This window comes from Panthera leo, chromosome A2, assembly GCF_018350215.1.
Source record: "Panthera leo isolate Ple1 chromosome A2, P.leo_Ple1_pat1.1, whole genome shotgun sequence".
NCBI classification, from domain to species: domain Eukaryota; kingdom Metazoa; phylum Chordata; class Mammalia; order Carnivora; family Felidae; genus Panthera; species Panthera leo.
The window spans coordinates 6,172,050-6,310,814 of record NC_056680.1 but is presented as its reverse complement, the minus strand read 5'-3'; the positions used below and the strand labels follow the sequence as shown (position 1 = coordinate 6,310,814).

Sequence of the window (138,765 nt, the reverse complement as noted above, 5' to 3'; positions counted from 1 at the left end):
TCGGACGCTCAACCGACTGAGCCACCCAGGCGCCCCCCACCATGCTACTTTTAAGTAGCATGCAAAGTCTTGTTTTTCAGATAATGACCTAGAAGGATGAACACGATCTATTATTACAGCAAAAGAAAAGTTGCAGAAAATTATGCATAGTATAATTGCATTTTGGCAAAGTAGATGGGTATTATTTATTTATTGGAGGATATAAGAAATTATATATACGGATGTGTATGTGTGTTTATTACATTCTGGGAGGCCATACAAATGGTAATTATTGTGGTTGGAATCACTACAGGGGACTTCCACATTCTCTATTTTTGTGTTGTTTTTGTTTTGGTTTACAATACGTACTACTCTTTTCCAATTAAGCAATTAAAAAAAGTTGGGTCGTGTTGTGGCAAAATACACACAACAAAAATGTGCCATCTTGACCATTTTTAAAAATTTTTTTTAACGTTTATTTATTTCTGAGACAGAGAGAGACAGAGCGTGAGTGGGGAAGGGGCAGAGAGAGAGGGAGACACAGAATCCGAAGCAGGCTCCAGGCTCTGAGCTGTCAGCACAGAGCCCGACGTGGGGCTCGAACTCACGGACCGCGAGATCGTGACCTGAGTTGAAGTCGGACGCTTAACCGACTAAGCCACCCAGGCACCCCTATCTTGACCATTTTTAAGTGCACAGCTCGGTGGCATTCAGTACATTCACATTGTTGTGCAACCATCCATCTCCAGAACATTCTCATCTTGCAAAACTGAACTTCCGTCCCCCATTAAGTACCAACTCCCCATCCCTCTTCCCCAGCGCCTGGCTCCCCACATCTATGAATTCTATCTCGATGAATTTGATGGTAGGGACCTCATATGAGTGCAATCCCACACTATCTGTCCTTTTGTGAGTGGCTTGTTTCGCCGAGAATAAGGTCTTCAAGTTTCACCCATGTTGTAGCAGCTGTCAGAATGGCCTTGCAGGTTTGCTGAATGCTATTCCGTTGTGTGGACAGACCACACTTTCTTTATCCATTCATCCGTCCGCAGACACTCGGGCTGCTTCCGCCTTTCAGCTATCGTGACTACTATCGCCATGAACATGGGTGTGCAAGTATCTCTTCAAGCCTCAGCCTTCAGTTTCTTTGGCTATGTACCCATAAGTGCAATTGCTACATCACGTGGCAATTCTGTTTTTAATTTTTTGAGAAACCACCATACTGCTTTCCACAGGGCCTGCGGGAGTTCATATTCCTATCAGCAATACATGGCTTTTAAAATGAAATCTTGGGGCGCCTGGGTGGCTCAGTCTGTTGAGCGTCCGGCTTCGGCTCAGGTCATGATCTCACGGTTTGTGGGTTCAAGCCCCACATCGGGCTCTGTGCTGACAGCTCAGAGCCTGGAGCCTGCTTCGGATTCTGTTCTCCCTCTCTCTCTGGCCCTCCCTCGTTCATGCTCTGTCTCTCTCTGTCTCAAAAATAAATAAACGTTTAAAAAAAAATGAAGAAAAAAAAATGAAATCTTGGGGCGCCTGGGTGGCTCAGTCGGTTGAGCGTCCGACTCCGGCTCAGGTCATGATCTCAGGGTTTGTGGGTTCGAGCCCCGCGTCAGGCTCTGTGCGGACAGCTCGGAGCCTGGAGCCTGCTTCCGATTCTGTGTCTCCCTCTCTCTCTGCTCCTCTCCCACTAATGCTCTGTCTCTCTCTCTCCTTCAAAAATAAATAAAAAACATTTAAAACAATAAAAAAAATAATAAAATAAAATGAAATCCACCCTCACCACCCTCTGTTCTGAGCAAAATGAACGTTACACGTTGGTAACATTTTAGAAAAGAAAAATTTACTGAGCACAGTAAGGACGAAGACAGGCGCAGTCCTTGCTCTCATGAATTTATGTTTTAGTGAGGAAGACAGACCACAAGCACATAAATAAATAAGTAATTTTCAGATTGTGTGAGTGACAAATGCTGGACAGAGAATAACATAAAGTAACGGAATTAGAAGTAACTAGGCAGTTTTCTGTAGGCTTAACATTTTTCACAATTAAAAAAAACTCTTTAAAAAGAATAGACTTCCAGTTGTACGAGATTAGAAGGTTCTGGATTTGGGTTGCACTGAGAAGTGTACACTTAGAAATGGTTAAGATGGCAAATTTTTCGTTATTTTTTTAGCACGGTATTTTTAAAGATATTACACTCTGATGTTACTTATATAAAATTTTAAGTACAAAAAATACAGTAAAAATTACCCCCTAAAAACATGCTCTTTTTATTTTTTTCAAAACAAATTTTTTTAATGTTTATTTATTTTTGAGACAGAGCATGAGGAGGGGAGGAGCAGAGAAAGAGGGAGACACAGAATCCGAAGCAGGTTCCGGGCTCCGAGCTGTCCGCACAGAGCCCGACGCGGGGCTCGAACTCACGAACCACGAGACCACAGCCTGAGCCGAAGTCGGACGCTTAACCGATTGAGCCACCCAGACGCCCCTCTGTTTATTTTTTTTTTTATGATTTTATTTATTTTTGAGAGAGAAAGAGAGAGAGCATGCACAAGCAGGGATGGGCAGAGAGAGAGAGAGGGGATCCAAAGCGGGTTCTATGCTGAGAGCTGAGAGCCCGAACCAAGACTCGAACTCATGAATCATGAGATCACGACCTGAGCCAAAGTTGGATCCTTTTTTGTTTTATAATTTTTTTATAATGTTTATTTATTTATTTTTGAGCGAGAGACAGAGCGCGAGTGAGATGCCACTCCTTATCTACCAGAATGGCCCAAATTAAAACCAATGGCCAGGCCAGGTGCCATCAAGGAGCTGGAGGAACTAGAATTCGATACACTGCTGACGGGGGCGTGAAATGATAGCGACACTGGGGAAGCAGGTTGGTGGTTTCCTGAGAAATCGCAGGTGCACTTCCCATACCAGCCAGCCTCTGCATTCGTGAGTATTCGCCCAGAAGACGGGAACGCCCACGTCCACGTGCAGATCTGAACGGGAACGTCCACCGCTCTTTCTGTAACCTCCAGAAAATGGAAACAAACCCAACGCCCATTCTCAGGAGGGCAAATAATGAAGTTAGGCTATATCCGCCTGCTGGTGAAACGGAGAACAAACTCTGGACGCGCAGGACAACCTGAATGAATCTCAAAATCATCATGTCGAGGGAGATCACATGCTCAGACCAACAAGCAAAAACAAAACGAAAAGAAAACGTATCAGTTTTTTTTATTGGTGATGTGGGGGCAGGGGTGAGACAGAAGGGAACAATATCAGGGGACAGTAGGAAATTAATTATTTTTAACATTTATTCATTTTCAAGAGACAGAGAGAGACAGAGTGCAGGCAAGGGAAGAACAGAGAGAGAGGGAGACACAGAATCCGAAGCAGGCTCCAGGCTCTGAGCTGTCAGCACAGAGCCCAACAAGGGGCTCGAATCTACAAACCGCAAGATTATGACCTGAGCCTAAGTTGGACACTTAACCCACTGAGCCACCCATGCACCCCAGAAATTTAGGGGGCTGACCATACATGCATGATCTTAATTATGATGATGGTCTTACAGGTGTATGAAACGTTAGAACTCATCAGATGTTTTACTTTAAATATGTGCAACGTATCAGGTGTCAGTTTGGTTCTAGGTACTTTTGCCATAAACGTCTTCGCCGCAGACGTTTTCACTGCAAACACTTTCGCCCCTTAACTAATTGGCCATAAGGCAATTTTGCCATAAAAGATTAAAAAAATAACTGGTTAACAGTTTGGTTTCATTTCTCCGTTGACACAGCACTCTCATATTCACACTGTATGAATCTTAGCCCTCACAACGGTCTATACAGTGGCACAGTGTTGAGCCCCTGTAACCCACAGAGCTTTGCAACATCTACCAACGGATGGCCGTGTGAAATATGGCAGAAACAAACAACAGTGGAGAAGGCTCTCACAGGGCAATAAAAATCTGTTACAAATATGCAGACAGTATTTGGAAACGGATACATTTCTTTTTTTTTTTTTTTTTTTTTTAAGGAATCTCTACACCCCACGTGGGACTCGAACTCGAGATCCTGAGATCAACAGTCAGATGCTCTAGCGACTGAGCACAGGACACCTTTCTTAATGAAAGAAGGAATGTTCACGAAAAGAAAGAAAATTGGGATACCAAATGAAGAGAAGAATCCACAAGTACGTGCACAACGCTATGAACAAAAGACTTCGGAGACAAGGCCTTAGGTACCGTCCACAAAAGGAAGTCAGTTACTCTCCCAAGTAACTGATTCATTTATTTGCCCACGAATCTACACGGCACGTGTGGAATGCATTCCAATATGTTGTATTTCGCAATAAAGTCTTTCTAATTTTGTTATTCATTTTTCATGTTTCATTACGTCCTTTTCACTGTCCCCTTTCGATTTTTTGTGATTTTACGGCAAAATTGCCTCGAGGTCAATTAGTCAAGGGGCAGAAATCTTTGCAGCAAAGATGCTTCCAACGAAAATATCGGCCACGATCACTTACACCTCAACGAAGCCACCGAAGATAAAACCGATGCGGTCCCTTTGAGTCCAAAGTAGTTCTAGGACACACGCACCTGCCGGGTCCCATTCAGGCTCTGCAGACCCTTCCCCTCCCACCTGTGTCCCGCGCGGCGCCTCCTCCCGGACCTCCCAGCTTCCACTCCTGCCCCCTAGAGTCCATTCTCAGCACTGCAGCCCGGGGGCTTTTCTTATCTTCAATACAATACAGTTCACCTGGTGTCCAGGGCTCAGTGGACTGGCAAGGCCCCTCATAGTTGCCCCTGCTGACCTCCCACCACACTCTCTGGCTCCCTATGTTTCAGCCAAATGAAATCTTTCAGCACCACCCATCAGAAAGGCTCTCTTCACTACTGTGTCCCCAGTCCCTGGAACAAGGCTCGGGTCCCTGCAGGCATCTTGGGAATTTATTGTTTCTTCAATAAATATTCATGGAGCCCCTTCTTTTTAAAAAAAATTTTAAATGTTTATTTATTTTTGAGAGAGACAGAGAGACAGAGACAGAGTGCGAGCTGGGGTGGGGCAGAGAGAGAGAGGGAGACACAGAATCCGAAGCAGGCTCCAGGCTCTGAGCTGTCAGCACAGAGCTCGGGGCGGGGCTCGAACCCACGAACCGTGAGATCACGACCTGAGCGGAAGTCGGACGCTTAACCGACTGAGCCACCCAGGCACCCCTGGAGCGCCCTCTTTGGGCCAGGTCCTGGAATTGGCACCAGAAAACAGTGGTCTCTGTAAGCCTCCTGGAGCTTACAGTTGAATCAAACAATCCCACAAACGTATTAATATATTACATCATAATACATTATAAATACAATAGATCAATATATTGCTACAAATGTCACTCATCCGTTTGTTCAACTGTGCCGTGCCAATAATTACCACCGATAATCGTTTCTAGCAAACACAGGAGTTTCATCCCTCTGTGGCCGCTGTCTCAACTGGAAAGGACTTCTCCACCTAGAAAACTTCTGTCCATCCATCAAAACATAGCTTAAAGTTTACTTCCTCTGACCCCTCTCCCTCCTACATTTCATGACATGAACACCTCTCTCTACTGTGCTACTGTAGAAATAAACTTCTGAAGCATGCAACTCAAGCGGTCAGTAAAAAAGCAACAAAAGCTGAGAAAGAAATTTGTAATGAGTTTCAAAGACCTTCATCAATTAGAACACACACACACACACACACACACACACACACACAAGGGATTTGGGAACTGAATAGCCAGTTTGTCCAAGAAATAGAAAGAAAACAAGCAGTATTCTCTAAAACTAGATCTACTGGGGTTTTTTAAAAAATGTTTTTATTTATTTTTGAGACACAGAGAGAGGGAGAGAGACAGAGCGTGAGTGGGGGAGGAGCAAAGAGAGAGGGAGACACAGAATCCAAAGCAGGCTCCAGGCTCCGAGCTGTCAGCACAGAGCCTGATGTGGGGCTCGAACTCACAAACTGTGAGATCATGACCTGAGCCGAAGTCGGTTGCTTAACCACCTGAGCCACCCAGGCAAACTGGGGCTTTTTTACAATAAAAGAATATGGCATACAACACTATGCTGAAAAATTTGAAAATCTCCATGGAATTTGAGGTCCCTACAGATATATATGTTACCAATATTAACTCAAGAAGGATTAAAACACCAGGGCACCCGGATGGCTCAGTCCCTAGAGCACACAACTCTTGATCTCATGGTTGTGAGTTCGAGCCCCATGTCGGGTGTTAGAGATCGCTTAAAAATAAAAAAAAAAATTTTTTAATGAGAAAGAGTAGAACATCTGAATGAATCAATAAATAATGATGAAAAACCCGAAAGATATTATCAAAAATAACCCCTCCAAAAAATGGTCAATCTCAAAGGCTATATCATTATTCCACCTTTAAAAGTTCAAGAAGTAGGTAAAAATTTCCAAAATAGATGGAAAACGTTCCAATCATTCTATAAACAGCCCAAACCTGATCCAGCCCTGATGTAAAAATGTAGCAAGTTAGTAACAGAAGGAGGTTTTAATGGTCTAGGAGGGCGACCTAGTGTTCAGTTACGCTCGCAGGCTCAGGAGATCTATTACCTGTGTTTAAAATCCTGACTCCTCCATTGGCTGATTTTCTTTGAATTTTCTGAGCTGAAGCTTCTTTCTGAAGAAGGGGTTGTTGTTGGGAATTAAAAGAAACAATCCCTGGAAAAATGCTTAGAAAAGTACCCAGCAAATATTAAGAACCCAGTCAATGGTAGCTGTTGCTATTAATTGTCGAATATGAAAAAAGAATAAAGTACTTTCCTAAACTGAAATTGTTTTATCTCAATAACTCCATCACGTTTAATAGGGAAACACAAGCTTTCTTGTTACAGTTAAAGGAAAGAATATGTTGCCATTATTAGTACTCTGATGCCCTAACCATCACAGTAGAACAAGAAAAAATAAGAGGGGAAAAATAAGCATCATGAGAAAAGGAAATCAATTAATATTTCCCTACAGGAAATAACCTTATTGACCCTAGAAAATCTAGCCAAAAAACTATTAGCGTTAATAAGAATTCAGGAAGGCAACGGGATACAAAATAAAAACATAAATGTGAAGTGACCTGTAAGTACCAGGAAACGTAATGGGTTTATATGGGGTTAACGGCAACAAATCATTAAACTTGTTTTTTCAAAATCGCTACATTTTTAAGGGATAAAAAAACCCTAAACAAATAGATATTCCTGGGTGGGAAGAATATTATGAAGATGTCACTATGGTACAGGTAACAAAAAAGATGGATTTCTAGAAAAGAACAGAAAACCCTTACACAGATCCAAATAAAGATAATTATTTGGTATTTATAAACGAGCAACTTCAAACCAGAACGCAAACAGCTACTTATTCAATAAACGGACCTGGGACAAGTGAGTAATCGTTTGGGGAAAAAAAAAAAAAAAAAAGTCTGACCCGCACATCAACCCTCACAACCAAATAAATTCCAGATGGACAAAGAAGTAAAATGTAAAAACACTGCAGTAAAACACCACTAGAAGAAAATATGAGATGAATATTTACGAATGGTATAAATAACAAAGGAAAAGACTGGTACATTTGACTAGATAAAAAATTTAAACTTCTAGGGACTAAAAAGCACTTTTAAAAAGCTGAAAGAGGGGCGCCTGGGTGGCTCAGTCAGTTGAGCATCCGACTCTTGTGTTTGGCTCAGGCTGTGATCTCATGGTTCCTGAGATCAAGCCGCACATCGGGCTCCTGCTGACGGTGAAGAGCCTGCTTGGGATTCTCTGTCTCTCCCCCTCTCTCTGCCCCTCCCCTGCTCAGGCTAGCGCCAGGCTGGAGTTTGGAAGCATGTGACTCTTGATCTCAGGGTCATGAGTTCGAGCCCCACGTTGGGTGTAGAGGTTTTACTTAAATAAATAGGACTTAAAAAATGTTTTTAACTTAAAAGAGAAAAGAAAACCTAGAAAAGAATATTCGAGGGGCGCCTGGGTGGCTCAGTTGGTTAAGCGTCTGACTCCTGATTTCGGCTGAGGTCATGATCTCAGTTTGTGAGATCGAGCTCCACATCAGACTCGGCTCTGACAGTTGGGAGCCTGCTTGGGATGCTCTCTCCACTCTCTCTTTCTCCCCATACCCCAGTCAAAAGATCTCTCTCTCTCTCAAAATAAAAAACAAAAACTTTTTTTTAAAAAATCCTTTAAAAAATATTTGAAACACATTTGCAAAAGGATACTTTTTTATTTTTTTTTTAATTTTTAAATTTATTTATTTATTTTGAGGGAGACAGAGACAGCACAAGTGAGGGAGGGGCAGAGAGAGAGAGGAAGAGAGAGAGTCCCAATCAGGCTCCTCACTGCCAATGCACAGGGGTTCAAACCCACAAACCGTGAGATCATGACCTGAGCTGAAACCAAGAGTCAGATGCTTAACCAACTAAGCCACCCAGGTGCCCCACAAAAGATGACCTTTTAGGTAAGAAATCTTAGAAATTGGGGCGCCTAGGTAGCTCAGTCGGTTAAGCATCCAACTTTGGCTCAGGTCATGATCTCACGGTTCATGAGTTTGAGCCCCAGGTCGGGCTCTGTGCTGACAGCTCAGAGCCTGGAGCCTGCTTCCAATTCTGTGTCCCCTTCTCTCTCTGCCCCTCCCCTGCTCAGGCTCTCTCTCTCTTTGCCTCAAAAATACATACATACATACATACATAGGAAGGAAGGAAGGAAGGAAGGAAGGAAGGAAGGAAGGATGGAAGGAAGGAAGGAAAGAAGAAGGGAATCCTAGAAATCAATATCAGAAATATGAAAAACACAAGGCTGAGAGACCCATGAAAAATTCACCTTTTTGGGTATCAGAAGTTTATAAATTCAAATGAGCTGCATTACTTGCCTGTAAGTTTGGCAAAATATCACACCCCATGCCAGTGAGGAGGTGGGGAAACAGAAACAACGGATAAACTCAAAAGAGTGTCATGAATGTAATAAAAAAAAAATGGAGCCAAGGGGTGGAATAGTGAGGGTATTGGGGGGGGAAGGGGGTTCCACTTCAGAGAGGAGATAACATTTGATCTAAGGCCTGGAGAATGAGAAGGTCCCCACCGTGAAGGTCTCGGAGGGAAGAGACACCAGGCAGAAGTAACAGCAAGTGCAAAGGCCCTGAGGTTGGAGCGGTCTGTCGGAAGACCAGAAAGACAGCCCGTGGGGCGGGAGGGCGGTGAGCTGCAGACAGGAGCCCATTTCTTGGAAGGAGGATATAAAACGGCATTTGTAGCATCTCAGCACCTGGGCCCGGCCCATGCTCAATAAATGTAATAATTGTTATGATGGCTGCAAAGAGCGGGGGTTGGGGCGCCTTTGCTGCCCCGGAGGCTGAACTTCCGGATGTGCCCTGGCCTTCAGACCTGGCCGCGGTACAAGCGTGGGCCGTGGGAACCTCGGCAGGGCCTCGCTCAGGAAGGCCCTGACCTGTCTGTGCGTCATCCTCCTTGGGTCCTCAGACACGGCCCTGCCGTCACCCACACCCACCTGCTGGGAACAGGCCTGGAGATTCGGCACCAAGTAACCCCTGTCAGATGCCAAGGACTCCTTTTTTTTTTTTTTTTTTTAATATTTTTTAAGGTTTATTTATGTTTGAGAGAGAGAGAGAGAGCACAGGCGGGGCAGGGGCAGAGAGAGAAGGAGACACAGAATCCGAAGCAGGCTCCAGGCTCTGAGGTGTCAGCACAGAGCCCGACGCGGGGCTCGAACTCACGAACCGTGAGATCATGACCGGAGCCAAAGTCGGACGCCCAACCGACTGAGCCCCCCAGGTGCCCCAAGGACTCCTTTTTTTTACACAGTAGCTATGCTCAGTGCAGGGTTCCCAAGAAGCCAAAGCCACTGACATTATACTGCATGTTTGTACCCACCAGGGACAGAAAATCCTGAATCATTCGAACTAGGGTCCTTCTTCCCGTGGGAAGCACCATGAGCCCCAGGCCCCCTGGTCTCGAGCCTGGAAAGCGATCCTCTGCTCGATCAGATCCGGCCTGGAATCTGGGCTGCTCACGCGACTTCCCGCCCTGGTTTGACTCACAGAGCGTGGCTGGACCATCTGACATCCCACTGGCAACAGCAGAGAGTTCCAGTGGCTCCGTAATTGTGTTACCACTTGGTATTGTTTGAATTTTCCATTTCGGCCATTCTGGCGGGCGTGCAGTCGGGTATCGCGCGGTGGTCCCGATTTGCGTTTTCCTGATGAGAAACGACGCTGAGCAGCTTTTCGTGGGCTCCCGGCTAGTCATCCGTTCTGATGTTCTGAAGCATCTGTCAGGTGTTTTTGCACCTGAGACACCTTTTATGTCTCTAAACGTCCAGGTGCTTCAGGATCCTATCTGCTTCCCATGACGCTCTCAAAAAGCTTCGCAAGAGTTTCTCAGCCTCGTCTCTGTCGACATTTGGGGTCGTAGCCTCCTTTGCAGGGGGGCGGGGGGCCTTCTGTGCCTTGTAGGATGTAGTGCTGATATCCACGCACTGGATAACAGAAGCGCATCCCCCTGGCTGGTGTGGCAAACAAAAATAGCTTCAGACACTGACAGATGTTCCCTGGCGGGGGTGGGGCGGGGGGACTGCCCCTCATTTCAGAGCCACAGGGGTAGAGTCACCCAGGCCTGGGGTCCGTCCTGCCCCTCTGCGTCCCTCTAGCTCAGAAAACGGGGCCCGATCGATAGTGCCCCTCAAGGCACGCTGACAATTTGGTGCCATAATCTCCCAGACGCACTGCCGGGTACACACCAGCTGGCCAATAGAGCAGGTTCATCATCCAGTTCTGTCTCTGGACTTGGCAGGGGAGGCACGGAGCTGGGTCCAGCTGGCAGAACCAGCCTCCGAACAACCCAGCATGTGCGGTCCCAGCCCCTGTCCACGCGCGGTCCCAGCTCCTGTCCCTGGGAGCCACTCCAGACAGTTCTGGATTCCTCCCTGGGAACGGCCCAGAGGCCCAGAAGCTGCCAGAAGGAATTTCCTCCACTGCATCCTGGTTCTTTGAAGGCACATTTGGCTTGAGGGGGGGAGGCTAGAGGGGCTGGGGTCAAGGCTAGGAGGAGAAGGGAGTCTCCGTGGGCCAAGCTGTTCTCTGGGTCTGACATAGAGCAGTGCTGGGCATCAGGAGATCCTGGGATCAGGCCTAGCCCGGTCTGAAGGCATCTCAGCACCATGCGTGGACCCCCTTGGACACACCCGTGCGGTACGTACATTAGCAGGTGGGGGACACGCGTGTATTCATATGGGCACCTGCACACACGTGTTCAAGCACACGTTTGCACGTCTCTAGCACACAGGCAAGAAGGCATTCAAATACACCCCTGCAAACACACACACAGACAAGCCTGGGTACACGTGGACACCCGCGGGATCCCGCAGTCACAGATATGCTCTAACACACCCGTGCAGGCACGCGCGTGTGCCCCCTGGGCAGACACACCCAGAGAGCCACGTGTGCACAGGCGTACCCGTGCGGGACGGCAAGCAGAGGTGTGCTCAGGGCACACAGGGATTCACGCGGACGTGCACACTTAGCTGCAGGAACACTCACGGCCACGCTCAGCCCGCGGGCGCACACGTGTGACGCACACGGAGATGTGGTCGACCCCCACACGCAGTGGCTGTGCGTCCTCTGTCTTCGGTATCCTCGGGTGCTCCCGCCTGTATCCCCGGCCCCCAGCGCCGCACACACTTAGCCCCGTGTCCGCCGATGTCTACGGAGCACCTCGCGCACGTGGGGGGCTCTGGGCTCGGCTCCGGGGATCCCACGGGAGCTACTAACAGCCAGCCCCGGGGGGGGGGGGGGGGGCGGGGGGCGCCTGGGTGGCTCCGTCGGTTAAGCGTCCAGCTCTTGATTTCGGCTCAGGTCATGACCTCGCTGTTCGCGAGCTCGAGCCCCGTGTCTGGGGGTCACTCTCCCTGCCTCTCTCTCTGCCTTTCCCCCCCACACACCAGAGGGAACACCAGCTCCTCAAACCCCGCCAGCTGCTGACACAGACCCGAGGGAGAACAAGAGGCTGGCGGGGGAGGGACACCAGCGTGGGGGCGTGGGGCGGGGGTGGGGACTCAAACTCGGCCTAGGGAGTCAGAAAAGGTGGCCTCAGAGTGAGCCCTCCACAGACACCGGCACTCGAGCTCAGGGGCACACACATAGTTGCACCCCCCCTTCCTCCCCCCCCCACCTTCCCCACAAGGCGTTTACCCCCAAAGTAATGCGAAGAAGCCAGGAGGACTCACGGGAGCTGGTGCTTCCCCGGGGGGCACCTCCAGGTCCCTCCCTGGAACTGCAGATCCAGCCATCTCCCCCACACAGGCGGTGACACCCCGCGTCTGACCTGCCCCTCCCCTCCCCCCGCGACCCCTCCACTTCTCCACCTTCTCCAACACCCTCGGGGCATCCTCACCCACAAGCTTTCTCTCGCCACACAGTCTGTCCAGTCTCCCACTCCACCCAATCTCAAATCTCACCACGTGCCCGGTCTGCAAAATATACCCCGAATTCAACCGCCTTCCCTCCTCCCGCTGCCTCATCTGGTCAGCCCCCTCATCTCCCGCCCCTTCCCCTGGCCCCCCTGCTCCCACCCGCACCCCTACCATCTGTCCTCCCCCCAGTGTCCTCCAAAGGGGAGTCAGGCCCCCCCCTCCTGCCCACGGCCGTCCCGGGCGCCCACCTCCCTCCTGGTAAAAGCCCAACTCGTCTCAAGGCACACGAGATTGTGCAGCACCCCATCCTGTCCCCTCCTTGTCCTCGCCCCCTCCCATTCTGCCCCTCACTCACTCTGCTCCAGCTACAGGGGCCTCCTCCCTGCTCCTCCAACATGCCAGGCGGGGTACTACCCCAGGACCTTTGCACCTGCTGTTCCATCTGTCCAAACTGCTCTTCCCCCTGATATGCCCACACCTCACTCCTTTACCTCCTTCCGGTCCTTATTTTTATTTTCGATCCCCTGCCACTTGAAAAGGCCACCCCAAACAGGGACGTCTGTGAGCTTCATCCCCTGCTGGAGTCCCAGTTCCAAATGGCGCAGGTGCACAGTCGGTGTTCCCTCAATATTCCCTAAAGGTTGAGTAAACGTTAGACATTATTGCTGTTATAATCAGCCTATTATTTGTCCCTCAGTCCCCTGTGGTCTCTCTGGGGGCAAGGGCTTTCTCCTTCTGTCAACAAACGTTTCTTGAGGACCTACTAGGTTCCCAGCAGCAAAGGAATAGACAAAAATCCCCACTCTCCCCAAATCTGCTTTCAAAGGCAGGCTCCAAGTGTGTGAACCAAGAAACGATTTCAGACAACAGCAAGAAAGTACGGACAATAGAGAAAATAAAACAGGAGTTTTGCAGAGCGGCGGGGGTGAGGCCGAGTTCCCCCCCAAGCAGGTGCTGCTGCAGCTGAGAATTAAGGAGAAGGAACCAGCTGCAGGCAGGTGGGACGGGTGCTTCAAGTTCGGCTCACACTGAAGCTCTCACCCTGCGGCCGTAAGAATAAATGGAGGAACACACAGACGCAGGCACACGTGACCGGATGACCCAGCCCCCCCCCCCCCACCTGGACCCGGGATTGCGTGACCCCTGAGGCCACGAGGGCATGGGAAGAGAGGCCCCCGTGGCCGAGACACCCTGCCCTTCCTCCGGGGTTCCCAGACGCCCTGACACAGGCTCCCCCGGAGGAAAAGGAAGAGCTTCAGCGGGGGGCAGCCCTGTGGGCCAGCTGCTGGGGTGGGGGGACTTCTTCCCCGCCCTCTTCCTTCCAGGTAACCCGAGAGGCCGCTGGAAAATTCCGGGCACAGGAAATGAAAATGGGCACATGGCGGGAAGCAGGCAGGGACGTCACACCCATAGGTGAGCAGACATTGAGGCCCTCTTGTCCCAAGTGCTGACCCTGGAGCCCCCGCTCCCCCCAAGGAACCTCCCCCAGCACCTGTGGACCAGGGAACCGGGCCGAGAGCCGGGAGGCATCCTCGCGCTCGCCACCTCCCGTGTGGACCCAAATCAAGCTCGTTCTCCTTCCGAATCCCCCTCAAAGCCACCCACTGCTCTCCCTCCCCTGCCTGGGCTAGGCCACCACCCTCTGGCCCAGATAACAGCAGCGCCCTTAACCAGCCTTCCAACCTCCAGGAGCGCAGCCCGTTTCCATTCTCTCCCCGCCCAGCCAGAGAGATCTTCCAGAAACAAAGCCCAGTCCTTGCCACCCGCCCCCCCCCCCCCCATACAGCCTCCCATGGCTCCTCATGGAGCGAAACCTAAAGTTCTTTCTAAACCCAGGTCTTGGAACCCAATCCACACCGGCCTCCATCTCTGGCTTCCTTATTAGGGCCCCTCCCCACCCCCACCCGCGCCCCGCCCATTGGCTCTCCTTGCCCCAGACACGTGGAATCGCTTCCGGTCCCCCCTGCAGCCCAGGGCTTGCCACTGGGTGCCCCGGCCTCACGCATCTTGCGGGCGTCTGCTGAGCCTCACTTCCTGGAAACCCTCCTGGACTCTAAGTCCAAGTTCACCCGGGCTCCCCCCAGGGAGCACAGGCCACACTGCTTCGTACGTACGATTTTGTCTGCCTCCCAAGAGACCCGAGGTCTGCAATGGCTTCCCACGCCTGCCACGGTGCGTGGTCCCAAACAGATGCGCCACAGAGAGCAGGTGATGTCAGGTGATGTCAGGTGCAGGGGGCGGGTTTCGCCTGACTGTGCCGGGCGGGGGCAGCGTGCCGTGCTAGGCTGTTCCGCGGCTGGCAGACGGGGTGGGTGGTTACTTACCAACAGCCCTTCATGGCTCACACTGGGGGGTGGGCACAGCTGATCCCCTCTTCTGCGATCTCAGCCAAGACAAGACTCAGAGCCTGAAAAAGAAACCTTCTTGGGGCGCCCGGGTGGCTCCATCGATTAAGCCTCCGACTTCGGCTCAGGTCATGATCTCAATTTTTCGTGGGTTCGAGTCCCACGTCGGGCTCTGTGCTGACAGCTCAGAGCCTGGAGCCTGCTTCAGATTCTGTGTCTCCCTCTCTCTCTCAGCCCCTCCCCTGCTCACGCTCTGTCTCTCTGTCTCTAAATAATAAATAAATGTTTTTAAAAAATTAAAAAAAAAAAAAAAAAAAAAAGAAAGCCCTGTGGTGGCCAGGGCAGAATTAGAGTCTAAAAGTTAAAAGCCTGGGCGCCTGGATGGCTCAATTGGTTAAGCACCTGACTTTGGATCGGGTCATGGTCTTGAGGTTCGTGAGTTCAAGCCCCGCATCGGGGCTCTGGGCTGTTAGCACCGATCCCGCTTCAGATCCTCTGTCCTCCTCTCTCTCTGCCCCTCCCCTGCTCATGCTCGCTTTCTCTCTCTCATTCTCAAAAATAAACATTTAAAAAATAATTTTAAAATAAAAAATAAATTAATTAAAGATAAAAGCCTGACTCTCCCTCGGGGCACCTGGGTGGCTCAGTCGGTTGGGCATCCCACTTCGGCTCAGGTCATAATCTCGTGGTTCATGGGCTCAAGCCCCGCATTGAGCTCTGTGCCAACAGCTTGGAGCCTGGAGCCTGCTTTGGATTCTGGGGTCTCCCTCTCTCTCTGCCCCTCCCCCACTTGCAGTCGCACACGTGCACTCTCTCTCTCTCTCTCTCAAAAATAAATAAATGTTAAAAAAAAATTTTTTTAAAGAAGAAGAAAAAAAAGCCTGACTCTCCCTAACAGGAGCCTTGGATGACCCTGGTGTCGGGGTGCTCACTACCTCTCACTGGTGATTATCCTGATCATTAGAAGGCAGCATTTGGCTCCATCCATCTCCAGCCTCTGTGTGCCCCCACCCAGCAGCTGAGAATGACGCCCTGTCCCACGCCAGGCAAGTCCCCAGAGGGAGCTTTGGCTGGAAGAAGAAGCTACCAGACTGGGGGCCAAGAGAGGGGAGACGTTGATGAAGGACAACAGTGGCTCAGTGTTTTCCAGGAAGGCCGGAGTGCACGAAGAATCCAAAGGTGGGAAAGGAACTGCTGGGGGTGGCCTTGTGTCCCCTGACATGTCTCTCTTGGGTGCGGTGGTGGGCACGGGAGGGCTGTCCACTCCACCAGCCACATGAGTCCCGGCCACTAGCAGAGACGGGCAGGGCCAGCCACAGAGGTGCACGGTCGGCACCTGGCTGCAGTGGCTTTCCAGGGTCTGTCCCTCTCAGCATGTCCTTAACCAGGCAGACGTTCTAAAGGTTTCTGCACACCGCAGAAAGGGGGAGGGGGGCAGGGCCACGTGACACAGAGCCTCACCTCACTGAGCCCACAGCTTCCTCAGCTGCAAAATGGGACCGATGGAACCCATTTCCCTGGATGGCCGTGAAGGTTTCATGAGAGAAATAAGCTGTTTGGGAAGTTCTCAGAGAGCGGTGACCCCTCCCTTATGATTAACCAGCCCCGGGAGCCGCTTCAGGATGCATCTTAACAATTGGAAATATGGAAAGACACAAGGCTGTGCTGCTGTGGGCATCTCGTTATGAGAACGTTGGTTTCTTGGGTTATATTAAGATGTGGTTTTCCTGTTCAAGCCTCTGAAATCCCCTGTGGGTTCTCTGGGGGTTCAGCAGCAGGGGAAGAGGTAGGTCCCCAACAAGGAGTGGGCAGGAGAAGGTGGTCCGGCCTCCTGCACTTTGGTTGCTGCCTGAACTTGGGAAACCAGCCCCGGGTCCTTGGGGGTTGCCACAAAGGGTCCCTACGCCAGACTCCCACCATTAGCGAATAAAAACATATGAGGTGCAGTTGGCTGTGTTTTCTCTGGCCATCCTGAGTCTCCGGGTGAGCCAAGGACCTTCTCCTGACAGAATAAATACTATCTCCTCCCTGCGTGTAGGTCTGTTTTGGCAAGGTGGGTACGTGCTCTTTTTGCTTTAAAAATACAAACCGAGTAGGGGCCCCTGGGTGGCTCAGCCGGTGAAGCATCCGACTTCGGCTCAGGTCACGATCTCACGGTTCGTGGGTTCGAGCCCCATGTCAGGCTCTGTGCCGACGGCTCTGAGCCTGGGGCCTGCTTCGGATTCTGTATCTCCCTCCCTCTCTGGCCCTCCCCTGCTCACGCTCCATCTCTATCTCAAAAAATAAATAAACATTAAAAATTTTTAAAGAGAATACAAACCGATTAGAGGCATTAATAAACTCCCCCTGGCTTTCTGCCCATACCCACCCACACACACACACACACACACGCACACATGCACACACACAGTTATCACCCACACACACGCACACATGCACACACACAGTTATGCAGTTGAAAGGGACCAGAAGAATATTCCAATCGAGGGCACCACAGGTGCCTTTCCCCATCCAGGGATAGCATAAGCCCCAGGGGCAATCAGCAGGGGTTTCTGATGTCATCAAGGGGCCCTAACACAATGAGTTACCCCTCTGCACTAAATAGAATAGCTAAAATGTGTCAATGACAGACCGAGTGCTGTCATTGCCGCAGGGAATGCATCGGGGTTTGTTTTTTTTTTCTTTAGCTAAGATAGCAGAGGAGGTGGTTTATCGGACACGTGTTACATTCAGCCACAAACACAAACAGAATTAGTCCTGAAAGTCGCAGGTCCAGGGCAGAGGACCAAAAGGGACTGTTTTGGTACAAGCCAGGTGGGTCTCTCAAAGGTGGTCATTGCCATCAAGTGGCGATGGGTGCTCTAGATCCTTTGAGTCAAGTGCTAGAGAGTGGGCATGCTGCCCAACAGTTCGTACCAGCGTCCCGGGCCTCGGGCTTTCCTTATTTCTGCTCGTGTGGCCTCTGCAGGTGCACGGGCTAGCGGTTCACTCGGCCCTCTGCCTCATCTTTCTTCTTTTTCAAGAAATGGTACATTTTTAACACCATCTTGGAACGCTTCCCACAGGACCCAGTAATCCGCTTCTAGATATTTTCCCGAGGGAAAAAAACCTCGTGTTCCCACGAATGTTTACAGTGGTGTTGTTCGTAATCGCCAACAACTAGATACAGTCTACGTGACCGTCAGTGGGTGACCGTCAGTGGGTGAGCGGAATAACTTACAATGGAACGTTCCACAGTGATTCAAAGAAATAGACAGAGCAACGTGGATGAATCTGAAATGCATTATGCTGAGCGGAAGAAGTTCAGACTCGAAGGTTAAAAATCTGTATGGTTCCGGGGCGCCTTGGGTGGCTCAGTCGGTTAAGTATCCGACTCCAGCTTGGGTCACGATCTCACAGTCCATGAGTTCGAGCCCCACGTCAGGCTCTGTGCTGACGGCTCAGAGAGCCTGGAACCTGCTTCGGATTCTGTGTCTCCCTCTCTCTCTGCCCCTCCCCTGCTCATGCTCTGTGTCTCTCTGTCTCAAAAATAAATAAAAACATTAAAAAATCTTTTTTTTTTTAAAAAGAAGACACAGAGTGGGGGCTGTAAAGGCTGGGACCGTTTATGGCTTCCCCACGTTAGGGGAAGAGTTTCCAAATACAGACAGTCCCTCACTTAACAAGGGTTCCACTCACAGTTTTTCAGCTTTGCAATGGTGTGAAAGCGATATGCGTCCAGCAGAAACCGTACTTCGAATTTTTAAATCAGATCTCAGTCAGCCATGAGACCACAAGCTTAAACAATCAATACACTGGCAACCATTCTGGTTTTAATGTTCAATGCAGTGTGGAATACATTGTATGAGCTATTCAGTGTCTTATTATAAAATAGGTTTGTGTTAGATGATTTTGCCCGAGGGTAGGTGAATGGAAGTGTTCTGTGTATGTTCAAGGTAGTCTAAGCCAAGCCGTGATATTCGATAGATTAGGTGTATTAAATGCATTTGGACTTATGATATTTCCAACTTATGATGTTGGTGTAACCCCTGGATGTAACCCCATTGTAAGTCAAGGAATATCTGTATATGACAATATGCACCAGTATTCTTTTCTCTGCATCTCTGCCAGCAGTAAGTGTTATCATTTTTTTATGTTTTTTGTCACTTTTTTATGTGCTTTATGACAACAGCTTGAAATTTTTATTTTTTGATGTTTATTTCTGAGAGAGAGAGAGAGAGAGAGAGAGACTATGAGCAGGGGAGGGGCAAGGAGAAAGGGAGACACAGATTCCGAAGCAGGGTCCAGGCTCTGAACTGTCGGCACAGAGCCCGACGCAGGGCTCGAACTCATGAACCGCGAGATCATGACCTGAGCCGAAGTCGGACTCTTAACTGACCGAGCCACCCAGGCGCCCCTATGATAACAGCTTGAAATTTTTAGTTCAATTGTACAAAATATGGGAAGTCATAAATAAATTAAATATACAGAATTTCACAAATTTTCTGATTTCCACTATAATTTCATCTGCAAAAAGATAATAATCAGACATACATTCTCACTCTTTTCTGTTTTTGTTGACACCCTCTTGGGTGTGAGGTAACAGCTCATTGTCACTGAAACTCACACTCTCTGGGTTCCTGAGGACTATATTTTCATATGTTCTTTGGCTTTTGGTTCCGAGAAGTACCTGTTCATGTGATTCCTCAGTTTTCTATTTATGTTGTTTGTCTTTTTTCTTATCCATGTGTAGAAATTCTTTGTATGTGAAGGTACTAACCCTTCTCAGACAACTTACTGGTCTTTACTTATTGGTTTTGTTTATAACATTTCCCCCTAAATTTGTGCTTATGTATATATAATCAGATATTTCTGTCTTTTTTTTTTTTTCAACGATTTTATTCGTTTTTGAGAGACAGAGGACTAGCAAGGGAGGAGCAGAGAGAGAGAAAGACACAGAATCCGAAGCAGGCTCCAGGCTCTGAGCTGTCAGCACAGAGCCAGACGCGGGGCTCGAACTCACGGACCGCGAGACCATGACCTGTGCCAAAGCCAGACGACCAACCGATTGAGCCACCCAGGGACCCCAGATATTTCTGTCATTTTATTCAAGCCTTCTGAGCTTCCTTTCTTAGTTTAAAAAAAAAATTTTTTAAAAAAAGCAGCTTTTCAACCCAAAGTTGTAGAAATTGCCTTATAAGTTCCTTCTACAGTTTCTATTACTTTGAGGTTTTTGTTTGTTTTTTTACATCTGCTCTCTAGCCCAGCTGGATTTTTTTTTTTTTTCCTTGCAGCACAGAAACTATCTCGGTCAACCACATCTCTATCAAAAGTGAGAGGAGGGAAGGGAGACAGCCACCTGTGTCCCAGACCCACATCCCTCACTGGCTCAGGCTGGGGCCCCGCCCTTCGGTAGTGGGTGTTGAATTCCCAGCCTGGTGTTTGGGTTTTTTCGGCTCGCTGTGGTCCCAGCTTGTCCAGAGGAGCCCTGGAGAAGCACTCTCCTCTGGTGGTCATTGCAGAGATAGCAGCTACCGTCTGAAGAAAGCCACCTCCTAAAGCTAAAAGCTGAATGGGTTCATTTCCCCCGGCCTAAAACTGGGGAATTCATCTCTTTGAGGGATCCAAACAGATATTTGCACACACATGCTCATAGCATCATTATTCACGATGGCCAAAAGGTGGAAACCTCCTAAATGTCCACGGACAGATGAACGGATAAACAAAATGGGTCCAGCCACACAACGCAGTATTATTCAGCCTTAAAAAAAAAAAAGGACATTCTGGCACTTGCTACAACGTGGGTGAACCCTGAGGGCCGGGAAATAAACCAGCTACAAAAGGGGCGCCTGGGTGGCTCAGTTGGTTAAGCGTCCGACTTCGCTCAGGTCATGATCTCACAGTCCGTGCGTTCGAGCCCCGCGTCGGGCTCCGTGCTGACAGCTCGGAGCCTGGAGCCTGTTTTGGATTCTGTGTCTCCCCCTCTCTCTGCCCCTCACCCGATCACACTCTGTCTCTCTCTGTCTCTCAAAAATAAACATTAAAAAAAATTGAAAAAAAAAAAAAAAAACCCCGGCTACACACGGACAAAAAGCGTTTCACTCCATTCACGAGGTACCCAGCCCAGGCAAATTCAGGGACACAGAAAGTCAAATACGAGACACCAGCGGCTGGGAAGGGGGTGGGGAGTTTAGTGTTTCATGGGGACAGAGTCTCAATTTGGGAAGGTGAGAAAATTCTGGAGGTGGATGGTGGGGGTGGTTGCAAAAGAATGAAAATGTGCTCGATGCTACCGAGCTGTGCACTTAGAGATGGTTAGAATCGGCCATACATTCGTGGGTCCGGTTTCTGGATTCTCGGTCCTGTTCCGTTGATCTCTGTGTCTTGTTTTCGTGCCGATACCATAGTAAATGTTACTTTATGTATATTTTACCAGCAGAGACAGCAGAAAAGGGTAGTGCAAGCAGAGGGGACCTCCCTGGAGGTGACACAGGGTAGTGGAGGGGCAGGAGAGCCAGGGACACACAGCTGAGGGGTCAGCGTCCAGGAGGCCACCAGGGACCTCAGCAGTGGGAGGAGGGCAGTGAGGACGGTGGCCAGCGCAGGGGGCGAGGGATCGAGCACTGAGAGTGGGGAGAGCTTTCTCTAGCGATTGGACCACACAGAGAGAGCAGGACAAGGAGGCTGGGAGGGAGAGAGGCCTGAGAGAATTGAAATTCTGACGGGCGGGGGGGGGGGGGGAGCCCAGAAGAAGAAGCAGAGAGACAAGAAGAGAGACAGAGAGACAAGGAGGTGGAGAAGAGACAGGAGCGACAGGGAGACAAGAAGCGAGGCAGGGACAGAGAAAGCAGACCCCTCCCCTCCAGGCAAAGGACTGTAGACCCACCTTCCCTCCTAGGACCACCCAGTGATGGCGTCTGTGTGGGTCTCTGGGGCTCCTGCACCCTCTGAGCCGTCTTGTCCCCAAGCTTCCTTCCCTGCCCCTCCGATGATGCCCATCCGTCATGCTTACGGTCTGGGGGGGTCTGAGCACTGCCAGCCTGTGCCCCTCCGGCCCCACGTTGGCCACACAGACACTCGCAACACAGGAAACTCAGTCCTGCCTCCTAGCCTTTGCCCCTGCACTTCCTGCCTCGGGGGAGTGTCCTTTCCCCAGATCTTCGTTTACACACCTGGCCCCTTCTGGGCACTCAGGTGTCAGCTCCTGTGGCCTTCCAGACACACCCTGGCTCCTGTAGCCACCTCCCCCACCCACCCTCTGTCCCATCACAATGTCTGCTTCCTTTCATGGCATTTAATGCCATCTGCAATTACCTGGGGGGCAGGGGCGGGGAGGGAGGGGGGCGCGGTGTCTGTTTCCTGGTTCACAGTCTGCCTCCAGGGCTTCAGAGGGTTGTGCCTGCCTCATCTCTTCCCCCTAATCCCCCGCCTACAAAAAGACCCAGCATACAGTAGGCGCTCAATAAATGCGTGTTGCATTAAGTACACACTCGATGGCGACAGAACGTGTTGTGCACGTGACTCTGTGTGCTTCCCTGCCTCCTCGTGTCCTGTGTGCGTCTCGTGTTTGTATGTTTCTGCGGACGGTCGCGTGCTGGGTGCGGGGCCCTGGGCCAGCCGGGGTTTGTGTGTTTGGGCTTTGGGGGACTCACCCGGCAACGGGTGTGTGAGTGTCTCCACGGGTGGCCCTCTCCGGCCGTGTCCCGGCAGCTTCACGTTTCTAGGGGTCCACGGGCCTGTTGCGCCCCGTGCGAGCGCCCGCAGAGCCACACGTGTGCAGCCTGTGTGCGGGACAGGGTCTGACGGCAGCTGGAGAGCACCAGGCTGTGTTTGCTGGTCCCCGCGGCATCCACGCTTGTCACCGTGGCCCGGTTCCAGGTACCAGCATGGCGAGCTCGGGCTTGGAAAGACGCGCACGAGGGCGTGCCGCTCTCCAGCAGTTTCCCCAGGGAGGCTCGGTGGCCACAAACGACCTCGACCGCCCCGGATGAGAGAATAACGAAGCGAGATAATTAGGGAGGGGCTGAATGTCTTCATTTTACTACAGCAAACCCACATGACGTAAAATTTAGCACTTTAACCTTTTTTTCGATTATTTATGTATGTATTTATTTTGAGAGAGAAAGAGCGCGTGAGCGGGGAGGGTCAGAGAGACAAGGGGAGAGAGAGAGAGAGAGAGAGAGAGAGAGAATCCCAAGCAGGCTCCGAGCTGTCAGCGCGGAGCCGGGTGTGGGGCTCGAACCCACAACCTGTGAGATGGTGACCAGAGCCAAAACCAAGAGTCGGATGCTCAGCCGCCTTCGGCCACCCAGGCGCCCCCACTTTAACCATTTCTAAGCGCGCAGCCCAGTGGCCTCAGGCACACGGTACTGGGTTTGAGTGGTCGGTACTTTCATTCTTAACATGATTTCTGTATCTGCAAGTTTATATAATTAAATGTTTTAGGATGACAGCAGTTAACAGGCAGCCTGCAAACTTCCAGAACACATAACAAGGGGCTCTGGGAGCTGGTCTCCTCACGGGCCCCTCTCCGGCCTCCGGGTGGGCGCTCTCGCGTGCCGGCACACGGTTCCGCGTGGCCCCATTCATCATGTTGTGGTCACACCCGTGCATGTGCCCGTGGACCCCCCCCCCCCCCCGGTGTCTGCGTGTAAGAGCCTGGGTGAGCCCTGCGTGCGCCCAGGGGTCTCTGCAGGTGCACTGCTCTCTCTCCACCCCCCACCGAGTCTCCCCGGACCTGCGGGTATCTACACACCCATGCGCGAGGGGGCCCGTGTCTCTGAGGACACCTCGTGCCCGAGTACCCACTCCAGCAACACTCTGGAGCCGTGTCTGAGCGCTTCCTCCCGACTGGACGCTCAGTGCATCAGGTCGGTGTTGAAATCAGCTACGGGGGAGTATTTACACCACAGGAGTCAGCACATGCTGCATACACATCAGGGCTTCTCCCTCTCTCTCTGCCGGAGAGGTGGTTGTTAAACATTTACCAGAACGCCGCGGGGACCCAGGTCGCTCCGTGTGTCCATGTGACCCCGTGGGTCCCCACGCACGAGCCAGTGCGGGTCCCTGGGGGTCGGAGCACCCGTGTCTCTGTGCATACACGATCCGTGTGCCCTGTGCACCTCTGTGCACCCGTGTGCCCGGGTGAGGCCCTGGCACCCCGTTCCTCTTCAGCACTTGGTTCCACAGGAAGCCGCTGGGGTGGGGGCGAGGCTGCTGAGACTCCCCGCCCTGCTCCCCACCCCACTTCTCAGGGTGCTCCAGCTGTGCGGCCGGGGAGGCTCCCTGCTTCTAGAACCTGGCCTGGGCTGTCCTCAGACCCCTGCCTCCCCCCAAGGCTGGGGTCCACAGAGGCACCGGGCAGGCGGGCAGGCGGTTGAGAAAGAGGAAGCTGAGGCAGAGTTGGGTCACCCTGCGGTTCCTGAGGGCCCCGCCAGTGCTCCCCCTGGGCCGCCGGGGAGCCTTAGCCATGGGTCGTGGGGGCCACAGGAGCTGGTAGCCGGGCTGGGTACCCACGGCAGCGAGGACAAGCCTCTCTCTGGTGAGTGACCTTCACGGGGGCCTGGGGGACCGGTGACCAACAGAGACAGAGTGGCAGTGGCGGGGGCGGGGGGGGGGGGGGAGGCAGGGTCCTGAGGGGCAGCAGAGACACCACAGGTTGTTTCCCTCCACCTTCCCGCCAGCCTGCTTCCTGAGTGGGCGGGGATGACCGTTTGACCCGTCTGTCTGTTCTGCAGAGGTCTGTGCCCCCAAAAGGTCACCCCGCCCCCGGGGCCTGGGGTCCACGACACGTGCAGCCGACAAGAAGATAGAGCCCCCTTGTAGCCAAAGCCTGCTTAAGGGACACAGACAGGGGGTGAATGAGGGTGCTCCCTGGGGCAGAGTCCCCACCCCGGGCAGACTTCGCTTCCTAAACCGGATCGCGGGGGCCCCCACGGACCTCCCTGAAGCAGCATCCAAAGATTGGGGCTCCGGCATCTGACTTTCAAAACAAACGCTGCCTATTAAGGCCCATGGCAGTCGTGAGCTGGGCCCACCCCAGTCTTCCCAGGTCCTCCGAGGAGGAGGAGGAGGACGCCGCTCCCAGGACGCCCTCCAGGTCAGAGCTCTGACCCCGGGAGGCGCCCCCTGGCTCCCAGCAAGGCCCACCTTGGGGAGCCTCACATCCGCCCGCCTCGGGGTGGGGCCGAGGGGGGAAAAGGGCTGTGGTTCCAGCAGGGCACACCCAGGCCCGCTTCCGCCCAGCCCCGGGGCCGCCCAGCCCGCAGGCCGCTTCAGTCTTCACGCACCGTGGGGTCTGGTGGCCCAGGAGAACCGGGAGGGGGTGAACCTGGAGGGGAGAGCTGGGGTCCGGGAGGACGGAGCTGGCGAGTTAGGCTGAGGGCACAAGGGAAAGGCCTTGAATGCCACGCTCAGGGGGCGCATTCCCCAGGGTGTCCCGGGCCTTGCATGTGAATCTTAGCACGTGCCGGGCGCACAGTAGGAGTTCAGGAAGCACAGTAGGAGCTCAGCCTGCCGGACCCAGAGCCTTGTTTTCCTGAGCGGGCCCAGACAGGTGTGCATCTAGACACTTTCTAAGTCACCCCTAAAAGGGAGAGACTGATGGGGGACCCCAATGTCTGCCATCTCCGCAGGCTGGGCTCTGGTGAGAGAGGGCCAAGCAGAAATGGCAAACCCGGCCTTGGCCTCCTGAGGCTGGCTGGCCCCTGGGCGGGGCGGGGCTTCAGCACCCACAGAAAGTCCTCCCACCTGCCCCCCCCCCCGGAGGTCGGGGAGCCCCGAGAGGCGTCTGCAGCCCGTGCAGGGAAACGTGTGTGGCGGGAGCCGGGGCATTCAAACCGCAGCTCGGCTCCGCGGGCTATTCTCCGGGTTTCCATGGACGAGCCTGGCCGTCTGCGTGTAACTGAGTGCGCGTGTGTCCGCCACTGTCCGCGTGTGCTGGAGTGCGCTGGGTGCTGCTGTGCAAAGTGTGGGTGTTTTTGTATCTTTCCGTTAGCGGAAGATGTGGGGTCACCTACTCACACTATGAGAGCTGACGTCCCGAGGGATGTGCAGATGGGGAGGAGGGCACGTGATGGCCAAGGGCAGAGTTTAAAGGTCAGACAGAGAGGGGCGCCTGGGTGGCCCAGTGGGTTACGTGTCCGACTTTGGCGCCGGTCACGATCTCACGGTTCACGGGTTCTGCGCTGACCCTGAGGAACCTGCTTGGGAGTCTGTCTCTCCCCCTCTCTCTCTGCCTCTCCCCCACTTGCACTGTCTTGCACTCTCTCTCAAAATAAATAAATACACTTAAAAATAAAATTAAAAAAAAAAAAAAAAGGCCAGACAGAGAAAGGAAGATGGCCAAGGCAGAAGGGAAACTGGAGGACGGAACAGGAAGGAGAAGCTTGGGGCGTAGGGTGGGGGAGGGGCGTTCAAGAAAGAAGGGGTCAGGAAAGGTGAGGCTGGAAACTCTCCCATTGGAGTTAGCCCCCAGAGAGATCTAGAAGACTGGAGGGGGTGGAAATAAGACTACAAGGGCTGTGGGCTCAAGCGGGTGTCAGGAGGCAAAGGCAGGCGTGCAGATAACCCTTCGGGAAGGGAGGGGACAGAGGGTCACTGAAGAAAGGAGGGACAGACAGACTTTTCCTCTGAGAGGGCGGCAGCGGGCCAGGACTCCAGAAAGAAGAAAGCCTTGGTCCTCTCACCAGTGACAGTGGTTTGGGGCTGGGAGGTCACAAAGGATTTGGGGGGTGGGGGGAGGGGGTCAGCAGGGAACAAAGAATTTTTCAGACCAGACGCAGGGAGCGAGGGTGCAGTAGGGAGGCCCCACCACCAGGGGGCAGCACCGGCACGGCCACGCGCGCTGACCGGAGCCCGCACACCTGACCTCGCACGCGAAGCCCACGCACCCGACTCACACGTACACAACCGCGCGCGGACACGCAGGAACCCGGGCAGGGACCAGGTACCAGAAGCAGATTTCCCCAGGTCCCAGGTGAGTCTTGTACATCCAACCCCACAGATACCATCCGGCCTTCAGACACACACACAGAATCGCAGGGGTCTTTTTTAAAAACAATATTCAGCTATAAAAAAGGAGGTCCTGCCACTTGGGACAACATGGATGGACTCCAAGGACACTATGCTAAGTGAATAAGTCAGACAGAGAAAGGCAAATGCTGTATGATCTCACTTAAACGTGGAATCTGAAAACGGCAACCAAACCCATAGAAAAAGATTGGATTTCTGGCTTCCAGAGGCAGGGGGTGGGGGTGGGGGGAGGAATTGGAGGAAGGGGCTCAAAAGGGACCAACTTCCAGTGACAAGATAAGTAAGTCCTGGAGATGTGATGCGCACAGCGTGGTGACCAGCGTTAACGCCGCTGCGAGGTGTGCTGGAGAAGTCGCTAAGAGAGTAGAAACTAAGAGTTCTCATCACAAGGGAAAAAAAGGTGTTTGTTTTTTTTTTTTTGCATCTAAATGGGGTGATGGAAGTTAGCGAAATGTGTTGTGGTCATTCCACAGTATATGAAAGTCCAGTCATTATCCCGTGTGCCTTAAAAGCACACGGTGCAGTAGGTCCATTGTATCTCAATAAAACTGGGGGGAAGGGCGCCTGGGGGGCTCAGTCGCTTAAGCGCCCGACTCCTGATTTCGGCTCAGGTCATGATCTCATGGCTCAGGAGTTCAAGCCCCGAGATGGCACAGAGCCTGCTTGGGATTCTCTCTCTCCCTCTCTCTCTCTGCCCCCCCCCCCCCCCGACTCACACTCTCTCGCGCTTTCTCTCAAAATAAATAAATAAACTTAAAAAAACAAAACGCTGAGGGGAGAACCACCCAGATGTTCCTATTCACCCCCACATGGGCAACTTGGCACCCAAGATTTGCCCTCAAACACACACTCACAGGGGCGCCTGGCTGGCTCGGCTGGAAGAGTGCGTGACTTTGATCTCGGGGTCGTGGGTTCGAGCCCCACGGGGGGTGTACAGATTACTTGAATAAATAAAACTTAAACACACACACACACACATGCACAGATGTGAAAATACACACTCTGTGTGCAGACTCACAAACGCAGGGTCAAAATCACAGCCAGTGGTGCACGCACACACACTCAGACGTTCACACACACCCAAGCTCACCTCAGGACCCAGTCTAAACTTGTCTTCTGAGGACCCCAATGTCACCACCAGTCACAGTGCCGTTTTCTTCGGCCCGTCCTGAGAATGTCTAGTCCGGTCAGGGTGAGATGCCTATAGATGGAGAAGGGGTGAGGGGGGCTTGTGCTCAGGGCTTGGCCTTCCCCCCCAGGCTGGAGTCCCTGGCCCCCCAGCCCCCCTGCCCCCCTGCCCTGGCCCCAAGCTCCCATCAGCTGATGCATCTGGCCGCCCCTGGCGGCAGTCTCCGCCCCTCTTGCTGGCAGCCCCATCCTGGCAGGGATTCCCGGCCAAACTCCTGCTTCAGCCCCTGCTGTGCACCCACCACTCTCGCACGCGTGGGCCCGCATGGCTAACTCAGCGCTCAACCACTCCTGGCCAGCCCTCTCCAAGCGGTGGCTGAAGCGGTGGGCCTTCAAGAGAGGTAAGGGGGCGGGCAGTGGCCAGCAGGCATGTCCCCCCGCCCCCAGCAGGGCTCCCTGGACAGCCTGGAGCCTTTCCTTTGCCTGGGGCACAGGCTCTGCCTGATCCGGCCCCAAATTCCACGATCCCTAGTCCCCCGGGGCCCAACAGAACATCACAGACTTATGGGGTCCTTGTCACTTCAGAGGAACCGTCTCCCCAGGCTCGGCCAGGACCTTGTGTCGGGAGGTAAATTTGCAGAATGAGAATCCACCCCAGAACTCCCTTGGGGCACCCTGGTGACTGGCTGGGGGTTCCTGCTGCTGTTTGCTCCTGGGTGATGGCAGGATGGAAGCTAGGGAGGCAGCCAAAGAGAGGAGGTTTGAGACTCCGAGGGGTTCTGGCAGACATCTCCCTCAAACACAACACACGAAAGGGGTTCGTGGCGGTCCCCTCCCGGGTCCTGGGGCCTCAGTTTACTTCTGTGGGGGCTGGAGAGGCCCCTTGTATTATATCCCCCGAGGCCTGGGCGAATCGCTTTGGCAAAAAGACGCTTCTCCTTAAATCTCAGGATGAGTTTTCCCTTGAAGATAACCAGCCAGTATCAGGGGCCACAGGGTGTGGGGGACAGTGTGATAGGAGCCTCCTGGATGTCCTTCCTCCCGTGCCTCCCACCTTTGCCCGACCCTCACCCGCTCCAGTCCACTGCTTAGCTTCCACTGTCACCTGCATGAGCCAAGTGCCTGTCCAGGGTGACAGTGAGTGTTCATGCAGGAGGGAAGCCAGGGAGAAGATTCATTAGCTCATTCATTCCGCAGACTGGTTGAGGGCCTAATGTGTACCAGGCACCCTGCTTGGGTCAAGAAGGAGACAGGAGTATCAGAGGACCTGGAGGCTGGGGCCGGGGAGACAGAGGGAGGCCCGGAGATTGGGACGCGAGAAAAGAATAGCCAGAAAGGTAGAAGTTGCTCGCCGGTTGTTGAACCCTCGTGATGTTGAGAGAGGCTGAGTGACTTTTGCTCGAGGTCACATAGCAAGCGCATGCTGGAGGGGCCAGGATCTGGAAACAGTTCCATCCCAAAGCTACCTCTGTGCTGTGTTCTGACTGGTAAACGAAGCTGCCAGTGTGGGCAGCCGGAGGGTCTGGGGAGGGCTTTTAAATCCACCAGTGGATGGCAATACCAGAGAACAAGTGCATCAACCATGGACCCCCAAAGTCCCTGTCTGGGACCCAGACCCTTATGAAGTTCCACCCGCTCCTGGCCTCTCCGCCCACCCCATCTTCCTGCCCAGGCACATTGAGACTGATTCACAGGCTGGCAGGTGGGGGAGTGAGCTGAGGACACCAGCAGTCACTCTTACACCCTTTTATGGCTGGGGCTGCAGGGGCTAATGGTGGAACCTGAATCCAGGCTCCTTAGCGAGAAGCATGGTGCTGGGGAGTAGAGTCTTTCCTAACAGTGTCCTTCCAGGCTTTAGCCCTGGGAGGAGTAGGGAGATACATAGGAAGAGGGCTTTTTTGTGTGCCCCTCTCAAGCTCTGGAACTGGCCATCTGGACACCTAATGGGACTTCCTGGGAAAATGATAGGGTTGGATTTGGGGAATGAAACAAGGCTGGGGAAAGGGTAGTTAGGACCTGCAGGGAAGTTGCCTCGCCGAATCCGTAATGAGTACATTCTGTGCCTTAACTGGGTTTCCCTCTTGCCTGGCTTCTCTGACTCTGTCCTGCCCCCCTTCTATCTACATCTTCCCCCTCCCCCACTCATCCCCTCAGAATGCCATTTCCTTAATGTAACGAATGCCTCGCTGTCTCTGGACACTGCCACCCCATCTATCCCAACTATCCATCCATCCACATATCCATGCATCCATCCAACCAGCCAGCTAGCCAACTATCCATCCATGCAACTATGCATCCATCCATGCATACATTCATCTAACCAATGATCTATCCATCCATCTAATCATCCATCCATCCAATCAGCCAGCCACCCAACTACCCGCCCGTGCATCCATGTATTTGTGATTGCATGTATCCAGCCACCCAACCAGCCAGCTAGCCAACTATCCATTCATGCCACCATGCATCTATCCATGCATGCATTCACCTAACCATCCACCCATTCGTCCATCCACCTTATCCATCCATTCAACTAGCCATCCATCCATCCATCCATCCATCCATCCAACCACATAACCATCCACCTATCTTACCATCTAACCATTCACCCATCTAACCATATACCCATCCATCCATCCAAACAGCCAGGAAGCCAAGGATCCATTCATTCATGCATCCCAGCATCCATCAATCCATTTATATAACCATCTAACCACCCATCCAGCCAACCATCCAGCCAACCAACTATCCATTCATCCAGCCATCCAGCCAGCTAGCCAACTATCTAACCATCCGTCCACCTATCCAACAACGTATTCACTCATCCATCCAACCATCCACCCTTCCAATCATTTATTCACTCATCCATACTTTCATCAGCTTACCACAGGATAGCCTGGTGGTTATAAACCCCTGCTTTGGAGGTGGAAATTCCTGGGTTCACATCCAACTCTGCCTCTTACCGGTATGGTATGACCTACGACAAGTTCTCTAAGCCTCAGTTTCCTCTTTTGTAAAGGGAGCACTTGAGGGCTTATGAGGATAGAAGAACGCAAAGTACCTGATAGGCTTAGCACTAGGCAAGGTATACAGGAGCTGATCAATTCACATAAGATTTTACCACTTGGGGCTTGGGGATGTGAAAGCAGGTCAGATATAGTACCTGCCCTCATGAACCTCATGGGCTACAGCAGGGGTCAGCAAGCTTTTTTTCTGAAGTGCCAGAGAGTAAATATTTTTGACTTTGCAGGTCACGTGGTCTCTGATGCAACTATTAAACTCGGCTGTTACAGCATGAAAGCAGTCGTAGATAATACATACACAAATGGACGTGACTTGTGCTAATAAAACTTTATTTATAAAATCAGATGTTGAACCAGATATAGCCCATGGAACTCCTGGCTTAGAAGGGAACAAGTAAATGGGGCACATGGGTGGCTCAGTCGAGTAACCATCTGACTTCGGCTCAGGTCATGATCTCACGGTTTGTGGGTTCAAGCCCCGTGTCGGGCTCTGTGCTAACAGCTCAGAGCCTGGAGCCTGCTTCAGATTCTGTGTCTCCCTCTCTCTCTGCCATTCCCCCACTCACTCTCTGTCTCTCTCTCTGTCTCAAAAATAAACATTAAAAAAAGAGAGAAGGGAACAAGTAAACCAATTACAGTGCAATAGCGGGGTAGAAATTGTGGTTGACCATTGTTTGTGTGAGAAAACCCCAACAAGAATTGTGGTTGGGCATGGAGAGAACGGGGACTGAAATTCAAACAATGGCAGAGAAAAGAAAAGATGATAGAGTGAAGAAATGTCAGGGAGGTGAAATTGACGGGGCTTGCTGTCCTGAGGAGTAGTGAGGAGGGAAGGCTGGTCTCCAGGTTTCTGGCCAGGTCACCGGGAAGATAGTACGGTCACCCTGCCACAGGGACATAGGAGGAGGAAAGAAAACAATGAGTTTGGTCTTGGCAGCTGGAGGTTGGAGTATGGATGGGAATACTAGGCAGCAATGACCAGAGGCCCCTGGAGACAATGTCTGGCGTCTGGGGGAAGAGAATCTGCCATCAAAATCAGAGTTCAGTGTGCAAAATCAGAATCAAGGCTCAGTCTGTAAGCAGGGTCAGGATTCAGCTTGTGGCACTAGGATGGAAACTCAGTCTATGACACCAGGATCAGGACTCAGTCTATGATGTTGGGTGGGGGCTCAGTCCATGACACCAGGATGGGGCTCAGTCTATGATGTTGGATGGGGGCTCAGTCCATGATACCAGGATGGGGCTCAGTCTATGATGTTGGGTGGGGGTTCAGTCCATGACACCAGGATGGGGCTCAGTCTATGACACCAGGATCAGGACTCAGTCTATGATGTTGAGTGGGGGTTCAGTCCATGACACCAGGATGGGGCTCAGTCTATGACACCAGGATCAAGACTCAGTCTATGATGTTGGGTGGGGGCTCAGTCCATGACACCAGGATGGGGCTCAGTCTATGACACCAGGATCAGGTCTCAGTCTATGATATTGGGTGGGCGCTCAGTCCATGACACCAGAATGGGGCTCAGTCTATGACACCAGGATCAGGACTCAATCTATGATGTTGGGTGGGGGCTCAGTCCATGACACCAGGATGGGGCTCAGTCTATGATGTTGGGTGGGGGCTCAGTCCATGACACCAGGATGGGGTTCAGTCTATGATGTTGGGTGGGGGCTCAGTCCATGACACCAGGATGGGGCTCAGTCTATGACACCAGGATCAGGTCTCAGTCTATGATGTTGGGTGGGGGCTCAGTCCATGACACCAGGATGGGGCTCAGTCTATGACACCAGAATCAAAGTTCAGTCTATGACCTTTGGCATCAGGACTTATAGTCTGTGACACAAAGATTGGGGTTCAGCATGTTATACCAGGATCAGAGTTGAGTCTGTCATCAAAGTCAAGTCCAGCCTATTCTTGGCTCAGAAGCTTCCATAGAAAAGGTAAACTCATCCCTGGCCTTTCACTTTCAGCCTGTGGATCGCAGAACCCAACGTCTGAGGTTCTGCCTTTGGCCTCTACAGGCTGTCGAGGCCTCAGGCCTCCATGAAGCCCCTGCCCAGTGAAGCAGGCAGACCCTTCAGTCCCTTCAGACCCTTCAGACCCTTGGGCCAGCTCCACCTCCCCTCCCAGACTCGCATCAGCCTCCCGGACCCCCCCCCCCCCGCCCCACATCTGGTTTTTCTCCCTCACAGCCTGCTTGTTTTATTCCGACATTTCTCTGAGTCATAGATGCGGCCCTGGCTTCAGGGTGGGGAAGGCGGGAGAGGCGAGACTTAAGGAGGACAGCAGAGCAGAGGCCCTCTGTCAGCCCAGGAGGGCGACGGGAGCACAGGCGTGGTGGAAGCAGTGACGTGCTCACACACTGTGGCAGGCCCGGAGCATCAAAGGCTTATTCACCTTGAAGGAAACGGAGCGGCAGCCCGCGTGCACCTGCCCCATCAAAGTTCTACAAGGGGCCCCAGGAATGTCGGGAGCAACAGTTTCATTGAGATGTAATTCACACACCAGCCGGTTTACCCATCCAACGTGTTTAGTTCGATAACTTTAACTACATCCGCAGTATTATGCAGCCATTGCGACAACTTTAGAACATGTTCATCACCCCAACAGAAACCGTATCTTTCAGCCATCACCCCATAGCCCTCTATTTCCCCCAAAGCCCTAGGCAACCACTAATCTGCCTTCTGTCTCTACAGATTTCACCTGCTGCAGGCACTTTATATAAATGCACTCGCGTAGCATGTGGTCTTTGTCAACTGGCTTCTTCGCTTGTAAGGTCTTCAAGGTCAATCCTCACGTTGTAGCAGTGTCCAAACTCCCTTCCCTTTAGTGGCTGAATCCTACTGCTCCGTGTGCCTCCGTCACCTCTTGTGTATCTATTCGTCCACTGGTGCCTATTTGGGTTAGGGACATCACCAGCCTTCCCCTGTGCCAGCAACAATGGTCGCAGGCAAGGTGGCCACAAACATATCACCCTAGCTAGACCCTTTGGAGAATGACAGCAGATGTTGGCTCGTAATTATCCTGGCTCAGCATTAACTAGGACGGTCCATGGGGTCACCTGGCCACAGGGGACCCAAGCTGCGGACCTAACTCGGCACTTTCCAAAGGCATCTGACCTCCCACTCCCCACCCCATCTCGGCCCCACCTGAGACCGCCATTGCTGTCACTTAGGACGCGCTGGTCTCCTCCCTGGTCTTGGCAGAGTCAGGGATGTCTTTGGAGGGGGGTTGGAGCAGGGACGATGTCGAGGCAATGCAAGGAAATGAAACGCACATGAGAGAGGCACCACAGGTCGGGGGCGGACGGAAATTTCTGGAAGGAACAGGGTGAGGTCTTCAGGCAGGCAGCCTCAGAGCAGGAACGGAAGGGGAGGGTCTCAAGCAGCAGGTCCCGCAGGGGCGGGGACCAGGCACAGAAGGAATATCCTGGTGGACATCAGTGGCCGGGCTAAGAGTCTCAATATTCCTCCTGCGAGCGATCAGGAGCCTCCGCGGGGATTCGAATAGGTAGGGGGACTGTGCTGGCTGCATTGTAAAGGGCAGGGGGAGAGAAAAAGTGGGTACACCCCCCTTCCCATAGCAAGGGGCTCAGCCCAAGACCTGACATCAAGGCAGGGCACCCTCCTGACCTAGAGGGCAAGGAAGGTGGCCAAGACTGGCCAAGTGCCCCAGGACTACGCTCCACACACTAGGGCCCCTGCATCCTCCCCACAGCTCTGAAAGGCAGTCATTGTCACACCCACCTCCCAGGTGAGGAAACTGAGGCTCAAAGAGGTACTTTCCCCAAAGGTGTGCAACCATTAGAGGCAAGTCCAGGCAAGGACACAGTCTGGTTGACCCTAAAGTCCTTGTTTTCTCCTCTCTGCCATGGCAACCAGAAAACCCTGAAACTTCAAATACGACCCAAAGGCAGGGGTAGCCTGGGGTCCCCCCATCAGAGACCCTCCCAATGTGGGCATTGGGCGCTTGTGCTCGGTCTTAAGGAGCCATTCTCTCGAATGAGGGCTTTTTGCCAGAGCAGGTATGACAAATCAATTTCATCTCACGAGTCCGCTCTGATGAACTCTAAGGAGCTGCTAGAAATGGTCCCGGGGCAGGGGAGGGGGCAGGGAGGTGGGAGTACGAGGGGCTGAATGATTGGTCAGCAGGAAAGAGCCTCCTGTGTGAATACAAACGTCTGCCACAGGCTCAGGAGGCAGGATGGGGAGGTGACGGCACGCACGTGTCTTCGCTTCAAGATCTTTGAGACCATCTCCTTCCACCAGCCCATCTTATAGATGAGGCAACCGAGGCCCCGGGAGAGCAGCAGCAGCTGCAGAACTCAAGAGTCCTCTCCCCTCAGCCCGTCGCACTTGGCCCTGACACCTCGTCCCTCGTTTCTCTACAGGTTCTGAGCCCAAGCCATGTGTCCAGCCCTTTGACTCTGAAGCAGCAGCATCAGCCACCGGGAGCAGCGGCGGCCCCTGGAGGCCTGGGTGCCCAGACTTTCCCACCATGGAGGATGAGCAGGCAGGTGTCTGGTGGCTGAGACGGGCGGGAGCCGACGACAGCAGGGGCGGCACATACACTTTTAGGCGTGCTTTGTACCAGGCACTCGGCGTGCATTATTTCCGAGAACTCTCATTAAAACCTGGCAAGGTAGTGACCGTCCCGTTTGACCAGCGACGAGGAGGCTGGAATCCTTCCTGGGGCAAGGAGAGGGAGGGAGGGATGTGGAGACGAATGGGTGCACGGAAGAAGGAGGGACTGACAGAGGGAGGGGTACACGGACGGACGGACGGATGGGAAGAAGGAAGGAAGGGTGGGTGGGTAGACAGATGGAGGAAAAAGGAGGAGAAAGCTTCCCCGGGGAGCTCCGGGCCAGAGCAGCCTTGCAGAGTGGTCCCAAGTCAGGCTGAGGTGGGCAGACCACACATCTGCTGTGTCCCCACATCAATCAGGCGTGGCCTGTGGGCGGCTCAGGAAGAGGTGTGGCTTCCTGGAAGGGGTCTGACAGCCGACAGTCACCTGCTGACATCCTTCCCAGCATCTGGGTTGGCACATCTTTGCTGAAGGGGGATCTGGGTGGCATTTTACACCACCCCCCACACTAAAGGAGGGTCCATTACAGTTAAAGCACACGAGGCGTCCTGTGTATCCGTCCCTTCATTTTGTAGGAGGAGAGACTAGGGCCCAGCAGGGTAAGAATCGGCCCAAGTGGGGGAGCCTGGGTGGCTCAGTCAGTTAAGTGTCCCAAGTGTCTGACTGTTGGTTTCGGCCCAGGTCATGTTCTCACGGTTCCTGGGTTCGAGCCCCACATCAGGCTTAGTGCTGCTGGCATGGAGCCTGCTTGCGATTCTCTCTCTCTCTCTCTCTCTCTCTCTCTCTCTCTCTCTCTCTCTCTCTCTCAGTCTCTCTCATTCTCTAGAAAAAAAAAGAAAAAAATCGGCCCAAGGGTCAGCAAGGATCCAGTGTGCACAAAGACAGGAGCAGGACCCAAGTGCAGTTCAGGGCTCTGGACCTCTTCCCATAGGAACTGTCAGCTGCAGGCAGTTGGGCAGATGAGGTGGTAATGGGGGGACCCCTCCCCCGCGTCCCTGTCATTGTCATCTACTTGGTCACCAGAGTTGGAGGCCAGTGGAAGGTACTTCCCTGTCCCTTCCCTCCTGCTCTCTCACCCGAGCCCTGTGAACGCTGCACCTGCACCCCTGTCCGTGTTTCTCCTTTCTTCTCCGCTGCCCCGGTGGAGGCCACCAGGATCACTCACCCCCCCCAGGGGTCCTTCTCACTCCACCAGTCTTCCCCTCCCCACTCCCCCCTCCCGGCCCATCTCAACTCTGCATCTTGCACACCATCTTTGGTCTTTCTGATCTTTCCGAAGACAAACCACAGTCGCCCCCCCCCACCCCCACCCTGCCTGAACTCCCTACCACCGCTATTTGGAACTTAGAGATTAAGTTCTTACGTGATCTACCAGGCCTGCTGATCCGGCCCCATCTCCCCCCTCCACACCTCCAGACAGAAGGAACGCCAGTTGTTGGAAGGCAGCGGGATCCCTCAAACCTGCAGGCTTCTGAACATCCTGTTCTTTTGATGCCTGGAATGCCCTCACCTGTGGCCTCTGCCTCACCAACTCTTATTTGTTCCTTCGCTATCACCTCCTCCGGGAAGACCCCCTGATTTCTTTCTTTCTTTCTTTCTTTCTTTCTTTCTTTCTTTCTTTCTTTCTTTTTCTTCTTCTATTTCTTCTTCTTCTTCTTCTTCTTCTTCTTCTTCTTCTTCTTCTTCTTCTTCTTCTTCTTCTCCTTCTTTTTTACATTTAATAGGACACTTCTTGAAAGTCTCCTGTCTACTAATTGGTAAGATGTAGACCTTTTTAAAATACATGAAACTTGACCAATATGTGAAACTTGACCAGTTCGAGAGATCATTTACATGTCATATGGACACTATTTTATGTGGTTGGATATAGGGTTTTTTTGGTTTGGGATGAGCTCTGGAAGGTATCTAAAGATTGTCTAAATTTTCCTAATTGGGTTGTACTTAATAGTTTTTTTATTTTTATTTTTTTACTTTTATTTATTTTTGAGAGACAGAGCGCGAGCAGAGGAGGGAGGAGACACAGAATCCAAAGCAGGCTCCAGGCTCTGAGCAAGTGTTCAGCACAGAGCCTGATGTGGGGGCCTGAACCCACGAACCGTGAGATCATGACCTGAGCCGAAGTCAGACGCTCAACCGACTGAGCCACCCAGGCGCCCCAGGTTTCCCCCCCCCTTTTAGTAACAGAGTCTTTTTATTGATAACTTCCCAACAGCATCTGTAAACATCGGGTACAAAAATATTCCGTTTAACTCTGTTTCCCAAGGTCTCAGCTTGCTCCAAGGAGGTCCTGGGAGGGGCCTGCTGGGCCCTGAGGGTTCACACCTCTGGTCAGGGAAACACAGACCTCACCAGGCTTGCAGCTGAATGGCCCGCCTCCATCTTGAGCCTTCTACAACTGTCTCAGAAGCCTCCTCGAGATACCAACTGGAGACAGCATTCAATACTTTTGTTGGAGGAAAGGGCAGGGAGACCAGAATTAGTAGGTGCAGGGATGGGTTGGGGTGAACTCAGACCCAACAGTGCTGATCACACACTTTGAGGTGGTCTTGACCAGGGCATCGGGCAGGGGACTTCTGGTTCCAGTCTCTGGGAGCCTTTAAATGTTTAGAGCAGACCTCGAGCCTGGCTCTGGAAAAGCTCCCTTATGTCCAGCCTAGTAACTCCAGCTGAGCTGGTCATCCCCTGGCCTGGCAGAGGGGTCTGCAGAAGACTTAATAGGTTTGTTTACACAAACGATTACATTGGTTTTGTACTTGAAAGTAGAGGGGAGGGGCGCCTGGGTGGCTCGGTCGGTTGGGCGTCCGACTTCGGCTCAGGTCACGATCTCGCGGTCCGTGAGTTCAAGCCCCGCGTCGGGCTCTGTGCTGACAGCTCAGAACCTGGAGCCTGTTTCAGATTCTGTGTCTCCCTCTCTCTGACCTTCCCCCATTCATGCTCTGTCTCTCTCTGTCTCAAAAATGAATAAACGTTAAAAAATTAAAAAAAAAAAGAAAGTAGAGGGGATTTTCTTTCTTTCTTCCTTTCTTTCTTTCTTTCTTTCTTTCTAGTAATCTCCATCCCCAATGTGGGGCTCAAACTCTCAATCCTGAGATCAGGAGCCCACACACTCCACCTGCTGAGCCAGCCGGGCACCCCGAGGGGATTTTCTAAGTAAAATTCCGATCCAGAATTCCTGTCCCTCCAGACAGGGCCAGCTGGCCTCCCTCAGTTCTTCAGCCTGTTTCCTGGAACATTCTATCACCCTTGATTCTAATGGCTGGGTTAAACCATCCCTCCTATCCAACTAGCTCCGGGAGGGCAGGGACGGACTGTGTGACTGCATCTAACACAACCATCTTCCCCCCCAGAGGAAGAGCCCTGAGTCCCGAAATAGGAAAACAACCACTAACATAAGATCGCTTCCACTGATCCAGGGTTTGCGATGTGTCCACACCACCTCGTACCCACACAGCAAGTAATCCTACAAGAAGGCAGCATGACACCCATTTTACAGATGAGAAAACTGAGGCCACGAGAGGGGCTGGAACTTGCCCGAGGTCACACTGAGCTAATACAAGTCATACCAGGGAGGCAACCCTTTGACTAAGGCTTTTCTACTCAGGAGCCATCTGCCCTGCCATTTATTTGTACTTTGTTTGATGCCCGTCTCCCTTCCTACCTGATGAAATGGAACCGGAGAAACCACACGCTTAAAGTTGCTCTGGCAGGCCGTGGCTTACTAACGATACAAGATAAGGAACTATTCACATTTTGAAGTTTATCCGTGTACGACCCAAATCTGCACCTTGTAAGCCCTTCTGCAGAGTGGGCATTCCGGGGACATCTCACCTCTGAGTCTGACTGGGGGAGCTCATCCCCCCCCCCCCACACCCCCCCCCGGTGGCCGGAGGCCCAGGCTCCTCAGGGGCCATGAGCAAGAGCCTGGATTTATCGCCTCCTCTCTGGGGCGTCAGGCCCAGCATACACTGTTCAGTCGGATGCCTGGAAAGGCCCCCATTGGGCTGGCTCCCACCTTTTCTCGCCCGGGCAATGTTGGAGGAAAGAGGTTTCGAAGCAAAGGATGAGGCACCCCCCCTCCCCACCGTCTCCCTCAGGGTACCTGCTGCTGGGAGCTAGGACAGCCTGTGCCACAACTGCCCATCACCCCTGCCACCCCCAGCCCTGGCCACAATCCCACTTCTGCCTCCGGTGAGGGAGGCCAGATGCAGAGGAGGGGGAGGGGGCCCGGCCCAGGCCAAGAGGCTGTCCTGACATGTTTATGTTTACAGAAGGAGAAAAACCAGAGACACGAGGAAACCTTTCGGGCAGTGGCAGGGGAGATGGGAGTCCGTAGAGGTTGTCCAGCCACCAGGGATGGGACTGGAGTGATTTGGGGAAAGGGGAGACCCGCGAGGAGGTCACAGGAAGGGGAGGGGCGCCCGGGGCCAGCCGCAGCCAGAGACGGGAGAAGCGGGAGAAGAGGGAGCCTGGCGTATGAAGGACAGAGGGAGGAAGTGGAGGCAGAGAAGGAGCGGCCAGGGAGGGGAGGACAAAGATCAGCGGGTCCGAAGGGAAGATTCAAGGAAAAGGGAGGCCGTGCGAGCCGTATGGAGGGTGTTCCAGAAGTCAAACCCGGGATACCTCCTGCTCCCAAAAGAATTAAAAGCAGGGACAGGGGCTCCAACAGATCTGCACGCCCGCGTTCCCAGCAGCGTGCCTCACAACAGCCAGATGGTGGAGACAACCGGGTGTCCATCGCGGGATGAATGGGACACAACATGTGGTTTTGCCGATACCCATACAGGGCTGTCCTTCCAGACAATGGAAGGGTTTTTTTTTTTTTAAGTTTATTTATTTATTTTGAGAGAGAGATAGAGAGAGTGCATACCAGCAGGGGAGGGACAGAGAGAAAGGGAGAGAGAGAGAATCCCAAGCAGGCTCCACACTGTCGGCCCAGGGCCCGACACGGGGCTCGAACTCACGAACCGTGAGATCACGACCTGAGCCGAAACCAAGAGCTGAATGTTTAACTGACTGAGCCACCCAGGTGCCCCAGACAACAGAATGTTATTCAGCCTTAAAAAGGAATGAAATCCTGATACATGCTAGAATACGGATACACTTGAAAACATTAGGCTAAGTGAAATAAACCAGACACGAAAGGACAAATATTGTACGATTCCACTTACTTGAGGTCCCCAGGCTAGGCAGATTCATAGACAGGCAGCAGATTAGAAGCTACCCGGTACCTTAGTGCCACCGAGCTGCACACTTAAAAATGATGACAATGGCAAATTTTACGTCATGTCTACCTTACCACAAGAAAAAGAAGGAGGAAGGGGTAAAAACCGTGGAGAGCTCCAGGCAGGCGAGGTCAGCGGGAAAAGCCAGACCCTGCAAAGCACGTCTTTCCAGGTACTTTCAATGTTGAATTGGAAGCTTCCCCGAAAATACCCCAAACCAGGCAATAGCAGGGGCCCCCCTGCTCTCCCTCTCCCGGTAGAGGACTGGCCCTGCCTGAGCAAATGGTCCAGAGTTAGGGTTGCGAGACTGAGGAAACCAAATCAGAGGACACCCAGTTAGATTTAAGTGTCAAATATTACGATGCTTTGGAATATACTTACCCTAAAAAAATACTTGGGGTTTATCTGAGATTCAAATATAACTGAGTGCCTTGTATTTTATGTGGCAATACTATCCTTGGGGACCTCTTCTTTTTAAGCACATCTATTAACATCTCCATCCATCTTTTTATTTGTTTGTTTGTTTGTTTATTTTAAAGTGATCTCTATGCCCAACCTGGGGCTTGAACTCACAACCCTGAGATCAAGAGGCACATGCTTTACCAACTGAGCCAGCCGGGCGCCCTCCTGGGGGACTTGTGTAGAGTCCATGAAGGGGGCCGTGATCCCTCGTGGCCCCTTCAGGCCACCAGCTGGGACAGTGTCTCACAGGCTGCCTGAGACCACATAGATGCCTGGGGCCATGCTCAGCATTGGCTTTGCAGGAGGCAGTGGGGAGAAGCCCACCCATCCACCCACCTACCCACCAAACCCGGTCTGAGGACACTCCTAACAAAAGTCTGGACAAGGAAAGTCTCTGTGCCACAGGTCATGCCCAAGCTGGCTTTTGAAGGATGAATAGGAGTTTGCCAGGCCAACCATAGGTGGACTAGGAGAACAGCAAGGAGAGGAAAGGCAAGTTCCCTGGCTGGGGGAAAAGATGGCAGAATGATTGGGAAGGAGAGAGAGAAGAGAAAAAGGAATAGGGCAAGGAGAGAGAAGCATAAGACAGAGCAGAGGGCTTGGATCCAAACAGACCTGAGTTTGAGTCTGGCTGTGTGTGATCCAGGGTGAGTCTTTGTTCCTCCCTGAGCCTCAGTCTCCTGATCTGGAAAGTGGGACAACAGTGCCCCCTGGTGGAGCTGCTGTGGGATTAGCGACAATGCAGGTTTAGTTCGGGATGACTGTGTGGGGAGCACTAGCGGCTGGCACATCGTCGTCCACTTCTGTGTATCTTCTGCGTCTCACGGGGCCTGGCACGCCGCTGCCTCGCAGGTGGGTGGGTGGCAGCTTGAGGCTGCCGAGGGGGCTGGCCCCAGAGCCTTTTGTAATGTGCCCCCTGGGCTTCTCCCTGCCAGAGAGGGGAAGGTGTTGGCTGGAGCACTCCAGGCCATGAGGGAGCAGGGCCAGAAATAGGGGACGGGAGTGAGGTGAGTCGTACTAGCACAGGGTCCAGTACTGTCATGATTTAACATTTTGATCATCTGTTCATCGTGACTCTCTTTGCATGACTCTTGACATTTTATTTATTTTTATTATTTTTATTGTGTATTTATTTTTTGAGAGACACACACACACACACCGAGTGTGAACAGAGGAGGGGCAGAGAGAGAGAGAGAGGGAGACACGGAATCCCAAGCAGGCTCCAGGCTCCGAGCTGTCAGCCCAGAGCCCAACATGGGGCTCGAACCCACGAACCGAGGGATCATGACCTGAGCGGAAGTCAGACGCTGAGCCACCCAGGCGCCCCTGACTCTTGATTTTAAAAATATATATATTATACTAACCTGATTTTTCTGGATTCCTGAGTTTGAGGCCCCCCCCCCCCCCCCGCTTTGATTTTGTGCCTGAGGCAAGGTCCTCACCTGCTGCACCCTAGCCTGGGCCTGGGACAGACACTTGGGGTCCAACAGACCTATGAGGAAATGTACCAAGCACCCCAGGGACAAGGCAGGGAGCCCCAGCGCTGCATGAAATTCTGCCCTTAGCGCCAAGGATGACTTATCTGTGTGCTGAGCTTTTACAAACTGATTTCGAAGACATTAAACAAGGCGGCGGGGGGTGGGGGTGGGGGGGCAGAGCAGAGATTATTACCCCCTTTTATAAGCCCATGGGAGGGAAACCCAGCTAGCAAGGTGGAGTCAGGGCTAGAGGTCTCGACTTCCAGCCCCCTTTTTTGGGATGAGGCCGTGAAGGCCCAGGTTAGACAGATCGCCTGGGGGACATTCCACCCCACCTGGGGGGGGGGGGGGTGATGGGCAGGGGCCTCTGGCACCCGCAGTCAACGCCCTCTTCCCCTCCCACACGGGTCTCCAGGAGGATGGCCTTCTAGGACAGCTCAGCGACAGCGCCGAGGACCTCAGCTTGGACTTGGGGGCCCTTCAGGGCAGCGAGTATCTCCAGGACCTGGGCCTTGGGGCCTTTTCCCACAGCCAGCCTGGGGAGGCCAGGGACAGCGGCCCCCCCAGTGAAGAGGCCGGAGGAGATTCCCCCTTCTCCAGCTCGGCAGAGTCCCAGGGCGGGCCTCGGAGACGCAGCTGGGAAAGGTCTCGGAGCTGCTCCGAGAGCTGGCAGAGGTCAGGCTTCCGCGACGCGCCCCCAGGACAGGGCGGGGCCTCGCCCCTGCAATCTGCAAGGGGGCGGGGCGGTGTCTGCAGTGTCGGCGGAGGAAGCCCCAAAGACCAGCTCCCCAGACACACATGCGTCCCGCACACACAGCCTGTGAGGGCGGACGAGCCCGCGTGCCCGCTGAATAAGCACGCACGACCCCGAGACGAAGACCGTAGGCTCGCGCGGCAGGTGCACACACGGGCCCGTGCGCACCGAGCGAGCGTACCCGCCTGCAGGCGTCCGTGCTCGCCCCGCTCCAGCCCCTACATAAAAGCCTAAATGTGTGAGGTGCCACTGGTCGCGCATGTATGCACCAAGCCACGGATGCACTCGTGATTAGAACACAGACGTGTGCTCGACTCCACACACAGCAGCAGCCCCACACAGTGGAGGGGGGCTTTGACCGCCCCCCCACCCCGCACCTGCCTCCCTCAACCCCTCCCAAGTCACCGCAAACAGACATCCGGTCTGGGTAAACATGATGTGTCCTCCGTGCAAAGGTGTGGACCTACCTGCAAAGTCCCCAGCAAGGCTCCCCCGACCTCTCCTCCCATATGGGGAGACTGAACACCCCCCTATACCCTGACCACTCCTCCCTGCCCCCCGGGAAGGATGGCCCACAGGTCCCCCCAAGCCCCTGGATGTGGAGCTGGGGAAACAGCCCTGTGGAGAAGACACACTGAAGCCCTGCCTTCCTCTCTTCTTCCGCCAGGCTCAGCCTCCAGGCCGCGGCTGTGAACGAGGGGCCCTGTCTCCCTCGGACGCTGGCTAGCCTTGCTCTGAACTTGCCGGGAGAGGATCTGCAGGCCTGGACCCAACAGTGTCTGTCTGGGGGTGCGACCCCAGCAGAGCACCCAGGCAAGGTGGGTGCAACCCATGACCACCCTCGGGACCACAGCTCGGGACCCAGGAGCCAGCGCGGCGGGTGGGAGGGAAGAGGTTCCTTACCTGCAGCTAGTGGGACTTAACTGTCACAGCGGGGTTGTTCATGGGGCCGCCCATAACCGGGGAGTCACTGAGTCCTGAGATTCCAGCCCAGGCCTGAGCGTTCTTCACTGGGGTGGGGTCCACAGTAGGGGATCCTAGGTCACAAGTCTAACCCATGGTCTGGGAGGCTGGGGGGATGTCTCTGCATTTCTGCAGCTGGAAGGAAGCCCCGTTGGTGACCGGGTAGATCTCGTCTCAGGTCTGGGACTCCAGCCTCAGGGCTGTAGCCTGTGGCTGAGGCATCTTTGGCCAGGACCATGACCTGGGGAGAAATCCCTGATGGGCTGACATCCGGAGCTCAGATTTCGGGGCTCCAGCCCTCGGCTGCTGCTGCGGGGATCTATCCCTGTGCCCGGTGGCCGAGGCAAGCCCCCGCCAACGGCTGGAGGATGGGGCTAGGGACCCTCTATCTGGGGAGCTGGCCTGCAGTCCGGGCTGCCTCCCTGGCTTATCGAGATGCCTATTCCCCACAGGAATGTGACAGCCCTGAGAAAAGAGTGAGGTCACGGTCGGTTCCCGTGTCCTTTGATGAGATCAGCTCCCTGGAAATCTCTCCGGCTTTGGAGGTGCCCACTCCTGCTGTTCAAGGTAGCCCAGCCTGGGGGGGTTCCCTCATTCAAACCAAGAAGGGTAGGGGAGTTCTGCTGGGGGACTCCCTGGATGGGACCCCAGTTGGGCCTGAGAGTTTGGGAAAGGGCTGCTGGTGGAGGGGGCTTAGGGGCAGGAACTGGGGCCCTACTCCTTGTGGGGGGTGGGGCAGAGGGGGAGAGGCCTCTGGCATCTGCCCCATCCTTCTGGGCCTCCAGCCAGAGTGGACCGCACCACCTCAATGCCCTCGCTCACCTAGGGCTCTTCTGTCTCTGCCTCTGTCCCCTCCTTCGTCTCCCTCGTTATCTCTGAATCTCTGTCCTAAGAGCCTGTGTCTCTCTGCTGTCGGATAGACCCAAAGTCTAAACCCAAAACTACCACTTTTATTTTTTTTTTTTAATTTTAATTTATTTTTTTAAATGTTTATTTATTTTGGGGAGAGAGACAGAGACAGAGAGAGACAGAGCACAAGCAGGGGAGGGGCAGAGAGAGAGGGAGACACAGAAACCGAAGCGGGCTCCAGGCTCTGAGCTGACAGCTCAGAGCCCGATGCGGGGCTCGAACCCACAAACCGCAAGATCTACCACTTGCTAGAAATCTCTGAGCCCTTGTGGCTTTCTCTGTAAGAAGGGAGCAATGAGCATATCTCCAGGGGGCTACCTGGGGCTTCACTGAGCACACTTGTGCACAGCACTTGGCATACAGTAAGCACTCCTGAGACACGGGGGGGGGGGGGGGGGGGGGGGGGGAGGGAGGGAGGGACAGGGGTGCACTTCCGACACTGGATCTCTGCCCCCTTGGTGCCTCCCCTCCCCGAGTGGCAAGCCCCCTCTGGACGGTCTCCAGTTCCGCAGGGATGGGTCAGAGGGGGTCCACACAGGGCCGGCCTGCCCCAGAGCCCCCTGACACCTATGCCTCCTGGGGTGGGGGCCGCTTCCAGGCCTGGAGCCGCCGGTGCTGGAGTGCATGGAAAAGGACCACGTGGAACCGGATCACGTGTGAGTGTCTGCCTCGCGGTGGGGAGGGGACCCCCAGTGGACCGCCAGGGGGCCAAGGCGGGGGTCCCTCCCAAGCCCCCCGTGACCTCGGTCTTCTCTCCCACCCCATCCCTCTCCCAGAGGAGAGACCCAGGCCCCTCAGAAAGGTTCTCACTATGGCATCGGGGGAGGGGCTGAGCCCCCCCGGGCAGGGGCTGGATGGGGACCTGGGGACCGGCTGGGCAGTCACAGCGCGTCTTGGGGGATGTGTCTACAACCAGGGCGACGGTGCGCTGTTTTTACACACTTCCCCCGCCCCCTACCCCAGGCTGATTGTCCAGAAGGTGCTTCAGGAACTTCGACAGTACCACGGGTGAGTGGGAAGGGGGACACGCGTGAGGGAACGGGGCTGGGAAGACAGACCAGACGTGAAGGACAGTGTGGGGAGAAAGCCTGCGGGGACAGGTGTGGACAAGACGGGGAGATAGGGGAGAAAACAGGGATGGGAGAGGTGGGGGGAGGAATGCACGTGGGAAAGGACAGGGGACATGTGGGGGGTGGGGGGACCCAGCCCAGAAGGTACCTGTACACAAATGAGAAACGATGCCTCTTTCCCAAGACACTGCCATTTGCTAGAAAGTCTTCCTGACGTGCTGATTTTGTTTGGCCGAGAGGTGTTACCCCCCCCCCTCTGCTGGGAAACCAGTCACAGTGACCGTGGATAGAGCCCACAGTGGGAGGGATGGTGGGGTCCTGGATGTGGCTCCAGGGCACCGGAAGGTGGGGGTGGGGGGAGAGGCAGGAGATGGGACATCTGGGGAAGGAGGGGCTGCCGACCCACTCATCTGTCCCCTCTGACCCTGCAGGGCCCGACAGAGGGCTCGCTTGTCAGTGACCCCTGGAGAAGCCCACTCAAACCTCACCTGGTTTGAGTTCCTGTCTGAGTAAGTTTCAAGTGGGAGTTTCAGGCTGGGGCCCCGTCCTGGCTTTGCGCACATCTACCAGTGGCCCTCTGTGCAGGACCCTAAGCTGGGGGCGGGAGGTGGGGTCCCCCCCCCCCCCCCGCCATCCTCTCACTGGAACTGCCAGGGCAACGATGGAGGTAGGGGCTGGGGAGGCGCCTCATACACCTTGGAGGGCAGAGGAGGACTTCCGGGAGGAGGCGACGGCTTGAGCTGGCTTCCGATGGAAGAGTAGGGGTTCACCAACACATGGGGAGGAGGACGGGGGCAAGAAAGGGGTGCCTTCCTGGGGAACGGAAAGGCCTAAGGAATGGTGTCAGGGTGGGGCTGGGAAGAGGGAAGGTGAGGGAAGTCAGCAGGGGTCAGATCACCTCTGAGACTCTGGAGCACCGCTCTCTGGTGATTGGTAATGGCGAGCACAGACTGGGCTGGGGGGAGGGCAGGGTCTGCAGACTGGAGGTGTGGATCTCCCTCCAGTGGATAGATTCCGCAGGGGCTGGGTTTGTTTGCTGCTGACTCAATAAATACCGTTGATCCTTGAACAACACGGGTTTGAACTGCGCGGGTCCACTTATCCGTGGATTTTTTTCAATAAATACTTGTACAGGACCCTAAATGTATTTTCTCTTCCTTATGATTTTATTTAAAAAAAAAAAAAAAACAAAACGTTTATTTATTTTCGAGAGAGAGAGAAAGCGAGTGGGGAAGGGCAGAGATAGAGAGGGAGACGGGGAATCCGCGCAGAGCCCCACGCAGGGCTCAAACCCGCGAACCGCAAGATCATGACTTGAACTGAAATCAAGAGTCGGACGCTTAACCGACTGAGCCACCCAGGCGCCCCTCTTCCTTGTGATTTTTGTAGTAACATCTTCTTTTCTCTAGCTTGCCTTATTGTTAGCACACAGTACCCAATACCCATAACACATAAAAAATGTGTTAATTGACAGTTTACGTTTTCAGTAGCTAAGTTGTGGGGGAGTCAGAAGTTATATACGGATTTCTGACTGTGCAGGGGGTTGGCGCCCCAACCTCTGCGTTGTTCAAGGGTCAACTGTATTCATTAAATGAGGGGGTGCCGGTAATCCAGGAGAGGCATGGCAGTGAACCGGGGCTGGGATGTAAGGGGGAAGAGGAGAGCAGGATTTGAGAGATACCCCAAAGGAAAAATGGGCAGGATTCGTAGGCTGATCAGAAGGTGGGGTCGCGGGTGAATAGCAGGGAGGAGGCAGAAATGGACAGAGCCAAGATTTCCAGCCTGGGCCCGCTGAGGGACCCCAAGCTTGAGACCATGTTGCAGTCCCCTCTGTGAACCCGGTACCCCCATCTCCTGGAACTTGGTAACCATCTGTGTTTGTTGAGTGAATAAGTGATTGAGAGGAGGGAGGAGAGAGTGCGGGGACCACAGAAGAAGCGAAACAGGACGAGGGGGACGCAGGGGACAAATTCCACGTGGGGTCCAGGAGCGACCTGGGCCTGCCGCCCCTCCCTGTTCATCTTTCCACCCCTTAGGAGCGAAGACAGCGCCAGCAAGATTGAGCGGAGTGACAGGAGCACCAGGGTGAAACGCAGACTGAGCTCCCTCCGCTGTAGAGTCACCAGACAGAAGGAGAAGGTCAGGGGGCGCCGGACCGGGGTGGGGGTGGGTACCCCGTCCACCTTCTCCACAATTGTCAGGTTGCCCCTGGCCCTGGAGCCCTGTGACGCCAGGGAGATCCGAATGCGCGGGGCGTTCTGAGGTTCGCTTCTGTCCCCCACAGGGGAAGAGCCCAGCACAACCAAAGGACAAGGGTCAGGATGCTAGAGAGAGGAAGGAATGCATCCATGGGCACCAGCTGGCCCAGGGGACGTTCGTCGGCCACTCCAGCTGTCCCCTGTGCGGCAAACCCTTCCTGAGCTCTGGTGAGTCCGGTGGCCCCGCCAAACCCTCCGGATGGCAGCCAGTCTCTCAACTTTACTGCCTCTAAATCTCTCTCTCATGGCCTCCTGTGCTGGTTACTCCCTCAGCCCACTTCACCCCTGCCAAGTGGAGGCTCCCTGGAGAGCACCGGGGGCCTAGGGGCAGGGACCCTGTGGCTACCTCGGTTTTTTGTCGTTGCAAAAATCCTCTGGCAAAATTCTGACTCAGGCGGTGGGTTAGCTAGGGCTGCCTGACAAAATACCACGATCTGGATGGTTCGAACAAACAGAATTGTACAGCAGACACTTGAACAACGTGGGGGTTAGGGACGCTGACCATCCCACCCCACCCCCACTCTGCAGAGTCTATATACAACTCTTAGCAGTATTTTGGCACAACAAACTAACTCCTCCTACCCCTCCAGAGGGGGTGAGTAGCCCCCCTTTCCCCCCCTGGACTTTCAGTTTAATTTTCTATTAATTTTTAAATCTTCGTTTATTTTTGAGAGGGAGAGAGTGTGTGCGCGAGCGGGGGAGGATCAGAGAGGGGGACAGAGGATCCGAAGCGGGCTCCGCACTGACAGCAGAGAGCCCGATGCGGGGCTCGAACTCACGAACCTCTAGATCATGACCTGAGCCTAAGTCCAACGCTCAAGCAACTGAGCCCTCCAGGTGCCCCTAGACTTTAATTTTAGAATCACAGAAAAGTGGAGAGAGCAGAGAGGGTCGCTTTCTAACTTTCCTCCCGGTTCCTGCCATGTTAGCATCACCTGTGACCACAGTACATTTGTCATAACTTAGGAACCAACATTGGTGCAGTAAGTTTTTAAGTTTTTTTAAAAAATGTTTATTTATTTTTGAAAGAGAGAGAGAGAGACAGAGCATGAGTGGGGGAGGGGCAGAGAGAGAGGGAGACAGAATCGGAAGCAGGCTCCGGGCTCTGAGCTGTCAGCACAGAGCCGGATGTGGGGCCTGAACCCATGAACCAGGAGATCATGGCCTGAGCTGAAGTCGGACGCTTAACCGACTGAGCCACCTGGGCTCCCGGGGGCAGTATTATTCATCAAACTAGATTTTCCTCAGATTTCACCAGATTTCTTCTTCCACTCAGGTTCTCTCTGTTTCAGGACCCAACTCAGAATACTGTATTATCTTTAGTCATCCTGTCTCCCTAGTTTCTCTGGCCTGTGAAGTTTCCTCAGTCTTTCTGTATTGCTCGTGACCTTCACGGTCTTGAGAAGTATCAGCTGGGTTTCTAGTATGATGTCCCCCATCTGGGTGTGTCCCATGCTTTCTCATAATTAGGGTTATAGGCTCAGGAACCTTCTTGCCTCCTCCTATCAGGGGATAAGTGCTACCGACACAACACCCCTGAGGATATTAACCTTCACCCCCTGGCTAAGGTTACACCTGCCAGGTGACCGTCTTTTCCCTTTCCCTACTCTGTGCTTTGGCAAGAAGTAACTCAATGCAGCATACTCTCACGATGGCGGGAATCAAGGTCTGCCTCCTGGAGACAATTTTCAGGACAGATCTTTGAGATCACAGAAGATTCGAGTTTATGTACAGGAAAATATGTGGGGTGCCCTTAGCATGGTGCCTGGTACGTAGGGGTACGTAGCGTCCATCATCATCACCCCGTATCGTCGAGTTAAAGCTAGCGTCGAAACCACAGACCCCCAACCATACCCCCATGCCTGTGTAAGGAGGCCTGTGGGGCCACAACGGCCGTGACTCGCTCCCAGCAGGCTGAGAGTACCCGCCCCCGCCAGGTTTAAGGAGCCACAAACCTACCTACCGCTGGAGGCATTCAAAGCCAGATGTTACTATCTGTCCCTTAGAGGAAACAGCCCCACAGGAAGTTCCGCAGAACAGGGAATGAGTCACGCTCCAGGTAATTACGGAGGGCAGGTCTCCAGGGGTAAAGCGGAGATGCTTTCCCAGAGACCAGCCCCGCCGACAGAACACCATTCCGGACAGTCTTGTTAATAGCCTTGACCTCTGAGGTTCCCCATGGCCTGACCCCGCCTACCTCTCCACTTTTGCCCACATACACCACCTGCACCTTGCTCATTCAGTGCTGTTCCCGGAACTCCCTCGGCCGCATAACTCTTACTCACCCTTTAACCCAAAGCCACGGCCACGTCCCCCAGGAGGCCTGGATTGTGGATTAGGCGATTGTATCCGTGTCCGAGTGTCTCTTAGGGCAGTTGCTGTTAGCCGAGAGGACATTGGCAATATCTGGAGGCCTTTTTTTTTTTTTTTTTTTTTTTGTCGTCAGAACTGGGGTGCTACTTGCATCTAGCGGATATGGGCCAGGGGTGCTGTTCAACATCCTCCAACACATAGAACACCCCCCGACAACAGAGAACCATCTAGCCCCAATTGCCAATAGCTCCAAGACTGAGAAACACTGCCACAGACTCATGTTCCCAACGTCTCCTTAGCTCTTAGCAGAGTCCCTGGCCCATGACAAGGACTTCATAAATGCAGAGCGGTTGGATACATACAAGAAAGATAAGAGATACCTCTCCTTTTTGCCAGGCTCTTGAGGAAGTTGGTGTCTACGTTTAGGGGAGAACTGTATCAACCTGAAGGTTTCTATATCCAAGGTAGCTATAGAAATAAGGATCCTGCCACTTTTCCTGCTTAAAATCGTCAATGGCTCCCCATTGCCTTTGGAATAAAGTCCCAAAGTCATAGGAACTCTGAGAGTGAGCATTTACACATCCATTGAGACCTCAAAAGCACCTGTGTCAGGGCTTCTGACCTCTGAGGAAGCACGTCCCTGTGCTTCCGGAACCTCCAATTTCCTGGACGTGCTCCCTCTCTTGACCATGATGCAATAGACTTCAACTGCAGGCAGGTCGCTTGGGGACTCTGCTACCCTGTTTCTGAACTGAGGGCTCTCGACCACAGATTGTGGGTGTTTTGAAGTGGGTTTGGCTTGGAACGATCTCGGCTTGGTTGGCCAGCTTGAACCTTGGGCGAAAGAGGTGCTTGGCTCCTCTCCTGGTTACTGCCCCACTGCCACACCAGGGGTGGGCCTGGGAAGGGGTGGGGCAGCCTCAGAGCCCGGATGTCTGATCGTGCCCAGGGGAGTGCTGAACTGGGGGAGGGGAGGCATCTGGCATTTTTTTCTCGTGTCTACGAACACCTGTGTGTGTTGGGGGGGGGGGGGTCTGGCTTGTATTTTAGACTCTGGACACTTGTATGGGGGTATCTACTAGTATCTGTGTCAGAGGTATCTGGTATGTGTTTGGGGGGAGCCTCTAGAAGTTTCTGAGTAGGGTTTTTGACACGTTTCTATCTGGGGGTGTCTGATGGCTCCTGGGTGAAGATGTCTGGTACTTTGGGGGTGATTTGGCATGTTTTTCAGATTCTGAGTCGTTTGGGGGGGGTAACTAACAGATCTAGGTAGGGTGTCTGACCTATTTGGGGTACCCGAAAGCATGTTTTGAGTATCTGATGGCACCTGCCTGGGTGTCTAGTATGAGTTTTGGGTATCTGGACAGACCCATGTAGGGGTGTCTGGAACGACTTGAGAGCCATATGGCTTTTTCCCAGACTTGTCTAGCTTTCTGCAATCCACGCTGCCCCTTCTTCGCAGGCGACAGACCTGTTCGGTCCATTTCTTGTACCCTGTCCTTAGACTCCTCGCCCTGGGCCTCGGTCCCCTGCGACGTCCCCCGGCGCCCGCCGATCCCCGGTTCCAGGCACCCCTGATTCCCTCAAGATGCCCCCCCAGCCCCGCTGACCCGCCCCCACAAGGATCGCCCTCACCCTCACCGCAGGGACCCTCCCTGTTCGGTCCCGGGGTCCCCCCTCCCTGTTCGGTCCCGGGGTGCCGGCGGAGGACCCTCCCCGCAGCTCCAGCCTCAGCCTGAAGCAAAGTCCGCGCGAGCCACGCCCCTTTCCGGGCCCACGCCCTCTGACCCGCCCCCCGGGGCGGGCACGCGCGTGCGCAGCTCTCCCGCGCGGCTTCCCACTTCCGGCCCCGTGCGGCTGGCTGCGGTGGATCCGAGGAGGCCGGGCGGCAGCGGCAGCGGCGGCGGCGGCGGCGGAGGCGGCGGCGAACGGCCTGCGGGGACCGGGCCAGGTGAGGGCAGCGGGCCGGGCCCGAGGAGAACGGAGCTCGGGAGGGAGGCCTCGGGCCCCGGGAACGCGCCGTCGAGCCCCGGGGATGGCCTGGGGCGCCGGACCCCCGGAGCTGCTTCAGCCTCGGGTTGGGCCCCCCTGGAGTCTTCCAAACTGGAGGGCGGGTCCTGCCGTTCAGGCTGCCCCTTCAGTGCATGTGGGCTCCAGCTGGCGAAGGCAGAGGTGCAGACGGTGCCCTCCGGCGCCATCCGAGCTCCAGCCCTCGGGCGGTGCAGCCTCCCCCCAGCTCAGGTCTCCGGGGTCCAGGTTCTGGAGCGCCCGGGGCGGGACTGGGGATATAGTGATAAGCATAAACAGTGACCAGCTCTGTGGTGCTTCAGGCCTCTGTGCAGAACTCCCTCCGTGGAGCGGACGCCCTCCGAGCTAGAGAGCGTCTGGGCAACAAAACTATACCAAGAATGTGTGCTTTGGATCATCCTCCAGTTCCTTATGGAAGAATTTTAGATGTTGCGGTGCTGCTTTCTTTGCAGGGATGAACGAGAGGTCCTTGATCTTTGCATGGTCTGTGGTCGTTACCGTCCCCCGATCTTTTTTACCTGTTGCTCTGTTGGGATGGAAGCCTTAGAAGAGATGGCTGGCGCAGAGCGTAAAAAGTTTTCTTGGTGGGCGGGGGGTCCTCTTTAAGTTTTACCTAGAAGTGAAGGACATAGCTCTACCCCCTTCGCCTCATTTGGGGAGAGTGGAACTCCATCCAGCCAAAAGCCTTAAAGGGCCTTTTTCTTGTCGAGGAGAGAGAGTTCAGGACAGCATAAACAGCCCCATGGCCTCGGGCAATTTGGAGATGATTTTACGGGTGATACATTGCATATCTGGCTGGGTGAATGGTTAACCCTGAAATTGTGTGGAGAAGTGCCAAGAGCGCGGGCTTGAGTGTGAAGTCAGATCTGGGCTGTGGTCCCAGGGCCGTCACATTTTAGCCCTGTAACGTTGCTAAGCCTCAGTCTCCCCATCTTTAAAATGGGAATAAGTATTGGTTAGCGATTCGACCAGACAATACGGGTAAAGTGCATAGCAGAGTGCCTGGCTTACGGTGAATACTCAGTAAATGTTATTTATGCCGTGTATATGTGCATGCCCCCAGATTTGTATTTTGAGGTTGACGATAATAAAGAGCCTGGAAAACGCGAGCATCTCAGTTGTTGTTTGGACTGGGTCAAAGTGTATACTTTATCAGTAGTTGGCTATTCTCTGGGTCAAGCCCTTTTGAGAAAAAGGTTGTTCTAAAGGGAATAGGAGCATAGTGCCAGAAGGCATAATAAATGCAGTTCTTGTAAACATAATTTGGGGGTTTGAATAGCTTATTTCATTTTTAAATGGCATGCACAGAGAAATGGAAAAAGCAATTCTTTGATTCTTTTCTTTCTCTCTCTCTCTCTTTTTTCCCTAAATTGACTTTACAATGCCCTCACTTTGAAAGCTGAAGTGGCATGTACATTGTTTCTGGTGTAAGCTGTGTTATAATTTTCATTCTTGTCACACAGTAGCAATTACCGCTCGCCGCAGGGCCATTACCCTTGTCACCAGCCCCTGGGACTAGGGCTGTGGTCACCAGCTGTGCCTCCCTGGGTGTTTACCTACCACATGTTTAGCATATTTCTGATCCTTGTGTCAAGGTCTCCTTCTTTCTTCCTCATTCATCCTAAGTCCCGTTTCCATTTCTTCAAGACTTTGAAAACGTTTTCATCTCGGCTCTCTCAAGTAATTTAAAACTCAGAGACCTTTATGAAGTCCAAATAGTTTGTTTCTTTGTTATTTATTAGTTGGGTTTTACTTCTCCCCTGAAAGCGGTGGAGAGCTGCCTGCCGTGTTTTGAAAACCCTTTCTCCAGGTGCAGAACAATTCCGGTCACAGCTCCGCAGCTGCCCGTAGGAATTTTCTGGAGGAGGAATGTGACTGTTGGGGGGAGGGAGCAAAGTGATTAAAATAATGTCCTCAGTGGAGGGACCCCTGCTGCTGTGCTTCGTGTTTGTTGTTAAAATTGCCCGTGAGTGTAAAACTCAGCCCACTTGCTTCTCTGCTTTTGCTTAGTTTTCAACTGAGTATAAAGTTGCAGTTGGTTATGTTCAAAGTAGCAAACACACCAGCTGATTTACATCATACCTTGAAATCAATATTCTAAAGATTTAACGTATCCTGTGTGGTTACATTTTAAACTCCTATCACTTTTTTTTTTAATTTTTTAATGTTTATTTATTTTTTGAGAGAGAGAGATAACACGAGCAGGGGAGGGGCAGAGAGAGGGAGACAAAAACTCTGAAGCAGGCTCCAGGCTCTGAGTTGTCAGCACAGAGCCTGATGCGGGGCTCGAACTCACACAACCTCGAGATCATGAATTGAGCCAAAGTCAGATGCTTAACTGACTGAGCCACCCAGGTGCCCCCTTTTTCTTTATGTAACAGCTTTATTGAGATGGAATTCACCTACCATAAAATTCACCCTTTTAATGTGTGGTAAATTATTTAGTGGGTTTTTTTTTTTTTTAAGTTTATTTTGAGAGAGAAAGAGAGAGTGCACGGGTGAGGGGCAGAGAGAGAGAGAGAGAATCCCAAACAAGCTCTGCACCATCAACGTGGAGCCCATTGTGGGGCTCAAAATTGTGAACCTTGAGATCATGACCCGAGCAGAAATCCAGAGTCGGGTGCTTAACTGACCGAGCCACCCACCCAGCTGCCCCCTTCAGTGATTCTTAGTACTTTCCCAGAATTGTGCAACTGTCACCACTATCTAATTCGGAACGTTTTATCATCTGGTTATTCTTGTGGGTGAGTTTCAGGAGGAGAGAAAGGCAAAAGAAAGAGGTGGCCTACGCAGGGGCTCCATGACTCCATTGCCACATGGGACAGAGGGAAGGAAGGACCACATCAAATTACTTGGCTGGAATCCAGCATGTTCCTGTGCATAAGGACAACTAGGCACTGTTTATGGATAACTCTTAGTTTGCCGAGATGACCTTGCAGAGCACAAGTGAATTTAGAAAGAATAATAAATCGTGAAGTCGTCCGCAGCAGGGGCCAGTGTGCTCACCGGTCCCCACACAAGACTGAAATGGATAGTAACTGACCGGACATATTGTAGAGAAAAAAACCAGTGGTGGACCGGTGGGTTACGAAGCAGTGAGGGAGCCAGCTCTGTGGCGCTCATGACCCCAGGATATGGTCAGTGACGGTCCTTGCGATCTTTTGCGGTGGCCATTGGGAGGCTTCTCATCAGAGAAATGAAAGAGAGATGGGGAGGTGGAAAAATTGAGACCCTCCTATGTACTGTTGACGGGGCTGTAGAATGGGGCAGCCACTGTGGAAAAACCGTCTAGCAGTTCCTCCAGAAGTCACACAGAGTTACCATATGATCTCCAAATTCCACCCCTAGGGAATCTGCGCCTAAGGGAGGTGACTATATAGGCCCGCACAGAATGGGCACACTCACAGGAGCGTTATTCACAACAGCCAACCCAGATGGCCGTCCCATGAACGGAAATGTGAAATGTGACCCATCCATTCAGTGGAATATTTTTCACCCACAACAAAAGAATGACATTTGGCTACAGGTGACAACACGGATGAGCCTTGAAAACGGCATGCTGAGGGAAAGAAGCCAGTCCCCAAAGGCTGCGTGTCTTCTGGTTCCATTTATGTGAACTATCCAGAATGGGCAAATCTGTAGAGACCAAACATAGAGCAGTGGTTGCGGGGGGGCCGGAAAGAGGAGCACCGGGAGTGACAGCCAAGGGGCGCAGGGTTTCTTTCGGGGATGATGAGAATGTTCTAAAACCGTGGTGATAGATACACAATACTGAATATACTAACAGCCATCCAGCCTTACCCTCTAAAAGGGTGAGTTGTGTGGTACATGAATTCCATCGCAGTAAAGCTGTGGCATAAGAGAAAAAGGAAAAGCCACGGGATAAGAACTAGAAGCACAGTGGAAATGGTCACGGGACAGAATTGTAAGGAGTGGTTTGAGACTAGGTGGCTAGAAATCCAACGGGGCAGGATCAGAAAACCCTAAAGAAAAAGGGAACATCGCTCCAACACAAATAGCTTGGGTTGGATTGTTGACGCTAATAGATTCTTGCTTTCCTAAAGTTGATTACAGACCGCTCCCTGTCACTGAGTCCCGTGTGCCATCCGTCGTGACGAGGGTTGAGGCAGAGATGTGGGGTCAGAACGGGCAGGAAAGTCCTCTCTCTCCTGAGGGGCGGGGGTTAGGCCGAGACTCAGCAGCAGTGACAGAGGGGGACGGCATGTGTGAAAGGCAGAGTCGGGAAAGACGTGCTAGCCAGGAAGCGCTGAGTTGGGCATTTTGCAGGCCGGGGTGTTACCCTGGAGGACTTTATGGCCCTTGCTTGTCAGTGGGTGGAGGCTAGCTTGGAAGAGGCCAAGGCTGGAGACGGGGAGGCACGTTGGGAAATGACCTTGGCCTAAGCAGGGACAGTGGGGAAGAGGTCAGACTCGGGTCTGCTCAAAGGTGGGTGTGTCAGGGCTCATGTGGCGGTGTGGGAGAGAGTGTGATGTAGGTGACCAGGCGGGCAGCGGGCCCTGAGGTCATCAGCTAGGGGAACTCTTCTAACGCAGCCGGGGCACCCGAGGCTTGTAGGTGCTGTTGGTATGACCAGTCTGGCCCTCTCTCAAGTATATCTTGTGCTGGAGAGGGGGAAGCCGTGTGCCCTGCCCTCCAATCAGAGCCTCTCCCCCCACCACCCACATCCACCCCATCCCAAGGCTTCCAGGGTCTAAGGACGGTAAGAAAAGTAGGCCTTGATGAGCATCAGGGGCCCTGAGGCTGCACTGCTGTGAGATGGAGTGGGGGCGGGGCGGGGCAGTACTCACTCCCTGCCCGAGGTTGGAGGTAAGAGGGAGAGAGGCAGACAGCCTGGCAGCTGAGTGATGCAAAACCCATCAGAGATCAAGTGTGACCGGAGAGCCGTGGTGTGATTAGTGTGCTCGTGGGACCAGAGGTGGAAGCCCTGGGAATTCTGGTGCTTTTCTGTCCGCTCTGAGCAGGAGTCAGCCGCCCTCGGCCTCCCCGCTGTATGTTCTGGGTGGAGAGTTGTGGCCTGGGGGACCGGAGGGCCGCCTGCGTCTCTCCTCCGTTAGGTGATTTATAGCCCACCTCTCCCCCCACGCCGATGTCCCGAAAACGTCCTAGGTGCGGTAGGCAGGACGAGGGCCCCCGGGTCACCCCCGAGATGGCAAATATGTGACCCTCTGTGGCAAAAGGAACTTTGCAGGTGTGACTGAGGATCTGGAGATGGATGAGCCCGGGTTACCCAGGAGGGTCGGGGTGAGAGGAGGAGGTGTGACGGTGGAAGCAGGGGTCAGAGGGAGGTTGGAAGGGACTCGCTGCTGCCCTGGAAGATGGAGGAGGGGCGGGAAGCCAGGTCGTGCAGGTGCCACGCGAAGCCAGGAACGGGTTCTCCCCTGGAGCCTCCAGAAGGCGGCCGCCCTCCGCCTTCTGCCCTCCAGCGCCCTCGGGGAATAGTTTGTGCTGATCTCGGCCAGGCCAGGGTTCCCGGTCCTTTGGTACAGCAGCCGTGGGGGACCCCCTACGCCCAGTGTCCATCTCCGTTGCTTGAGAGCCCAAGCTTCTCATTTGACTCGGGACCCGCCCCCAGCCCTTTCCAGCACTTCCTTCTACTATGGAAGTTTCTGGCGCTCCGGGCTTTACTCAGCGTTCTGCAGGCCTCCCTCAGGCCACTCTGGTTTCCACTTCACGCACGCACATGTACACACGTGAGCGCCCAGAGCAGGAGGGTGGCAGCAGAGGGCTCACGTCGGCTTCCGAGGCATCAGAGATGCTCCGTGAACACTCTGATCCTCAGCTCCCTGTCTGTAAAACTAGAAGCTTAACAGCCTCCTTAGTTTGTAGGGTTGGAACTGTCGTGAGGGGCTCAGCAGTGTCTGCGTTCATTCGGTACCAGCTTCCGGGGTGGCAAGAGTGAACACAACTTAGCTCTTTCCTCCTCCTCCTCCTCCTCCTCCTGCTCCTCCTCCTCCTCCTCCTCCTCCTCCTCCTTCTCCTCCTTCTTAATCTTAGCAATATATATACTTCATTAACAGTGCAGAAAATACACATAAATAAACAGAAACAATTTTTAAAAGTGGAGGGCAGCCACCGCGGCCGGCTCTGGAAGTTTGAGGGTTAATTATAAGTCACATCTTGAAAGTTAGTGCTTTCACCAGTGTCATTAGCTCCACCCGGCTTATTAGCAGGAAGCTAAAACCTCCCTCTTCTAGAATGTTCCCAAAGGTCTGATCCCAGGGAAGGCCCTCTGGTCCCCTGCTTGCTGGGACCTCCCTGCTGTTCACAGAGTCGTCCGTTCTGCTGGCTGCTTTTGAAAACAGGGATATTATAATTCACATACCATAACATACATCCCTTTAATGTGGATGATTCAGTGGTTTTCAGTATATTTACAGAATTGTGCAACCATCACCACTCATCACCCCACACATTCTCATCACCCCAAAAGGAAATCAAGTACCTATTAGCTGTCACTCCGCATTTCCTTTTCCCAAGCTTCTGGCGACCTCGACTCTACTTCCTGTCTCTAGATTTGCCTGTTCTGGACGTTTCGTATATAAATGTGGTTTTTTTTCGGGGGGGGGGGGGTTCTTTAATGTTTGTTTATTTTTGAGAGAGAGGCAGGGAGACACAGAATCCAAAGCAGCCTCCAGGCTCTGAGCTCTCAGCCCAGAGCCCGATGTGGGGCTCGAACCCACAGACTGCAAGATCATGCCCTGAGCGGAAGTCCTAACGCCCAACCGACCGAGCCACCCAGGCGCCCCTCATATATAAATGTTTTTAAGGTTCATCTGTGTTGTAGCCTGAATCTGTTTTTTAATCTGTGGCAACATGAGCATTAGAAGAATGGTGATATGGGCCACGCCACTGTGTGCACAGACTGCCCCAGGGACACTGGCCTGTTTTAATCTGTTGACCTGATGGGAGTGTTTTCTGCCCTGTCTCTGGTGATGTGGTTGGCTCCATGCTCTGGGGGCTTCTTGGCCACTGCCTCCCCATCTGGATCGTCCTTACACTGTCCCATAAATACTTAAGTCAATTGAACCACTGATCTACAGTCAAAATAAGCAGAGACAAGAGGTAGAGTGAAATCTGATGGCCTTCTAGATGGTAAAACTAACCAAACACCGAGTAACTTTGTCCTTGAAGATTTGCCAAAGTAGGTAGCTTTCCATTGGTCTAGAAGGTTCACCATGTAGATGGGCCCAAAGATAGGGGCTTCTGGGACTCTATAGTATGTTTGGTTTTGACCATGACCACAATGAAAACTAATGTTTTACGTTGTAACCTTGTAAGCGTGGGTAAGCAAGCGTGCACACACACACATACATATGTGCATGTGCAACGGGATCCAAAGTTTTACCAAATACTCATCTTTATTAGTCATGATAAACTGGCATATTCTGTTGTTTTATGTTTTTAGTTTTTATTTCTTTTTAAATTTTTTTAATGTTTATTTTTGAGAGGGAAAGAGAGAGCAGGGGAGGGAGACACAGAACCCCAAGCAGGCTGTAGGCTCTGAGCTGTCAGCACAGAGCCCAACGCAGGGCTTGAACTCATGGACCATGAGATCATGACCTGAGCTGAAGCCGGACGCTCAACCGACTGAGCCCCCCAGGCGCCCCTCCTGTTGTATTTTGCGGGAAGCTGTTTCCCCGGCTCACTAAGGGGTCGTGATCCTCAGTGTCAGAACGCTGCCTTCAGATCCCAACACATACGGGAGGAAAATGTTCAGTGAAGGGTGTGGCACTTGGCGACACAATTAATGGCTGTGACTTTTAAGAACTGTACTAGTTAGTTTCTCAGGACCACTGTGACAGATTGCTACAACCTGACTGGCTTAAAATAACGAATGTATGCTGTCACAGTTCTGGGGGCTAAAACTCTGAAGTCAAGGTGTCTGCAAGGCTGCACTCCCTCTGAAGGGTCTAGGGAAGGGTCCTAGAAGGCTGCCCAGGCCAGACTTCCTTGGCTCACGGCTGCATCACACCACTCTCTGCCTTTATATTCACTTGGCCTTCACCTCTGTGTGTGTTTCTGTGTCTGCGTCTCCCTCTGCATCCAAATCTCCCTCATTGCCTTGTACAGACTCCAGTCTTTGGATCTAGGGTCCACCCTTAATCCGGGCTGATGGCATCTCGAGATCCTTAAGTTAATTCCATTTGCAAAGACCCTCTTTCCAAAGGAGAGCACGTTTTGTGAGGTTCTGGGTGGCCATGCATTTTGAGGGGACCATATTCACCCCACCACAGGGCCTCCTATTTCTAGTGAGTCGTAAATGAGAGCTACAGATACTCATTTCTTAGATTCTTTACAACACAGTAACTTCAGGTATCGTAAAGTGAAAAGTAAGCGTTGAACTTCGGCCCACTCTTGGGAACCCAGTAAGTGAAGAGAGGAAATAGGAGATCTTAAGGGGAGCTAGTTTCTGCTTGAAAAGCTTCCAAATCTGAATCTCCTGTGAATATCATTTGCTATACGGCATAAACAGGTGCCTGAGACTACAGTATGTCCACTGTTTGCTTGTGTGCCTGTCTCCATATACCCTCGTCTTTCCCCATGCGTTCAAAAACCACCTGCATCAAATACAAAAGTCTTGTCAATTTGGAGAGGAAAAAACAGTTCCCTCTGCCTGGCCCTGCACCTGGCTGACATAAGTATGTGCGATTGCTTTCTTCCCGACCTTGAGACATGAAATACATTAAAATATATTCAAGCTCACACCGTTGCAGTACTAAAAGGAATACTAATGAAGGTCTTTGCAAGGTTTTGGAATTTTCCTAATACATGAGCAGGTTGCTGACTTAACGTTAATAGTTCTAGCCGGTGCTCTTAGCAGTGTGGAGATCTTGAGATGCTCAGAAACCAACCTCGTACCTGTTTGCTACCAGCATGGGCTGCTTCAGGGCTCTGGAATTCAGTAATGACTTCACGCAGTTAATCTGCTTCATTGCTTCCTTTATTCCATTCCCTTCTGTGTGTCAGGGATTAAAAATGGGTGCTTCTTATGCCACATGAGTGAGCCCTGCTGGGTTGTTGGAATAGGCCTTCCCTTCCAGAACAATCCAAGCAGATAAGGTAGACCGGGGATCAGCAGACTTTAACTCTAAAGAGCCCAATAGTAAATATTTTCGACCACACAGCCTCTGTCTCGGCTGCTCCCAAGAGCAGCCCCAGGCAACAGGGAGACAAGATGGGCATGGCTACGTTCCAATAAAACTTTATTCACAAACATAGGTGGCTGGCCCTCAGGCTGGAGTTTGCCCACTACTGCAGAAGACTCGTGACTTTTACCATTCTGGTTCTAGGGTTGCGACTCTGATTTTGTACATTTGGTGAGGGACACAGGTGAAGGGGACAGGGCATCTTCTCAGCTGCAAGTTTGCACTGGGAACTCCTTCAACACCCCTGACACCATTTCTGTTGTCCTTTTTACAGAGATGCAGTGCCCTTGAATAATTCCCCAAGCCACTGAAAGCAAACAGGTTTTTTCTGGCATGGTATTTGCATGTTTTTCTTTCCTGCCTTCCGCCTTTAACAGAATGCTTTTTATCTGGTGAAAGAGAAACCCACTGGGCCCGGTCCAGTGTTTGATTTCCTCTGCCCTCCTTATAGCCACCTCTGCTAACATTTGTTCTTCATCCCCTGAATAAAAGTGGTTTTTTTTTTTTTAAATAGCTAATAATAATGTTAGTTATCCAGAAATCTTCTGGAAGATTTCAGAGGTGCAGTGGCAACACCTGAATTAATCTTTTCAAAATCCTTTGTTTTCATTGAAATGTTTTGCAACCCACGTCATGTTGACTTCTGTACAGTCCGTTGAATTAACGTGATTGTTTAAAACACCAAAGAGGAAACCAGGCTGCCCTTCCTGGCCAGGCCTGGGGGAGTGGGAGGCATTGTTTTGCTGGGGCCCCTACAGTTCAGCACCTGGCCTTGGACCCAGGTCACAAGAAACACTCATGTGGCACATGGCTTTTCAGGGTCTGAACAGTCACCCATGGATGATGCCGAAGTTCCACCGAGCAAAGGGGAGCTGGGAGTCGCGCAGGGCATCCTCCCCACATCCTTGGTTTCGCACACTCTTTGTCAGATCTAGTTCTCTCTTTAAGCAGTCACCTTCCAGCCCTGACCCCTCTGTCCGTCTGACCAGATTGGCCCCTTCTCAACCCCACACCGCTCATGTCCATGTCATCCTTTAGGAGTGATCCTTCCTAGTTCTCTCGTGGTGAAATGTTCCAGACCCACCTGCAGGCAGCTGGCCCCTGTGTACTGGCTAAACTTGTTCATCAGAATGAGTCAGAACACCCGGTGGAGAGGGTTTTTTGTTCCCGCATTTTCATTAACCATCCTCGTTAATTGCGAAGGGCGGTTTGAGGAGTGGGCGCCCAGAGGCAGAGGCGGGCCCCTCCCAGACCACCCGGGGAGCGCTGGGGAGCGCTGGGGAGCGCTGCGGAGTCGCCTGCCTACTGGAGCCAGTCTCCTGATGAAGCTAGTAGGTCCTGTCGGGCGGAGAGCTGCCAGTAGTGAAAGAGGACAGAAGTTCCTAAGTGCTGCTTGGGTTTATCTTCCGTCTTGGGGAATGCCAGGTTCCAGGGAGAAAATTTACATCCAGGAGGATTGAGTAGCAGCTGCTCTGAAAGTCAAGTCTTCTGCAGCCCTAGTTGTGCCTTTAAAAAACAAACAACAACAAAACATTTTAACCATTTTCAGTGTCCAGTTCAGTGGCATTCGGTACATTCACGTCGTGCTACCATCCGTCTCCAGAACCTGTTCATCTTCCTGAACTGGAACTGTGTCCCTGTTAAACACTGACCCCCACACACGCTCCCAGCCCCTGGCTCCCACCATCTACTTTCTGTCTCTAGGGATGGATTTCTCTAGGGACCTCACAGAGGTGGAGTCAGACACAGCGTGTCTCCTTGAGCCGGGTTTATTTCACTGAGCATAATGCCTCAAGGTTCATCCACGTTGTAGCAGTTGTCGGCACAGCCTTCCTTTTTATTTTACTTTTTATTTGTTAAACCTTATTCATTTGTTTATTCAGTGAGAGGGTGGAGGGAGAGAGGGAGGGAGACAGAATCCCAAGCAGGCTCCACGCTGTCAGCGCAGAGCCCGACGCAAGGCTCAATCTCAGGAACCGTGAGATCGTGACCTGAGCAGAAATCAAGAGTCAGACACTTAACCAACTGAGCCACCCAGGTGTCCCTTGTTATTTCCTATTTTAAAAAATTAAATCGTCCTATTGCTTCTGAAGTGGCTGCTCGTCGTGGTTCTGATTTGCATGTCCCCAAGGATGAGTGCTGTTGCACATCTTCTTGGGTGACTGTCGACCATCCGTGTTATCTTCTTTGGAGAAATGTCTGTTCAAGTCCTTTGCCGACTTTTGAATTGGGGTGTTTCCTTCCTCGTTGAGTCTTGAGGGTCCTCTGTGCTCATTGCGTCTGACACCGTGGAGCCTTGCACAAACTGAAAAGCCAGCTTCAGTTACCTGCCACCTTGGACATCCTGGGGCCCGCCACCAGAGGGCTGGCATCTGGGAAGGAGGCGGGAACACTGGCATCGCAGGGCCTGCCAGCCGCAGACCAGCCGACTCCCCGTCTGAAGGGTGGGTTTATTAAAGAGGCAGCGTGAATCATTAGGAGGAGGTCGGGCCCCATCAACCTCCTTCCCTCTTCTGATGACAGATAGGTAGCCCGGTTGAGCAGGGAGACGAGGGGGAAGGTGTGGAAGCAAGAGGCATCTAAGCGGGTTCCCCCACGATGTTCTTGGGGCAGGATGAGAAGTGCTCGGGGGGGGGGGGGGGGTCAGGGTAATTCTGAGCTAGCCGTCCTGCAGCCAGACTCATAACTAGTGAGATGAAAGTTCCCAAAGGGTGTTAATTAGAGCACCGTGGTCAGCCTAGAGGGAGGCCACTCCTGGGTTCCATCCTCCGCTCTGCCCTGTCATTTAGAAAGATAAAGGTGTGTAAGGTTTAGTTATCAAAGCTGGAGGTGACAGCTGGAGGGCGGAGGGGGGGGGGCAGTCGTCACAGTGTCATGGAGTCAGGACCCAGAGATCTCAGCGACGGAAACGAGGTAAAACATGAGCGCGAAGAACGTTTCAGTTCCTGTGCCTGCCTCTAACATTGCTTCCGGCCTCCGTGCTGTGGATGTTTGGGGCCCAGTGATTCTCTGTGGTGGGGCCATCCTGTGCTTGGGGGACTCGATGTGAGGAGCACCCCCGCCATCGCGACCATTGAAAATATTTGCAGACAATGCCCAATGTCCCCTGGGAAACACTCCCCCCCCCCCCCCCGTTGAGCACCACCAGTCTGAATAAGCAACTACGGAAACAGAAACAGGGTGGGGAATTAGAGCTGAATGACAGCCTAGGTGGACAGCTCAGGGATTTCAGTGAATAGTAATCGTTTGGGCCAGCGTTTGTGATACCGCAGTCCTACCCTCTTCTCCCCACCCCCCAAAAGGAAACTAATGTAATTAAGTCAGGCCCTTCTGGTACCAAGACAGTCAAAGCCAGGGCCCTAAGACAGTTAATTCCGTGTCTTATCCAAGGAGCTCTGCGAAGCACTCTCCCTAAGCCTGCCTTCAGGTCTCACGCAGATTTCCCTTCCCTGTTCAGACCTCTGTCCTGAGCGCCAGCCTCCTGCGTCAGCTGCCACCTGCCATCACCTTGAGCCCTCTGGGGCAGCTTGGGTGACTCCCCACAGAAGGCAAACCCATCACCTCTCCCCGCTCCCGGCCCCCATCTCTGCCCTTCCTGGGTCGCCCGTTCCAGTCCCGACACCCTTCTCACCCGTCTCCCTGCATCCACCTGCATCCCCCACCACAGCCACTGCTTCCGGAGGCAAATGTGATGGACCACTCTGTGCATAAAGCTGCCGGTGGCTTTAGTTTCCAAGATAAAGTATAAACCCCAAGGATCCCAAAGGCCTTGGAACCTGTGGAACCCTCACACACGAGCCGTCCCCTCCACCTGCCTCTCTGCCTGTTCCATGTCTCATCTCTCCTCTGACCTACCCCAGACCATGTCTCCCTCTGCCCCTTCCTTCAGCAAATATTTACTGAGCATCCACCCTGTCCCGGGCCTTGTGCCAACAGTAAACAACAAATAGAGCTCCCCTGGTGTGTGGCGTTTCCTATCTAAGGAAACAGCACAGTTCACTGTTGGTGGATTCCATAGTTACAAAGTCACCCACTGACTGAAATTCATCCGTAACCCCCAAGTCGATACTCAGAGTGCTTTCTTGGACGTTAGACAACACGGGGAGTGGCAAAACAAAGTGCGTATTCCCACGCCGCCTTCTTGTTTGAGCTCATTCTATTAACAGGTGTCCTCTTTACAGTGTGTTCAGTGCCGCGTTCAGTGCATTTTTGTGCTTTCTGTTGAAATGGCCCCCAAGCATTGTGTCAAAGTGCTGTGTAGAGTTCCTGAGCACAGGAAGGCCGTGCTGAGCCTTACAGGAGAAAATACGTGTATCAGGCGGACTTCATCCAGACGTGTATGTTAAATAAGGTGTCTTCCGACTGAAACACACAGAAAACAGGGTTCTGTATTGATGCGCTGATGAAAATAAAATCAGAATTCCCTAGAATTCTAACTCAGTGTCGACAGCCTTTCTAGATGTATCTGCCACAAATCCAGAGTGTCGGTTGTCCGTAGCGCACGAGACCCTAACGACGTTAGGACCGAGGTGATCTGATCCTTGTGGCTCCCAGGACATGGGAAGGAGAGGAAGTGGAGACCGTGGGGTGTGGGTCTTTTGCGCTTCCCCAAACACCTGTGTCTGGGGGCCTCTCCCAGCACTGGTGATAGAGAGACCCCTCAGCTTGGGCTCAGCCCAATTCCCGTCACTTCTGCACTGCCCGTGTGTCCTCCCTCCAACCCACACTTGTCCCTGCCCCCCCCCCCCCAATGGCAGCCTGTGGAGCCCCATCCCTAGTAAAGGAACGGCCCGTCCCCAGCCTGTCTTGGGAGCATGCCCCAGGACTTCTCCGATCCCCACCCCCCCCTCCGAGCCCCTTTTCACTTGAGACTCATTCTGAGGAGCCCTTGTGCACAGGGCCTCCCGGAGGAGCGCTGTTCCGCAGGCTCTGGACCAGCCAGCTCAGGGACAGGTTCTAGTCACGTGTGAACGAGGCACACGGGCAGTCTGGGCAGGGCCCTCTTCTCTGGGTACAGGCTTTTCAGCCTGGAGCCTGCCCAGGTGGCTTTACCGAGTCAGCGGTTTTTGGACCACGCGTGCTCTAAGGCAGGTGGCTGTCTGCAGGAGTGAGCCCAGCCAGCCCCAGGCCCCAGCTGCAGTCTGTGCACGCTCTGAGATAGTCACCTGACTGAAAAAGGCCAGCAATTTTTAAGTTATAAGCCTTAAATACTTTATTTAACTTAAAGTAGATAAGCGTGGGTTTTTTTGAGATTTAAAAAATTTTTTTTAACGTTTATTTATTTTTGAGACAGAGAGACAGAGCATGAACGGGGGAGGGGCAGAGAGAGAGGGAGACACAGAATCAGAAGCAGGCTCCAGGCTCTGAGCCATCAGCCCAGAGCCTGACGCGGGGCTCGAACTCACGGACCGTGAGATCGTGACCTGAGCTGAAGTCGGACGCTTAACGCTTAACCGACTGAGCCACCCAGGCGCCCCTTGAGATTTTTTTTAAAGTTATCTCTCCACCCAACATGGGGCTCAAACTCACGACCATGAAATCAAGAGTCCCCCTACTGAGCCAGCCAGGCACCCCAATAAATGTACTTTTATTTGTTGATCTTTTGGTGCCCGACAGCCTTTCCTTTGAGAATAGAAATCCCTGTCATCTTTCTTGCTTCAAACCAGGCCTGGAGAGGGATGTGTGACTGGCTCAGTCCATAGAGCGTGCAACTCTTCATCTCAGGACTGAGGTTCAAGCCCCACGTTGGGTATAAAGATTACTTTAAAATCCAAAGAAAACCCGAAGCCTAGATTCTGTGATTGGTTTGATGGGTTTCCCCTCATTTGGGCTGGAGGGTGGGGGTTGTTAGAACGATCACCTTCTCATCAGATGGCATTTTGGTTTGCTTGTTTTTAAAGGACTTGCTTGTAAGTTTTAGGAACACTAATAACTCTTTTGCACTGGTGGTTCAAGAGTTTAAATAGCACTTTGTTGTTAAAGAATGCATCTGTAAAAGCTCCGAGGGGCGCTTGGGTGGCTCAGTCGGTTGAGCGTCCGACTTCTGCTCAGGTCATGGTCTCCCAGTGAGTTCAAGCCCCGCCTCTGGCTCTGTGCTGACAGCTCACAGCCTGGAGCCTGCTTCGGATTCTGTCTCCCTCTCTCTCTCTGCCCCTCTCCTGCTCATGCTCTGTCTCTCTCTGTCTCTCAAAAATAAATAAATGTTAAAAAAAAAAACAACAACAACAACAAACCTCCGGAAACGACTAGAAATGGCTCTAGTTAAGCAGACGTTTGCAGGCAGATGGCCGCAGAGCGTCCCGTCTGCCTCATTTGCCTCGTCCTGAGTTGTGTACCTGGATGGAGAAGAGGCTTCTATTGTCAGGGTGGACCCGTTAAATGCAACTTGCTTAAGAGTGTACCTGTTCACCCAGGACGAAGAGCAGACCGCTAGTAGCAAAACGTGGTTTTTACTGAATATCGTTCTTCAGAATCTCTGTCTTCAGCTACTCTCATCTTGTTTCCCCCTTGAACGTTCTGGCTATTTCTACACATGGATTGCCCCCGAGTCCATATTCCCAGGTTTGACTGTCACCCTGGATTTTCAGCTGCCTTCAGGACTCGTGACCTAGTGTCCTGGGGGCATTGACAGCTCCCGCCTTCCTCTCCGCTGCACCTGCTCCCTGGCTTCTTCCAGTCCCGGCCCATGAGGGCACCACCCAGTGGCCCAAACCAGGTGTCTCTATCTTCCCAGGCTCCTACAGCCACCCCCTGCCCTGGCCTGCCTCCCACCCACCCTCTGCCTGCTGTAAGGACATCGTCCCTGGCACGCAGACTGCTGAACTGGTTCCATCCCTCTGCTTCCTCTGGTCGCCCACCATCCTCTCTAGGAACGCACGTCTCATCCTGCGTGTCTTTGAAATCCCCTGTGATTCCCCATCGGGAAGTCACAGGGCCCTAGAGGGACACAGGAAACACCACACACTCTCATGCCCCCTGCCTGCCCACCCTGCACAGACCCCCACCGCCTCTCCTGCAGTGGCCTTCCCCTTCCCTTCTTTTCTCCTAACGACCTCCTACTCATCCTTCGAAACCCAGGGCAGATGACCCCATAATCTTCCTCCCCTCCCTGCCCCCACCGGGAAGAATGACTCATCTTCCTCTCTGGGACACTCCCAGCACTAGACATCCCATAATTATTTGCTAACATGTCACCTCCTTGATCACCTGGGCTCCTTGGGGCTGGGGATCTGTCTCACTCAGACACCATTATTCCCGTGGAAAGCTGTGTTTTATGCTTTTTAAACAGATCTGCAAACTTTTTACTATTATTACTTTGTGGGGTGTGACTGGACAGCGCAGGGCTCTGTGGGAGGAGCCAAGCCCCAGTTTCCCCAGTTGCCGGTGTGTGAAGATTTCGTGCATTCTGGTATCGAGCCCCGTCCCACGTGTTGTCTGTGTTCAGGAAGATGCTGTCAGTCTTTCTTTAATTAGGTGCTTGGACATTAGGGACAGGCATGAGGCAGCCACCAGCTGGCCTCCTTGCCAGCTACGCTCTTCAGGTTCATTTCCTCACCGAGTCCTCCCCAGAGCCCTGTGAGGTCGGCGCCATTTACCGTTCTGCACAGATGATCGAGCAACCTCAAGGGCACTAAGTAATTAGCCAAGATCGCAGCAGCAGTAAGAGCAGGTGACAGAGTCCAGATTCAAACCCCCGTTCTTCCTGACTCCAGAACTGATGTTTTGGAAGAGAACAGTCATGTCCCAGAATGTCCCTAATTCTGCAAGCCCACACTTGGGGAAAGAAACTAAAGTTGTGGATCTTACATAACCTAATAGAAGCAGGCGTCAGAAATTGTCACCATCTGCTTTGAGCTTTTTCTCAAACTTGCCTTTTGAAATAAATTTAGATTTATGGAAGAGTTTTAAAGAGAGTGTACAGAGAGTTCCTGTACGCACCCTGCACCCAGCTTCCTCCTAATGCTGACTTTTCTTTATTATTATGATAAAAGTCACGCGAGCATTGCAGCAAATTTGGAAGCTAGAGAAACGAGGGAAACACCCACACAACTACAGTAAGCCATCCTTCTGTCTCGTCGCCTTCCAGGATTTTCTGTCTCTGTCCGTGATGTCCCGCGAGGTTGTCCTCGGTGGTGCAGTCCTTTGGGAAAGCAGTTTAGTGATACCAATCTAACATCGCAAAACGTATCTAACCTTTTCCTCTTTGAGAACTCTTTGCTGTCTCTTTGAGACACGCGTCCAAAATTGGGATGGGTCAAAGGTCTGACCACAGCAAAGTCGGAAAAGCAGAACTTACGAGAACCAGAGCAACGTGAGAAAGCGACACGTGTGTCTGATTGCTGTGGTTAATGAACGTGAACGCCCACGTGATACAGGCCAGGGTGCGGAGGCACTGGTGAGTGGTGGAGAGAATATTGATTCGTTTCCGTTTTAATTTCTCTCTTTTTTTTTTTCTTTTTAAACATTCAAGTTCACTCTTGGACTGTTCATTAAGAGGGATCACCTTCAGGTAACAGTGACATAGGTGACGTTTTTCTCATGTGCCCTTATCAGTGTTTATTGAGGACCGTTTCTCATCAGCCAGGAATCTTTGCAGGTGACGAGTTCCTACGGCATTCTGTGCCTCCAGACCTTAACATGCAGCCGGCTGGATGTAGGCCCCAGCATGTTCTCCTTTGTTCGCTTTTTTTCCTTCCCCTGAGATGACTCACCTGCCTTAGTTCTTATCTTTATTAACACAACCATTTAGAGAAACAACAACCATTTAGAGAAATGCCATCTCAGTATTAGACATTACTTTGCAGAAATGCCTTATTTACCAATAGAATAAATAAGCTGGCGGTTCTCCCCCCCCCAAAAAAAAATCCCTTTGAAATTAAGTTTATTAAGAATAAAAATTCACCCCCAGGCGGGATAGCGGGTACTTAATTAACATCTGGCTGTTTGGATCCTAAAACCTAGCTCTCTGCCTGCCTTTCCCATCTCAGCCTCATTTTCCCTCTTATGCAAAATCAGAGTGACACTCTCCTGCACCTGTCGCAGAAATGATGCTAGACTGAGGGAGCATTAGAGCAGAACAGGCCACTTCTGCCGGGATAGAGGCCTCGCGTTAATATTTCTGGTAAGCAACATACCATGAAGCATCCCTGACTCTTAGACATTCCAGAAGGAGAAGCAGCTTAGACTTGTGGGGTTTCTTTACCATGGACCATGAGATTTTCTGTAGTGTGCTGGCAAAACACTTTGATCATGGGTCACCTAGCGGTGTTGAAAGGTCCTGAAGAGCCTTCTGCATCTCAGAGGAACGCAACTCAGAGAAATCCAGGGCTCGAGGAGGCCGAGGGAGATCGGGTCCTGCTCTTGGGGGGTTGGGGATGAGAACACCAACCACCCTGCCCTCATTGATCCCTTGACAGGCTGGCGGCCACGAGGTCTGTAACCCCGTAACCCCGCCTCCAGGCAAATAATATTCTGCCTGGCCTTCCTGCAGTCACACGACACAAAAACCCGACAGGAAAGCCCGCGTGCTGGGGTCAGGGCCAGGCTCACGTGTGCAGCACCCAAGGATGAGGACACTCTGGGTGCCGGGAAGAGGCGGAAGACTGTCCTTGTGAAGTCCGCCAGGGAGCCAGAGTCCCATGGAGACCCAAGGAGAAGAGTGGGCAGGGGAAGGTCCGCTGCAGAGTGGGGGGGGCAGAGGGCCGTGCTGTCGGGGCGGGAGCTCGATCTGCCGAGGCGTCTCTGAGGGTGAAGCAACACATGAAGTCCCAGAGGCAGAGGAGCCCATTAAGATATGAGCACCGTGGGGACAGTCACTCCCTTCCTGACCGTGTCCTTCCCACACCTTCTGGCAGAATCCAGGTACCATGCAGCCTGTTACGTGGAGCTTTTTTAAAAATCCCACCAGAGGTAATATCCCGAAGGCAGCAGGCCGCCCTCACCGTGAGATAGCAGGCCTCGCCTTGGGGTGCCCTCCCCCTGCCTCTCCTCTGTCCACCCACTGCCCTCCCCACCTGCGTCCTTCCAGCAGTGATGAGGTCTGCGTACCTGTGCTGGGAGTGGCCTGTCCCAACACATAGATCAAAGCAGTGCTGGCACCCAGAGACAAGTGACACCTGACCCTTGCCCTCCAAGAGGTCAAGGTTCAGTGAGGCATGAGGCAGTGTGTTAAAAGGCATAACCAGCAGTGTGCACAGGGGTAGAGGAAGGGCACGGGAGGGCCTAGGCTGTTGGGGGAGCTGGGAAACAGGGAGGGCGACCCAGAGGGACTCTGGCTGGGCCCCAAAGCCGGCCAGGCTAAGGGGTGCCTGGGCCAAGCCACCCAGGGCTCTGAGGCTTTCCAGTGCCACGTGTCAGCATGGTTGGGGTGCAGGAGCAGGCCAGCGGGTCCCAGCCAGAGCCGTGGAGATGCTAACCAGTGTGTGGTGAGACACGCAGCAGGGCGGACAGCGAGGGAGCGGACAGCCGGCCACCCAGAGGGGCTGCAGCTTGGGCCTACTGGTCGGGGAACAAGCATGAGGCCCGTTACATAGAAGGCAGGGTCAGTGACCCATTGGACTTGGGGGGTGCAGAAGGCTGTACTGCAGAGACCCCCCCACTCAGGAGCTGGTGCATGTGGGGAAGGTGTTAGGAAGATGAAGGAGGTTCCAGACGAGCGTGGGCAGGGGCCTCAGTGAAAATGGAGAGAATCATATACAGAGCAGGGAGGGCGCCTCTCCTGGAAAGTGAGCGTCCCGGTCAAGTTCCCTGGCGGGGGGGGGGGGGGGGGGTTGGGGGTGGACCTGTGCACCAGGAGTGCTTGGTAGGAATCCGTCAAACACATGCTGAAGGATCTGAGGATCAGGACCCTCGGCCCCACTTGCAGAGCGCAATCCGGTGCACTCTCCAGTAAGCTGGAGATACGGTGCTTGGCCAGGCAGACACTGACTGGCCTGCTCTCAGGAAGCTTCCGGCTGGGGGGAACACTGACCCCCTGTGCAGTGGCAGGGGTAATGAGACTGAGGAAACACGGGGCAGGGGACCCAGCTACTAGTACGAATTTAGCCCAAGAACGTATCCAGTGCAGATGAAGTATTTCTTTTTTTTTTTTTTTTAACGTGTATTTATTTTTGAGACAGAGACAGAGCATGAACAGGGGAGGGTCAGAGAGAGGGAGACACAGAATCTGAAACAGGCTCCAGGCTCCGAGCTGTCAGCACAGAGCCCGATGCGGGGCTCGAACTCACGGACCGCGAGATCATGACCTGAGCCGAAGTCGGCCGCCCAACCGACTGAGCCACCCAGACGCCCCACAGATGAAGTATTTCATGCATGTGTCCGTCAGTCTTAGTTATGAACTCGGTGAGACCTTGGAAGCAACCCAGGAACGTGCCGGTGGAAGAAGCTTGAAAGGAATCGTAAGCGGCTCCTGAAATGTACTTCGCAGTAGAGTGAAATGTTCATGGCATGACCTTGGACAGAAAGGCAAGATGCAAAATTGTGTCTGCACCCATGTGTTAGGTGGACCCTTCCGTAGGCTGTGAATGGTTGATTATTAGCAAGGGTCCCATTAAATGGAACTAATAGAAATAAGAATGGGATGGAATGTGCTCAAACAGGAGTAGCGGTTTTCTCTGGTTTGTGAAATACTGGGTGGTTGCTCTTTCATTCGTACTTAAAGCTAGAAATTCCTCCCCTGCAGTAACCCCACCCCTTGTGCTGTGAGCCTCGAGGGAGAGCCTGCTTGCTTCCAGGCCTGCCAGTAGGCCAGCCCTTCCAGAGGACCATCCTTGGGTCGTCTTCTCTGGCCAGTGTCCCCGCTCTGACGCTCTTCCTCCCAGGTCGCAGCTGGGATCTCGGTTGTTCAGTCAGCCTCCGGGTGTGCCCCTCCTGGCCGGTGTTTGGCCCGGACGGGCTCCTTGGCCCTCCTGCCTCTGACCCTCCGCGGGACTTGTCAGAATATGGCTTTCCGGATGCCCTCCTGGCCGGTGTCACCACCAGCCACCCACGCACTGAGCTCGGCCTGGGCCTGAGATGAACCCCCGGGCAGGCGTGGCTGGCCAGTGGCTCAGCCCTCATGACTCTTGTCATCACACTGATGTTGATGCGGCCTAAGATGACCCAGCCCTGTGAGCACCACACTGCTGATTTTCTGAACCCGCTGCTGCCCCCCCCCCTGCCCCCCACCCCAACCGTCTTTGCGGAGTCTCTTGATGTTTCCTTTACTGTAGCCTGTCCAGTTAGCTTTGTGTTAACTCCTCTCCCTGCCTTTGTTTCCACACATAACTTGAAGCAACTCGTCTACTCCAGGTGACTTTGGTAAGCAAGCCGTCTGCATTCCCATCTCAGGCAAGACAGAGGCCGGAGCCAGTGGGTGCTCCGCTGGCCATCCTCTTTCTACCTGAGGTGGGGCCGTTACCAAGCTCGGGTGTGCGTGCTCAGTAAGTTTCAAAGTCGCCCGACCTGTCCTCATCCGGTTCTTCCTTCTCCCTCAGATTTACACGGGCGTCCTGTGGGATCCAGCCGGCACCTTGCTGGTACCCCAGGAGCTGGCGTATGCTCCGTGCCCCTACCATGGCCAGCACCTGCCAGGACAGGCCACCCACTCACTGTGATGGCTGTAAACACCTCGGTCTGCTCCACGCTTGGGCTGCCCGGATTCCTGGCCTGTTTCTCAGATTCATGGCTCACAGGCCTTTTTCTTTTTTCTTTTTTTTTTTTTTTGGGGGGGGAGGGCCACAGTTGAACATTGAGTTTTTAAGATTAATTTCTTCTTTTGCCATCCACGGTCGCTTCGCCCTCCTGCCACCTTCGTCGCTTCTGTCCTCCCCAGCTCCCCAGAGTTGCCACATACAGGCACACACAGTCTCACCTAGAACTGTCTTCATGTCTGAGATGAGATGAACTTCTGATCCGGCGGCTTTAACTTGCGCAGTGTGGTGTTGAGCGGCTGGCATGGGCTGAGCACTGAGCAGCCAAGGTTAGCTACGTGTCCTTCTCTCCCCGCTTTTACCTTCCTTCCTGCCCTTCTACGCACATATCTCTGACCCTTCCCCGTGAAAGGTGGGGTGCTTACATAACAGAAACTCATTTCGCACAATCCTGGAGGCTGGCGGTTCAAGGTCAAGGTGCCAGCAAATTTGGTTTCTGGTGAGCGCTGTCTTTATGCCAAGAGAGGAGGTGGAAGGAGGGAGGCATCTGGCTCTCTGTGTCTCTTCTATGAGGACACTGATGCTACCAAATCGGGGCCTCACCCTTATGTCCCCCCTTAACTGTGATTACTTTCTTGGAGACGCCGTCTACAGACACAGCCACGCTGGGGTTAGGGCTCCAACAGACACACTTTGGAGGGACACAAACACAAAACATTCAGTCCATAACATAGATGAACCTTGAAAACGTTGTGCTAAGTGAAATAAGCCAGATGCGGAAAGATGAACGCTGTGTGATTCCACATATGTGAGGACAGACCCGTAGAGAGAAGGGAGGAGGGTGGTGGGTGCGGGGCTGGGGGAGGGGCGTTCTTGTTTAGCAGGTACAAGGTTTTTGTTGGGGACAAGTCTGGGCTAGAGACAGTGCCAGTGGTTACACACATTGTGAGTGTGTTTAGTGCTGCTGGATTGTACGCTTACAGATGGTCAAGAAGATAAGTGTTCTGTACGTTTTACCACAGTACAAAATAATGATAGTAATTAATAAAGAAGAGAAAGAAAACAGGAGCGCCTACAGTCCCAGCCCCCTCGGGTCCAGGAGAGACCCCCAGGCTGGCAAAGAGCAGCACTGCTGTGAGAGGCCAGGTGGGCCCAGGGGTTCTTGGCCACAGGTGTCTTGCACCAGCAGGAGGGGACAGAAGGTGACAGCCCAGACCAGGGTCCTTGGTTGCGAGCCTACTGAGCCGAGCCCAGGGCCATCTGGTAACTCTCTCGACCGGGATCACTCCCTAGGTCCCCGCGTTTGCCCCTTTGTTTTACACGGTGGCCCCCTGGAGGGGCCGCTGCACAAAGTCCCCAGGTTCCCACCTAGGAGGCCTTGCCGGCTGGGCCCAGCTCTCTGTAGGGTGGCCCCACATCCTGTGGATCACTGACTTTATCTTCTCATGTTTTCTCTTCGAGTTTTAGAACCCGTCACAGTCACGTTCGTCTCCCCAGATTAAGGTAATTTGCCGTGAGGCCCTCTGGCCATGTCTCTTTTCCGCAGTAACCCTCTCTGAGTGTTTTGAAGCCGACCTTCTGCTTGGCCATCAGAACTGCTTTCTGAGGTCTTGGTTCCATGGTGTCCGGCACCTTCTCCAGTGATCCTGTCTGGGAGGCCATGCCCTCTGGCCTTCCCTCCGAGAGGTGAGGGGAAGGAAGAGACAGGTGCTTGTTCTTTCTGCTGAGGCATCCGGGGAGCAGTAGGAGTTCTATACGTATTGATTGATTTTTATGTTTAGTTATCTTTGAGAGAGACAGAGAAAGACAGAGAGAGACAGTGCATGAGCAGGGGAGGGACAGAGAGAGAGGGAGACAGAATCCGAAGCAGGCTCCAGGCTCCGAGCTGTCAGCCCAGAGCCCAACGCGGGGCTCGAACCCCGGAGTTGTGAGATCACAACCTGAGCCAAAGTCAGACGCTTTACTGACTGAGCCACCCAGGTGCCCCAAGAGTTCTATATCTAAATGCGTTCTTAGGAAACATGGTTTTATTCGTTGTTGGGTGCTCTGAGCTGCTGAATTGTGTCCCCCCTCAAATTCTCATGCTGAAGCCCTCGCCCCCATAGTGATGGGATCTGGAGGTGGAACCTTTGGGAGGTAATTAGGTTCAGGCAGGGTCACAAGGGTGGGGCCCCCAGGACGAGGTTAAGTCCTTGTAAGAGGAGGCCCAGAGAGCTTGCTCACCCTGTCCCCACCCCTGGAACACACACGGGAGACCTGGGCTGGCTGACTGCCAGCTGGAGAGAGCACCCTCCCCCAGGACCTGCATCTCTCTCGTGGCTTGTGAGGAGGAGCACTTTTTCGTGTGCTTTTTTACCATCTGTATATTTTCTTTGATGATGTGCATCTTCAGCTCTTTTGCTAATTTTCTGAATGGGTTGTTTGTGTTTTTACTGTGGAGTTTTGATAGCTCGTTACATATTATGCATGCTAATGCTCCGTGAGCTGGTGGCTTGCGGGTATTTTCTCGCATTCTCTAGCTTAAGGAGCCAAAGTTTCCAATTAGGCTGAGGTCAATTTAGAGATTTTTTTTCCCCCTGTCTTTTGTGGATCAGACTTTTGGTGTCTTATCAAAGAACTCTTCATGAACCAAGCCCTAGTTCCTGAAGATTGTATCCCTTGTTACCTGTGAAATGTTTTATAATGTGACGTTTTCCGTTTCAGTCTGATCCACTTGGAGTTCTTGGGTGTGAAAGTTCAGGTCAAGGTTCGTTTTTATTCTCCAGGCACACATAGGCATTATTGTCCTGTTTTTAACTTCCTGAATGATCGACAGAGTAATACAGAATATTTTGTAGTGTCATAACCCACACGTCCTGTATGGTATTCATGCTAAAAGCATATATTTGATATTAACATTCTTTTGCTTTGTGGAAGGGATTTTTTTGAACATGGATCTTAGGATCAGTTGCTTTTTTTTTTTTTTTTTTTTAAGAGAGAGAGAACATGAACAGGGCAAGGGGCAGAGAGAGACAGACAGACAGACGGAGAGAGAGAATCTTCTCTCCACGCTCAGTGTGGAGCCCAACTTGGGGCTGGATCCCAGAACCCTGGGATCATGACCGGAGCCAAAATCAAGAGTAGGACGCTTAACCGACTCAGCCAGCCAGGCGCCCCATGATCTTACTCACTTTAAACATTATTTCTCAACCATTTTCTATCCAGGAGCAACTCACTGTGGGTGGTGGCATTATGGATTATTTCTACTTTTATGCCTTTTCGTGATTTCTAAGTTTTCTACACACGTAGTCAAGAAGATACCCACAATTTGTTTTAATAGTGTTTGCTAGGTTTGACGTAATTTGGGAGTAGAGGGTTGTGAATTATTTTTATTGGGTAATAATCAGGTTCAGGAAGAGTATTCTTTCTGGCACACACTTACTTCTAAGCCCCAAGATGCTTGTTTTTTCCCCCTTTGCCCCTTAGGCACGGGGTTAAGGTTTTCTGTTGTGTTTTGCCTTTTTTTTCTTCTTTAGGCTTATTCTTTATACTGTCTTACTTGTGTAACATCGAAATGAAGCAGGGCAGAGAAATCAATGAGCTGTCTTGGCATCGATTTAGTTTGATTTAGTCTATTCTCAGGTGGCTGAAGAGCCAGGAACTGTGAACTGAAAACTTCATCTTGTCTCAGATTTTCTTAATTGTCTCTCGAACACTCGCCCAAAGCGCGTGCTTGCCAGAACTCTCCAGAGACAGACGCCAATCTCAGCCTGCAGGGAAAGTCTGCACTGAGACAAAGAGTGGGGGCAGGGACAGGGACGGGACGCAGGACCTCAGTAAAGATGAGAAAAGTGACAGTCATTTTGAAGCCAAGCTTTTGAAACCGCTGTGCAACAGGGGGTGGCTGTTGCCGCCTAATGATGTCACTTGGCTGGTCCCTTTATGCGACCCTTTCCAGAAAACTGGGGGGACTTCTGTGCCAGGGCCCATCTGCCTTCCCAAGCTGTTCCCGGTTGCCTTTGAGCAGCTGGAGGGATCTGCTATTGAGAACATAAAATTCGTGCTGGGTGGCTCGAGCTGGTTGAGTGTCTGACTCTTGATTTCGGCTCAGGTCATGATCCCAGGGTCGTGGGATCAAGCCCCACGTTGGGCTTCATGCTGTTAGCAGAGCCTGCTTAGGATTCCCTCTCCCTCTCTCTCTGCCCCTCCCCTGCTCGCTCACTCACTCACTCTCTCAAAATAAGTAAACTTTTTAAAAAAAGGGGTTTTTTTCCTTTTTATTTTATTTATATTCAGGTTAGTTAACATGCAGTGTAGTCTTGGCTTCAGGAGTAGAACCCAGTGATTCATCTCTTACATATGGACACCCAGTGCTCATCCCAACAAGGGCCTCCTTAATGCCCCCCACCCACTTAACCCAGCCCCCAGCCCCCCTCCAGCAACCCCCCGTTTGTTCTCTGTATTTAAGAAAGAGTCTCTTATGGGGGCACCTGGGTGGCTCAGTCAGTTAAGTGTCTGACTTCGGCTCAGGTCATGATCTCACGGTTCGTGAGTTCAAGCCCCGCATCGGGCTCTGTGCTGACAGTTCAGAGCCTGGACCCTGCTTCCGATTCTGTGTCTCCCTCCCTCTCTGCCTCTCCCCAGCTTGTGCTCTCTCTTTCTCTCTCTCTCAATAATAAATAAACTTAAAAAAAAAAAGTTTAAAAAGAAGTACCTTTAGTATTTAAAAAAAAAAAAGTCTCTTATGGTTTGCTTGCTTCCCTTTCTGTTTTTATCTGATTTTTCCTTCCCTTCCCCTGTGTTCATCTGTAAGTTACTCCAATTCCCCAACTAAAAAAAAGTTTTTAAATTAAGGGATGGGTACTGAATTTTCAGACATAATGCAGTTGCACACTTAATAGTCTACAGCGTAGTGTGAACATAGCTTTTATATGCGCTGGGAAACCAGAACACTCACTTGACCCGCTTTATTGTGGCAGGTCTGGAACCGAACGCACAGTATCTCCGAGGTGTGTAAGTAGGGTCGTGATATCCGTCACACAACTTAGTCGTCTGATTTGCTCACAGAGACCGCTCTTCAAGCCACCAAGACAAAACAGGTTTTAAAAAATAATCATCACGGGGCGCCTAGGTGGCTTAGTCGGTTAAGTGTCCAAGTCTCGATTTCGGCTCGGGTCATGATCTCACGGTTCGCGAGTTCGAGCCCCACATTGGGCTCTCTGCTGTCAGCACAGAGCCTGCCTTGGATCTTCTGTCTCCCTCTCTCTCTCTCTGCCCCTCGTCCACTTGCTCGCTCGCTCGCTCTCTCTGTCTCTCAAAAATAAATAAACGTTTAAAAAACAATCATCATGAGAACAGGCTGCAATTTGTTGCTGAGAACAGCGTGTATTTTTTTCCTCTGGGCAAAGAACTTTTCACATTTTCCCTGTTGGCCTCCTGTCTTTGCCCCTGCCTCTTCCCCAGGTCCCCGCGCACAAATGGCTCTGTGGTACAGTCTCTGCAGCGGGCCCGGTGCACGCCGATCGATGGCCCCTCTCAGCAGTGGGCAGACGGTGCTAATTAGGCCCCGAAGCAGCGGTCGTGGCAGTCGTGGCGGTGTGCAGACAGCGCTAGGCGGCCGGGTGCTCACCTCTGCTCCGTGGCCCCGATCCCAGCACCGCACCGCCACCCCCTCCGTCCCACCATGGCTGTCTGGTTTAGGAAGACACGAGGGCAGGACGAACGCCCATTCCTGCCTCTCTCTGCCAAGGGCAGAGTGACTGACCCACACCATCTGTTCTGCTCCTGCAGAAAGATGGCTGTACCTCAACGAGTTTATTGGTTGGTTCAAAGGCTCTACGGAAGGGCATCCGACTCTGGGTTTCAGCTCGTGTCGTGATCTCGCGGTTCATGGGTTCGAGCCCCACATGGGGCTCTGTGCCGACAGCTCGGAGCCTGCTTGGGATTCTCTGTCTCCCTCTCCCTCCGCCCCTCTCCCACTCGTTCTCTTTCTCTCTCTAAATAAATAAACTTTAAAAATAAAAAATGAAAGCTTTACTGAGCTATAACTCACGTACCATACGGCTCCCCCACGTAAGTGGGGTCCCAGTCACCACAGTCAGTGTTAGAACCCCACAGAGAAAGCGTATACCCCTTAGCTGTCGCCCTCTGTTCTCCCCCAGTCCCACACGGCCGTCAGTCTCCTTTCTGTCTCCATGGACTTGCCTCTTCTGCCCATTTTCCTGGAGACGGACGCCTACAGTATGTGGTCACTTGGGTCTGACCTCTTTCACTCAGCATATTTTCCAGGTTCATCCAGGATCCAGCCTGAAGCAGCGCCTGGTTCCTTGTAGGGCCGAGTAATAGCCCATCGTGTGAATGGACCCTGTTGTGTTTTTCCAGCCATCAGTCGACAGACCTCTGGGGCCGATTCCGCTTCTGGCTGTTGCGAAGAGTGCTGCGTGAACATTTACGTACGAGTGTTTGTGCGGGTGCCCGTTGTCGCCTCTCTCGGTCGTGTACCTGGAGGGAATGGCACCTCCACGTTTAACCGTTTGGAGAAGCACCAGTTTTCCAAAGCTCTCTACTGCCTTGCGTTCCCATCAGCAGCCCCGCGGTTTTGCGTGTGTTTGAGAATGTTGGAGGCCCCGGCCCTGGCAGGCACGCCCCCGGGCCCCTGGGTGGCTGGTGTTTTCAGGGTCTGCAGGATTTGTTTGAAGCAGGTATGGGAAGACAGCAGACCTGGAAATGACTGCCATGAGACAAGTTTGTACTTGCGGCCCCCAGGAGCAGGAGGCGGGGCACACCTCACAGGGCCGCAGGGGGCTGCCGGATGCCCCAGGGTCGGTCAGGAGCCAGAGGCGGGCATGAGTGGAAGATGTGGGCAAGAGCCTTCACGGTGGTTTCCGTGGGGAGGAATGGTCGGGGCGGGGTGAACAGGCTTAAGACTGGCTGGATTGAAAACCCCAGCGGTGGGGCGCTTGGGTGGCTCAATCAATTAAGCATCCGACTTTGGCTCGGGTCATGATCTCGTGGTTTGTGAGTTCAAGCCCCATATCTGGCTCTGTGCTGACAGCTCAGAGCCTGGAGTCTGCTTCAGATTCTGTGTCTCCCTGTCTCTCTGCCTCTCCCTTGCTCATGCTCTGTCTCTCTCGCTCAAAAATAAATAAGCATTAAAAAAAATTAAAAAAAAAAAAAAAAAAAAAAGAAAACCCCAGCGGGCTCTGGGGTGCAGGCGCTGGCCCTGGTTGTCCGGCCCCGGGCCCTGGGGTAATCGGGGCAGGGGGACGGTGGCCCCGAGTGTGAAAGCCCGACGGACGAGGAGGCTGGAGCATGGGCTCTGGGTTGCTGGGTGTGCATGTGAAAGGTGCTCTTGCAAGCGAGTCGTTTCCTGTCTCTAGGAACCTGCCAGCCCTGGCAGGGGCAGGCTTTCCTGGGTCGGCAAGGTGCCACCTGTCAGATCATCAGAAATACGGAGTAAGGGGCGCCTGGGTGGCTCCGTCGGTTAAGTGTCTGACTTCCGCTCAGGTCGTGATCTTGCAGTTCATGAGTTCGAGGCCCCAGCTCGGAGCCTGGAGCCTGTTTCGGATCCTGTGTCTCCCTCTCTCTCTCTCTGCCCCTCCGCAGCTTGTGCACATACTCTCTCTCTCTCTCAGAAAATAATAAATGAATAAACTTAAAAAAAAATACAGAATAAAACGACATGATTGAAGCAGCTGGTCTGTCGCAGAGCCCCCCACTCGTGTCTTGATCAGGCACTCATTTCCGTGGCTGCACATGTTCTAGAAAGACTTGATTAGTGATTGTCCACCCCTTACTTTAAAAGTCTTAAGTGGCGTGAGAGGGGCAGTCGTGGTTAGTTCCTCCAGAGGAAAAAGAATGATTTATCTCCAGAGGCCATATTGCTGTCAGATGTACAGCATTCTGTTTTTCTGTAAGAAGTCCCCCCAGCTCGGAGACTTTTGGGGAGTGTGAGCTCTCAAGAAATAGCGTGTGTGTCTGAGCAAACAAGGGTGTTCTGCAATGTAATAGTAATTTCTCAGTCAACAGGGTTCTTACGTACAGCCTGCCCTCATTTATTCCCGGATTCTGTATTTGCAAACTTAACTTCCTCGCTGAAACGTATAAGTAACCTGGGGGCGCCTGGATGGCTCAGTGGGTTAAGCGTCCGACTTCGGCTCAGGTCATGATCTCGCGGTTTGTGAGTTTGAACCCTGCGTCGGGCTCTGTGCTGACAGCTCAGAGCCTGGAGCCTGCTTTGGATTCTGTGTCTCCCTCTCTCTCTGCCCCTCCCCTGCTCACGTTCTGTCTCTGTCCCTCTCTCAAAAGTAAATAAACATTAAAAAAAAATCTTATACATAACTCCCAAATCAGTACCTGTGGGGCGTTCACAGTCACGTGCAGCAGACGTGTCCAGTGAAAATACAAGTCCCCCAGCACGCGTGTTCCTATCCAACAAGGTGACGTGACCTTCTGCCTCCTTACTTCATCTCGTCCTTGAACAAGCGTCCTTTTTGCAGTGTGCTTAATGCCATGTTTTTCACATTTTTGTGCTCTCCGTCGGTGATTTGGCTGTTTAAAATGGCCCCCCGGTGGGGCGCGTGGGTGGCTCAGTTGGTCCCACTCGTGACTTCGGCTCAGGTCATGATCTTGTGGTCTGTGAGTTCGAGCCCTGCGTGGGGCTCTGTGCTGGCAGTGCAGAGCCTGCTTGGGATTCCGTATCCCTCTCTCTGTCCCTCCCCTGCTTGCTCTCTGTCTCTCTCTCTCTCAAATAAAAATAAGCTGTAAATACATACATACATACACTCATAAAATGGTCCCCGGGCATCGTGCTGGGGTGCTGTCGGGCATTACTGAGTGCAAAAAGGCTGTGATGCGTCTTTCGGAGGAGGAATTACGTGTATTAGGTACACTCCGCTCCCTTCAGCCATGAGTTGTAGTCCTACTGACCATGAGTTCAATGGTAATAAATCAACAGCATGTATGAAATCAGGTATCCTTCAAGAGAAACACACACAAAGCAAGGTTGCGTATTGATGGGCTGATGACGGGCGTGGGCAGAAGGTCCCGGGAACCTAGCCCTGTAGCTTCCCCAGGAGCGGCGATTCGGTATTGGCTAAAGCAGGGTTCGCTGCAACTTTATGGAACATCACTACGGGGAATAATGAGAGGCCGCTGCAGCTTTTTGTCTTGAAATAAAATTCACAGGAAGTTGCAAAACTAGTACAGAGTCTCAGGTGTCCTTCACCAAGCATCCCCCAGGGATGGTAATCTGACATGACCTCAGCCCGTGGTCAAAACCAGATCACTGGCATCTGTACAGTATTGTTAACTCGGGGACAGACCCTGTTTGGGTTTTGCCAGTTGTTACCTGCACTCTTTGGTGAGGGAAAGGGAGTGAATAGTTCTAGGAAATTTTATCCTTTGTATGTAGAGATCTGAGTAACCCAACTCCACTGTGTTCCATCCCAAGGAAACAGTGACTCCTTAAAAAAAAAAAAAAATACGTAAACATAATATTGACCATTTTAACCGTTTAAAAAAATTTTTTTTAATTTTTTAATGTTTATTTTTGAGAGAGAGACAGCATGAGTGGGGGAAGAGCAGAGAGGGAGAGAGAGGGAGACACAGAATCCGAAGCGGGCTCCAAGCTCTGAGCTGTCAGCACAGAGTCTGATGCGGGGCTCGAACTCACAGACTGCGAGATCATGACCTGAGCCGAAGTCAGACGCTTAACCAATTGAGCCACCCAGGCACCCCCATTTTAGCCATTTTTAAGAGTACATTCCAGTAACATTAGCTACATTCGCACTGTTGTGCAACCACCCCCACCTCTGTCTCCAGAACTTTCTCATCTCCCCAAACTGAGATTCTGTCCCCACGAAACATGGACTCCCAGCCCCTGGCTCCCACCATCTACTCTCTGTCTCTGGACGGGACTCCTCTAGGGACGTCCTGTGAGTGGATTCGGGCAGTATTCATCCTTTTGTGTATGGCTTATTTTGCTTAGCATGATGTCCTCAAGTTTTGTCCGTGCTGTAGCAAGCATCAGGATTTCCTTCCTCTTTATGGCTGAAAAATATTCCATAAAACAATGATTTCTTGACCCGTTTTGCGGGAGGCACTGCCCTCCATTCTACTCGGGAAACAGCGATCAGAATAAATAAGTAAATTGTGTCATATGTGAGAGAGACCACCTTACTGTTCTTTCAGCTGAAATTCTGTCCCTTGTACCCCTTTGAGTACCTGGTGTCCCTAGTCATGACCCTTAGCCATGAATACCTCAAAGTATCTTCTCAATTATCAAGGGAAGATTTAAGTTACTGTAGATTTAGTGTGTCCATCATTTATTAAACTTCTTGGGGACTAGTGATGCTCAGAAGATGTTTATGGTGACTTTTTCTCCTGCAGACTCTTTGGTTAAAGCAGAATGTGGGACACCTGGGTGGCCCAGTCGGTTAAGCATCCAACTTTGGCTCAGGTCATGATCTCGGCAGTTCACAAGTTCGAGCCCTGCACTGGGCTCCGTGCTGACAGCTCAGAGCCTGGAGCCTGCCTCAGATTCTGTGTCTCCCTCTCTCTCTCTCAGAAATAAACATTAAAAATATTTTTAAAGCAGAATGTATCTCACTTCAGGTGAGATGTCGGGTCACAGGAACAATCAGTCAGCCAGGCAAAGGACACATTTCAAGGTTGGTCCCATATTTGTATATTTGAATCATAATTGCCTAGGTGGGGTTTACAATGGTGTCGAAATGGCAGGAAATGCCTGCCCTGGACCACAGAGGCCTCAATTTATGACTTTCACCTTGGTGAATGGGTGTTCATATATGAGAGAGAGCCTCATCACCTTTGTCTTTATGATAATAGCAGTGGTAAGCCACTTAGTATCATGACGCTGGGGTGTTTGGGGTCACTGGGCAAATGTCACCCCCACCATACAGAGCTGTGTTACAGAATGAACGGCTACGGATACATGTTCCGTGTGGAATATGGCATCACGCCGCCTAGTGCTTAAGTCTCAGCTGATAAGCTCTGTTCATTACTCCTGGACCAGTTTTCTCTCCGACATGTACCCAACTGCATGTTTCCAACCACCCTGAATTTCCATCTAAGTTAAAACTTTCAGAATGCAGAATCCCACTGTGCAGAAAAGCTCTTAAGTACATTTTCCTCTAGTACTGGTCCCTTAGCTACCCCAAAGGTCATGGTCTGCATGCGGCAGAGAACCACGGTCCCCACTACTTCCCTGTGTGACAAAAAGACGAAGCTTGGGGGTGGGGGCACCTGGGTGGCTCAGTGGGTTTAAGCGTCCAATTCTCAGTTTTGGCTCAGGTCATGATCTCATGGTTCCTGAATTCGGGCCCCACATTGGGCTCCATGCTGACAGTGTGGAGCCTGCTTGGGATTCTCTCTCTCTGTCTCTGCCCTTCCCCTGCTCGCTCTCTCTCTCTCTCTCTGTCTCAAAAATAAACAAAATAAACTAAAAAAAACAAACAAAAACAAAAAATGAAGCTTGGGTGCCCGGGGGGACCCAGGAGCCAGGTCAGAAAGGCTAGTGGACAGATTTCTTCCTTTTTTAAAAAAAAATTTTATTTTATTTTATTTTATTTATTTTTTTTTTTTATTTATTTATTTTTTTTTTTTTGAGAGAGAGTGCGTGAGCAAACTGGGAGGAAAAGAGAGAGAGGGGGACGGGATCTGAAGTGGTCTCTGTGCTGACAGCAGAAAGCCCGACACAGGGCTTGAACTCACGAACTGTGAGATCATGGCTTGAGCCAAAGTCAGATACTCAACTGACTGAGCCACCCAGGCGCCCACAGTCCCCTCCAGATTTCTTCTAACGTTGCTCTTTGTCCTCGCCTGGAATAGAGCTTTCAGTGTGGTTTTCACCCTGAGAATGAATTAGCCAAGCAGCCCATTTCAGCTCAACTTGATTTGTCAAATAGAAGAGGGTGAGAGTTTGGCCTTCTGAATTTCATCTTTCCATCAGTGGGAAAGGTGACCAGAGAATTACACACATCCTATCATCTCGTTTCCTACATTAACGAGCAGATGAGTGTGAAGAACCCTTTGGAGCCCCTGTCGAGTGTCAGGTTGGTTTGCAGTCGTAGCGTAAAATAGGATTGGCACCTCTCGTCTGTCCGCTCTGCTGCTCACATTCTATCAGAGTGCTTTTACGGTCAGGGGCGCGTGTGGCCACACATCGTGCCCTGCAGTCTCTGGGTCTCGGAGTCATCCTGACATCCGATCTCGGGTTAATTACAGCCCTGTGTGTGTGTGTGTGTGTGTGTGTGTGTGATGTCGGCACGAGCCACGCCAAGCGCAGAGCTCTTGGTGATTTTAGATTATTTACAGTGAATATAAACTACTCTCCGCCTTTTACCTCCTGCCAAGATGGAAGGGGTGTCGGGGTTTTTTTGTTGTTATTTTACCAAAGGAGAAGATATTGTGCGATTTCCACACTAAATGGTCACAGTGGGGACCAATTTCCTGCCCTCCAGACCCGCTGTCTCAGCCAATACAGTAGGAGAAGACGCGGCTTTACATTTCTAGAAGGATCACACGGAGGCATAAAAGCGACGCAGCCTGGCCTCGCACCACGCCGGGTCCTGGAGCCCGGACCGTGAGCATGGGGAACACGCATTCCAAAAGCAGTGACCGAGACGGCGCGCTCCGTGACCGCCCCGAGCTGTCTTTCTACAGCTCTTTTCCTCGGAAATGGAGCGAGAACGTCTTTCTGGATAACGAGCTGCTGACCTCCAAGATCCTGTCCGTGCTGCGGCCACAGTCGGAACGGGGCTTCCGGACGGGCCAGCTCCACTACCCTGCCCGCTTTCTCAGCACCAACTCTGTGTTTGCCTCTGTCGCAGCGTCCTTAAAGGAGCACCCGAGGGCCACCCTCTTGTCCGATGGCAGCCCGGCCCTGTCCAGGAATGTCGGCATGACGGTCTCACAGAAGGGGGGGCCACAGCCAGCACCCAGCCCGGCGGGAACGGGGACGCAGCTCGGGTAAGTCGGGTCCGTCTCTGCGCCAGGGGCAGCTACAGGTGAAGGGAGGGAGCAGGATGGGACATTCCCCTGGGACCCCGCAGATGGCCTCTCGGAAAGGAGACCCTCAGGTCCGTGTGAATCTGATCGTAGGCCCCCAGCCACACGGTGAAATTCCTATTCACACTTGCTTCCGAGATTCTGGGTGTACTTGGCCTCTTGCAGCCAGCTGGGTTCATACCCTTGAAGGGCCCTTGGGCGGGGTTTCTGTCCGAGCCTGAGATGATGGTAGAAGTCCCACTGAGGTTGCCGTGGAGGTGGCATCCCGTTACTAACGCCTTAACCCTGTCCTCCGTGGACTCAAGGTGGTTCCCATATTTCTCCGTTCAGCGGTGTTTCGGTTGAAAACCTAATGCTAACAGATGTCATCACGGTGGTCCTTGCACGGGTTGGCGGGGAAGGGGGCTGATTATCTTTTTCCGTTAAGAAGGGTTCTCCACCCTCACCTGTGAGTGTGGCTGTGTCCACCTAACTCTCACTCGAAAGAATTGCGGGGGCTCCGTGGGCTCCGGTGGCCATTAAAGGAAGCGTACAATCCAACTCATCCTGAGAACATACCGGCACATTGAATTGAAGTCAGTTATGATGGGGGGACGTCCTAATGTTATGATTTTTACAAAGGATCTGTGGGGAGCTTGGGTGACTCTGTCCCGGTTAAGCGTCCGACTCTTGGTTTCGGCTCGGGTCATGGTCTCGCGGTTCGTGGGTTCAAGCCCCATGTCGGGCTCCGCGCTGAGAGTGTATAAAGTCTGCTTGGGATCCTCTCTCTCCTTTTCTCTCTGCCCCTCCCCTGCTCACTCGCTCTCCCTCCCTCCCTCCTTCTCTCTCTCCCTCTCTCAGTAAACTTCAAAAAAAAAAAAGGTAAGATCAATTCTTTTAAAAACAAAAAGATCTGTGACAAAGTTTAAGTGCATATAGAAATCTGGAAAGTTCTCAAATAGATTTGCCTTCCTAGAAAGGGTGTGTATGTGTATTTAATTGAGATTTTTTGAATAATGGTTTTTATGATTTTTATTTAGACCAGTCACAGGAGAGATGGATGAAGCCGACTCCGTATTTTTAAAATTTAAGCAGGCAGCTGATGACTCTCTTTCGCTTACATCTTCGAGTGCCGAGCCCATTTTTGTAGAAGGTACGGCCCTCTTGCTTCTTTCCCAGGTGCCACGCTGGGAAAGTGCCGGGACCCCTATCCTTGTGTCCACGGGACACGGCCTGGGGCGGCCCAGAGCCAGTGGAGCAGTGGCCGCTTTTTCTTCCCTCAGACCCTTGCACGGCCTCGCTGAGGAGTGAGATCGAGTCAGATGCCCGCGAGTTCGAGGCCGAGTCCTGGAGCCTCTCTGTGGATTCCGCGTATGCAAAGAAACAAAAGAGAGAGGTGGTAAAGAGGCAGGATGTGCTCTATGGTGAGAAGTTCTGCACCATCACGCTGACCTTCTACTTCCTTCTTTTCCATCTTTGTTTTGATTGATTGCGCCTGGGAGTCTGGGCTCCGCTGGGACCTCCGGCTCCGTCTGCTCCCCCAGGGCAGCCCTGCTCTCCCAGTCAGGGAAGAGGTGGCCAGGGAGGGCTTTGTGGGAACGCATCCCTGAGGACGAGCGTGGCCGAGTGCCCAGTCCTGACTCATCCTGACCCTGCTGGTGACCCTGAGAGAGAAGACTCCCCCAGGCCTGTCCCAGCCATCCCTGGTGACCACAGACAACACCCCCCCCCCCAGGGGGTTGGGAGACATGTGACGTAGCACTGGCTCCCGGTTGGGACACCCCTTCCCGCTGGCCATTGGAGGACCTGGCTGTGGACAGCCGCTGTCCTGAGATGGGAGGTTACAGGTCACTGTGCAAAGCGTGGCTCTCAAACAAGAGCCCGTCCCCAGGCCAGGTGCCGCATTGGGTGCCCTACGTAGGTCCCCTTGGGCCTCTGGACTTTCTATAAGCAGGATGACAAAAACCCAAGACAGCCACACTGGAATCTGAGGCCCTTCTCTCCCCAAAGCCCTCGCTTGTTCTTAACGATTCTCCCTCCATGGGAATCATTCACCAGGACTGACACCGTTATGTCGTCCGAGGAGGCATTTTCTGCCCCTCGTCGGGGTTCTGTGAGGAGATTCTGGCACACACGGGTCTTCACCGTTCGCTGGTGTCCGGCTGGTGGTGGTGTCCCCTGACACCTGGGTCCCTCCCGTGTCACACACTGAGCTTTCTGCCCAGGCTGGAGGGGGTTGGGGTGTGGGCAGGAGGGGACCCTGATAGATGCTTCGCCTCAGGACTCCAGAGCAGGGCAGAGACCCTGCAGGGAGGTGCAGAGAGGACCAGTCTGGATGCTTCCATCCAGGCAGCCCTTTGCCACATTGTCTCACCCTCTGGGCAAACACAGTCTGCGTCCAGCCCCCATGGCCGGCAGCTCTGGGCCGGGCTGTGTTGACCTTTGGTCTCCTAACAGCATCAAGGCCGTGATTTAAACAACAGGTAAACTCCAACACAGAACCTGATCTTTCTTTGCCTTTTCACAGAGAATTAAATTCCTCACCTGAGCTCTGCTTTCTTGTCAGTTGTAGTCTGGGTCTGGTCAGTGACGTGCACAGACGTGTGAGTTTCACATCCGAAGGAATAGTGCTCATCAGAACAGTCTTCCTGATAGGGCGGCTGGGTGGCTCAAGTTGGTTAAGTGTCCGACTTCGGCTCAGGTCATGATCTCACAGTTCGTGGGTTCGAGCTCCGAGTCGGGCTCTGCACTGACAGCTTCGAGCCTGGAGCCCGCTTTGGATTGTCTCCCTCTCTCTGCCCCTCCCCCGCTCACTCGCTCACTCACTGTCTCTCTCTCAAAAATAAACATTAAAAATCAAAAAAAAAAAAAAAAGAACACAGAACAATCTTCCTGCCTAAAACAGCCTTGAAATGTCTTCGGGCGTGAAATCCTCCTGTGAATTTGAGGTCCCAGCACACGTCCCGGGTCCTCTCTTTCCTGATATCACCCCAGCCCTGGCTGCTCCCTTACATTAGGACCTCCGCAGCGCTGGGCCCCGGGGCGGGGGGAGGGGAGGCCTGCCCCCAGGCGGGGAGACCCCCAGGGCCAGGGCCCCGGTGCCGAGCTGGAAGCGGCCGGCCGGGCACGCGGTGGGCCGGCGGCCCGCGTGATGCCACCGTGGGCGCCCTCCCCGGCGCGGGTGAGTCCCCTGGTCCGTGTCCCCGCAGAGCTGGTGCAGACGGAGGTGCACCACGTACGGACGCTCAAGATCATGCTGAAGGTCTACTCCAGGGCCCTGCAGGAGGAGCTACAGTTCAGCAGCCAGGCCGTCAGCCGCCTCTTCCCGGGAGTGGACGACCTGCTGGACTTGCACAGCCACTTCCTGTCTCGGCTGAAGGAGCGCCGCCGGGAGTCCCTGGAGGAGGGCAGTGACCGGAACTACGTCATCCAGAAGATCGGGGACCTCCTGGTGCAGCAGGTGGGCACGGCCGGGCCGGGCCGGGCCGGGCCAGTCTCTGCTGACTGAGAGGCCGTGGCCCTGGGCCGTCACGGGTGTGCGTGCAGCTCGTGGTCAGAAGCAGGCGCCTGCGTGCCAAGCGCGCTTGTGCGAACACGTCCGCCCTTGCAGGCGGGGCTTTGGTCTGGTTCGCTGGCTGGATTGTGTTGTGTTGTGTCTTGTTTTCCGGTTTTGACCTCCGTGTCTCCGGCTGTTAGAAGCGTATCTGTGGTATGGGGCGCCTGGGTGGCTCAGTCGGTTGAGCATCCGACTTCGGCTCAGGTCACGATCTCGTGGTCCGTGAGTTCGAGCCCCGCGTCGGGCTCTGGGCTGACGGCTCAGAGCCTGGAGCCTGCTTCCAATTCTGTGTCTCCCTCTCTCTCTGCCCCTCCCCCGTTCATGCTCTGTCTCTCTCTGTCTCAAAAATAAATAAATGGTAAAAAAAAAAATTAAAAAAAAAAAAAAAGAAGCGTATCTGTGGTAAAGGGCCCCAAGCCTAACCTGACTCCTGAGTCGACTTGTGAGCCTCAGCCAGGATTGACAGAGGGGACCCGTCAGTCCCCGTCTGCCCTCGGGGTGCTCGAAGCATCCCGAGTCCGCGAATGAAGAGCTAATTAGAAGAATACCCCTTTTGCTTGGAAATCTCTCTAACGTGCTGCGGCTCAAATTGATGCTCCCTTCTTGGATTTCAGGAAATGTTACAGCACTGTGACGTAGTAAAGCCCTTTCGAAGGTTTTCTCCTTTTGCCTCACTGCACCTTGCGTGGAGGCCCCCGTACTGAAGCGTTTCTCTGCCTGCGTGTATGTTAGACAAGAACGGGGAATCCCAAGTCAACTCGAGACACATTTTCATGGAATCAACTGGCCAGACAAGAACACGCCCTGGTGGTTTGCACGCTCCCTTTCAGTAACGTCTCCGTTGTCTTTCTGCAGTTTTCAGGCGAAAATGGGGACAGAATGAAAGAAAAATACGGTGTCTTTTGTAGCGGCCACAACGAGGCGGTCAGTCATTATAAGTTGCTGCTGCAGCAAAACAAGAAATTTCAAAGCTTGATCAAGGTAAAAAAAAAAAAAAAAATTTTTTTTTTTTTTTTTTTTTTTTTTTTTTTTTTAATTAAAAAATGCATCCTCTTTGCTCTGGATTGTTTTCCACAGGACCGTAATCTTTGAAGAGCTTAAGGTTATAAGGTACCTGTTATAAACCAGGGATTTTCAAGTTTATTTATTTATCTTGAAAGAGACAGAGACAGTGCAAGTGGGGGAGGGGCAGAGAGAGGGGGAGACAGAGAATCCCAAGCAGGCTCTGCACTGTCAGCTTGGAGCCTGATGCGGGGCTCGAACTCACGAAACCGTGAGATCGTGACCTGAGCCGAAACCAAGAGTCCCGGACGCTTAACCCACTGAGCCACCCAGGCACCCCAAGTTTTTCTTTCATTTTAACCACAAACCTGTTCAGAGCACGTCAGTGAAATCTGGAGAATTGTGAAATGTAAAACAAAGCAAAGCACACCCAGGGCTTTGTTCCTGGCCACACCAGCAGGCCACGGCGTGGAACCTGCTGACCACCACTCCTCAGACTGCTGAGGGGACACAAGTGTCATTCCCTCGTCCTGGGAACCACCCCTCTGGAGCCACCCATTCGGCCTTCATAACTTACTCCACACCTTTGCCCCCCCACCTCGCCTCCTTCCCTCTCTGGTCCCATTTGTCCCTTGAGGCCTGGGAAATGACCCACACCTGCCTTCTGCCTAGTCACGTGCAGGTGCTCACAGCCCAGAACCAAAAATGCAACATCCCACCTGAGTCCCCGGGGAGGGGCAAGCCCCTGTCTCCCGCATCCTTGCAAGTGCACCTGGGTTAAGGTCACTTGGCTGTCAGCATGCCTTCTGTAGCTTGGTCCCCGAGGACTTTAGTTGGAAGTGATAGCCAATAACTAATGGTCTAGAGTTAAGAATGACAGGTTTTGGGGGCACCTGGGTGGCTCAGTCGTTAAGCATCCGTTTCTTGAGTTCTGCTCGCGTCACAAGCTCACGACTCATGAGTTCGAGCCCCGAGTCAGGCTCTAAGCTGGCAGTGTGGAGCCTACTTAGGATTTTCTCTCCCTCTCATTGTCTCTCCCTGTCTCTCTGCCCCTCCTTCGCATGCTCTCTCTCTCTCAAAATAAATAAACTTAGAAAAAAAAGAATGACAGGTTTTTAAATTCCGCCCCATTGCAGTTGCAGTGGATGTAGACGGGAAAGGCAGAGGGTCCGTTTGAGGTTGTCCCTGGAACTTCACAAACCCCAGAGTCCTCCTCTGGTCCTCCTCAAAAGTGGCTCCACAATGGCTGCATTCCTGGAGTGCTTGAGTGTCGAGGGAGCAGAGAAGCAGAATGTGTGGTATGCTCTGGAGGGCACCAGCAACCGTGCTCCGCCCTGCCAGGAGCTGGCTTCCGGTGACTGCTTCTTGGGTTCTTAGCCAGAGGTGTGCGTCGGGTGCCAGCAGGCGGCTGCCTCAGAGGCACAGGCTCAGGGTAGTTCCAGATGGTTCTGGCAGCCGTCAGTCGGGGTCCTTGTGTGTATATGCACGCATGTGTATGTGGGCATGTGTGATATACAGCTCTCTGGGTGATTCCCTACCGCCCCCTGTATTTTTGAGAGAGAGAGCACAAGCCGGGGGGGGGGGGGGGGGAGGGCGGGGGAGAAGCAGGGAGAGAGAAGGGGACAGCGGATCTGAAGCAGGCTCCAGGCTCTGTGCTGACAGCAGAGAACCCGAGGCAGGGCTCAGACTCCCGAGCCACGAGATCATGACCTGAGCCGAAGTCAGACGCTTTAACCGACGGAGCCACCCAAGTGCCCCTCTTTTTTTTTTTTTTTTTTTTTTTTTTTTTTTAAAGTTTATTTATTTATTTTGAGGGACAGAGAGAGAGAGAAGGAGAGAAAGAGTCCCAAGCAGGCTCTGTGCTTTCAGAGCTCAACGCAGGGCTCGAACTCAGGAACCTTGAGATTATGACCAGGAACCTTGAGATTATGACCTGAGGCAAAATCAAGAGTTGGATGCTCAACGCACGGAGCCACCCAGGCACCCTGGTTCTGGTTTCTTCTTCCTGGGTTTTACAGAGGCCCTCCTTTACAAGAGGGGACACTGCCTTTGCTTCGGCGGCCTTTCTGCGCACAGCAGATGAGCCCCCCTTTCAAGTACTCAGTGAAGCAACAGAGAGAAAAGGCCTTGGCGACCTGAAAAAGGAAGGTGCCCCCAGCTGATTTGGCAGGAGCCAGGGTGCCAGCGGGGCATTTTGTTTCCCATTGCCTAGAAAATCGGCAACTTTTCCATCGTGCGGCGGCTTGGTGTGCAGGAATGTATCCTCCTGGTCACTCAGCGCATAACCAAGTACCCGGTGCTGGTGGAGCGCATTATTCAGAACACAGAAGGTACAGTAGCTCTCCTCGCGGCCTCGCCCACTGCCGCTTGGAGGGGCGATCTCGGTCTTCCTGCCCCGTTTTAGCAGTGGGTTGGAGAAGCGCCCCCTCTGTGCTCCCTCCCTGGTTCTCTGGAGCCGTCGCGGCTCAGCAGTCATTAGCCGAGCTGGGTTGTGGGGTTTCCGACTCAAGAAAGATGGGGTGCCGGTCTTACTTGCCCGCTGTCACCCCGCAGCCCCTGGCACAGGCTGGGCCACAGAAGGCCCTGGGTCGTCATCCAGGGAGCGGATGAATGTTGGTCCCGACAGGCACAGAGATGGCCTTCGTGTCACGTGCCTGGAACCTGGGCGGGCGGAGGAGAAAGGGCCCGCGGGCCAGCCCGGGGTTCTCAGAGGCCAGGGCCTGACCACACGAGCCCCACCCCCAGGAGACTCGGGCCCTGCGAGAACGAGCAGATTCTTGGAGCTACAGGGGCCAGCTCTGGGTGATGGCGGGAGGTGGAGGGAGTCTTCTGGGCAGAGCTGGTGGGCACGGGGTTGGGGCCAGGGGGGGCGGGGGGCATTCACCGAGGAGGGGCAGGCAGCAGGGCTAGGCAGGGCCGCTTCTGTCTCTCAGTCACGCGTCGGCTTCCACGTTCAGCGGAGGCTGTGTCTCAGCGGGAACCAGATGCCGCCGCCTTTGTCTGGAGAAGCATTTACATTCAGGCGCTGGTTGGGAGGTGATTCTTGAGGGTCCTCTGAGCAGTGGCTTCAGGGAGCGCACCTCGTAGAGCCCATAGCACGTCCGCCTCTGTCGTGTTTGTGAACGGGGACACAGGAAGGCGCTAACCCTGCGGTGTGTGGCAGCCGGCAGCGAGGACCACAGAGACCTGAGCCAGGCCCTGAAGCTCATCAGAGACATCATCTCGCAAGTGGACGCCAAGGTCAGCGAGTTCGAGAGAGGCCAGCGCCTCCGGGAGATCGCGGGGAGGGTGGACCTGAAGTCCTCCAGCAAGCTCAAGAACGGCCTGACCTTCCGCAAGGAGGACATGTTACAGCGGCAGCTGCATCTGGAGGGCACGCTGTGCTGGAAGACCACGTCGGGGCGCCTGAAAGGTAAGGCTGGGCCCCCGCCTCCAAAACCCACAGTGCACTTCCAGACCAGAGAGCACGCTGGCCTCCGGCCCGCGTTTCCCCGGGCCAAACCACGAGCTTCTGGAAACCTCCTAACCTGTCTGTTGACGCCAGCATCTTTCAAGATCGTTGGTGGGGAGTGCTTGAGGTGGCCAGGGATCAGATGTGCTTGTTCGTAGCTCGCACGGGCGAGCATCCGGCAGGCAATTTAGCGCCTCCTGGGTGCACGACACCCAGGTGGGTGGTGGGAGGGCTGTGCCCTCGGGGGCTCCAGCCAGTGGGCAGAAAGGGGGAAAGAAGGAAGGAAGCCAAAAGTAGCGAGAAGTGCAGTAAATGCTTACGAGGAGGAGCCCGCAGGCCTCAGGCGAGAGGACTCTTGGGGAGAGGCGTCTGGTCTGGGTGTCTGGAGAGGGTACTGCTCCTGCTTTCTGAGACACACGGGCTCCGGCTGGACACGCCGTGCAGGACGTGCCAGGGCTCTGCTGTCAGATGTCCCCGCAGGGACAAGGGGCCTGAGGGCAGGCCACGACGTCCCTGGCTCAAGTCCCCGCTGACCTGGGAGCCGGGGGGGGGGTGGGGGTGGAGACACAATTCATGTTTGAGGAATCAGCCAGAGAATCTCAGAGGCCAGGCCTGCAGGTGCCATCACAACAGGGACCGAATGGCAGGTTCAGCAACCTGCAGGAGGAGACTCCAGCCACTGATCTGTGCCAAATGTTGGAACCCAGGAGGTGATGGAGAGCCGTGAGGTGGACGGAAACCCTCAGGCTCCTGCAGAAGCATCATGGCACCAGGCTGAGCGACCAGCCCCCCTGCCCTGGGGCTAGAGCCTTCCCTGGACGCATGGGTCTGCCTGGCAGGACCCATGTGGCCCTGCGACCCTGTGAGACATTTCCTTCTGTGCTTTCTCATTAGATGTTCTCGTTGTCCTTCTGACTGATGTGCTTTTGCTGCTACAAGAAAAGGATCAAAAATACGTCTTTGCCTCCGTGGTACGTATCCCATCTCGTCAGATGTTGGGTCCTGCCCTCTGGGACGTTAGGGGGTGGCTGTGAAGCTGAGTCGGAGGGCGGCCAGGAAGACACATCCAAAAGTTCACCCGCTGTCCCACGTCCTCCCAGGGGCCAGGAGGTTCCAACAGGGCAGGAGTAGAATTTTCCGAGACCCAGGGTCCTGTCTGATTGCCTGAGGAGGCCTCAGGGCCTTGGGCTGACATCCTGTCTGGTCTTAGCCTCCTTGTCTCCGTGACTCTTCCTCTCTCAGGGGCTTGGGGGTTCGGGGGCTCCCGCATCCTTGCCAGGAGATCCCCTCCTTCCTTCCCTACCAAAGACCCCAGCTCAGGCAGCTGCTCCCTGGGAGCTGTGAGCATCTTGGCCCCATGGCGCTCTGATCCCGGGATACCCTTGTCACGGGAGCCAAACCTGGCCTGCATAGGGCTGGTTTCTCCTGGGGCCTCTCTCATTGGCTTGCCATCCTCTCCCCGTATCTTCATATGGCGTCCCCTCCGTGTGACTGTGTGCACCGTCCCCTCTCCTTAGTAGGAGCCCAGTCCTACTGGATGGGACCCCCTCCCTTAATGACTTCATCTTACCTTAAGCACCTCTGTAAAGGCCCCACCTCTACAGAATCACATTCTGAGGCGCCAGGAGGGTTAGGGCTTTAACATCAGGATTTGGGGGGCACAGTTCAGCCCATCACCGCCAGTTAGCGTGCATTTTACCGGGCTGTGTCAGAGCGTCGTCTCTCGTAGGATCACAGAGAGGAATACTGCCTGGCTGTGGCGGTTTGGGGCACAGAGTCAGGAGGAAGATTCATTTGTGATCATACACTACCTACCCTTGTATCTCTTGAGTTTTGTCCAGTGGCATGCATCACTGGTTATAAAACACGTGTTTAAGCACGATAAACAGAGCATACGAGGAGATCGTTGCAGTCGTGTCTTTTTTCCCCACGTGGCAAAATATCTCTGCTTTCCATTGTTTGAAAATAGATGGGGCACCTGCCGCCCCCCGTCCCCTCCCCCTCAGACAGGCGCGCGACAGCCATTCAGATACGGCAGGGTGAAGCTACCCCCTCACGAGGCACCGCATTGCACCCACACAGGACTCCAAGCGCCCGGTCATCTCATTACAAAAGCTCATCGTGAGGGAAGTGGCCAACGAGGAGAAAGCCATGTTCCTGATCAGCGTCTCCCTGCGAGGCCCGGAGATGTACGAGATCTACACCAGCTCCAAAGAGGAGAGGAACACCTGGATGGCTCACATCAGAAGGGCCGTTGAGAAGTGAGAAGTGCCCGTGTGTGCGCGCCCTCCCGACCCGAGACCCCAGCCGTGTAGCCTTGGGCTTTGACAGCCACCCAGTCAGCTGTGGTCTTGAAGGGCCTGAGAGAGCACTAGAGGTCACAGGTCGGCCGGAGACCCCTCTGCCTTTCCTCTCCCTCATTCCGCCTCGGTGCTTTGTCCATCCCCCTCGTCTAAAAGGGACACGTGGCACCATTCTGGCACCTTCCGACAACAGCCCAACCTGTCAGTTGCTAAAGGGGCCGCGACGTTGCTGGCCGGGGGGTGCGGGCCCAGGTGGTTCTAACTTTGGGTGTTGGTGGGATGCGACGAATGACACCCGACGGGGGGCCGGGCCTGTTGGAGCAGGTTGTGGCGTCCCGTCCTTCTTCCTCAGGCCAGGGGACCCCTCAGGACCCAGCCAGCCTGCGGCTCCCTCTCTTTGCACCTGGCAGCTTCCCGGACCCTTAGCCTGCCCAGAGCTCCCTCCATACCCAATGCCGGTTCTGCAGGTCCCCCGGAAGTGAGCTGTCCTCAGTCTCCTCCTCTCCCGCGTCGTGACCGGGCACGTAAACCCGAGAGACGGGATGAATGCCGGTGGCTGCCGTTCTCTTCTCCCTCATTTTTCTCCCACACCGTTAGCAAGCTAAGTCACCCACAGAACGAGACGTTCTCGGCAGCCGGTTCTGCAGACAGAGCTCTCAGGGCCCGTCACCGAGGCCAGCCTGCCCGTGAGGCATTCTCGCCCATCTGCCCATTCTCCCTGCAGCTGTCCGGACGAGGAGGAGGGGCCCTTCAGCGAGGCCGAAGAGGAGAGGAAGGTGGTCGAGGCCCGCGCCCTGAGGCTGAGGGACTTCCAAGGTAAGGGGAGTCAGTCTGGACCTCTGACTCCCACCGTGTGTCCCTCGTGTGGTCAGAAGGCTCCACAGCACCGTCTTGAGGCAGTGGGCCAGGGGCCATGAGCGGCATCTCTGTTCCTTCCCACTGGGATTGGCCACGGAGTGACTCCCATGGGCTGTCTCGTGTCCTACAGCTCTGTGGGGCCTTTGCAGTGAGGATTTGTCACGAGCTGGCGATCGGCAGGAGGGGGTATGAGAAAGGGAGAGGGTGGCGCTCGGGGCCCCTGAGCCACCTCGAGACACGCGCGCTTCGCCACACACACTGCCCTCTCCCTCCGTCCCTGTCCAGGAAGGAGCTCGCTGTGGGTGTCCCAGGTCACATACACAAAAGCCCCAAGGGGACTTGGAATAGCACGGGACCCCACAGCCTCCTGGAGCCTGGCAGACTGAGACCAGCCCTGGCTTTGTGGTTGGGGACCTCGGCTCCCCCCGCCCTGTTTTAATTTTTTTCCCAGCTACTTCACTGAGACATAATTCACACACTACACAGTTCACCCACTTAAAGCATACCATGCAGTGGCTTCGGGTGTATATCACAAGATTGTGCAACTGTCACCACAATTTCAGACCATTTTCAGCTCTCCACAAAAAACCCCGTGCCCATTAGCTGTCACTCCCTGCTCCTTCTTCCCTTTGCCCCTGGTAACCTCTGCTCTGCTTTCTGTTTCTATGAATTGGCCTGTCGTGGGGATCTTGTGTATAGAGAGTCCTGCGATCTCTCCCCTCTTGTGTCTGGCTGATTCCACGGACCACGATGCTTCAGGGTTCAGCCGTGTTGTAGGGTGTGTGTTCCCTTCCTTCCTAAGGCTGAATACTGTTGGGTTGTACAGATGCACCTATGTGCTTATCCATTCTTCTCCCGGCTTTAACAGACTCCTGTGGGACTGAAGTGAGGTCACTGCCAACAACGGTTCCCAGTGCTTTGTGGTCTCAATCGGCTTCTCTCCTTCCTCTCACTGAGTCACTTATTTTTAAATTAGGTAGCATTTAGACAGTAAGCACGTAAAATTAGGCAGTTTATATTTTATTTCTTTTTGTAGGGAGAGGCATACGTTCGAGGGCACTGATTAATAGAAATGTCCAGAAGAAAGGGGTGGAGAATCCCACTGACCCCGGGAGCACAATGCTAATGCCGTATTCATTCAGACTCTTTATTTCTGCGGGATGGTTATGTAACACACACCCTGTACTAGGCACATCTCCGTGGACACACCTCTGTGGATGCCACAGTCCTACAACAATATCTATTCCTTACACGTTCGTGACAAGATTGCGTTAGAAATAGGTGCTTTCTTTATGGAGATATTCGTTCCCATCTTGGATCAAAAGCTGATCTCATCTTTAACACTGGGACCTCAGGGACACTCCTCAAAATCAGAAGCAAGGCTGGGCCAGCCCCTGTCACCATTATTACCTTTATCCTGCAAGCTCCAGCCTAGGTGGTAAGGGGAGGAGCAGAAGTCAGATCACGACTGGAAGGGAAGGGACAGAATTGTGTTTCACGTGTGACATGATTATTTGCCTAGAAAATCTAATAGACTCAACTAGAAAACTATGGGAGGCTGTGAGATGCAGCTGAACGTGACACGTGTATTCTAGCAGTCACCAGTGAGAGCTTTGCTGTGGCCGCAACTACAAAAAAGGCATAAAACCCAGAGACCTGCAAGGAGTTTGTCCTAAATGCCCGACCGAACACGCTCAGGATAGGAAAACTAAGTCTTTGAAGATTCTCACTTTGGCCCAAACTAATAAATCGGCCCGTGAAAGTCCTCGCGTGTACCCCATGGTGTTTAGCTTTTCATAGCTGGGGCAAACAATCAGAAGGCAGGCCCGTGCCCTCACCTTCCCCGTGGGCTGTTGGAAGGGTGGGCCGCGGGTCAGCCGGGGTCCCCAGAGTCCAGCCCCCCCCCCCCCCCCCTGCAGGGGCCTCCCAGAGCCCACTCCTGGGAGAAACGATCCTGGAAGGCCAACCGCTGCCCCCCCCCCGCCCCCACCCCCCCATCCCTTTGCAGAGCGACTGAACCTGAAAGACCAGCAGATTGCGCAGAGCCTCAGCGAGAAACAGCAGATCTACCTGGAGATGGCCGAGACGAGCGGGCTGGAAGACGTCGCTCCGCCACGGCTCCTCTTCCGAGGAGGGGACCCCTCCGAGACCGTGCAGGGGGAGCTGATTCTCAAGTCGGCCATGAGTGAGAGTAAGGAGCCGAGCCTGGGGGCCCTCACTGGGCACCCGGCTGCTGCTGCCGCCACAGTTCCACCCGGGGTGGGGGATGGTTCTCGGGGGGACCCCAGGACGGCACTTGACCCAGTGTGGCCAACTCGCCACCCTGGCTGGGACGCACTTCTGTCTGGCTGGGGCGGGCGTTCTCCCAGGAGCAGCGCTGACACCCGGCAGACTCAGCACCTTCTCCCGAGCACCTGCTACACGAGGCACCATGCCAGGCCCCTGGGATCTGGAGTCGACTGAGATGGGTTCCCCACCCTCAAGAGGCCCTCCTCTCTGAGAAGTGGGGCACCAGTGATCTCCCCAGAGATCACGCACATATCCACATTTGGTGGGTCATTTCAGAGGGCTCCTGCCCCTGGGCCTGGAACCCCACCTCTGGGGGGAGGAGGCTTCTGAACACAGCGACCACAGGGGGACGCTGGCCAGTCTCCTGCCCTCCGTGAGCACTCTGCTGCCAGGCCCGCCTCGTGGAGCCGTCACGGTCCTTGCTGGAGCCCCCGGTGGCCCCCACACAGCTGCTAGGCCAGCTCTGCACGAGGCCCAGCCTGGGTCAGGCCAGCCAGCCAGTGCTCACTGGGTCCAGACGGACAGCTGGCAACTGCTCTCTCAGCGACAAACGAGAGAGACAGCTGCCCTCCAGACCTTTCCTTCAGAGTGAAGGGAACGGAGACCAGAGGGGTCCCTTGTGGACTCCACTTCTGCTCCGCCTCGTGTCCTCCGGCCACACCGACCTTCTGCTTCCTCACATTTCTTCAGGGGCCATTGTTCTTGGCCCCCTGAGGACCCTCTCATATCCTGTGCCTGGGTCTGGAATGTTCTCCCCACCGCCTCACTGGCCAAAGCTTGTTTGTCCTAAAGCACTTTGTGTGACCAGACCTGCCCCCAGAGGCCACCCTCCCATGGCCTCCGACCTTCTGTGTGCACCCCTCACACACAAGCGCACACCCGAGTTCTTCCCCGGCCCCTCCCACAGGCTGCCCCAAGGTCCAGCCTGACCTGCAGACATGCATTGGCCTGTCCTGGCTGCAGTACCTGAAGTTAGGGGAATGCATAGAGCGGGGGGCTGAAGTCCCGCAACAGGAATTAGAAGACTGTGACCCAGGCCCTGCAAGCTTCTAGGCCCCGATCCCCGTGCCCCGCATGGTTCCACAGGGCGACTCGCTTCCTCCCATCTCCTTCCACAGTTGAGGACATCCAGAACCTGCTCTGCAGGCAGCTGGCCAGCGCCAATGGTCAGGCAGAAGACGGGGGAGGCTCCGTGGGCCTGCCCCGCAGGGCAGACACCTTCGGGGGCTGCGACACCGTGAGCAGCCCTGGCAAGAGTGAGTGGGGCTTCTCGGGACAGCTTGGAACGTTCCCTTTGCATTGCAAAGCCGAGGCATTTATTGCTGGGTGTCTCTGCTGCTGCTTCCCCTCAACGATTATAAACCCTCTGTGGTGAGGTTCTGGAACCTTCAGGGTGTTGTCGGTCATGCTCCGACAGCGGCACACAGACCAGCCCCTCCCTTTCCTGCTGGCGTGTGTCTCCGATGCTGCCATTTTGGCACAAGCCCAAGGGTAGCGGCCTGGCCACAATTTCCTACCTGGGTTCCGGGGTTGTGGTGCCCCGTCCGGACTCCTGGGGGACGTCCAGCCCCCTCACGCACCTGGATTGGGGTTTTCAGACGGCAGTTTTAAGAAGGTCTGCAGCAACGACCCTGGCCCCCGAGACTGGCAAGGCCCAGTGAGCAGCCCAGACTCCAGGCCCGGCGACACCCCGGGGGCCTCTGAGGAGCCACCACCTGGGGTATGTCGCTCCCGTAGCCAGGTTCAGGGCCCCCTAAGCCCTTTTCGTTACCGTTGCCAAGTGTGAACAGCCTGTGCTTGCGTGGTCTGGTTTTTCCATCTAGCGGCAACACGCTGTCCCTGGGAGTGGCCCACGGTGGCCGGGAATGGGATGAGAGGGGACAGGCCCAGGGCAATAGCTGTAGCCGCATCAGCAGAGGAGAGACCCTGCGGGGCCCGCCAGCGTTGGGTCTGTACAAGTGTCCTGGTGCCCGGAGGCTGGGGCGCACTGGGGCCCGAGCAGGGCTGCGGCTGAGGCTCCCTCTACTGCCCGCTGTGTGCCCCCAGCCTCCGCAGGGTGAGCCCACGACAGCCGCCTTCCCGCCTCCAGGCAGGCTGCCCTGTGCAGTCGTTTTCCAGACGCCAAGACTCAACGCGAGTCACAGGACCAGGCGTGGCTGGGAGGGGAAGGGCCTGTTGGTCACTAATCAGCAGGTCCTTAGCTCTTCAAGTCTGACTCTGTTGCCTCCACAGGTCACAGTGCCAGGTGCGGAGTCTGGCCCCCGTCTGCCCGCCGTCCTGGAGCTGGAGGTAGGCTCGGGGCTCGTCTGTCTCCCCGGGGGTCGGCATGCACGCCCCGCGCCGCTCCGTGCAGGGAGCCCGCGTCTCTCTCCTTCTCCACAGCTCGTGCAGCGGATCCAGACGCTGTCCCAGCTGCTGCTAAGCCTCCAGGTACAGGGGCTGTGCCCGGGCCCTTTTCCTGCGGGAGGCTAGGGTCTGGGGAAGGGCCAGCCGCCTCCTAACATCGGGGCCTCCCCCCACGCCCCGCCTCGCCCCCCGCAGGCCGTCATCGCCCAGCAGGACAGCTACGTGGAGATGCAGAGGGCCGCCCTCCAGGAGCGCGAGAAGCAGCTGCGGCTGCAGTCCACGCGCGGGAACCTGCTGCTGGAGCAGGAGCGCCAGCGCAACTTCGAGAAGCAGCGGGAGGAGCTGGCGGGCGTGCAGAAGCAGCAGGGCCGGCTGCGGCTGGAGCAGCAGCGCTGGGAGCGCGAGCGGGAGCGCCAGCGGCAGGAGCTCGACGTGGCTTCGGCGCGGCTGCGGCAGCGCGAGGAAGAGTCGCTGCAGCTGCAGGAGCGGCTGGGCCAGGAGCGCGAGCAGCTAGAGCGGCAGCGGCGCGCCTACCAGCACGACCTGGAGCGGCTGCGGGAGGCGCAGCGCGCCGTGGAGCGGGAGCGCGAGCAGCTGGAGCAGCAGCGGCGCCTCAAGAAGCAGAACACGGCGCCCGGGGCGCTGCCGCCCGACGCGCAGGCCGAGGTGAGGGGCGGGGCGGGGCGCCGGGCGCGTGAACCCCGGCGCGTGTCTGCGCGGGCGCGACTAAGTGTAACTCTGGGTGCGTGCGCCTGCAGCAGTAAGTGGCGACCCCGGGGGGCCGGCGCCGGCCCCGCCCTCAAACAGAACCTCCCAGCCGCGCGCGCGCGCGCTTAGGTGACCCCGGGACCCAGAGGAGGTTGGGTGGGGCAAGTGGGCGAGGCCGGCCCTGGACACTGCAGATCTGGGGACAGGGGGATTGGGGGGTGGGACGTGATCTCCTGCAGGAGGCACAGCTCTGGGATGTGGCGTCTGTCCCTCTTTCAGGCCCAGCCCCCAAGCCACGCTCCCAGCTTCAACGGGGAAGGGCTGGAAGGGCCCACCGGCCTCGCCAAAGCGCCAGGACCCCGGGCGAGCCTGCTTCTGTCCAGTTCGGGCCCCGAGTTCCCAGAGCGCCCCGAGGTGGCTCGCCGAGACAGCACCCCAGCAGAGGGTCGGCCGGCCAAGAGCGACGTGCCCATCCAGCTGCTCAGCGCCACCAACCAGATCCAGAGGCAGGCGGCCGTGCAGCAGCAAATCCCCACCAAGCTGGCCGCCTCCACCAAGGGCGGCAAGGACAAGGGCAGCAAGAGCAGGGGCTCCCAGCGCTGGGACAGCTCGGGTGAGCCCGGAGTGGGGGGCGGAGCTGAGGCCGCGGAGTCCTGGTGGGCTCTAGGTGATGGGTGATCTCACGTGCCCACCCGGTCCAGTCACCACCGTTTGTTGAGACTAAAGCGGCTTCTTGGGAGCAAACCAAAATGGGACCCCAGGGCTGTTCCCTGGAAGGGGCACCAGGAGGAAACTAGAAGGCACAGCTGGTGACACCAGGCTACAGAGACGACCTGTCCCCATGTGGTCTTCCGGCCCAAGAAGCAAAATTAAAACATCAAACCCCATGTCCTTTTCCTACCCCGGCCCTCACACTGGGACTGGGGATGAGGGAACCTCTTGGTAGTTCAGAAAGAGGGGCCCTGCAAAGGGGTGACCAAGGAGGAGAGGTCAGAGAGCCTGGGTCACTGAGGGACGTCGAGGCAAGCAGTGCTAACACTCCCACCGAGCCCCCAGCCAGTGCCGACACTAGCACCCACATCTCTACGGGGTCCTCGGTCCACAGAGGGGACACTGAGGTCCTCACACAGAGCACTCTGCAGCAAATGGTCCCCGGTAGGGAAAGCCCGGGGGGGCTCCCTTGGGTGCTGTCAGCATGCAGGCTCTGGCTGAGGTGAGCCAGCCCTGGGGTGTTCCCTGAGGAGCAGGGCCTGTGTCCCAGGACGGCTGGGGCTCGGGGGTCACGGGGTCTCTCTCCAGCAGTGCACTGTGGTCAGGCCTCGTTGTCCCTGGGGCCGTCCTTGGGCATGGGTGCCGGCGTCCTCCCTCGGCCGTCTGGGGGAAGAGCCAAGGAGGGGTTGGAGGGGGGCTGCTTGTGTGCCTGGAGCGAGGCCAGACACCCCGGGCCGTGCCCTTCTGCCCTCAGCCTCCTTCGACCTGAAGCAGCAGCTGCTTCTCGGCAAGCTCATGGGCAAGGACGAGGGCGCCTCTCGGAACCGCCGGTCGCTGAGCCCCGTCCTGCCAGGCAGCCACGGCTCCACGCCTCTCCCAGGTGAGCCCGGCCCCCCGGGACAGCGGGGCCGCCGTGATGGCCGGCAGCTGCTGACACCCGCCACCCCCCCTCTCTTCCAGACCCCTGCGGCTCAGCCCCAGCTGACGTGCCCCCTGAAGGCTCTAAGCCCGGGGGCGTGCCCGTGCCCCCGCCCCCATCCTTCTTGCCACTGCCCACCACGCCATTGGACAAGGAAGAAGCCGGCAAGGAAGACGTCATCTTCTTCTAGAGGGGCTGTGGCTCCAGGTGCAGACCCTTCCCTGTCCTGCTCTCTGGGGAGCAGCCCAGTTGTCCCTCCCCCCTTCCCTAGCAGACCAACACCAGCGACCGCATGGCTGGGGCTGGGGTCTGGGCCGGGGCGGGCCTGTCGTCTCGAGGCTCTTTCTGTAGGATTAGCAATGGTGCCTGGGTAACTTTCTAAACTTCTTTTTTTGATACAGAAAGGAAAGTTTGTAATCGAAGGGTGAGCCAGAGCTGACCTAAGGAGCTGTGTTCAGTTGTAGCACCCCATGTGAATAGGGAGAGAGCAACTCCACGCCATCGTTCCCAGGGACTGCCCAACGCAAGAAGCCTGGTGACAGGCCAGACCCCAGTCTAAGGAGGAGGTGCTGGCCCTTGGCCAGGCTCCGCAGCCCCCAGGAGACGCTGGAACGTGTCATTAGGGCACCAGGAGGGGTGGGTGGTGTCAGCAGAACAGCTTCCAAAGCAGAAACCTACATGTGTTCATGGTGAACCTCAAGGCCGAGGGCGTGAGCTCAGACCAGGGGTGGCACACAGCCCGCCTGGGGACAGAGGGCCACAGGGCAGGGCGTATGAAGGGGATGGCCAGTGGCACCGTAGACAGGTTCTATAGGTTCTGGAAGGGGTGGGCCATAACTCATTTTAATTTGACAGAGGTTTTTAAAACCTGCTGTTGTTCAACTTTGTGCTTCCCAGAGGAACCTCACCCAGTTGGCATGATTCTGTGGGGTCCAAGGGCACCAGCTGTTCTCTGAGCATCCAGCCTGTCCGGAGAAGGCAAATCGAGAGCTTTAGGCAGGACTAGTGCACTCCTGAAGGTCCCGCTCCTAGCAGAGGGTCCCCAGCCCCCATGAGATGGGCTGGTGTTCCTGGGGCCACAGGGAGGAAGCCCCCGGGACAGGTGTCCCTCACTGAGGGGCAGGTGCTGGTTTAGGGAATGGAGTGGTGGGGCTGCCCTGCCCTGGCAGACAAGGGTGAGATGCTAGAGGGGTCACGTGTGGCCAGGAGACCTTAGGTGGCCAGATGGCCGTGGGTGCCTCATGCCCAGTGAGCCATGCTAGCTTACTGTCCACTTTCCCTGGAGGGCAGCTCCCCCCTCCCCCCCCCCACAGTCCAGCCGCACAGTTGTGGACGGCAGGGGGGGGTGGGTGGGGTGTTAGATGTCCAGGAACGGTCAGGGGTGGCAAATGGGTCAGAGCCACACTTCAGCTCTGGAGGAACTCTGGGTGCCGGGTGGGTGAGTGGGGATCCCGCAGCCTTTGCACCCCTGGCTCCGCCACCGAGCCCAGAGCCCAGTCCCTTCCAAGGCATTGGCGGGAGGACTTGGGTCCCTCGCTGGCCAAGGAGCGGGGGCGCTGCAGGGTGGAGCGACACAGGCATTCCTGACGGAGGAACCGAAAGCAGCGGTTGTGAACCTCTCCCAAGCACAGGAAATGGTGTGACGTTCCCGGGCCTCTCCGAGAAGCCCCGCCTGCTCCCTCCTCTCCCCTGCTCTTGACCGTGTCCTCTTCCTCGAGGAGCAAGGAAAAGCGGTCTCCCTCGGTCCTGTGACACAGCAGAGCTGACCTGTGCCACGTCTCTAATCAGTGTTCGTGTCGTACCGAGACGTATCGGAGCACTTTAGAAAAGTTGACTTTAGGTCCCTGTCCTGTCGTAAAGAGAACATTCCTGGGCCCTTGTGCTGGGCGATGTGACCGCCAGGCGCCCCTCGCGGTGAGGAGTTTCTGCTCAGCCACGTGGCAGGAGTCGGGGCTCCCCGCCACGGGGCCGAGAGCATTTCTCGGTCGTGCCACGCAGCGGGGCAGTGCCAGTACATGTCTGGCCAGCAGGAGGTCACCCCTGGGTAGAGCCCAGTTCTCCTTGTGTGGTCGGTGGCTGAACAGATACTATTTCTGTGGAATCTGTGCGCGTCTTTGTTAATCGTGACCATAATCTTAGTCCACCCGACAATTGCTTTTACGATGATTGTGTTTCCTCACCGCGGGATCTTTCGGAACCGTCTTAGAACTGAAGACCTGATTCCAGCAATAAAAGCTTCGGAGGTGAGCGGACGGAGTGTTCGTATTGAGGGTTTGGGGTTTTGTTTGAGGATCGTCTGCCCAACGCCGGTGCTGTGATGGTGGATTACGGGGAGACTCCCGTGGCTCCCCTCCCCAGGCGGGGCCCCCCCCGCCACACCCCTTGCGGCAGTAGGACCTGGGGGAGGCCTGGACGCCACGCTCAGGGCCCCGCAGACCCCTCCACAGGGCCTGCGTGGCCAGGATGCCGTAGGAGCCCCCCGAGCTGATGTTCCCACCTGCTGCGTGCAGGGGTCAGGCCTGTGGAAGAGTGCAGGACACTCCCCTGCCCCGCAGCTGGGGAGGTGGCTTCAGGGATGCTGAGGCTCGTCCTGGGCAAGCAATGTGGCCCCGCACAGAGGAGCCCAGCCCACAGGCCCGCCCTGGTCCCCTCTGAGGATGGTCCAGTTGATGATCGCACTGGGGGCGGTGGCGAGGCCAGGGCGCCCGTGGCCCGGGGAGAAGCAGCCCTCCGCAGGGGACTGAGGTGTGGGAGCACCGCCAGTCCTCCCCGCTCCAGCGCGGCCCCCTTCCGTTCAGGCCCGTCCCCGTGGTCTTGGGGCGTCAGCCTTCTTGACGAGGAGCCATGGCTGGCCTCTGGGCCATCCTCCAGGCCCACCAACCTCCCTGCTCCCCAGTTTGCTGCCATGTGTACTCCCTGGGTCCCGAGAGAGCCCGTTGAGGCCCAGCTCCTGGGAACAAAGACCTGAAGAGGCCGAGCAGGGGGTGTGGCCACACTGCAGGTGGGGTTTCTCCTTGACCACCCAGCAGTGTTCCCACACAGCCCAGGCCCACAGGGACACCAGCCTGTTGGGGCACCCGTGACCTGACACGTTAGCATCCAGGTGCTCACGTGGTTTGCCCACAGACACCCTGCCCTGGGTGCCTTGTGAGTATTGACTGAGTCTCCAGGCAGGTGAGTGGGTGCTGCTGTGACCGCCCCCCCCCCCAATCTCCCTGGTGGCCCCGAGTGCTGGGAAGGGGGCCTCTGCTAAGGGCCCAGAGCCTGGCCCACCCCCCACCTGTGAACCCCAGGGACAGACAGGTGGGGCAGGGTGCTCCAAGGGGGGGGTCTCTCCTGTGCCCCGTGTCCACCCAAAGTGGCCTCCACCCCAGCTCTTCCCACCACGTCCCTTCCTTGGGAAACAAGATGCGGTGGGTGTCCCATGAAGCCCCAGGGGCCGCAAACTGCCATTTTTGTTAGATCTTTCCAGAGGGACAGCATGATCCCCTCTGCCTTCCCACCAGGACTCCTGTCACGGGGAGGGGCAGGTGTGGGCTGGCCACCACCTGCAGGTGCCTGCCTGAGGCCACAGGGGGGCGGTGGCTCTCAAATGTCAGCCTGAACAGTAAATGCATCCCACTGCACCCTGATCCCCATGAGGAGGGAGACAGGAGCCTGCGTGGCCCAGCCCCAGCTTGGCGCCCACGACACGCTCAGACCGGCCCTGGGTCCTGGCCGTGTCGGAGCGTGAAATGCTTCAGCCGCCACAAGCACCCCAGCGATACCCAGGAGGACGAGACCCAGGCGTGGGGGCGGGAGAGCCGCCCGCCTCGGCCAAGGGCTGCTCCGGGCCGGGTGGGCTGTGCTCACAGAGTCCGAGAGGACCCACTGAGCCAAGCACGTTCCAGGAGGCAGGCCGGGGAGGTGTGGTTTCCAGGCACCCATCACATCCATGCAGCACTTACACACCCCGGAAAATAAGGCCCAGGGGCCTGGTGTGAGCCAGGGGGCCTGCGGGCGGGAGGGGCAGGAGCCAGCAAGACAGGAATGAGCTCACACGTGGGCCTGGCACCAGCACACCCTTTAATTGATCCTCGTTTCCGTTGTCCGAAGGCCCGCCTGGCACACGCCGCCCGGGCTCTCCTGCTCGCCTTGATTGGAACGCAGGCCACAGGCCGCGTGAGGGTCTGCTGAGGTTCCTCTGCACGTGAGGCCTGGAGACCCCTACTCTGGACCTGAGAGCAGCCTCCCCCACTGAGCCCGGAAGGCCCTAGCCCTCAGCACTCAGGGGACCTCACCCCTGCCTACATCCTGCCCCACCCTGGCCTTGTCCCCAAGGCTGCTCGAGCGTTCTCTGGGCCGTACCTCCCTACACCTGGCATTGACTCGCTCAGTTAAAGACCCAGCCCCAGCCCCGGTGATTTCTGCCTTGTGGGAGGGGGCCCTCCGGTGGGGTTCCGGCTGCATCCACACCTCCCGGGCCACGTCAGGGGGCGGTGGCCTCGGTCCAGTCACCGGCCCGGATGGCCTGGTACACACTGAGGAGGGAGGAGACGGTGCCCAGGAGGCCCACCAGCCACGGGGGGAAGCGGCCGGCCCACAGGACGCCCGGAGGCAGCCAGTGCACGGCGTTGGCCAGATCGGCCAGGTTGCTCAGGAGAGTCAGCACCTCCGACTGAACCTGGGCCTCCAAGGCCCTCCTCTTGCTCCGCGGCAGCCGGCTGTGGGAGCAGAGAGAAGGTGCTGGGGACGACCCACGAGTGCCTTCACTCCCCCAAACAGGCCGGAAGAGGTGACAGCACAGGGAGGGAAATGTGGGACTGGGTCCCTGTCACACCCCCCGACAGGGAGCTCATGGCACGAAAAGGGCACAGACTGGCAGGAAAAGTCTCAAATCCACACCTCGGTCGTCTGGCCACTGGAGACGGGTGGGGGGACCGGTGGGGGCCCAGCTTCTGGGCCTGCCGGGGTGCGGCTTTGCCCCACATTCCCTCCCAGCCCGGATGAAACATGGACGGTGAGCACAGTCCTCAAGAAACGACTGTCCCAGATCAGTCTCCCTGCTGGGGGCGCCGCCATGAAGGCTCAGCCACTTCCTGTCTACAGGGCCTCAAGCAGGCCTCAGTTTCCCCACCTGTGCCAGTCCCTGGAGCTGCCGTAGGCCCCATGATCTAGCACACGCGGCCGCCCCAGCCCAGGCCTGCAGAGGACGAGGCTCATAACTGGTGGCAACTGGAAGCAGCTTCCTGGCTCCCACCCGGGTCCCCAGCGTGCAGGACGAAGTCAGCCTTCTCCCGACCAAACCCCGGATGTCCCTGGATGTCATACCTGGTAAAGGCCACCGTGGGGTCCCTCAGCCTCTGTCTCAGTTTCAGGACCATCCACAATGACCTGCATCAACAGAGGGGGGGATGTGCCACCAGAGGGGCATTCCCATCTGCCGGGAAACGCCAGTACGGGGCGGGGGGCGGGGACGCTCTGCCTGTGTTTTCTGGGCAGAGGACTCTGAACAAACCCACTCAGCAGACTCTCTGTAGAGAGGAAAATGTTTGGGAGGAAACCATTCTTTCACAGTTCTAGAAACGATACGGGTTTCAGAAGCACACCGCCAGACAGGAAACCCCTGGCTGTTTTGTCCGGGGATGTGCGCCGATGACCACGCACACGGAGAGACCGGGTCCAGGCCTGGACTTATTCTTCCTGGCTCCGGCGGGAACAATCACGCACGTGCCAAAGATGTCCACATCCTAGTCCCTAGGACCTGTGAGTGTGCTCCCTTACATGCTCAAAAACTCTGCAGATGTGACCGAGTTAAGGGTCTTGAAATGGGAGGTGACCGAGGTGGCCCTGGGATGACACCCAGAAGAAGGACGCACGGGGTTGGAGTTAGAGAAGATGTGACAAGGGACACAGGCTGGAGGGACAGGCTCTGAGATGGAAGGAGGGGCCACGAGCCGAGCAGGGCAGTGGCCTCTAGAAGCCGGAAAAGGCAGGAACAAATTGTCCCCTGCAGCCTCCCGATTTCTAGCCCGGATTTCTAGCCCGGGGAGTCCCTACTGGACGTCCGCCCTCCAGCACGGCGAGACGGTCAGCGTGTGATGTTTGAAGCCACCGGCTTTGTGGGCATCTGTTAGGGCGGCCGTTGGATGGATCCAGGGAGGGGGCAACAAGAGGAGGACTGTGGGAAGAGGCCAAGACGCTCGCACCTCCAGCCTGTCTGCCCATCGGCCCGGGTCTCGGGGCACCCATACAGCCTGCCGGCGCGTGCTAACACCACTTACCTGGCGATGCCCAGCAGCAGGGAGAGGCCCCAGAAGGCCGTGCTCAGTGTCCACCACCGGGCAGAATCCACACGGAGGATCTTGGCATCGGCAGCCCAGGCGATGTGCTCACAGGGGTAGTAGAGCTGATCTGCCAGGTTGCCCAGGACGGATACGCAGCGGACAAAGAGATCTTCCTCCTGCAGGACCAGGAGAGAGCGGGGGATGGGCCTGGAGTCAGACCTACCCAGGTCCACTTTAGGGACCCAGACCAGGCCAGGTGGCAGTCACAGGGCAATGTCCAGGCCCAGCAGGCTGGCCCATTGGCTGGGCCACTGCAGGAGAAAGGCCTGATTTCTGCTTCCCAACAGTGTGGTCATCGCCCAGTGGAACAGAAGGTGTCGGGAGTCCCCGGGGAGCTTCAAAACCCCCACCTCTAGGAGTGCCTGCGTGGCTCGGTCAGTTAAGCTTCTGACTTCAGCTCAGGTCGTGATCTCACGGTTCGTGAGTTTGAGCCCCACACTGGGCTCTGAGCTGTCAGCACAGCCTGCTTCGGATTCTGTGTCTCCCTGTCTCTCTGGCCTTCCCCTGCTCATGCTTGGTCTCTCTTTGTCTCTCAAAAATAAGTAAAACATTAAACAATAAATAAAACAATAATAAATAAACAATAAATTAAAAAAAAAAAAACCCTATCCCCAGGGTTTCTGCCTCACTAGGTCTGGGGTGGGCACTGGCACCAGGAATGTTTTTTATATACATATATATTTATTTTTGAGAGAGAACGTGTGCCAGGGAGGGACACAGAGAGGGCGACAGGGGATCCGAAGCGGGCTCCGAGCTGACAGCAGAAAGCCCTACTCGGGGCTCAAATCCAGCGGGATCATGGCCTGAGCCAAAGTCGGACGATCAACGGCCTCACCCACACAGGCGCCCCCAGAAATGTCTTTCAAGTTCGCAGATGACTCCCATGAGGGAACCGTGACCCCACAGGAAGGGTGCTGTGGTACCACCAGGCTTCCGCACTCAGTGCTGACAGTAAGTGGGCACGAGGCTGCAAGGCTCGGGTCGCCTCCCCAGACCAGAGAGGGGGCACATCCCCACAAACAGGCAAACTGGGGGTGCCTGGGGTGAGCTGCCGTGTGCCCCTTCTCATACAAGGACAGGCCTCAGGCCTTCAAACAGCAGAACCCACGCCCTTCAAGCCTGAGTTCTGAGCCACCGCCTGTATCCAGTTGAGGCTGCAGGAGCCTGGGCCCCACCCCCTAGGATCCGGGCCCCTGGGGGCCTCCAAGCTGCCCGCCATACCCCCTCCCTCCTCTCCATCTTCCCAGGATCCCCCTCATGAGCCCCACCAATGCCCCCTTCCTTCCCACTAGCCAGCTGTGACCCTGCCTCCCTCTGGGTTTGAACCCCACTCCAGCTCCCCTATCCTGCCTGGGACCTTCTGGTGTGCTGGCACATTCCACTCCTCCATGAGAACAGAGCCCTCCCCGCCCCTCCTCGCCCCTCCCCAGTGTGCTCATTCCACAGTGTCTCCAGAGAAGCAGCAAGGTCAAGGCCCTACACCGGGGAGGAGATGCTCACTGGGCAGGGGGCACAGACACAGAAACACTGGACCTAACAAAGGAGTTCCTGTTCTGGCCAAGGGAGAGACAAGGTGCACAGGGCCTCTGGTCTAGGGACGCAGAGATGTGGGGGGAGGGGTCCTCAGGGGGCACATGGGAAGCATGCCCTAATCAAAGAAGAAGATAGGACATGGGCGTCAAAACAGGGGGATGGTCCAGGAAAGCACCTGAAGTTGGGGTGACTGGGCCATGGGGCACTGGGGTGGAGCGAGGATGGGAGCGAACATGGAGTGGCTCAGAGAGGGGACAGGAGAGGGGTTGGGCAGGACACCCAGGGAGGGGCATAACTTGGCCAGGCTGGCCCCAGGCAGCTTCTGAGCCCATCCCCTGGGGGGACAAGATGGCCCCAGGCAAGGGAACACTGCTCTAGATGACGCGCCTTCCTGCAGAACGCTGCAGTCCCCTTATAACAGCCAAACCTCCATGTCCCTCAACAGGGGACCAGCCAGCTGCATAGCAAGTGCTAGGTGGCCACAACGAAGGAGGGAGCTCTGTTTGGACCTATGTGGAGTGCCCTCCAAGTTGTGCTGTTTAAGCGAAAAAAGCAAGTGGCGGGACGGTGAAAATGGCACACAGCTCATTATATAAACAATGCGTATTTGCCTGTGCGTGTACAGATCTCATGAAGCAATCACAGAAAGCCGACAACAGCTGCCTCTGAGGAGGAAAACTGGGGAAGGGGGATCAGGAAGGAGGGAGACTTTTTAGTCTACATACAGCCTATATAGCCTTTTGGAATGTATGAATGTAGAAGCTGTTTTTTTAGATTTATTTATTTATTTTGAGAGAGAGCACAGAGCCCGACGCAGGGCTCGATCCCACGAACCATGAGCTCATGACCTGAGCCAAAATCAAGAGTCGGACGCTTAACTGACTGAGCCACCCAGGCGCCCCACTTATTTTTTAATTTAAATTAAAACGAGAACATATGATTATCTCAAAAAAGAAAGCAAAAGTTTTTTTAAAAAAACATTAAACTGCCGGGGCTCCTGGGTGGCTCAGTCGGTTGAGCATCTGATCCTTGGTTTCAGCTCAGGTCATGATCTCGAGGTTCATGAGTTCAAGTCCACCATCGGGCTCTGTGCTGACAGTGTGGAGCCTGCTTGGGGTTCTCTCTCTCCCTCTCTCTCTGCCCCTCCCCTGCCCACTCTCCCTGTCTCTCTCAAAATAAATAAACTTTAAAAAACAAAACAATAAACTGCCCACACAACAGCCTTCAGACAAGTCCAGAAAACACCAGTTTTTGCCCAGAGTCTGTGCCTCCCTCTCTACGGCCCTTTTACCTCTGCCCCCAGGCCGTACTGCTTCGTGTAGATAAACATGGCCATGTCGTCAAAGAGTCGCAGGACAGTCCTACAGTGGCTGAGTTGGGAGGACAGTGTCAGCAGGCGCGTCCCCACTTCTGACCTGGCTGGACACTGCTCCACCAGGACCCCACCAACCAGTTGGCAACAGTACCCCAGCGTTCGGATCTGCAGGACACCAGAAGCAGTCAGCACGGCCGCGTTCCCAGACTAGGCTGGATCAGCCCCCGTGGCCGTGGATCCCACGGGACCAAGTTGGGTGGGGAGAGTCGGTAGACTAGATCAACACACTTCCAATAAGAGCTGAACATTTGCTGGCCCATCTTGCACGTGGGCCAAATGGAGAAACATGGCATCCTTGTCCAAAAGTCACTGTGGACACTCGAAGGGAGGGCTGGCTCGTGTCACCCTCCCTTTGGAGACAGATGTGATGGGAACAAGAAAATGAAACCATTTCCCAGCAAGCTGGAGGACGAGGCGGACGTGTATATCTGCATCTACCCAGCTGGACCAAAGTCTGTAGCCGGGCTGGGGAGGGGAGAAGTGGGGAGGGGAGAAGTGATCCGGCCTCAGCCCAGTGAGCAAAAGGGTCATATGCTTGAATTACTTCAGTGATCAAAGGAACTCAGTGGCTGACTGGGGCCATTGAGAACTGGGTCGGCTTTATACCTTCTACCTGTGTTTCATCTGGTTTTCAGAAATTGCTTTTTCCTGTTTTATATATTATTGTTACTGATTTCTTTTCAGTCCCTTTTAACAGCAAAACTCTGCAGTGTAAAACGTCCAGCTTGGGAATTGATTAAAACCTGAATGCCCGATCATAAGGGATTTGGTTGGAACCCAACTGCCCAACCACTGGTACATTTCCTGGTACAACCTAAATTCCTACCTATAAAAGAAGGAAGCTTCTATAGGAACACGCAGAGACTCTGCCCTCAAGGGCCTGGATGGACCCTAAATGCCCAACCAGAGGGTATGTGGTAGGAACCTAAACATCCAAACACAGGGAAAGCCCTACAAAAATCCTAAATCCCCGTAGAAGATTGTTAGGGACAACCCAGGGACCAACTGCAGCGGCCTAGTCAGACCCTAAATGTTCAAACGTGGACTTGGTTGCCTTGTAAATGTCCAGCCAGGTTGAAATGGCTGGAACAACCTCAATGCCCAGTTATAGGGGATCTGGTCCTAAATCCTAAGTGCTATGACTGGGACAACCCAGTGACCATCTTCAGTGGTCTGGTCGGACCCCAAACGTCCAAATGTGCGGATTTGGTTGGTACTGAAAATAATCCAGCCATGACGGGTTAGCAGGAACAACCTAACGATCGCCGCTAGGGGACAGGGTCGGAGCCCAGCCCGGGGAGGGCCTCTGCGACGGAGGATCCTGAGCGACCCCGCCCCTCTCCGGCCTCAGTTTCCCGTCTCTGAGCCCTGGCCCTGGCCCGAGACCTCCGAGCGCGCTCCGCCCCAGCCTCACCAGGCGGTCGCGGCCCCTGTAAGACTCCAGCGCCGACGCCAGGCCGCTCAGCGCCGCCATGGCAACTCCGCCGTGACGCCACCGTGACGTGAGCGCGCAGCGCCAGGGGGCGGGGGCGAGGCGCGAGGCCACGCCCCCGGGGGGGACGCTGTGCGCAGGCGCGACCGCGACCCTTTGTCCCCGGTCCGGCCCTTTGTCTGCATCAGGGAGCGTCGGAGTTGGCAGCTGAGTGACGGCCGCGTGTGTCCCCGGATGGCTCGGAACCCGCTGCCTTGTGCCCCGCGACGGCTGGTCTTTTCCGAGCTAACCAGCTGCCCACAAAAATAATGTCCAAGTTGCCCTGGTTCAAGAAGGGGTTTTTCTTTATAATTTCTGTGCTTCACCCTTTCGCCTGTTGTCTGCTAGTCTATAGCGACCGTGTGCAGCTGGTGTAATATCAGAGAAGGCATTGCTAGAAAGTCGAGACTGCAACCGTTCTAGACAAGGCGATAGTCTGGTGACTGGAGTTGCTCCAAGGGGCGTAATTAACTGCGTGACCGGGAAGAAGGTATTAAATTATTCACATTGTACCAGTTTGTAGCTTTCCTTCCGCCCCCCAGTTTGGTCGACGGCACTGTAGGAGTTTCAGGTGTAGGGCCTAAAGGCCTGAGCCACGGATACAGTGAAATGATTACAGTGAGTTTAGTTAACAGTCATCTGTAATTGTGTAGCTTTTGAATTTTGTGCGACATGCATGTATAATCTCATCAAAAAGATGACATTTTTCAAAAAGAACAGGATTCATTTCCTTTTTTTGTTTGTTTTTCGAGCGAGAGAGTGAGTGGGGAAGAGGGGCAGAGGCAGAGAGAGAGAGAGAGAGAGAGAGAGAGAGAGACAGTCCCAAGCAGGCTTCATGCCCAGCTCAGAGCCTGACACAGGATTCGATTGATGGTGAGATCACGACCTGAGCCGAAGTCAAGAGTGGGAGGCTTAACCCACTGAGCCACCCAGGCTTTAATTGAGGTAAAATTCATCTCAGATTCACCATTTTAAGGGGCGCCTGGGTGGCTCAGCCGGTTAAGCCTCTGACTCTTGATTTCGGCTCAGGTTATGATCTCACAGTTCCTGAGATCAAGCCCCTTGTTGGGCTCTGTGCTGACAGTGTGGAGCCTGCTTGGGACTCTCTCTCCTCTCTTTGTCCCTACCCTTCTCAAGCTCTTTCTCTCTCTCTCTCCCTCTCTCTTTCTCTCAAAGTAAATAAACATGAAAAAAAATTTTTTTAAAGATTCACCATTTTAAGTGGCATTGAGGACACTCTCATGTTGTACAAACATCACCCCTTTCTAGCTTTAAAATAATTTCATCACTCCCAGAGGAGACCCTGTAATTCTGGCAAGCAGTTCGTCTGTTCCTCCCTACCCAGGCCCCTAACAACCACCCTCTGCTTTGTCTCTGTGGGTTTACCTATTCTGGATATTTCATATAAAGGGAATAATGCGATTTGTGACCATATCTGGTCACATATCTGGCTTCGTTCACTTAGCATAATGTTTTCGAGGTTCATCCAAATTGTAGCTTATATCGATACCTCATTCCTTCCGTGGCTGAGTACTATTCCACTGTATGGACTGACCACATTTTGTGTATCTGTTCAGCCATCGACAGACACTTGGGTTATTTCCACATTTTGGCGGTTTTGCCTTCCTCCTGGTCCTTGAAATTACAGTGCACTCCTGCCCCAGGGCCTTTGCATCGGTGTGCCCTCTGCCTGGAATGTTCTCCCTCCAGATTCCCACATGGATCCCTCCCTCACCTCTTCCTCATGTTTACTAGAACATCATCTGTCTTCTCATGGGACCTCCCCTCACACCGTCCTGGGCACTTCCCACCCACATGTCCTGATGCCTTATTTTTCTCCTTAGCTTGTAGTACTAACATAACTATATTGTGTCTTTGTCTGGCTGTCTAGTTATTTGTGCCTCAAAAGAATGTGAGAAATTTGATCTGTCTTGGTCACAGCTACGTCCCCACAGCCTGGCACAAAATAGGTTCTGAATAAATGCCATAGCTTGCAGGGCTCAGCTCCCTGCCCAAAGCTCTGTGTGTGCGCTCCATCCACACTATCCCGGGAAACCCTGTCCACTCCCACGAGTTCCCTGGCCACCTCTCCCTCGTGACTTTTTATTTTTTTCGTGACTTTTTTTTTTAAATAGTTTTTTTAAATTAATTTTTTGAGAGACAGAGCACAAGTGGAGGAGGGGCAGAGAGAGAAGGAGACAGAGAATTCAAAGAAGGCTCCAGGCTCTGAGCCATCAGCACAGAGCCCGATGCAGGGCTCGAACTCACAAACCGTGAGATGGTGACCTGAGCCAAAGTCAGAGGCTTAACCGACTGAGCCACCCAGGCGCCCCCCTCCTCATCCCTCTTTAATCCTGACCTGATCCTGTTCCCACCTGCCCCGTGGACAATGTCCCTACTCATCCCACAACCCCCATCCCCACGCTCGGCAAGTCCCAGACCGACTGTAGCATCATCCCCTAACGTCTTGCTCTCCGTGTCCCCATCTCAGGGCTCCCCCGCCAGCCACTGAGCCACCCAGTCACAGACCGGTCATCACTGTCTCCTCTTTCTCCCCCCACACATCCCTCCCATGTCCCAACAGTCACCAAAGTATCACTTCCTCCCGGCCCACGGCCCCCTCCATAGGCAGCCCTCCTTCTCTCTGGACCCCAAGCCCCGCCTCCCCCATCTGCCTTCCCCGACAACATCTCAGGACACTCTTTAACCCCCACATCTGACCACAGCCCTCCTTGCTTAAAACTCGGGACACTCTTCCTGCCGCCGACAAAAGCCAAGCCAAGCCCAAAGCCTGCAAAGGGACGAGGATCTTGGGCTATGGAGCCTGCTGCTGAATGAGTGGTTACGTCCCTTCTCTTGAGCGCAGGCTGTCCCTGACTGCTTCGTGACAGCACAGTGCGTTTCTCCGAGTGCCTGCTGGGTGGCCGGCCCCGTGCCAGGCCCCAAGCACACAGCAGAGAGTCTTTCGGGCCCTGGCCAACCCTCCCAGCGTCCTCCACCATCAGTTAGGGCCGAGCTTGACCTTTGAGAGAGGGACGGGAGCTAGACTGGCATTCACAGCTGGCCTTGTGGTCGCTAGGAGCTGGCCCAGCAGCCCCAGCTACTGCGAGACATAAATAATTTCACAGAACGCCGGCGTTGGACAAGGCCACTCCGTGACCGTGGTGGGACGAGACAAAACAAGCCGAAGGCAGGCAAAACATGAGCATTGTCCAAACCACAGCAACAACCAGGCGTTCGCTCTTCCTGGAGAGTCTGAGCGCTGCCGTTCTCTCCCGAGACTTTCTGCGGAAAAACTAAGATCCTCAACAACAGAATTCTCTCCCCCGCCCCTTGCTTTCTGACAGCATCCAGGATCCACCCCCTCCTTTTCCCAGCAGACAGAAGGACGAGGCGGAAACTGTATTTGCATCAGCCTGGCCGGTGCCCAACGCCCTACCCTCCCGGTGGGGGAGCCGGTGATGGGGCCTCACCCCAGAGGACAATGCAACAATTTGCTTCAATTTAGTGAGAAGAAACCCACTCGGGGAATAGGTCCTGGGGAGGTATTAGCTAATGTTACCTTGACAATCATATTGCAATATAAATGTATCAAATCAATATGTTGTGTCTCAAACATAGGCAATGTTATATGTCGACTATATCTCAAGAAGAGAGGTGGGGGGAGAGGGAGAAAGAGAAAGAAGGAAGGAGGAAGGAAAGAGCCTATTTAGTAGCTGATTCGGGGTCATGAACTTTATTTATTTATATAAACATATTTATGTTTACATAATTTATTTATATGTATATAAATTTATATGTTTATATAAATTTACATATTTATATAAATATATTTATACATTTATTTCATTTTATTTTTAATTTATTTTTTGAGAGAGATAGAGAGCAGGCGGAGGGAGAGGGGCAGAGAGAGAGGGAGACAGAATTTCAAGCAGGCTCTGCCCTGTCAGGGCAGAGCCGATGCAGGGCTCGAACTCACCAGCTGTGAGATCATGCCCTGAGCTGAAATCCAAAGTCAGATGCTCAACGGACTGAAACACCCAGGCGCCCCTTCATCTGCTTTGTTTGTTTGTTTTTTTAAGAAATTGTTTTTCCATTTAAAAAATGTTTTATATTGAGGGGCATCTGGGTGGCTCCGTCGGTTGGGCGTCCGACTTCAGCTCAGGTCGTGATCTCACACTCGGTGGGTTCGAGCCCCGCGTCGGGCTCTGTGCTGACAGCTCGGAGCCTGGAGCCTGCTTGGGATTCTGTGTCTCCCTCTCTGTGCCCCTCCCCCACTCGCACTCTGCCTCTCTCTCTCTCTCTCAAAATAAACATTAAAATTTTTTTTTTAATTTTTAAATGTTATTCATTGTGGTAAAATACACATGACATAAAATCGACCATCTTAACCATTTTTAAATGTTCTGCCCAGTGGCATTAAGCACATTCATGAGACTGTCCTCACTGCCCTCTTTCAGAACTTTTCAGCTGCCCAAACCGAACCTCTGTCCCCATGAGACCCTGACTCCCCATTTCCTTCTTTCCTATTGTTTTGTATATTATTTTCATTTGTCAGGTCATCTCAACAAAGAAAGCCAAATCTCCCAGCAGTAAAAACCTGCAACGCGAACCCCCATTGCCTCGAACCTCCCAGAAGCAGGGACACAAGCCCAGGTGAAGACAAGCCCATCTCAGCTCATACCCACAGCTCCCCGGAGGGTGTGCTCTCGCTCGCGGTCACAAGTAACAAGCTTGGATTTGGTCAGCCTCGGGTGTGTTCCTGGCGGTCTTTGGGCTGGGGGGGGCACTGGTGTCCCTAAGGGCACCTCGGAGGTCTGCGAGCCCTGGAGTGACATTAAGCAGTGCAGTGACTCAACGACCAAAGACGTTGGCTCGTCCTGCGTGGGGAGTGCTGAGAAGCAGACAAGCAGGAAAATTCTGGAAAATGATAATAATGAACATACTGCCTCCAATCCTCACTGCTGCTTTCTGAAGCCCCATTTTCCAGATGGCAAAACTGAGGCTTCGAGAAGTCAAGTCACTTGCCTAGCTCTCTTGAGCTCTCCGGAGGCAGGATCCTCTGGCCTCACTCCCGTTCTTCTTCCCAGCTGCCCTCAGAGTGGCTGGGGACCATTGTGACAACGCTGGGTGAGGGAAGCTCTTTGGTCACAATGGGCAGAACTGGACCACGCGGGGACACAGCCTCGGAAGGAACATATGAGCATCTTCTGGGAGACCGGGGACACAGGGAGTCCAGAGGGTCAGGCCGGTGGCCAAGGGCATTTCCTAAGACTCATCAGTCCCCATGCCACCCCTTGAGGTACGTCCCACATGCTCATCCCTGATGTGGAAACTGAAGCTCACAGGAACCCGATTGCTTATTCCGAGGTGACCTTGATTTCAATTGTTAGATTCTCCGTAGGCTATTGGAGACTTCTCAGCTCTCACCTATTTCAGGCGCCAAACTGATCAAAGAAGCAAACGAAGACTCTGAACACCTGTGGTTTGGTTAAAATGCTTGGCCCCTGTTTTCTAAATATTTTTTATTGTTGTTTTTAATGTTTATTTATTTTTGAGAGACGGAGAGACAGAGCGTGAGCAGAGGAGGGGCAGAGAGAGAGAGGGAGACACAGAATCCGAAGCGGGCTCCGGGCTCTGAGCTGTCAGCCCCGAGCCCGTGAGATCATGACCCGAGCCGAAGTCAGATGCTTAACCGACTGAGCCGGCCAGGCGCCCCATGGGCCCTGTTTCCTAAAGAGGTCGACATGACCGGTTTTGAGCTGACTCGGTCTGAGCGGGGGTGAGCCTGCGGTACCCCCCCCCCCCACACACACACACACTGGGACTGCTCTCAGAGGGGCTGGGAGCAGGGTCGGGGAGACTCCCCTGCTCAGAGCAAAGGCAAGAATGTCCCGGTCAGCTAAATGGGGTGCCGGGAGCCTGGAGCTGGAGGTCAGAGGAGTGGAGAGAGACGTCTATGCCTCTGAGAGTTTCAGGATAGGAAGAGATCTGGGAGAACAATCAGCACCCAGGACAATTGCAGAGGGCAGGAAGACCCACTGGAGGGGGGGAGGGGGGGAGGGGTGGCAGAGACTGTGGCCAGGACTGAGCAGAGATGGAAGATCCCACATACGGAGGGGAGGGCCATGGCCTTGACCACTACCTGAGGGTGAGGAGAAGGGGCTCCCGTATCAAAGAGACTAGACTGCAGTGCTTGATTCTGCAGTCCTTCTTGTGGCCCACCCTGCACTGGCCTTGGCACCTGCTGTTCCTTCTGCCTGGAATGTTACTCCCCCCCCGCCCCCGTCCCCATACGCTCCTCTCCCACATTTTCCAGGTCTTTTCTCAACTGTCATCTCAGTGACACCATCCCATTTAAAACTGCAACCCTCGTCCCCTCACCACCACCCTCCTATGCTGTGTGATGTTTTTAGGCACAGCACTCAGCTCCTTCTACTAACACCGGCGCAATTTGTAGTGTTATATTTTTTCAGCACTGTCTGTCACCCCCACTGTCACCTCCACAAGAGCACTGGCTCTTGGTCTGTTTTGTTACCTGATGTTCCCCCTGCCAAGGACCTAGAACAGGGCCCGGCACATGGTAAGTGCCCAAAGAATGCTTTTATCTCTATGCTCTCTACTTTCCCCGGGGGGCACAGGGGCTAGGCCTGTTTTGTTTGTTTAATTTTTATTCAGAGAGAGAGAGAGAGAGAGACAGAGTATGAGCAGGGGAGGGGCAGAAAGAGAGGGAGACACAGAATCCGAAGCAGGCTCCGGGCTCCAAGCTGTCAGCACAGAGCCGGACGCATGGCTCGAACCCACCAACGGCAAGATCATGACCTGAGCCGAAGTCGGATGCCCAACAGACTGAGCCATCCAGGCGCCCCTGAGCCTGTTTTTTTAGGAAGTCCTCAGACCCCCCCCCCCCTCCCCAATGCCCAGTGCCTGGTGCACAGGAAGGAGTAAAACCAGCATTGTCCTCAGGCGGGCACTTGCTCAGTCTCATTATCTCCGCCCTCTCACAGGTGGCGCCTTGTCCCCCGATGGCGATGGCCGCGGTCGCCCTCCTGCCATGCCCGATGTCCCGGCTGGACTTCCTCAAGGCCTCGCACTTTGCACTAGGGCCGGATCCGCGGCTGCACGTGGACGCCATGCAACCCACGTCGCACCGGGACTTCCCGGCCTACCCGGGCGTCACCCGCGCGCTGTCGTGCCAGGAGCCGCCCGTCAGGTCCTTCTTCCGACAGGACACGCGCGCCGCAGGCGCGGAGCTCCAGTCGGAGGCGCACCGCGCGTTCGCGCCCCTGGCGCCGCAGCCGTCCGCACCGTCGGGGACGCGGGAGCGCACCCTCGCCACGCCGGCCACCAACTTGCGCGTGTACGCGCCCGCGCGCTCCCGTACCGGCCTCTCCACCGCGCGCGCGGACTTTGGCTGGCCGGAGCTGCCGGCGCGCGCCAGAGAGCAGATCCGCGGCGCGCGCCTCATCTTCGACCGCGACTCGGTGCCTCCCGGCGACCCAGCCAAGCTGCGCATCCCGCCCACCACCTACCAGGCGCTTTTCCCGCCCCACGACGCGTGCCCGCGGCCCCGCGCGCCCTGCAGCCACTTCGGTGAGCGCGCCCACGCGCCCCACGCGCGATTTGCCAACCCCTAGGTTCTCCAGGCCCGCGGGGATTCCGCGCCCTCTCCCAGGGGACATTTGGCAAAGTCTGGAGATCGTTTTGGTTGTCACGACCCGCGGAAGGGGGTAGTCCTAGCAGGGAATGCATGGAGGCCAGGAATGCTGCTGAATATATCCTACCGTGCACGGCACAGCTGGCCCTAGTAAAGAATTACGGGGCCCCAAATGTCAATAGTGCCGAGCCTGAGAAAACCTAGAACCTTCCTGAGCCTCAGTTTCTACATTCACTGAATGGCATAGCTCCTGAATTTTTTCGAGGGGCTGTGCCCTGGGCAGAAGGCATGAATGGTGGTTTGGACAAATCTGCTAAGTGCCCCCCCACACACACACACATCCCAGGCCCGCCACCATAGTAGTTATGTGAGTCTGAGCAAGTCGACATCTCCAAGTCTCGATTTTCCTCCTCTGCAAAATGGGTGCAACAACAGCTCCCCACTTTATAGGAGCTGGTAAAGACAAAAGAGCCCGGAGTGCATGAGGCAACTGGCATAGAGTGAGCGCTCAAAAAAGACTAGCTGTCATTTGTGTGATTTTCCAATTCTGTGACTCGGGGACCTGCCGGTGGACATCACTAGGCAAGAGTCCCTCCAAGCTGGAGTCAGGGATTGTCAGATCTGGATTGGACTCAGTTCTGGTTTTGAATTTCGTGACTTCTGGCAAGTGACTTGATTTCTCTGGGCCTCAGGAAGGCTGTAGAGTGGGGAGAATCTTACTAACTCTCAAATGAGGTTTGAAGCACTTAGCCTAGATTCCTGGCTCTGGTCAGGTATGTTGGTAGCTATTCTTGTTACCATTATTTGTATTATTTTGGCTGTTTTTCCACAACAGCCCTCGGGGGGGGGGGGGGCTAGTCAGGACTGCCCACCTCCCCTTTCCAGGCAAGGAATCGAACCCCAGTGGGCCCGAGGCTGCGTGGAACCAATGTTGTTCTCTCTCTCTTGCTCCTCCTCAGGGGGCAGCAACGCACTCCAGTGGGACCACAGGACACAGGACGATGGGACCTCCTACCAGAGACAGTTTCAGGCCCTGCCAGGCCCACCTGCCTCGATGTGTAAGAGGGTAAATCGAGGTGGGGCTGGTGCTGCTGGGGAGGGCAGTGATGGGGGCTGGGTGGTGCCGCCCTCTTCCCACCTCTGTCCACCCACAGGCCTCCTCCAGTGTGGAGCTGGGAGACTCCAAGATTGGCTATGGGCCCATGTGCTCCGAGCAGAAACAAGCCTACGGGCCCCAGGGTCTGCCCCCAGACAGGTACTGTGGCCTTCCACCAGGATGGAGCAAAGGCCTCTCAGCGACAGGTGGAGTGTACCACCTGAGGCTCTCGAGCCAGTACTGTGGGTGCCCCTCACCTCCAAGCAAGGCCCACTATTGCCCAGATCTCCCACCAGTAGCACCCCACAGCCTGGCCTTTGGGAAGTCTGCCCCTCTCCCATTTCCTGGGAGTTGCAAGGGCCCAGATCAGATCTATCTGATCATAGAGCGGATCCCCCCTTACCTGCAGGTACGACAAGGCCCAGGCCTCGGCCCACATCCACTATGTGAATATTCGTCCTGGAGATGGGCTCTTCCGTGACAGGACCACCGAGGCTGAACACTTCTACCCCCGAGAGCCAGGTGGGAGTCTGCTGCCCACCCTGCCCCCTGCTTCCACAGCAGCCTCCCAGGTTGGCTCAGCACCTATTCTGTCACTGGCAGAGCGTTTTGTTCTTCACCACGACCAGACTCCGGCATCGCACATCCTGGAAGGAAATCGGTGCCCCGGCCCGGGCAGCCTCACCACCTCCGTGCACTTCTTCCACGGCCAGGTCAGCAGGAAGGGGGAGAAGGCCACAGGGCTCATCAGGGACAAGGGTTCCCTAGACAGTACGGATAGCAAGTGCAGAGGCCTTGAGGTGAGAGTGAGCTGGACATGTGTGTGTGGGGGGGGTGGGGGGGTAGGGGGGATCTCCTGGATCTATCTGCGGGATCTAAGGTTAAGTCAGTTAACCACTCCCAGCCTCAGTGGCTCTGTCTGCAAAATGAGATACAATGCCAACTCCCAGCACCAGCACGTGGGGCCCAAGGAGGGTGTGAGCTGTCCAAGGTCGTATAGCGCTCACCTCTTCTCTCCCGCCCGAGTTCTGGGACACCCCGCACATTTGGGAGCTTCCCAGATGCCATGTGGTCCTACAGCCACTGCCCCTGAACAAGCCACCCAGCCGCCACGTGCCTCACGAGAAACTGCAGAGTCACGTGGGCCTAGGGGAGTCCTCGCTGCTCGGACAGTTCTTCCAGACCTCCACGGGCACGGACTACTGCTCCCCGGGCACCATCCAGAAGCCGCAGAGAGTGCCCACTCTCCACTTGCTGCCTAGCAACCTGCCCCAGGGCACCGGCGGTGAGCTCTAACCCCGCCCCCGCCGTTCTCGCCCCGCCCACCGCCCCACTCTACCTCCGCCTTCTGAGCTGCTGGATTCCACCTCTTGAACCGATATCCCAACTCTGCCCCCCCACAACCTCGTCCCGTCGAGGATCTGATTCTGCCCCTTCCCCCCACCCCACCTCCGCCAAGGCACCGCCCCCTGCATGACCATAGTCCCGCCCCTCCCCGTATCTGCCCTCACCTGAACCCTGACCCCTGCTCTTCAGTCGGACTCTGGCTCCGCCCCCTGACCAACTAGACTACCCTTCCTGCCCCGCCCCCCCCCCCCCCCGCGCAACAACTCTGTGTTTGCCCCGCCCCTGGCTCCTCCCTTCTCCCCGCCTCCTAGTCCTTCCTTCGCTTTAACTTCACCTTGGGCTCAGGCTTCGCCTGAACTCTTACTCCGTGCTTAATCTCACCCGTTCCTGCCCCAGGGCCCTGCCCCTCCTCCCTCAGCCCCTCAGCTCGACTACCCCCACCCAAATCTACAGAAACAGATTTTTTAACCATGAACCAGAAGATGCTGAAGCCGCATAGAACAGCTCCCGCCTCCGTGACTGACGAGATGCTACAGCGGGTGAGGGAGGGGGAAGGGGTATCTCCCTGACCGGTAACCCCCCAAAGCAGTGTAGTTTTGTCCCAGGATGATAACGCTGTGACCTCAGGCCCAGAATTAGTGTCAAGTTCGTTCAGGATCACTCTACAGTGACCCCAGGCACAGGGTCATCTTAATGTCACTCCAGCCTCAAGGTCATCCCTAGCTCACCTCCAGGGTCGTTTCAGGGTCAGCTCAAGGACATCTTTATATCACCAGCCACAGGTATACTCTCAGCTGAGGGGTAGCTCAGAGTTGCCTAAGGTCACCACAGCCCTGGGGTCATTCCAGGGGTCCCCTGCTTTCTCTCCAGCTTCCCATCCAGCTCCTGGGGCAGCCCAAACTGGGACACCTTTTTCCTACCTCCTCAGAGCCCAATCATCAGCTTTTGCTGCTCCCAGGGTCATATGGGGACCACGGGGTGGGCCAGGTAGGTCAACCACCCTTCAGGCTGTCCTGCCAGGCTCCCCGCCCTGACTCCACAGTGCAAGTATGACCACATTGAGCCCCCGCTGGGTGGACAGCGCTTCTTCTCAACCCAATATGAGGATGAGTTTGCCTTCAAGTTCCAGGGCCCAGCGGTGCTGAGATCGGCCAACCTCCAGGACAGCCATGTGCCTCTGGGCTCCCCCCGCCAGTGGGTCTGTGGGGCTGGGAAGGTAGAGCCTCAGACCCCCCAGCCCCCTACTTACCCATGCCCTAGCCAGCAATAAACACTACCTTGGCAACATCTCACCCCTCCTCATCAGTCAGCCATGAAAGATGATGCTTGGTGGGATGGAGACTGTACAGGAGAGAGTGACTCCATCAAAAAAAAAAAAAAAAAAAAAACCTGAACACATACTTCCGTGGGCCCTGAAGGTCACCCCACTCTGGGCAGGGAGGCCACTCTAGCTTGTACAAGGGCTTGGCAGTTGGACTCAGTGTAAGGTGTCAGGTGCAGCACCAAATCTGAATGATGTGGAGAGAGTGGAGTCATAGTGTTGAACAGGGCACTGAGGTGAAGTGTTGAGAACCTAGGCTCCCAGGGCTGAATGGACAGGCTCCAAATCTTAACTCTTCTGTCCTGGATAGTAGTTCCGGGCAGGTCACTTCATCCCTGTGAGCCTCATCTGTTTGCTCATCTGTAACGCGGAGATGCAGGGCAGTCCTCTCGTTAGAATGTTATAAATGAGAAATGTGCACACGTGTCCATGCGTGTGCCTGAGGGTCAAGGAGGGAGAGCACTTCCCTTCTGAGCATGAAGGTGACGAGGAAAGAGGAAGATGAAGGTATGGAAAGGAGATTTCAATCGTTGAGAGGCTGGGTGGGGCTCAGAGGAGGGACAATGAAGGGGTGGGGAAGCTGAGAGTGGCCCAGCGATTTTCTCCATTGTGGTTCACCCACAATGCCCTGGCTGGCTGGGCAATTGGCCCCCAGGTCAGAGCTGGGTCCGGGGACAAATGAACGAAAACCATCAGGATATGATCAAGTTCAAGGGGGTAGATGTCCAGCCAGGGACAAAATGAAGAGGGTGGAAAGGAGGAGGCTGGGGTGGAGCCCTGAAGCCAGTCCTTGACAGGGCTTGACAAGCAGGTCAACAAATGGTACCTTGGACAGCGCCCCCATCTTGAAGGTCTCGGGTGTGGTGAGATTGCTCTGTCTGGAAAAAAAAAAATGGGCGTTGGTGGCCATGCCCAGGGCCTGCTTCAGTGGGCTGCTGCCAATCTGGTTTTGGGGAATGAACATGGCTCCCTGACTCCATAGTCAGACTTTCAAAGACCAAGGCCTCCCATCCAACGAGCCACTGAGAGCCAACCTCAAGCCCAACCAGGAGCCCTCTCCCCATGGGCAGCAATCCTGTGAGGCCAGGTTGTCATTTACACAGGAAGGGCAGGAGTCCAGCTTTGGGTCCTACAGAATAAGATGGCCCTTTTGGCTGCACTCATATTAGCCATGCAAGGGTCTGCTAGCTGCAAAACACCTCTTCTTGCTTTCACTAAAGATGTACATGACACATTTGTGAATTACCTCCTGATGAACCGGGATTTCTCAAACCCAGTACTATTGACATTTTGGATGGGATCATTTTTTATTGTTAGAGGCCCTCTTGTGCATCGTAGGATGTTTAGCATCATCCCTGACCTCTACCCGCTAAGGGCCAGCAGCATTCTCCCTCTACCCCAGCGAGTTGTGACAACTGAAAATATCTCTGAGCATTGCCAAATGTCCCCTGGGGGGAAGAGTTGTCTTGGTTGACAACCACTGCAATAAACCCAGCCTACAAAGATCCCCAGGACAAAATCAGGCTCTCCTGATGAAGCTGGTCTGTTTGTTGACAAGACTACTCTTTTTTTTTTTTTTTTTTTTTTTTGACTACTCTTAACAAAAAGGCTATTCCTTTTTGCCTTGCCTGCCAGGAAGCTGAGAAAGCTTACTTTGGTATTCCTTTCCATGTAGCTCTGGTTGCAGGATTATTTGTGCTCCCGCCTGGTTCTAGGAGTGGTTTGAAGCAACAACCCAGACACCAGATGAAACATAATGGGTAGGAGTTACAAGGAGGCAGATTTCTGCACAAATTGAAGCATTTTCTAACAATGGAATTGACTAGCCCTGGGATGGGTTGCTGGGAAAGAATGAGAACTCCACTAGAAATATTTTCAGTGCAGAAAGATACTTCATCATGATTTGGGATGTATTTTATGGATTTATGGCTACCTGTATTCCACTCACCCCTTCCCACCACCAAAAAAGGCATTTCATATTAACTACAGAAACCCAAAAGGCTGATAAAATAAAATGAATAACATAGGATTGCACCTGGGAGAACAGATTAATTTTTTTTGAGAACAGATTAATTTTTAAAGAAAAACATTTCATCACCAAGCAGCAGAATTCAGACCTGCCACTCACCTGCCTGTCTGTCCTTGGGCAAGTGATGGTGTGCTCTGATCCTCACTTCATTTGTAAAATGGGATGGCACTTAATTCTTCCTTCCTAGAATGGGTACAAGGTTTACACAAAATGTGCATGTACCATTCTTAGGCCAGGTTGCAGCTGGACAGGTGCCCATAGTTTTTTAATGTCTTAGGTCATTTTTGTTGCAAGTGACAGAAATCCAGCTTGCTCCAGTTGAAGAAGAAAGGGATTTTACTGATGTTGTTAAAAAGAAAGCCACAGGCTCCAAACAGTGTTACTGGGGCCAGGCTAAAGCACCAAACCGGGGCTTAATACCTAACCTAATTGCAGTTTCAACCTCCTCCAGAAATGTAAATTTTAATCTATCGATCAGTATTTTTTTCTGTTTTTATAAATTTTTTAAATGTCTATTTTTGAGAGATAGCGTGTGAACAGGGGAGGGGAGAGAGAGAGAGAGAGAGAGAGAGAGAGAGAGAGAGAGAGAGAGAATCCGAAGCAGGTTCTAGGCTCTGAGCTGTCAGCACAGAGCCTGACACGGGGCTCGAACTCAGCAACCATGAGATCATGACTTGAGCTGAAGTTGGACGCTTAACCGACTGAGCCACCCAGGCGCCCCGTATCAATCAGTAATTTTCTGATATGTACCAATAAGGTCATCTGCCACAGAGGCCTTCCCCATCCCCCAACGGAAGGTAATGAGGTAATCTACCCAATAAGATCCACTGCCTTCCCCTAAGGGAAAGTGACTTTGCCTGGGACAACCCTTTTTCTTTTGCTTATAACTTTCTTGCCCTGCCCTCCTTCCTAGAAATACCTTCCATTTTGCACAATTCCTCATAATGCCCCCTACGCGTTACAAGGGATGCTGCCCCATTCATGAGTCATTTAATAAAACCAGTTAGATCTTCAAATTTCTTTGGTTGAATTTTGTTTTTCACAACTTAGAAATAAAATGTGGCATTAGGTCTCACGTGACTATCAGGACTGTTCTCCCTCGCCAGTTCTCAGTCCTGTATCCCTGCAAGTGGTGGCTTGGAACCATTGGGTTCCAAGGACGCTATAAAAAGATGCTATAACCCAAATCCTTTTGATTAAAGCTTCAAAGAAAGAGGGAGGGGTCTTGCCCCCAACTCCTCTCAGTGGAACTTAAGGGACACGCTGATTGGCGCATTTGAGTCACATGCCTAGCCGTGAGCCAATCACTGTGCCCAGAGGGATAGGATGCTATGATTGGTTGGCCGGTCCACTAGCCCACCCCTGGGTGATTTGGTTCCCCAAAGCTCACCAGGATCTTTGAGCCCGGAGACCAACCTCTCTGGACCTTGTTTCCTAGCAACAGACCTGTGCCTGCCATCCCCTTAGCATCTATTTTGCTCCAGGTTACAATCCAGAGGGTGGAAAGTCAACTAATAGGCTCCTCCCAACGGAGAATAATTGTACGTTTATAGACTGGGCGAGTTCGGTGTTAGAGAGTAGCCTGAGGCATCTAATGCGCCCTGGTTCTCCGAGAGTCCCAATCTTATCTCCCACCTCATTACTAACTTCCTCTTCTAGTTTGGGGCAGAGAATTCAGCTCTGGCAATCACAAAATCAAGCAGGCGCTAGTCTCTGCTTCAAGAAGTCCACAGAGGCAGCTTGCGTCTGTCGAAGGAGACCTTTCTGAAGACCTTATGAAGGCTCTCACATATTTCAACATCCTCCATGTTTTTCTCCAAAGACCCTCAAACCACAGTCCCAAGAGACGCGTGTTTAGAGTCCCGAGATAAAATAGGCAGGGTTTTAAGAAGCTATTTTTCTTCCACATAACAGAGATTTCTTGTTTCTCGAGGAAGGCTCTTCTCAGGGCAGATTGTGCACTGAATAAATCTAGGGAGTGCCCTTCACTTTAAAGTGAATACGTCTGTGTACGCCGTGGCCCCGGCCCTCTACCTCAACGTTGCTCAGCCAATCCCACGTTTGAAGTCATTTCCCTCAATATCCTTCCCTTTCCAGGTACTAATCCTAAATAAGTTAAGACTATCATGGATTCAAGGGACAGAATAGGGATTCAAGGGACAAAACTATCCCAACTGTCTGGGAAATTTGTTGGCTCGTGGTAATGGAAAGGATCAGGGCGTCTGGCTTCAGGTATGGCTCTATCCAGGAGCTCAACCAATATTGCCAGAACTGTCTCTCCGACTTTCACCTGTACATCCTGGTGTAGACTGGCTTCAGTCTGCAGACTGTTCTTCCAGACAACTGCACAAGGTGGCTGCGGGTAAGATGAGGTCCTGCATACAGCTGACGATCCCAGAGAAAGAATGAGACCTTCCAATGTCATGTCCTCAGACCTACTTATTGTGGCCAGGGGATGGAGTTGTCTGATTGGTAAGCTTAGATCGAACATTACTGGGGGGGGGGGGGGGGGGGGGGCGGCGCTGTGTTAGACTGGAGTAGTGGGGAAGGATCCACAAAGAGAAAGCAAGGTTCTGACTGAGATACTTAGCAGACAGAAACAACAGCTGTCATTACGAGTGTTATTTGTTATGGGATCTTCCGGGAGGCGACGGGGTGAGGCACCAGTGACATAATCCAATTTCAGTCTCAAACCTCTCAGATCTTCTGTGGGCTTTCCCGCAGAAACGTGGAGAGCAAGCTTCAGACCATAAGGTCAGCACAGATCTAGAAGGTTCACGACAGGAGAGAGAAGACTCCTGGAGGCCTGATGTACTTGAGGTTGTCTTCAAGGGTAGGTGGTGTCAAAATTAACCGGCCAACGACCATCAGAAATACACCTGTCATCAAAAAAAAAAAAAAAAAATTTTTTTTTTTAGCTTGCTCCAGCAGGAAAGATCACATAATAGGAACCATGGGGTGCCTCCATAAGAGGGTGTTGTGGGACAGGAGGGCATCTTATGGGATGCAGGCATGTGCTCGGTAGTTTTAAAGACAGCTGAAGACTGTAGAGGCCAAGTCTAAGTTGGTGCTAGCAGGGAGCGGATTGGTGCCTGGGTATTTTGATGATTTTTATCTCAGCAGTGGAAGAATGGACGCGGGGCTATCGCTGGTAAGAAGCAGTGGTCACTTGCGTTGGTCGGGAGAGGAGGGTGTGTATTCATTTTTGTGGTTGCAGCGTGTCCTTGTCTCTGGCTTGGTTCAGACATGGTCACAGAGCGGCCTTGTGTGATCATTGTTTATATTCTGTGACTGTTGTTTATGTTCAGTTAAGAACATCACGGCCCAGCTGCCAGCTGCCGGGGCTGTTTTTCACTCCCTCTTCGCGGGGATCTGTGTCTCCAGGTAAAGTCTGCCCAGAGTCCTTCCCAGCTCTGGCCTAGGCTTCTCCAGAGATCATCGTCACTCCAGTGGGCATCAGACACAGGGAGTCCACACCAGTGACAGCAGTGAGTGACCCATCAGCCGGGTAGGAGGAAAACACTCAGGGACAGCGTTCCCAGCCCTTTTCCTGGCAGAATTTTAAAGGGAGACGCTGGGCTGGGCAAAGATTAACAACTTTGTAAATTGCAGGGCTTCTCCGAGTCTTGGCTGTGTTTCTGTGCAGTGCCAGTCGGCCAGGGAAACAAGGTTTGGTGCCTTTTGGACAAAGATAGAGTCAGACACATGGGCAGGAGGCAGAGACAGAGACAGAGGAGGACAGAAAGAGAGACGGAGGGGCAGAGGCAGAAAAAAGTGGCAGGAACGGAGGCAAAGAGATTGAAACAGAGAAACACAGGAGGAGAGGGACAGAGACACAGAAAGGAACAGAGCTAGGCGCGGAGAGGGGAACAGGGATGGAAAGAGAGACAGGCGAGAGACAGACACAGGGGCCGAGGCAGGCGAGGGCAGAGAGGGACCCCGAGAGGCTGAGACGCGGGGCCGGGCCGGGGCGAGGGCAGCGCGGGAGGGCGCGGCGCAGACAAAGGCGCGGCCGCGCGGCCGGGGCGGCCGGGCCGGGACAAAGGCTGGCCCGGGGGGCGGGGGCAGCGATGGCGACGGCCGCGGCGGGCGCGGGCGAACTACAAGTCCCAGCAGCTCCCGCTGCGGCCCTCGGCCGGCCCCTCTCGCTCCCCGGGAGCGCCTGGCGGGGCCGCTGGGCCGAGGGGGCCGCCGGCGGGGCTGGCGGGCGGGGGGCTTCCTGCGGGCCCCGGGGGCGCGGCGGGCCGGGCAGGGGCGAGGGGCGCCGGGTGAGTGTCCCCGCGAGCGGGCCGGGCGGGCGGGGGCCGGGGTCGCGGCCGGGGCGGGGGCGGGCGCGGGGCGCGGCCCGGGGCGACCTCTGTCCGCCTCCCCCCCAACCTCCGCTCGCGCGCGCCGCCCGCCCCGCCCGGGAGAGCGGGGTCGCGGGCGTGAGGGGAGGGGGTCCCCGCGGCCCGCGGGCCTAGCGCGCCCTTTCCGCCGCCGCGTCCCCGGGGGAGGGCCCAGCCGGAGCTGGGCGCCTGAAATCGGGAGGTATGGGGGGGGGGGCACCCTCAGCTGTGGGGTCGGGAGCTCAGGACGCCCCTTCCCCTGGAGGCGATCCAGACCCCCTCCATCCCAGGAACCGTGGAGGACGTCTAAGTATTGTTCTCCCCACCCTCCAGCCTGAGGTCGGGAGTTCAGGAGGCCCTTCCTCAAGAGAGGGATCCAGGGGTTCCCTCTGACCCCCTGGAGCCCCGTTATTGTTCCCCCTACTCTTCAGTCTTGGGGGCCAGAGTTCTGGAAGCCCCTTCGCAGGAGGTCATCCAGGGGTCCACCTGTCCCCCCCCCAGGAACTCAGAATGCCCCCCCCCCTTCCAGCTAAGAGATGGGAATTTGGGAGGGCCCTTCCTCAGGAGGCAATCTAAAGGTCCCCCTGTGCCCCAGGAACCCAGAAGGGGACCCAGCCATTGTTCCCCACCCCCTCCAAATGTGGTGTCTGGGTTCAGGAGGTGATCTAAGAACTCCACCCTCTTGCTTAGCCACTTCCAGCTGTGGGGTTGTGGCCAGGATCAGATCTATTTGTCGTTTGCTCCCCAACCCCCACCCATGGAGTGGGTAGCTCCAGACCGCCTCCCCATCAGGTAATCCTGAGCTCCCTGTGCTCCCCAGAAGGGGTCCCAGCTATTGTTTCTAGACCTTGTTCCCAACCACCAGGCATGGGGCTGGATGGAATTCAGGATCTTTTCTCCAGGAGAGGATAAAAGGGTCCTGACACCCGTTGCCATATCTCAGCCATTGGCTCAGTTACTCAGGAATTCCCCTTTTCTAGGAGATGACCCAAGACCGCCCCCCCCAGTAACCTAAGAGGAGCCCCAGATATTATTTTTGCGCCTCCCCACCCCCCCCCCCCCCACCTCCGCTAGGGGTTAGAATTCAGGATGTCTATCCAGTTGGGCAGACAGGTATACCAACACCTGTCCCTGCTTTCCTGGCTATGGGGTCCATGGGTCTCCCTGCATCCCACTGGGTCCTACAGTATTTCCCCCACCCTCTCTAGCTTTAGGAACTTGGCATTCGGGTACACAAGGGTCTTGACTGTTACTCCCACCCCGGAACTGTGAGGTCTGGCACTCAGGTCGTCTCTTCCCCAGCAAGCAAGCCAGAGGTGCCCCTGCCCTCCCCCAGTGACCCAAGATGAGTACCAGATGCTTTTTGCCCCCCACTCACCCCCCACGTACAAGCTTCAGAGCTCACGATGCTCCTCTCTACAAGGCAAGCCCGAGGTTTCAGGGGAAACCCCAAATATGCCCTCCCCAATGATGGAACTGGGATTCAGGCCGTGTACTAGAAGCAAGCACAGGAACCCAGGGACTTATCCCTCTTTCCCGTGAGGGGACCCCAGCCAAGGGGGTAGGAAGCCTGGATTCTCTCTCCTCCACAGGACCCAAGCTTCCCACGGGAGGAGGAGCCCAAGATGCAGAGAGGGGCAGAGCCCTGGAACTGGGTACTGGAGACCTCTAGTGCCGGGTCCCATGACTTCCATCCAGGTGTGGTGCTGAGAAGGGAAGCCCCGCCCCACCCCCATGTCCCACCAGGGTCCCTCTTCTCCCTGCCCTGTCTGGGGCTTGCCACAAGTCTCCCTGCAGTCTGAGACAAGAGAAGGATCCATGTGTGTGTGCAGGGATGGGTTGTGGGGCACGGCCCCCTCTCACTTCCCTGCCCAGACTCCAAGAGAGACCCCCTGTTCTCCAGCACCTGCCTCCACCCACCCTCTGTCCTCACCCCTGCAGATCCGGCCCTAGAAGCAGCCAGCATTTCCACACCAGGGATGCGGCGCTCGGTCCTGGTCAGGAATCCAGGCCACAAAGGCCCAAGGCCCGCTTATGACGAGCTTGACTCTGACTCCGAGGACCTGGACCCCAACCCTGAAGAGCTGGACCCAGAGCCCGACCCAGAAGACCTCAACACTGTCTCCGAAGATGTGGACCCCAGCTATGAAGATCTGGAGCCCGTCTCTGAGGATCTGGACCCCGATGCTGAAGCTCCGAGCTCCGTCTCGGGGACCCGTGACTCGGATCCCCAAGATCTCGACCCCATGTCCTCAAGTTTCGACCTGGATCCAGACGTCATCGGCCCTGTCCCCCTGGTTCTTGACCCCAACAGCGACACCCTCAGCCCCACCGAAGCCCCAGACCTGGACCCCCTCTCATCTAGCCTCACTGCCACTCCCGAGGTCCTGGCCGCCAGCCCCGCGGCGCTTCCTGCGCCTGCCAGCCCTCCCCGGCCCTTCTCCTGCCCCGATTGCGGGCGAGCCTTCCGCCGCAGCTCGGGGCTGAGCCAGCACCGCCGCACCCACAGCGGCGAGAAGCCCTACCGCTGCCCCGACTGCGGCAAGTCGTTCAGCCACGGCGCCACGCTGGCCCAGCACCGGGGCATCCACACGGGCGCGCGGCCCTACCAGTGCGCGGCCTGCGGCAAGGCCTTCGGCTGGCGCTCCACGCTGCTGAAGCACCGCAGCAGCCACAGCGGCGAGAAGCCGCACCACTGCCCCGTGTGCGGCAAGGCCTTCGGGCACGGCTCGCTGCTGGCGCAGCACCTGCGCACGCACGGCGGCCCGCGGCCGCACAAGTGCCCCGTGTGCGCCAAGGGCTTCGGGCAGGGCTCCGCGCTGCTGAAGCACCTGCGCACGCACACGGGCGAGCGGCCGTACCCGTGCCCGCAGTGCGGCAAAGCCTTCGGCCAGAGCTCGGCGCTGCTGCAGCACCAGCGCACGCACACGGCGGAGCGCCCGTACCGCTGTCCCCACTGCGGCAAGGCGTTCGGCCAGAGCTCCAACCTGCAGCACCACCTGCGCATCCACACGGGCGAGCGGCCCTACGCCTGCCCCCACTGCTCCAAGGCCTTCGGGCAGAGCTCCGCGCTGCTGCAGCACCTGCACGTGCATTCCGGAGAGCGCCCCTACCGCTGCCAGCTCTGCGGCAAGGCCTTCGGCCAGGCTTCCAGCCTCACCAAGCACAAGCGCGTGCACGAGGGCGCCGCCGCGGCGGCTGCCGCTGCCGCGGCGGCCGCCGCAGGCCTGGGCCTCAGTCCTGCTTCGATGCTGCGGCCCGGGCAGGTCTCCCTCCTGGGGCCTGATGCTGTGTCTGTTCTCGGCTCCGGCCTGGGCCTCGGCCCTGGCCCCAGCTCTGGCCTTGGCTCTGACCCGGGCTCCGAGCCGGGCTCCCTCCCTAATCCCAGCCCCAAAGCTGTCTCTGGCTCCGAATCTACCCCCACCCCTGATTCTATCAAAGCTTCTGACCCTAAGCCTGGGCACGACGCAGATCCCGACCTTGCGGCCAGCCCTGACCGCGGATCTGGCCCCAGCCCCGACCGGGATCCCGGGCCCAGCTCCGACTCCAACCCCGAGTCTCATCCCGAACCCTGCTCCCCCACCCATGACACTGTCAGCCCAGCCCTCCCTACTGGCGAGAGTCCCGAGTGGGTGCGGGAGCAAGGGGCGCTGCTGGGCCCCGACGGCTGAAGTGGACGCCGATGCTCCCGGGCGCCTGGGGAAGTTGTGTGTCGTGCAGTTTAGTAAAATCCTCGCACTGCCTCCTGGCTCTGTGTCGTGGTTTGGCTGTTTCTCTTTTTCCACTAAGGCACAGCCCTTTCCTCGGGAGATGGGGGAGGGTGTGGCCCGTGCCAGCCACAGCTGGAACCCCAATGTCCTGGCTCCCTGCCCCTAATCCTCCAGGCTTCCCCGTTCCCCCACAAGGGCTCACACTGGCCCACCGTAGTTACCACTCTGCTCCCCGAGAGCACCCTAGCCACCCTAGTCAAGGGCAGACTTCCTTGGCGGGTGGTCTGAACAGGATCCCTTCCCTCTGGCTTTTCTCTGAGTGGTGGAATTTCTGGCATGTTGACAGTCTAGAAGGCTGATAATGGAGGCTGATAGGAGACCTTGCCGGCAGCCCTATCCCATGTGTTCTGTGTTCCCACAGCCTACCCCACGCCCTTCACAGCCCATGTTCTAGGTACAGCACTGGACAGAAGAGGCGCTCATTTATGTGTTCAGCCAAAATCTGTTGCTTCCTGGAGCCTCAACAGAGAGCAAGATAAGCACGGCCTTGGCCTTCACAGAACTCACAGATGCCAATTTCAGAAAGCTTTGAAAAGCAGTTACTGGGGGGACTGCTTTCCTGAGGAGGGATTCTAGAATCCCAATAACCCACTAATTTAATTGTCAGTGCTGGTTGC

The 138,765-nt window shown here is 54.5% G+C and overlaps 5 protein-coding genes across 14 annotated transcripts; 4 read left to right on the top strand and 1 right to left on the bottom strand.

The window, feature by feature from the left end:
• Window positions 1–23,785: 23,785 nt before the first annotated feature.
• On the top strand, window positions 23,786–49,269 carry LOC122205576 (rho guanine nucleotide exchange factor 18-like; the record flags this gene model as incomplete). Its single annotated transcript, XM_042914077.1, has 10 exons — window positions 23,786–24,284; window positions 35,319–35,440; window positions 43,090–43,349; window positions 44,096–44,246; window positions 44,844–44,958; window positions 45,899–45,956; window positions 46,264–46,308; window positions 46,802–46,879; window positions 48,407–48,509; window positions 48,655–49,269. Coding segments are annotated over 10 exons (1,638 nt in total), but the record flags the coding sequence as incomplete, so codon positions are not given.
• A 3,259-nt stretch (window positions 49,270–52,528) lies between these two features.
• ARHGEF18 (Rho/Rac guanine nucleotide exchange factor 18) lies at window positions 52,529–107,195 on the top strand. 2 transcript variants are annotated; one of them, XM_042928286.1, is made up of 20 exons: window positions 52,529–52,892; window positions 87,596–87,734; window positions 88,793–88,905; window positions 89,036–89,176; window positions 90,962–91,212; window positions 92,164–92,289; window positions 94,523–94,640; window positions 95,474–95,722; window positions 96,656–96,732; window positions 97,844–98,022; window positions 98,789–98,880; window positions 100,931–101,113; window positions 102,330–102,467; window positions 102,810–102,931; window positions 103,444–103,500; window positions 103,594–103,641; window positions 103,753–104,223; window positions 104,545–104,878; window positions 105,731–105,856; window positions 105,937–107,195. In XM_042928286.1, exons 2-20 carry the CDS (start codon window positions 87,667–87,669, stop codon window positions 106,083–106,085), a joined length of 3,042 nt encoding a protein of 1,013 aa, XP_042784220.1. In that variant the 5' UTR covers window positions 52,529–52,892; window positions 87,596–87,666; the 3' UTR covers window positions 106,086–107,195. The 2 variants fall into 2 exon arrangements, with proteins under 2 accessions (XP_042784220.1, XP_042784219.1); XM_042928285.1 differs by lacking the exon at window positions 52,529–52,892 and having other exon boundaries at window positions 87,023–87,734.
• A 2,746-nt stretch (window positions 107,196–109,941) lies between these two features.
• PEX11G (peroxisomal biogenesis factor 11 gamma) lies at window positions 109,942–121,620 on the bottom strand. 3 transcript variants are annotated; one of them, XM_042928314.1, is made up of 5 exons: window positions 121,547–121,620; window positions 115,046–115,234; window positions 112,159–112,337; window positions 111,206–111,268; window positions 109,942–110,598 (listed from the first exon to the last, which is right to left on the bottom strand). In XM_042928314.1, exons 2-5 carry the CDS (start codon window positions 115,088–115,090, stop codon window positions 110,364–110,366), a joined length of 522 nt encoding a protein of 173 aa, XP_042784248.1. In that variant the 5' UTR covers window positions 115,091–115,234; window positions 121,547–121,620; the 3' UTR covers window positions 109,942–110,363. The 3 variants fall into 3 exon arrangements, with proteins under 3 accessions (XP_042784248.1, XP_042784247.1, XP_042784249.1); XM_042928313.1 differs by lacking the exon at window positions 121,547–121,620 and adding an exon at window positions 116,544–116,677; XM_042928315.1 differs by lacking the exon at window positions 121,547–121,620 and adding an exon at window positions 116,544–116,631 and having other exon boundaries at window positions 115,046–115,124.
• Window positions 121,621–121,754: 134 nt separating this feature from the next.
• On the top strand, window positions 121,755–127,992 carry TEX45 (testis expressed 45). 4 transcript variants are annotated; one of them, XM_042928294.1, is made up of 9 exons: window positions 121,755–121,902; window positions 123,608–124,193; window positions 125,217–125,323; window positions 125,412–125,512; window positions 125,763–125,875; window positions 125,957–126,066; window positions 126,434–126,638; window positions 127,097–127,239; window positions 127,824–127,992. In XM_042928294.1, exons 1-9 carry the CDS (start codon window positions 121,888–121,890, stop codon window positions 127,968–127,970), a joined length of 1,527 nt encoding a protein of 508 aa, XP_042784228.1. In that variant the 5' UTR covers window positions 121,755–121,887; the 3' UTR covers window positions 127,971–127,992. The 4 variants fall into 4 exon arrangements, with proteins under 4 accessions (XP_042784228.1, XP_042784229.1, XP_042784226.1 ...); XM_042928292.1 differs by having other exon boundaries at window positions 121,756–121,902; window positions 127,154–127,239; window positions 127,743–127,992; XM_042928291.1 differs by having other exon boundaries at window positions 121,756–121,902; window positions 127,743–127,992.
• A 5,233-nt stretch (window positions 127,993–133,225) lies between these two features.
• On the top strand, window positions 133,226–138,121 carry ZNF358 (zinc finger protein 358). 4 transcript variants are annotated; one of them, XM_042928287.1, is made up of 3 exons: window positions 134,294–134,318; window positions 135,971–136,076; window positions 136,320–138,121. In XM_042928287.1, the coding sequence occupies exons 2-3, from the start codon at window positions 136,004–136,006 to the stop codon at window positions 138,047–138,049; spliced, it is 1,803 nt and encodes a 600-aa protein (XP_042784221.1). In that variant the 5' UTR covers window positions 134,294–134,318; window positions 135,971–136,003; the 3' UTR covers window positions 138,050–138,121. The 4 variants fall into 4 exon arrangements, with proteins under 4 accessions (XP_042784222.1, XP_042784223.1, XP_042784221.1 ...); XM_042928288.1 differs by lacking the exons at window positions 134,294–134,318; window positions 135,971–136,076 and adding an exon at window positions 133,226–133,434; XM_042928289.1 differs by lacking the exon at window positions 135,971–136,076 and having other exon boundaries at window positions 134,287–134,318.
• Window positions 138,122–138,765: the final 644 nt, after the last annotated feature.

Coding starts and splice junctions, on each gene's coding strand:
- ARHGEF18 (XM_042928285.1), top strand. CDS start 87,355: ATGGGGAACACGCATTCCAAAAGCAGTGACCGAGACGGCGCGCTCCGT. Junction 98,023..98,788: donor ATCAGAAGGGCCGTTGAGAA/GTGAGAAGTGCC, acceptor TTCTCCCTGCAG/CTGTCCGGACGAGGAGGAGG. Junction 104,879..105,730: donor CCAGCGCTGGGACAGCTCGG/GTGAGCCCGGAG, acceptor TTCTGCCCTCAG/CCTCCTTCGACCTGAAGCAG.
- PEX11G (XM_042928313.1), bottom strand. CDS start 116,603: ATGGCGGCGCTGAGCGGCCTGGCGTCGGCGCTGGAGTCTTACAGGGGC. Junction 112,338..115,045: donor AGTACGGCCTGGGGGCAGAG/GTAAAAGGGCCG, acceptor CTGGTCCTGCAG/GAGGAAGATCTCTTTGTCCG. Junction 111,269..112,158: donor CTGCTGCTGGGCATCGCCAG/GTAAGTGGTGTT, acceptor CTGTTGATGCAG/GTCATTGTGGATGGTCCTGA.
- TEX45 (XM_042928291.1), top strand. Junction 124,194..125,216: donor CGCGCCCTGCAGCCACTTCG/GTGAGCGCGCCC, acceptor GCTCCTCCTCAG/GGGGCAGCAACGCACTCCAG. Junction 125,876..125,956: donor CTTCTACCCCCGAGAGCCAG/GTGGGAGTCTGC, acceptor TGTCACTGGCAG/AGCGTTTTGTTCTTCACCAC.
- ZNF358 (XM_042928287.1), top strand. CDS start 136,004: ATGCAGAGAGGGGCAGAGCCCTGGAACTGGGTACTGGAGACCTCTAGT. Junction 136,077..136,319: donor GTCCCATGACTTCCATCCAG/GTGTGGTGCTGA, acceptor TCACCCCTGCAG/ATCCGGCCCTAGAAGCAGCC.